Genomic DNA, 144,179 nt, shown 5'->3' with positions numbered 1-144,179 from the left:
CGGTAGATGGTACAGAAGGCACTAAGAGGTGGTTTAAAAACTAAACTCCACCTAAATATGACCTGGCAGGCCCCGACAAATGCATAGGTGTGTCAGGAACTAAAGAAGGTTGGGCAATGTTGAATTGTAAATGAAATCTCTTACAGTCACAGTTCTGGAACAATGTTTAACAGAGTTTATATGCAGGGAGTTTGGGAGTAAGACACATATGGATTCAAGTCCTCTATGTGCATGTGTATGTGTGGCTGGAGATTTAACCCAGGGTCTCTTGCATGCTATGCAAACACTCCACCACTGACCTACACCCCCAACCCCTCAAGTCCTCTATTAACCACATACTAGATGTGTGTTCTTGGACAACTAAGTTAAATTCTCTGGACCTTGGTTTTTTTCTTTCTTTTCTTTTTAATTTTTTTTTTTTTTTTTTTTTTTTTTGTAGTTGAACATGGACAGAATGCCTTTATTTTGTTTATTTTTATGCAGTGGTAAGGATCAAACTCAGTGCCTCACATGTGCTAGGCAAATGCCCTGCCACTGAGCTACAACTACAGCCCAACCTTGGTTTTTTCATTTGAAAAAGAGATAATATTCTCTATCTCATAAGATTGTTAGGAGGATGGAATGAAATAATGTATGTATTATAACTTTTAGTGTGTCTAGAACTCATAAATCTAAATTAGTTATTATTGTAAGCTCGGTTAGTGGTTAAATAAAATTGGACAGAAAGTGGCCGGAGCAAGTTTTATTGGAATTTGGCTCTCGGGCAAAATTCCCAGACTCCCAGGGGTACAGCTGAAGTAGGGACCCGAGAAAATCGCACGTGGCCCTGGCTGCCCAGGGTTTTCATAGGTCGAGATGGAAGAGGGGGGGGGTCCTGCTGAGTGACAGGTGGATGTGAAGGGTCAGTGGAATTTTCTAGCCCACTTGATGGTCACCTTTGGCGGGCTGGCCTTTGTTCCAGCCGCTCAGCTCTGCCCCCTACAGTCGCCTAAATTCAACCTAACAATTATTTTTATTATATGTTTGCCCTTTATTTTAGTCCATTTTCTGTTGCTTTAACAAAATACCCAAGACTGGGTAATTTATAAAAAGTAGAGGCTTATTCCAGGCAGCATGGTGCACAGCTATAATCCCAGTTACTCAGGAGGCTGGGGCAAGAGGATTCCAAGTTTGAGAATAACCCAGGCAACTTAGACCATGTCTCAAACTAAAAAATATAAAGGGCTAGGGATGTAGCTCAGTGGTACAGCACTCCTGGGTTCAATCCTCAGTACTGGGAGAAAAAAAATAAGAATAGAACCTTATGTAGCTAACAGTTCTGTAGACTGGGAAATTTAAGAGCATGACACTGGCCCTTATCAAGGACTTCTTCTTTTGTGGGGAGGGGCAGGTATCGGGGATTGAATTCAGGGGCACTCGACCACTGAGACACATTCCCAGCCCTATTTTACATTTTATCTCAAGACAGGTTCTCACTTTTGCTGAGGCTGGCTTTGAACTGATGATCCTCCTGCCTCAGTCTCCTGAGCCATTGGGATTACAGGCATGCACCACCACATCCAGTGAGCAAGGACCTTCTTGATGCATCATAACATGGCAGAGCGCATCACATTGAGAGACAGAGCACAGGAACCAGAGAGAGCTCACTTTTCTAACAAAGTCACTCCTGTAATACCCCACTAATCCACGAGTGTATTACTCCACTCATGTGGACAGAGCCCTATTACCCAAATGCCTCCCAAAGGTCCCAACCCTCAAATACTACTAATACATGACTTTGGGGATTAAGTTTCCAACATATAAAATATAGGGGACACATTCAAGTCATAGCATCTGTATTGCTTTTTTTTTTTTTTTAGGTTCAATATAGTTTAGTTGTACATAAAACTAAGCATATGACTGAAGAAGTAGCAAGGATAAAATACTAAAGCAGTGGTTCTGAGTCTCTACTACCCATTAGAATCACCTGATATGCTGAAAACAAAATACTGATGTCTACGTTAATGATATCAGAATCTCTGAAGGTGTTAAGACTTACTGGATTAATAGAGAGCGTGAAATTTTCCAAGCTACTAAAATAAATGAGGTTATGTGAAAATCAAGGCTTTAGTTTAGTGAGTTCTCTGAATCTTTGTTATATGACACAGAGGATGACTTGATTAATTCCACTTTCTAAGTAATTCTGTTTTCCATTTGGAGATCCATGGAGTTCTGGGGAAGTTGACTTCAGGGGTCAAGCAGGAGACCCCTAATGGCTATGGTAATCATTGCATTTTATCCACTGCCCCTATAATTGGTTTAAAGTGTGCTTGTGACCAAAGTTGTTGTAATCAGGGTGATTCTCAAGACTATTACTAGGAATACTGGAATAAAGTTGCTGTCTTTTGCAGGACACAGTGGTGCATGCCTGTAATCCCATGATTCAGGAGGCTAAGGCAGGGGGATCAAAAGTTTGAGGCCAACCTCAGCAAGTTAGCAAGACCCTGTCTGAAAAAAGGGGGGGCGGGGCTGGAGATGTTGGTCAGTAGTCAGTGGTTAAGAGCCCCTGAGTTTAATCCCTGATACCCCTCCCAAAAAAAGTTTTAGGCTCTCCACATTCAGTGATTGAGGTGAAGGCACACCAGCATATCATTGAAGCTCTGACCCTGTTGTTCTCCTCACACTTTGCATGACTCAACAGCCTTCAAGTTCTCTTACAAACTGGTTCCTTTCTCATTCCTCACTGTACCATCCTATTCTCTTGCAAACTATGTGCTTTTCCCAAAATCTGACATGTTTTGTGTTCCATTCTCCGGTACCTCTGTGTGTGTTACTGGGGACTGAACACAGGGTCTCACACACGCTAGACAAATGCTCTTCCACTAAGCTGCATTCCCAGCTCTTTAAGACAAGGTCTCACTAAATTGCCCAAATTGGGCTTGGATTTGTGAGCCTCTCGCTTCAGCCTCCTGAGTAGTTGGGTCTACAGGCATGTGCCATCTCCCACGCCTTTTCTATATGCAATTTCCTTTGCCTGGCATACTCTTTTCCTCCTCTCCAAGTGGCAAATCTCCCCTGTCCTTTCAGGCCCAACTCAAATGTCAAGAGCTGGGGGACCTTCTTTGGTCTTTTCATAAATTTGATACACACTTTATTATAGTGCTCGTCACGTGTAGTATCAACGTGTTTCTCTACCAGTATCCCCAAAAAGACCATGAGCACCTCAAGAGCAGGTACATTTCATCTCAGTACATTTGAGAAGCAATATAGAGTGGTGATTAAATAAACTGGTTCTGGAAGAACCTAGATTAAAATTCCAGGTTTAGGGCACTTGTCTAGCATGTGTACAGCCCTGGATTGGTCCCCATCATTGAAAAAAAAAAAAAAAAGACCCAGTTCTACCACTTATTAGCTCTGTTATCTAAGGTAAACTAACTTCTCTTTGTCTCAATTTCCTCATCTATAAAACGGGAATTAAAAATAATATCCATAGGGGAGGGAAGAGGGGAAAAATATTCATAGCCTAGATACTGTTAGGATTAAACACGATATTCCATCTAAAGTTTTCCAGTGGAGCGCCTAGCCCAGGCTAGTTATTACAGTGATAATTACAGTAACAAGACTATGACAACAACAATTAGTAACCACCCTCCTGCCTTGAATGCTTCAAGTGTTAAGTAACAAGTTTTACATTGTTGAAAGTGAACAATGACCAGATTTCTTAACCTAATGACATCTAATTTAATCCCAGAGAGGTAAAAAGCTATTCTTGGATTACTGCTGAGTCCTAGGGACTTTGACCCCAAGGAAGGAGGAACATAAGGGAAGCTTTGAGCGAGTTTGCAGCTCAGCCTTTGCAGTTCTTAGTAATTAGGCCACCTCTGAACATTCCTGAGACAGTCTTTTCTGTTCTACATATAACCCATTTTGAAAAGGTTTTCCAAATCCATTGATTTTGAACTTCAAAGCAGACTGATTTTTTTTTTTTTGCCCATGTGAATAGTTTTATTTTTTTCTTTTCTTCTCCCCGCCTTTTTCCCCCCCTTTTTGTGGCACTGGGGGTTGAACCAAGGACTATGTACATGCTGAACAAGAGTTTTACCACTGAGCTAAGCCCATGCCCCTCTATTAATTTTTATACTTGATTTAAAATTTGTCAAGTACTTGAGTTATAGTTTTTTGAACCTATTGAAAATAAATAATAGTATGTTAATACCTAGTTAGAAGTTTCAAAACATATTAGAGCTAGGGTATAGCTCAGTGGTAGAGTGTTCCTGAGGTCAATTCCCAGTACCACCAAAAAAAAAAATTAGAAAAAAGGAGGGAAAAAAAGAAATATGAGCAAGCAATCATGAAATTCATCTGGAATAGCTAAAGCAATCCTTAGCAGAAAGAGCGAAGCAGGGGGTATCGCAGTACCAGATAATCAACTCTACTACGAAGCAACAGTAACAAAAACGGCATGGTATTGGCACCAAAATAGACAGGTAGATCAATGGTACAGAATAGAGGACACGGACACAAACCCAAATAAATACAATTTTCTCATACTAGACAAAGGTGCCAAAAATATGCAATGGAGAAAAGATAGCCTCTTCAACAAATGGTGCTGGGAAAACTGGAAATCCATATGCAATAGAATGAAACTAAACCCCTATCTCTCACCCTGCACAAAAATCAACTCACAATGGATCAAGGACCTCGAAATCAGACCAGAGACCCTGCATCTTATAGAAGAAAAAGTAGGTCCAAATCTTCAACTTGTTGACTTAGGATCAGACTTCCTTAACAGGACTCCCATAGCACAAGAAATAAAAGCAAGAATCAATAACTGGGACAGACTCAAACTAAATAGCTTTCTCTCAGCAAAGGAAACTATCAGCAATGCGAAGAGAGAGCCTACAGGGTGGGAGAATATCTTTGCCACTCATACTTCAGATAGAGCGCTAATTTCCAGAATCTATAAAGAACTCAAAAAACTCTACACCAAGAATACAAATAACCCAATCAACAAATGGGCTAAGGAAATGAACAGACACTTCACCAAAGAAGATCTACAAGCAATCAACAAACATATGAAAAAATGTTCACCATCTTTAGTAATAAGAGAAATGCAAATCAAAACTACACTAAGATTCCATCTCACCCCAATTAGAATGGCAATTATTAAGAATACGAGCAACAATAGGTGTTGGAGAGGATGTGGGGATAAAGGTACACTCATACATTGCTGGTGGGGCTGCAAATTAGTGCAGCCACTCTGGAAAGCAGTGTGGAGATTCCTTAGAAAACTTGGAATGGAACCACCATTTGACCCAGGTATCCCACTCTTGGCCTATACCCAAAGGACTTAAAATCAGCATACTTCAGAGATACAGCCACATCAGTGTTCATAGCTGCTCAATTCACAATAGCCAGACTGTGGAACCAACCTAGATGTCCTTCAATTGATGAATAGATAAAGAAACTGTGGTATATATATATATACAATGGAATATTACTCGGCTATAAAGAATAATAAAATTATGGCATTTGCAGGTAAATGGATGAAACTGGAGAACATCATGCTAAGTGAAATAAGCCAATCTCAAAAATCCAAAGGACGAATGATCTCACTGATAAGCAGATGATGACACATAATGGGGGGTGGGAGGGGTGCAAGAATGGAGGAAGGAGGGACTGTATAGTGGGAAAAGAGGGGTGGGAGGGGTGGGGGGAAGGAAAAAATAACAGAATGATTCAAACATCATTACCCTATGTAAATGTATGATTACACAATGGTATGCTGTTACTCCATGTACAAAGAGAAACAACATGTATCCCATTTGTTTACAATAAAAATAAATTTTAAAAAAAGAAATATGTGGTACACAAATATTAAATAAATGTTTATTACTTATTAGCCCATGGTATTAGTGTGTGTAACTGACCTTGGGGAGGGTGATTTAGCCTATTTATGTTGTAGAAACACAGACACTCAAAAGTGCATTTGACTGTCTTTTTTCCCCTAAAGCCTCCTTTGCTTTCCTAATTTTCAGATGCTTCTTCCTTTGCCACCCACTCACTCTGCTCCGTAGAACCACCCACCTCTCTAACCTGGAACTCAACCCAGGCCTTTGTTGCAGATCCAGCCTCAGGACTGTGCATTGCTAGCCTGTGAACACTTTCCCTACTTCCTACCTCTTGGGCCACTTTGAAACGTAACCCCTTCCTCTTCTTCAATGGCCTTTGGATGAAGCAGAGACCAAGACAGATTTATTTTTCCACCAACTAGTATCTTGTCACCTCCCTTAGAAGAAGTAACAACAACCATTTCTTGTTTTAAACAGCAAAGCAACTTTAATTATTGGGACTTACACCATTTAAATACATATTTGAAATACATTTAAACATACTAAATATGTTTATGTATTATACTTCATTGCTGTGTTGCCTGTTTTTTTTTTTTTGTTGTTGTTGTTTGTTTGTTTGTTTCTTCCTTCTTTCTTTTTGATACTGGGGATTAAACCCAGGTGTTATCTACTGCTGAGTTACAACCCCAGCCATTTTCATTATTTTGAGATAGTCTCACTAAGTTGCTCAGGCTGGCCTCAAACTTGTCATCCTCCTACCTCACCTCCTGAGTTGTTGTGATTACTAGCCACTGCCCCTGGCTAGTCTTAGTTTTTTTTTTTTTTTTTTTTTTTTTTGGTGCTGGGGATCGAACCCAGGAACCCAGGGCCTTGTGCTTGCAAGGCAAGCACTCTACTGACTGAGCTATCACCCCAGCCCTAGTCTTAGTATTTAAAAAAAAAAGATTTTTAGTTATAAATGGACACAATACCTTTATTTTATTTATTTTTTATGTGGTGCTGAGGATTGAACCCAGTGCCTCACATGTGCTAGACAAGTGCTCTACCACTGAGCTACAACCCCAGTTCCTAGTCTTAGTATTTTAATGACTGATATCTACGACAAGTGATGTTCTTCATACTAATCTGGATTTCCTAATTCTGAGAAAGAAGTCAGGAAGGATGTGGCTAGTTCATTCGCCCACAAATATAGCACTGAATCTGCATAGGGGGAAGGGGAAAAGGAAATAAAGCAGACCTTGAGCAGTGCTGCCTGTGGACCTCAGTTAAAATCAGAGCACCATCTCACTAGGCATGGGCTCTGGAGACTAAGGCCAGGAGGATCACAAGTCCAAGGCCAGCCTCAGCAATTTAGCAAGGCCCTACGCAACTTAGTGAGACCCTGTCTCAAAAGAAAAATAAAAAGGGATGGGGATGTAGCCCAGTGGTTAAGTACCCCTGGGTTCAATCGTCTGTACCAAAAAAATTAAAAATAAATATAAAAGGAAGAAAAGTGCCAGAAATGGTAGCACATGCCTGTAATCTCAGAGAATTGGGAGGATGAGACAGGAGGATTGTAAGCTCAAGATGAGCCTGGACAACTCTAAATAAATAAGTAAATAGGAATGGGGATGTAACCTATTGGTAGAGCAACCCCGAGTTCATCACCAGTTCTGTCCAAAAAAAAAAGAAAGAAAAAGAAAGAAAGAAAGAAAAAGAAAAAAAGACATTCTTTGACTCATGGTTTCAGAGGTTCTAGTCCTTGGTCACCTGGCCCTGTTGCTTTGACCCTGTGGCAGCACAGTACATTATGACCAGAGTGTGTGACAGAGGAGTCCTTTCACCTCATGGTGGCTGCAGGCAAAGACAGCATCAGGAAGGTGCTGGGGTCCCAATATCCCCTTCGAGGTCTGCCCCAGTGACCTAGCTTCCTTCTACTAGGTCCCATCTCCTAAAGGTTCCATCACCTCAAATTGTGCCACCAGTTGGATACCATGCCTTTAACACACGTGTCTTTGGATACTTTATATCCAAACTATACCACAGGGAGTCTGCCAAGGCTGGCTTCACGGGCATGCAACCTGTGCCATCACATATGGGCCCATGTTTATTTTAATGTTCTTAGTTTAGTGTTCTGTTATTATCATCTTTAAATTCTTAATATTTTTTTGTCAAGAGGCATTGTCTTTTTCATTTTTCACTGGACCCTGAAAATTACGTAGCTGTTCATACCTTCTAATAACCATTCTTTTCCTTAAACTCCTACCTGCCTGTGCGTGCAGATACCAGACTACTTCTCACGAAAGTGCCTAGGAATATACTCCTATTTGGAGTTCTGATCCAACTCCAGGCACAAAATTACTTAGAGATGCAACCCTGCTCACAAAGAAGACAACCAAGTAAATTCCTTGCAAGATATGAAATTGAACTGAATGCCCCAGAACACACCTATAATCCCTGCAACTCAGAAGGCTGAGACAGGAGGATTACAAGTTTGAGGCCAGCCTTAGCAACTTAGTGAGACCCTGTCTCCAAATAAAATATAAAAGGGATAGAGATGCATCTCATTGGTAAAGTATCCTTGGGTTCAATCCCTGCTACCAAAAAAAAAAAAAAAAAAAAAATTATTTTTGTTTGGGATGAAAGGGCTCAGCCTCACATAGACTCACCCTACACATCAGAGTGTTTGCCAGAGAGGTTAGAGTATTTTGTGACATCATAATATTCTGAAAAATTTGATTGCTAAGCTGGGTCTAGTGAAACATGCCTGTAATTAGCTACCCACGAGGCCGACAAGACGGGCCAGGCAGATTTCAAGCTCCAGGCAGCCTCAGTAACCTAGTGAATTCCTGTCTCAGAATAAAATTTAAAAAGGGTTGGGGGTGTAATTCGGAAGCAGAAGTCACCTGTGTTTCGTCTCTGGTACCAACACCAAAACAAGAATTTGATGGCTACTTTTGTCTGTTCCCTGCCTATACTCCCACCTCTAAACCCACTTTCCACATCCCATGTCCTGCCCCCACCTCACCCCAGACCCTTTAGGATAGTTTTTTCCAGACCTGATATGAAAGGTATCTCCCTGACAGGAGTTTTACACTCTGCAGAAACCTGAGGGTGGAAAGTGGTGGGGCAAAGGCACTCTTGTGGTCAGCCACGGTCAGAGATGGGAAGGGGCAAAGGCAAGAAGCAGGAGGAAATGGGTCACTGCCTATGTTGGCAGGAGCAACTGCTGGGCCTGAACTTTTATTCTGGGAACAAATCTTTGCTCTCTCCACCAGTGACCCACATGAGCCATCATTCTCAATACTAATAAAGTGGGGCAATAAAATTGGAAAGAAGGGCTGACTCCACAGCTGTGGGGTAAGAGTTCCCTGGCAGGAGAAGAAAGACTGAAAGACAAAGTGCTTTCACAGACACAATAGAAACAAAGGAGTCTGAGAAAAGAAGATTTAAAAAAAAGAAAAGAAAAAAATTTTTTAAAAGTCTTGAGCCTTGACTAAAAGCCTCTGAATGGCCCTATACCTGATATTGGTTAAATTATATTGCGTGCGCATACAAATGCAGAATAACGGATCCCATTGTTATGTATAACTTTAATGCACCAATAAAAAGTGTGGAAAAGAATGAGAAAGACAATAAATAAATGGCTCCTTACCAAATATTTCCACCATTTTTTCTCTTTGTTTCCCTATTCTCAATTTAAACACCCTTTCTGTCCAGGGCGAGGGAAGGGTGAGCAATGAGTGGCTACAGAGCCAGAGCAAACTGGGAGCGTGGAATCATGGGAGATCCTGGCAGAACCCCACTGTTTGTTGGATGAGTCCTGGAAACACCCACTAAATTGGCTACATCTTCCTTCCCTGCAAACAAGATTTTAACAAGATTCTGCTACAGTCCAAAGTGGTGACTTATTGACCTTTTGGCCTTAGTCACGTCCTCTCTTCCACCCCATCCCCAGAGACTCTTCCTCTTTTCTTTGGCAGTTCGAGTCCCAGAATATTATTTATCAGCCGGCAGCAGAGGGCGATCTGGCCCTGGAGAATGACCGGGTCAACTCCCACCGTGTGCTGGGGTTGCTAATGACTTGCAGCTCCATCAACATAAAGCTGAACTCTTCACAAAGAAACATTGTCACTAAGCATTTTCCTTTTCATTCTTGAAAGCTCCACTGCCTCAGCTAACCCCTTCCCCTCCCTCCTGCCTTCATTCCTGCTCTTTCCTCTCCCAACCTCTTGGAAGCAGCAGGAAATGATCAAGGTCCACAGTGAAGAAAAACAAATCCCAGGGCCCTGCTGAGGGAAACCACAGGAAAATGAGCAAGTGGCATTAGCAGCTGCAGGAGTTGTAAGCCTGTGTGCATGTGTGTGTGTGTGTGTGTGTGAGAGAGAGAGAAAGAGAGAGAGAGAGAGAGAGAGAGAACAGACAAGGACAGAGAAGGTATGTGTGTCCTAGGTAGCAGTACTTTTTAAACTTTGGCAATCCTAAAGATCTCCTGCAGAGCTTGTTAAAACACAGCTTCCTGGGCCTCACCCTGGAATTCTGATTTAGTAGGTCTGGAGTAGGGCCCAACAATTTGCATTTTTAACTCTCCTAAGATATTCCAATGATTTATATTTTGAGTAGCTCTGCTGTGCACAAATGCAGTGAATATATTGTGTAAATTTGGGTAAGGGGCTTGCTTGGATGACATTCTGATAAGATGACCTTCCCCCAGAACAGTCTGTCCAAATCCTTTTCACTCCTGGCCAGAAGATTTCATAGATCAGCTGTTCCCTCCCCTTGGAAAAGGAGTGGAGACTATCAACCAGAGCATTGTTTGGAGGAGACTGAGTTGAGATAATAGGCTGGTTCTCCATTGACTGTTTCTTTCATCCCAACTGGCAGTAGAATCACAATAGGCCCTCCTTCACCCCTAAGCAGGGATAAATACTTGCATAAAAATGAAGTTATTCCTGACTCAAGCTGTGCTCCATGGCTTGTGCCCAGAGTCCTCTGTACCCTTCTCAATACCCTGCAGAGTTCAGAACCTCCAGAGTCACAAAGGAGTTTTATCTTCAGGACACCTAAAAGCACTCCTCTAATTTTCCCCCCTCAGGTAGAGGATTATTCCCATGTAGGTTTACCACTGAGCTACATCCCCAACCCTTTTTATTTTTCATTGTTAGGGTCTCACTTAAATTACCCAGACTGGATTCTATGCAATCCTGTCCCAGCCTCCTGAGTAACTGGAATCACACTTAGGGTGATTTAAAGAGCCATTTCCTTCTGTATGTGCACCAAAAAGATAACAAGATAAAGAAAAGTGTTGCTAAGGTCTGAATAATGATATGCCTTGTGCTGGGGATATACCTCAGGCAAATTGCTTGCCTCGAATAGGAGAGGCCGTGAACCCTAGCACCACAAAATACTACTACTACTACTAATAATAATATCCCTCAAATTCATCTACTGGAACTTATTCCTCAATGTGATAGTATTAAGAGGTGGGGCCTCTGTGGGGGGAGGGGGCTGCAGGGGGTGCTAGAGAGCAAATGAAGGACCTCCTTATGCTGGACAAGCACTCTACCTCTGAGCTATATCCCTAGCCTGAGGTGAGGACTTTAGGAGGTGATCCGGTCTTGAGGACCAAGCTTTTATAAAGGAGGTGTTTGCCTCTTGCATCATGTGAGGACACATAGGAAGCTCTGTCTATGAGGATCCAGCCCTCATCTGACACTGAATTTGATGATGACTTCATCTTGAACTTTCCAGTCTCCCTAAGTGTAAGCGGTAAATTTCTGTAGTTTGTAAATTATCCAGTTTAAGGTATTTTGTTAAAGCCACCTGACCTAAGACAAGGAACACGTCTCAACTGCTCCTTGTCTCCATTTATGAAACGAGCCAAAATCAGTAGAATTGCATTTTTTTACTCAAGTTTCTCCAAATGAAATAACTTTCAAGTTAATGAATATCCTCTGAGCACCTCTCTGTCCAATGGGGATCTAACACTGGGATTGCTAAACACAAAATACAGGAGGCCACTGACGTGAACTAGGATCTTGCATTAAACAGGCTAAGATCTTGCAATAAACCAGATTAAAAATGAAAATGCAGTCATTTGTGCTAAAATTACATATCACCAAGCTGAAACTAAAGTGTTTCTTGCACTTTTAGGGAACTCTGGATTAGAGAGATGGTTAAATTTCCCAAACAGTTCAGTTTCAGTAAGCATGATAATGTTTATTATCTTAATCACTACATTAAAAAAAGATAAACTTATAAACCAGTTATTTTTCTATCCGGTATTACAAGGCAAATAACTCTGAAATGACCAATCTGCTCTTCATGTTCTTCTCTGCCTTCTTCAGCCTTTCTCTATCTATGAAACTGAACTTTTCTGCTCAGCCCAGTGGAATAATTTTCTGTTTTATGGAATAAAGTATTGCCCAATTCTAGAAACAAAATAAAGCCAATTAAGACTGTTAAATTAAGCCAGGCATGGTGGCACACGCCTATAATCCTAGAGATTCCAAAGGCTGCAGCAGGAAGATTGCAAATTCAAGGCCAGCATGACCCTGTCTCAAAATAAAATCAGAAGGACTGGGGATGTAGCTCAGTGGTGGAGTGCTACTGGGTTTGATTCCCAATACCAAAAAAAAAAAAAAAAAAAAGAAAAGAAAAGAAAATCGTTAAACTAAATTATAATTTTGTCCTTTAACATATTGCATAATCTCTGATAAATCTAGCCCTACATCTTGTTGGGGAGAAAAAATAATTTTCTCTACCCTTCATCGTTCTTAACTGGGACTCCTGTAACAAAGGAGTACTTCTTTAAAAGAAGAATAACAAACAGAAGTTTATGAACACGGGTATAGTTTCATATGTACAAGAGACATTTGGGGTAAACCTCTAAGGTAGGTCTCAAGGAAAGTTTAAATTTAAGGTTTAAATACCACCATTCTCTGAAACAAAGGGAAAAAAGGTGTGGAGAAAGACAAGATTAAGTGTGTGTTAAGAAGAGATGGCCAGGATAAGCACCTTTAACACAGTGGGGTTTGTTATGCAAATTAAGGTCTTCCCTTCTCTGCTGCAAAAGAGCCTCTAGTGATTAGTCTTGCTTCTCTTTCTGCTGCAGAAAGAGACTTTCGCAAATAAAAATGTCCTATTTACATGCAAATTTATTTTCTGTTTGCAGTTTCTCAAAACTGGTAAAATAATCAATATGCCAAAAAGACATGTTTGTTTTTGTAGTACTCAAATTGTACTCAGGGGGACTCTACCACTGAGCTACATCACCAGTCCTTTTTATTTTATTTTATTTTATCACTTTTTTGAGACAGGATCTTATTAAATTGCTGAGGCTGGCCTTGAATTTATGATCTTCTTACCTTAGCCTCATGGGTAGCTGGGATTACAGAAGGGCACCACTACACCTCTGAAGACATGTTTTAGAGTGGCATATTTTGGTCTCTTAGTTATATTTGGGGGTAGTGCATCTTGATTATGGTCTCAAGCAGGCCAGAGTCAGCTGTGCATGGTGGCACACACCAGTAATCCCAGCTACTCAGGAGGCCAAGGCAAGAGGATTGCAAGTTCAAGACCAGCCTCAGCAACTTAGTGAGATCCTGATTCAATTTTTAAAATTTTTAAAAAGGGCTTGGGGTGTAGTTCCATGGTCCTACCTACATGATGCCCCTACTCACGTGATTTGTAAATGCATCGATATATTACTTTTTTAAAAATTTTTTTCATTGTAGATGGACATGATACCTTTATTTATTTTTATGTGGTACTGAGGATCAAACTCAGTGCCTCACACATGATAGGCAAGAGCTCTGCCACTGGGGCTGGGGATATAGTTCAGTTGGTAGAGCGCTTACTTCCCAAGCACAAGGCCCTGGGTTCGATCCCCAGCACTGCGAAAAGAAAAAGAAAAAAAGTGCTCTGCCACTGAGCTACAGCCCCAGCCCTGATTTATGACTTTCTTGTGTTCTATAACTATAAAAAGTTCATGTAACCTTTTCCATGTAGAAAGTGTTATTGGGTGGAAAGTGTTATTGAAGGTAACTTGAATCTGTGTTTAGAACCATCCACAGTCATTCAAATTGGCTGACAATAAACTGTTATTTCCTTTAAAGCAGAGTCATGAGCTATAGCTCACTTAGCACTTGTGTAACATGCATGAAGCCCTAGGTTCAATTCCTATCACCCCCCACCCCCCCAAAAAAAAGCTGAGTTGTTATTTCAAGTTCCTCAGATAAAAGGGAAGGGACCCTAAAAAGAAGGAACTAGCTGAGATTTGCCAAGAAGACAAGGGGCAAGGGAGTTCTGTTCTTTTGTTTTTGATTTGCGCTTTCTAGGCAAATGCCCTGCCACTGAGCTATATCCCCACCCTGAGAGAGCAAGTCTTTTGAGTCTTGTGGATATTCAGGAGGAGAATGCTCTGCTGAGTTACCCTGCATCATCAAGCCATGTCAATGTCAATGACTGAACATCAGGAGTAGAGTATTGCCATGGTGATATGGATGGTTGGGGATCCTAGACAGTCAAAGGTATTTTTGCCAAAAACTTTTTTAGAAGAACATTGTAATTAGAAGTTGTTATCTCTTTCTTTATAACTCATGAGAGTGTTGCTGCTGGGATTGTAACCTTCAGTGATCACACAGGTGACTTTAATGCTGCATTCCATCTGAGATCACATTTCATAATATTGTCTTTTAATGTCTGTGTAATTCAAAACATCTGGGCACATTTCTGTACTATCCACATTGCCAATTCTTTTTCTAAAAAAAAAAAAAAATTAAGCTCTCAATAGACCTTTGTTTTATTTATTTATATGTGGTGCTGAGAATTGAACCCGGTGCCTTGTGCATGCTAGGCAAGTGCTCTACCACTGAGCTACAACCCCAGCCCCCAACATTGTTAATTCTGTTTTAGCTTATTTTCCTCTTCTGATATAGATGACTTAACATGTTCTTCCAACTCATTTGTTAACCCATCCCAGTGGCCTTCAGTATGTTCTTCCACTTCATCAAGCATGTTGACAGATCCTTCACCAACTTTCTCCATCCATCTCCAGGCAAGTTTAACGTCATTCAACACTTATATTCTTCCAGCAGGTCTTTATATATTTATATTTTTGGGTTTTAATTCATCCATTGTAGCTTTGATCAATGCTATTGCATAAGCAATAATGAATGACTTCCAACACTGCATTATACCCAGATGAGGGTCTGCATCAATTGATCAAATGCAGTCAAATACAAGGTGGGTGTATGTGGCCTTGACAAACCAACTGATGTCCTGAAGGGGCAGAGACAATGAGGTTATGATTGGAGGTAAGAATACAAACTCAACATTTACATTTTTATAGCAAACAGATTCATGGTAGTCAGGCAAAATAGGACTTTCAGTTCCATCCCTTCTTCTTCCAAGTGTTTTTTCACTTCTAGGTTGAAATATTGCTGGAACCATTCCATGAACAAGATGGCTGTCACCTATGCTCTCTGATTATGTTGCCAGAACACAGGCAGATAATTTTCCTTTTTCTTTTTGAAAATGTGGGGGTTCTTTACTCCTTTCACTATGCTGCCTTCGTCATATTTGTATTTTTTAGTACAAACTTATTCCTGAATCTATGTAACCATCCTTCACTTGTAGTAAATGGCTTAGTGTCACTCATTTCAGGGAATTCTTCTGGCCTTGATTTCTTTTCCCCATCTAATTTTCTCAATTACCCTATCCACTTTACCAAAAAAAAAAGTCACCTCTTACCTCTTACCCAGTAAGAATCCTGCTAACTCATGTATTGCTCTGAGGTATAAAAACGTTCAAGACATCAAAGGGAAAATTCCACAATTATTTTAACCAAGGAATCATAAACACCACCCCACTCTTTTCATCTCCTCAAGAGACAAAGTTCTTGAGCTGGAGATGTAGTTCAGTGCAGAACACTTGCCTAACATGCCTGAAGCCCTAGGGCCATCTGTTGTACCACAGAAAAAAATAACCCTGGGTTTTGCACATAATAAAGAGACAAATTTCTAATAAAATTTTACTGCTTAAGAAGTGAAATACTGGCCAGATGGTAGCACACATCTGTAATCTGAGCATCTTGGGAGGCTGAGGTAGGAGGATGGCAAGTTTGAGGCCACCCTGAGCAACTTACCTAGACGCTGTCTCAAAATAAAAACTAAGAAAGGATGGGGATATAGCTCAGTAGTTAAGTAAATAAAAGTGACTTCATTGTTTTATTATAGTAATATTCACAAAAGGCCACTAATTATGTCTTAAACAACTTTTAAACGTACAACACAAAATGTTAAATATCAACTTTAAAATGTACTAGGGAGCCAGGCATCATCAACCACACCTGCAATCTTGTCAACTCAGGAGGCTCAGGCAAGAGGATCACAAGTTCAAGGTCACCGTGGGCAATTTAGAGAGACACTGTCTCAACATAAAAAAATTAAAAAGGGCTGGGATGTAGCTCAGTGGTACAGCTCCTGCTCCTGGTAGAGCGCCCCTGGGTTCATTCTCCAATACCATGAGAGATTAAAAAAAAAAAAAAAAAAACAAACCCACAATGGATCACATGGCTTTTCAATTTTTCCCCCCCCAATACTAGGGATTAAACCCAGGGACTTGCATGCTAGGCAAGTCCTCTATCACTGAGCAACACTCCCAGACCTTTTATTTTTATTTCTTTTATTTATTTTTGCAGTCCTGGGGATTTAATCCACGGCACTATCACCGAGCTACAGCCCAGTCATTTTTATTTGTTTGTTTGTTTTTGAGACGGGGTCTTGCTGAGTTGCCCAAATTGGTCTCAATTTCACAGTCCTCCTGCCTCAGCCTTCTGAGTAGCTGGGATTATAAGCATGTGCCACCTTGCCTGACTTCAAACTTTCTCTACAAAATACAAGAGCAAAACTTTTGAAAACTACAGCTCTAGATCAGTGTCATTTCTGGAGTAGGAAACCCAGAATAACCAGGACTTGCCTTCCCCACGGAAGCAGTGGTCCATGACTTCTCCAGAACAGGGTCAAAATGGTCTTCCACTTCTTCTTTAACCATTTCCATCCCCACTCCTATCAACAAGCACAGATTACTCACCTTGGAGTCACAAAACCTCAAGTAAGACTAAATCTGACTCAGTCACATACCCAAATACCTGGGTCAAGGTTCTAAACTTCTCTGTGCCTCAGTTTTCTAATTTATAAAATAAGAATAATATATACTACTTTTTCTTTTTTACTATTATCACTTCTTGATTTATGCAAATTACCTTAAAAAGTGCTTGGCAATGGAAGGCACTCTGTTCTACATGAATACCCAAAAAAGGAAGAATGAGAAACAGAGAGGACAGGCCAGATGTCAAAGGTCATTTGATCAGTTGCAAAAGACTTGAACCCTGGAATCCTGGCATTTAACCTACTCACCTTTAACTTCTAGGCAGGGACTCAGATAACCCAAGAATCTGGAGGGATGACTTTTGGGTTAGTCAACTTTGCATCCCCATGACAAAATACCTGAAAAAACAACTTAGAGGAGAGATTTATTTTGGCTCAGAGTTTCCAAGGTTTCAGTCCATGGTCTGGGGGTTCCATTGCTATGGTCTTGTGGTGAGGCAGAGGATCATGGCAGGCAAGGTGTGGTGAAGCAGAGCTGCTCACCTCATGATGACTGAGAGGCAGAGAGAGAGAGGAAGGAAGGGGCCAGGGCAAGATAAACCCTTTGAGCACATGCCCTCAGTGACCTACTTCCTCCAACTAGACCCTGCTTCCTACAATTTCCACTACTTCCCAATAATGCCATAAAAAAATTTTTTTTTTTTTTGGAGGGTAGACCAGGGATTGAACTCAGGGCACTTAACTACTGACCCACATCCATAGCCCTTTTTTATATTTTATTTAGACAGGGTTTTGCTGAGTTGCTTAGGCCCTCGCTGAGTTGCCGAAGTTATCTTTGAACTTTCAATCCTCCTGCCTCAGCCTTGTGAGCCACTGGGATTACAGGCAGGCACCACTGTGCCCAGCTGCCATCAAAATTATTAATTCAGGGGCTGGGGATATAGCTCAGTTGGTGGAGTGCTTGCCTAGCATGCACAAGGCCCTGGGTTCAATCCCCAATACCACACACGAAAAAATTATTAATCCATGAATGGATTAATCCATTGATGAGGTCAGAGGCATCATGATCCAATCACTTCCCAAGAACCTCCCCCCCCTCCAAACTGCTGCCTTAGGGACCAAACCTTCAACAAGAGAATCTTTGAGGTATATTCTAGATCCAAACTATAACTGCTTTTAACCTTTTTCCTCCATAGGCCTTGAGAATAAGCAGTTCTTTCATGAATTTCTGCTAAGCACCGTCCAGAAGCATCCATAACCAGAGTAGGGGGCTTAGGCTTATGCACTAAGGTCTCTTGTCTCCTTGTCCTAATTGGGGCTCCCCTTATAACCAGACTAATTGCCTGCTAAAATCTTCTATCACTTCTCATTTCTTCACTGAATCCTTTAAATCTTAGTTCTTAAGAATCTAATAATTAGAAGGAATTTTAGAAATCAGACCATCCTTGCCTTGAGGCCCAAACTCTTTCTATCAGTTTTGCAGCAGAGTTTCAACAACCCATTTCTATCTCCCCCGGCTTGGAGCTCCCTGGATGACCCTGTCACACCGAAACAAAGTATGGTGATTAGGGTGGAGGGCAGGGAGTGGGTAATGGGAGGCACTTCTGACTCTATTGATCAGTTATTATCAAACCGGAAATTGATTAGTAATGGCACATGTTTTCAATCTACACTGTTCTGGCTCGGTGGAAAGACCTGGGCTCCTGCAGAGATTTTTGTTTGTTTGTTTGTTTTTCTGTTACTAGGGATTGAATCCAGGGGTCAACCCCCCCCCAGCTCTTTTTGTATTTTCTTTAGAAACAGGGTCTCCCTGAGTTGCTTAGTGCCTCACTAAGTTGCTGAGGCTGGCTTTGAACTCAGAATTCTCCTGCCTCAGCCTCCCAAACCACTGGGATTACAGGGAAATTTTTTTTCCTTTTAACTGGAAATTGAATACAGGAGCACTTTACCACTGAGTTATATCCCCAGTCCTTTTTACTTTTTGTTCGCAGACAGGGTCTTGCTAAACTTCTGAAGCTGGCCTCAAACTGCCTCAGCCTCCCAAGTCCAGTGGCTGTGATGATGGCATGAGCCACCATAACCAGCTCCTGCAGAGAATCATTGCTAATGTTGGGGCTAGGAAAATGATATCCAGAGACTGGCGCTTTGATGCACTGAGAGTCCTCAGAACCCACCTCACAGTCAAGGTCTGTGTCACCTTCCATGTTTTCTCTCCTTTCCAGCCCAGCGAGAGGCTTTCTGAAAAGTCGCTTTACTACCTAACTGGATTGACCAAAAGAGGAACACAATTGCCTCAGTCTTCTTGCTGAAATTTCACTAACCAGAGAAGACTACACTCATATTGTAAGAAAAAAGATAAGTTGTATAGATGTACTTGGATAGACTTCTGTCACACCATTCGTCCTATTTCAAGGACGAAAGTACGGTCTATTGTTATAAATAATTTACAATCTACTGTTGGTTCTACAGGTCCAATGGACCTTTTCCCAGAGCACTGTATGTCCTGAAGCCCACTGGGTCCCCCTAAAATTAATTTACCATTCTCTTGACATTCCCACTCTCTCCCTCCCTTATATAAAAGGGGGCAGATGGCTTTCTGAACCATGTTGGGCTAGTGGGTAATTGCACTCTTGTGATTTACCCTGCGCCATGATTTCCCCGTTTTGCACATTAATAAATCTGTATTTCTCCTATTTAATTTGACTTTCTCAGTTTATTCCAGCACACATGCAGAAAGTAGAATGGAAACTGCCCTTTGCCAGTATCCAATGGACTTTATCTACACTTGGTAGCCCATTTTTATCTCCCTCCTCTTTCAGATCCCACGTTCTAAACACACACTGCTTAACTCCAAGAGTGTGTGGAGCATATGCTGCAGACCACCAAGGATGAACAGAGGCGGGAGCCAGACACCTAGTGGTAATTAGACCTTGCCCCTGCACACTTATAGTTATGTGGGTGCCCCGAGATGTGGGTGGGAGAAGTTGGAAAGGGCAACATAAAGACTATATAAGACTACATAATATCAGAGGTGGAGAAGGGAGCCAGGTGGAGAGAAAGAAGCAGGCAGGTAATAACCAGGCCCAGTGAGACACACCTGCAATCCCAGCTCCTCAGGAGGCTGAGGCAGGAGGATCAGGATTTGGAGGCCAGCCTGGGTAACTTAGTTTTTGTTTGGGCTTTGGTACTGGGGATTGAACCCAGGTGCTCTCCACTGAGCTGTAACCCCATATCCCCAGTTCTTTTTTTTGTTATGTTTGCTCTTTGTTTGTTTGTTTATTGGTACCAGGGACTGAACCCAGGAGTGTTTAACCACTGGGCCACATCCCAAGTCCTTTTTATTTTTTATTTTGAGACAGGGTCTTGCTAAGTTGCTGAGGCTGGCTTTGAACTTGCAATTCTCCTGCCTCAGCTCCTTGAGCCACTGGGATTACAGGTGTGCGCCACCACACCTGGCTCCCCAGTTCTTTTTATTTTTGACACAGGGTCTTGCTAAGTTGCTTACATTCTGGGTAACTTAGTGAGACCCTGATTCAAAATAAATAGACAAAATAAAATAGATGATAGAGAAGTCAGGCAACATACGACGGGGACGAACTGAACAACTCTCTTAAGAGAATTCCTACTTTTTACCTTTCTGGTAGGTACTCTTTCTCCTTTCTCTCTCTCTCTCTCTCTCTCTCTCTCTCTCTCTCTCTCGTTCTCTCTCTCTTTTGGTTCTTCCTGTTTTATAGTTTGCTTCCTGTTTTAACTGTTCTGATTTATCTCTCTTCAATTCTTGCCTCTCCTTTTTTTCCTCTCTGTTAGGTGTTTGCATTGAGATCCTGACAAATTTATATAGATTAAGATGAAAGGGGCCTCGCTTATCACCTAGTCCAATGTCTTTTTAATTCTTTTTTTTTTTTCTTTCAGCTTTTCCTCTTTTCTTTCTCTCCACCTTAAACTGGGGAGTGAACCAAACCCAGAGCCTTGCATATGCTAGATAAGGGCTCTACCACAAAGCTATATCCCCACCAGTTTTTAGCTTTTTCATTGTTTTTGTCTTTAAAATTTTTGACCTAGACACGCATTGAGAAATACATTTGGGGGCAGGTGCAGTGGTGCCTGCCTGTAATCCCAGCAATTTAAGTAGCTGAGGTAAGAGGTCTTCAAGTTCAAAACCAGCCTCAGCAATTTGGCAAGACCCTAAGCAACTTAGTGAGATGCTGTCTCTTAATTTAAAAAAGGGCTGAGGATGTGGTTCAGTGGTTAGGCACCCTTAGTTCAATCCCCATACCTGGAAAAAAAAAAAAAAAATGCATTTTGAACCATGATCCAAAACTTACATCATAACATATAGCCGAAACCAAGTGTCATGAAACAATCTTTACCACAAACGATGTACTCTGATTTTTACTTTAAAATGCCAGTTGCAACCTGCTAAATTGATGACACAACCTGTTAATGGATCACAACTCACATTTTTTAACACAGACTCATTTTTATGGATGAACAAACTGAAGCAAAGAAAAAGCCCCAAGTCATTACCAGAGTCAAAAAAAAAAAAGAACTGAAACTCTCAGTTTTTCTTCTACAGGGCTAGACTCCACTCAGAACGAAGGTTTTGATTGGAACTGGAAAATTTTTTGAATGTACTATTTCAGTGCTTAAACACCTGTCTGTTTCCGTGTGGACTATCTGCCATTTTTGGGGAACTGGGAACTCAACACGCACTTGCTTTTTTTAAAAGTGCAGAAAACTCTACTGGTGTTCCCTGCCTGGGAGACTGTCCTCTCTCATGGAGGGATGGGGAAGAGGGGTATTAAGGGTAAGGAGTTGTAGGACAGGGGTTCAGGAGAAGAGACAACAGGATTTCCTCTCTCCCTTCCTTCCCTCCCTCCCTCCCTCCCTTCCTTCCTTCCTTCCTTCTTTCTTTCCTTCCTTCCTCAAACTGGAGTTAAATACTGTATACCAGATCTTGCACTTGTTTTTACACACATACACACATACACATCTCTTGAGGAACATATGCCTCCCTCTGACAGACAATCAACTTGTAGTCAGTGTGTTACAAAGCTACAGCAGAGGTTAGAGCAGAGTGGGAAGGGGACTGAAAACCTGCACCCCCTCCCGCCCCTGGAATGCTATGGGGAGAGGTGATGGAAAGGCCTCTCTGAGGAGGGGTGACTGAGCTGACTGTAACCCAGGGAAGAAGTGGGAAGGATATCTCAGGCAGAAATCCTGCCTATGGGATGGTCTTGCTATTTTTTTTAGAGTTAGTTCAAAGAGCTCCATACCAATTTTAGAGAAATCTGCAAAATCTTCACTGATTTTTCAACTCTAGTCTCTGGAATATGCTTAAAAACTGGAAAAATCTACCTATCTACCCCCATCTGACCAAACCAGTTTCCCAGAGGAGCCCTCAGGCGTGGGGCGAAGAAGAGAGAGGCACACACCTATCTTGTTCGTTCTTTGGATTTCTAGATCCGTTTATAACAAGGTAGGTTGTTTTGTTTTCTTTTACTCTCTTTGAAATTAAGGTACTCAGAAACACAGCAGGAATATCTACTGAATATGCAAGTGTTATCACTACTGGGAGAAGTTTTAATAAAAGCAAAAACAAACAAAAAAAGAGATAGTCTTCCTTAGGAGGGATTTAATAGTAGTGCTAGGGAACTCCTCCCCACCCCCATGCTCTCTCTACAGCCCCTGGAGAGATTGAGAGATAAGGCCCTTGGTTTAGATAGGACCCTGATGCTAAGGGCCAGCATCTGGTCTTAGTCAACAAAATAAAACAGGAAAGTCAAGCAAAAGCTTGGAAACACAAACTGCATCCCCAAATGTCAGGCCTACAACCCAGGAGATTTTGGAATGAGGATTCTAAAATAGAAATAAACAATTATGTCGCAACTAGAAATAAATACTTGTACATTCTTAATGATCTTCATGTTGAAAATAACTTTCCAATCTAAAACTGATCAAGGTGTTAGAAAAATCAAATGAAAAATTCTGACACAGATTGGTGGCTTTGTCAACAGTCTATCTTCCCAACTATCAGCAGATTCACTAAGGTCATGCTCTTTTGTTTGGCTCACACTTTATCTTTACTAAAAATATCTGAGGTCTTTCTAATGTATTTCAACCAGACTTAAATTTCATAAGAAAATGTCAATCGTGCAAGTGTAATTCTAAGGCCTCCAAATTAAAACACAATTATAATTCTGAAGGTTTCAATTAATGTCTATTAATGCCAGGATTTTATTTTATTTTATTTCATTTTATTTATTTTTATGCTAGAGTTCCCCTGGGGACCCAGGGCCTCAAGCATGCTAAGGACCAATGAGCTACATTTCTAGTCCTGGATTTTTATTTATTTATTTTAACATATCTTATCTCACATATAATAATTATTTTATTCTATGATATTCAGAAGTTATAGAGGTGGTGAGAAGAAACAGGAATTGAAATCTAAATATGCCTCTCTTCAGAATCTGTGATTTTCCTGTTCTTATATAATGCTTTCTCAACTGAACCAAAGTAAGCTCTAATTTGTTAATAGACTAAAAGCAGCAAACATTATCCTCAAGGCCAAAGAATACCCACAGTGGCGCTCTTCTTTTTTCCTTCTTCATTACTCAGTACCCTGTTCTCTCTTCTCAACTCCCATCCTTTTTTTTTTTATACTGGGGATTGAACCCAGAAGAGCTTTACCATGAAGTGTCATCTCTAGTTTCTTTTATTTATTTTCTTTTATTATTTTATTATTTTTTGATTCATTGCACACAAATGGGGTCTTTTATTTTTTGGGACAGGGTCTTGCTAAGTTGCTTTATGGCCAAAATTTCTGGGGCTGGCCTCAAACTTGTGATCCTCCTGCCTCATCCTCCAGAGTCACTGGGATTACAGGCATGTGCCACCACTCCCAGCTCAACTCTCTTCCTATAAAATACATTTCTCTCTTTCTCTCTCTCTCTCTCTCTCTCTCTCTCTCTCTCTCTCTCTCTCTCTCTCTCTCTCTCCGCGGGGTTTGCAGGGAGTTCTGGTAACTCAGGTGCACTGAACTCCAGTCCTTTTTATTTTGAGATAGGGTCATACTGAGTTGCGAAGGCTTGGCCTCAAACTTGCCATCCTCCTCCTTCAGCCTCCCTAGTTGCTAAGACAACAAGCTGCACCACTAGGCCTCACTATAAATGGAGCTCTCAAAAAAGCTGGACATTTAAGCATGCTAAAGGAAAATGTTGGTCCTGAACCTTCTCTACGCCCCCAGTGCCACTGTCCTAGAGTCTCTAAGGTGTTAATGAAGGTGTGTGAGCTGTACCCATCATTTCAAAAGGGACTCATACAAATTGTCAGTTCTTTTTAGGCTACCCAAATTTCTTCACTTTTGTCTAGAGTTCCATCAACTCTTGTGGTAGATCTGCTTATCTTAAGGAAAAATGAATGATTTAATCAATTTAACTATTTGGCAGGCTAAAATCTTTTGAAGAATTGAGACCCATACCTCAGAGCTCCTTAGTAATGAAAAGGTTAAGAATTTGCAATTTAATTTCTGGGAACAAAATCTTAAATCAAAGCACCAATTCCTTCAATAAACATCTGGGGCTGGGAGCCATGGCCCATGCCTGTATTCCCCGAGGCTGAGGCAGGAGGAGTGTGAGTTCAAAGCCTCAGCAACTTAGCAAGGCTCTAGGCAAGTCAGTGAGACCCTGTCTCTAATTAAAATACAAAAATAAAAATTAAAAAAGGTGTTAGGGATGTGGCTCAGTGGTTAAGTGCCCCTGGGTCCAATCCCCACTACCAAAAAATAAAAAAATAAAAAATAAAAATAAACATTTGGGGACTAGGACTGTAGCTCAGTGGCTCAGTGGTAGAGTTCTTGCCTATTATGCATGAAGATCTGTGTTCAATCCCCAATACCTTTCTTTACAACCTCTGAATAAAAAGATGAAGATTATTGCAAAGATGAAATTTGTTGCAAAGAAAAATACCTGAAACAAAAGCAGAGGGTAAGTGTACCCTGGCCCTCAGATGGAGTCTCAGTTTGTTGACCCTGAGTGAGGCCCACTGCTAGGCTGCCCACAGAGTGGAGGACAGAGGTGAAGAACAAAGGTCCTGTTGTCAGAAAGCTCCTCTTCTAATGGGGAGCCAGGAGTTTTCATTCTATCTGGAATGTCCTCATGTTCCCTCCCATATGAAATGCCACTCCTCCTTGTGAACACTTGGGAAAGAGCTCCATCAAAAACATGTTTGGTGGGCTGGGGCTGGGGCTCAGTGCACAGTTACAGCCCCAGGCACTGGGTTTGATCCTTAGCACCACATAAACATAAGCAAAATAAAGGCATCTGTCCATCCACAACTAAAAAACAAAAACAAAAACAACAACAACAACAACAAAACATGTTTGGTTAAGTAGGGACGTTGTTCCTGAACAGTATTTTTTTTTTTTCTTTCTTTTCCTGAATAGTGCTTTTTCTTTTCTTTCTTTCTTTCTTTTTTTTGTATTGGAAATTTAACCCAGGGTGCTCTGCCACTGAGCTATATCCCCAGTCCTTTTAATTTTTTATTTTGAGATAGGGTGACCTTGAGTTTGCAATCCTCCTGTCTCAGCCTCCAGAGTATCAGGGATTACAGGTGTGAGCCACCACACCCAGTTCTACACCTTTCTTTAGCCTCTCTCTCTAGAATGTCCTCTGATTCTGTTTTATCTCAAATGCCACTTCTCCTTTACAAGTTACCTCTAATCTCCTAATTCCCTCCCTCATATAAAACTTGATACTCATTATTTGCTACCTGGGATTATGGTTCTTTGTAAAATCATCTTTTACCAATTATCAGACTATGACTCTCTTAAGAGAGGTACAATGTCTTATTCTGGGAGTTAGCCTCTGTCACACTTAATATATCTTCAAGAAGTGATTGCTACTGGGTGAAACCTGCCTGTAGTTACCACAGCTCAGGTGGCTGAGAACAGAGGTTAGCTTAAGTTCAGGAGTCCAAGGCCAGCCTGAACAATATAATGAAAACTCATTACAAAAGCAGAGAGAGAAAGAAAGGTGTTTGTTGGGGTATACCTCAGTGTCAGAGCACTTGATTAGCATGTGCAAGGCCCAGATTTGACCCCAACATTTGAGGGTAGGGAATTATTGAACTGAATCAGAACTGAATTAACCACCATCTGTCAAGACCTTATTCAGGGCTGGGGAGATAGCTCAGCTGGTAGAGTGCTTGCCTTGCAAGCACAAGGCCCTGAGTTGGATCCCCAGCACGACCTTATTCACGTTTATTCACCTACCTAACAGTACCCCTCCAGGTGAAATAGAATGGATCCTTCCTGTTTTACTCCGGAGCAGAGAACTGAGTCTTGGAGTTAGCTGGGCACAGTGGTGCACACCTGTAATCCCAGTGACTCAAGAGGCTGAGGCAGGAGGATTGCAAGTTTGAGACCAGCCTGGACAATTTAGGGAAACCCTGTCTCAAAATAAAAAAATAGAAAGGGCTGGAGATATAACTCAGTGATAGAGCACCCACCCAGGTGCTCTATCAAAGCACCAAAAGAAAAAAAAAAGAAAAGAAACAAAATCAATGTCCCCTTTTGTTTAAGAAGCCAGCCTGACACATTCAAAAAATAAAAAATAATTGATTCACAGGGGTTGGTGGGCAGCAATATAGAGTACAGAGGTCTATATGGAAACTTCACACCAAAGCAAATCCAGTGATAACTTTGTAGTTCTTCTGTTTAGTCTTTCTTCTCAGAGGCAATGGTGACAGCCTAGAATAGATTAAACCTTGAATGGCCACTGCAGGTCCCTGGGCCTAGAGTGAAGTAATACATTTCTTTAACTATCTAAGAGAGAATTTTTAAAAAGTGAAAGGAGGGAAAGAAAATTTAGCACAAAGAGAAATTTATTACAAAGTAAAATCATGCAGAGCTTTAAAATTTAATTTTTTAAAATTTTCTGATGATAGCCAGGACATTTTGTCTCTGCTGCTTTTCATCGTATAAATTGCTTTGCTTGAAAGGCAAGTGGGGGTAAATATAGCAGCAGTATCTCTGATATAACATTTTCTGACCTGGCCTGGACCTGTCTTTGACATTAACCTTTAGGAAGGAAAGAGAAGGGAAGAAGTCTGTCCCGGCTAGTGTATGCAAAAGAAACAGAAGCAAAGGGAAAGTATATCAGGGCATAGGGAGGCAGATAAGTGTAAATTATCAGAATAAAGAAGTGAAGGATGCTAGTGATTTGTCAGATCTCCAGGGTCTGGATGTCCCTGGCAGGCAAACTGGAACTGGAGCCAGAGCCAGAGCCAGTCAATCAGCAGTATTTACTGAGGTGAAGGTGGCCAAAGGGCCCTGCCCTGGAAACCACCATGGTTCAACTTCCAGCTCTACCCATTGCAATTTGAAAAGTGTCCTGTCTAAAATTATTTCTATGTTCAATTCAACCCTTTAAAAAATTTTGCTCCCCTAATGTAAAAAAACTGCTTAAATTACATACTACATGTAAATTCATATATAAATATAAAACTTCATATATAAATATAAAACTTCAAGAGATAGAAAATGCAATAAAAACCTTACAAATCAAAGTACTGAGCTGAAAGCACCACACTGACTTCTTCCAGAGCATGGTATATGACCATCAGATGTGGTTCATCTCATCATCATCATCATCATTTTTTTTTTGAGATGGAGTTTTGCTGTTGCTCAGGCTGGCCCTGAACACCTGGACTCAAGCAATTCTCTAGCCTCAGCCTTCTGAGTAGCTGGGACTCAAGTGTTTGCTCCTGCAACAGGTTGTATTATTATTATTATCAGCAGCAGCAGCAGCAGCAGCATCACCATACTCTCCAGCTTTGGCTTCCATGTGAGTTTTCACTAATGTGCTTCAAAGGGCCTGAGCAGCCTCTCTCCTCCAGAGGGAGTGAGCCAGCATCCAGGTATGTGAAGAACAATACTGGCCCTTGGCTCCCCTTCCAGAAGGGAAGCCCTGGGCCTCAGCCCTCACACTGCCTGGGGCTAGCTCTAGGAAAAGCTTGCCTAATTCCAACCTAGAAAAACAGCTCTTCTCTGGAATTCAAGCACAATTTAGAGAGGTCAGTAAAATTCACAGCCTGGTGCCCAAAGAACCACACATTCTACTTTCTGCTTTACAGTTTATAAAGTACTGTGAGAGGCAGGGAGTCTGCATGAGATGCTGGGTTTGTTTTGTTTTGAGGTACTGGGAATTGAACCCAGGGGCACTCTACAACAGAGCTACAACCTCAGCCCTTTTTACTTTTTTGAGACAGGGTCTGCCTAAGTTGCCAGAATTTAAGATCCTCCTGCCTCCTCCTCCTGAGTCACTGGGAATTCAGGTGTGCACTGTGCCTGGCAATAAAATTTACTATTCCCACTTTACAAAGTAAAACAAACAATCAACTCAGGTGGATGGAAGGAGGAAGAAAAAAGTGCTACTGTGGCTTGAGCAGCTACATGTCCCAGGTACCAGGCATCTTATTTTTTTGCTTTTCTCACTGTCTCACAACCTCCCTGGAAGTACCAATCCCATTTCATCAAACACTTAAGCTCACAAGACAAGCAGCACGTCCAAAGTCACACAACATAGTGGGAGAGCCAGAAGTCGCAGCCTATCCTCTGACTCCTGATCTAGTGAATGCACCTTCCGTAGCTTCACAGGAGAAACAGAATCCCTGCACATTTATTGCCTCGCAGAAAGGTCATGTAGCTAGTAAATAGCAGGACTGACATGTGACTGTCATTTTGATCTCAAGCTTGAGGTGGTAGTCTCTGTTTTAACAAGATGTTTCATTTGCTAGTGGGAAACAAAGAGTGGAGTGGAAGAAATGAGATGTCATGCATAAAATGATCTGTTTAGATAACTTGGGGGAGTGTTGGTTTGCAGGAAGAGGTTCCTAAACTAAAACTTCCCAGTGCTAAATCACAAATCAAATGAACGAACTGGGTATGAAAAGAGTAAACCCAAGAGGCTGTGTTAGTCTGATAACTAAATCTTAAATTTCCATCTTCATCAAGTCTTTATAATAATAACTTACTTTTTTTCCCTTTTTCGGCAATACTGGCGTCCAACCCAGTGCCTCCTGCATTGTAGTCAAGTGCTCTAACACTGAGGTACCCAGTCACTGCCCACCCCCGCTTCAAAAATGTTTTAAATTTTTGAGACAGGGTCTTGCTAAGTTGCCCAGGCTTGCCTCAAACTTGCCATCCTCCTGTCTCAGCCTCTCACATAGATAATTCAAAATGTACAAAAGATAAAACATGAAAAGTCACTTTTACTGAACCCCCTGGATAGCAAAACCTCCACAGAGCATCCAGAGCCTGATTTAGCATAAAGAAATTTCTAGGCATTGGAAGAGGCTGCTCTTTACCCGGTGTAATCAGAGAAGTGTGTAAAAAGATCAAATGCTTGGTTCAAAATATATCTCCACCAACTTGGTACCACTTTTTCTTCTACCTAAAAGGAAATTTCCCCGGGGCTGGGGGAGGGAATAATTCTTACTGCTAAACAAAGATGGGGACAGTACTCCCAGAACTACACAGGAAAAGTTCAGTTGTCAAACTCAGTAATATTGCCTACAGATGTTCTATTCATGAAACTAATCATTCTTTCATTCATTTTATTCTCTTAACTCTTTTTCCCATTCGGGAAGGTCCTAGCACATGGCCCTGGGTTTGATTCTTAGCACTGCAAGAAATAACAAAAACAAAAAAGCATGCAAAATCATTTGGGGAGGCCCTAGGGTCCCTTACTAAGGCTAATCTGATTTTGGAATTTTATTTTTTATTCTTATTTATTTTTGAGATGGGGTATTGCTATGCACTATATTGCCCAAGCTGGTCTTCAACTTCTCTATAATAACTGAGGATATAAACATGTACCACCATGCTTCACTGATTTCAGAGTTTTAAAATGTGATATATTTTCTTACAAGCCCCTCCCCCCACAACACTTTTCCTTGGGTTTTTTTTTTTTTTTTTTTTTTGATCAGGAGTACTGGGGATTAAACCCAGGGGAGCTTTACCACTGTTCTGTATACCCAGTCCTTTTCAACTTTTATTTTTTTGGTTTTTGTGGTTCTGGGCTTGGAACCCAAGGCTTTGTGCATGCTAGGCAAGCACTCTACCACTGAGCTACACCCTCAGCCGTTATTTTTTTATTTTTAAAACAAGATCGATCTCACCAGTTTGCTGAGACTGGCCAGGAATTTACAATTCACCTGCCTCAGCCTCCTGACTCACTAGGATTACAGGTGTGTGCCACCATTTTTAAAAAACACACAAAATTCTGTTATAATCTTAGAGCAAACTTTCTTTTCTTTCTTCCCTTTCTTCCTTCCTTCCTTCCTTCCTTCCTTCCTTATGGTAGGAATTAAACTACCATTGAGTCACACCCCTACCTACAACAAAATTTGGTATTTGATTTGGAATATGACTACATTTCAATATGTAAATATGATATTACAAAGGTTATCCAAAGGTAACAGTACTTAGAGCACAGGTGACTCTTTGGTGGACCTGAGTAGCTTAACTCTAAACTACACAAAAAATTAATTTAGGTGCCTGCTCACCAGTCAGCCACCTGTCCTCCTTGAGGCACCAGCACCATGTTCTGAAAGGTCCTGGTCCTCCCTGTCCTGTGTGCCCAGGCTGTGGCTTTCCTCATGCTGTCCTCAGAATCAACCCTGACCTACCAGAACTGACCATCTATCTAGAGTTAACCACTGATGTAGAGGGAGCCAGGAAACAAAATTCAACCACTGACCTAAACCAGACCACAGATCATGAATGTATGTCTGGAGAACAAGCAGACTTCTGAATTCTCTCTGACGTAGAGTCAGCCACCTCCAACCTTGTGGAAGAAGACAGTGAGGCCCAGGTGATAATACATTTTCGACAGTGAGCTTTGTGAGTAAAGATTATGGTCAGACAAGCACCTCCATGGGAAGTAATGAGACCACCTCAGTGGTCTTTAAAACGAAGCAAAGTCTTCATGAGTGGTGACATCACTTTGATATCCACCACTTTCTGAGAAAACTTGAACTTTTGAACCAACCTACTACTACACTATTGGATTGCCTAATTTTGTAAAACCAGTAAAACATGGGAGACACCCAGCTGAGAAACAGCAAGGCATTGATCCTAGATGGGTGTTGTGAATTGTACATAAAAGAGAGAGGGGCATTTCTTAGATATGTCCCATTTAATGATGGCCTACTAAATTTTCATTGGAATTGCCAAAAATAAATAAATAAATAAGTTTGGCCAGAGAGGTTGAAGCAGAAGGATCACAGGTTCAAGGCCAGCCTGGGCAACTTAGTGAGATCCTGTCTCAAAATAAAATAAAAAAAGCTGGGGGTATAGCTCAGTGATAGAACACTTGCCTAGCATGTGCAAGGCACTGGGTTCAATCTCCAGTACTACAAAAAAAAAAAAAAAAAAAAAAAAAAATATCTAATTCTGCTCATGATGTTTGATAAAAGACCAATGATATGAATAAGGAATGATGAACTAGGGGAAATGATTTCCTATGAGAGGAAATCATTGAAAGGCATTCACTACTCCTTTTTGCTTAGACATAATTGATGCCTTGAATTTCCCTGACTCAGCCTTTCTGTGCTATTTTGCCTTAATTTTGGAACCCTTTCGTTCTTCAAGGAGAACAAGAGACCACTGTTTCTAGAAAGCCAAATCACGTCTGCTGGCAAACCATGTAAGATCAATTTATCTTACCATCTTTTTCATAAAGAAAGACAATATTTATTTATTTATTTATTTACGTATTTATTTATTTTACGGTGCTGGGGATTGAACCCAGAGCCTGGTGCTTGCCTTACTGAACCCAGAGCCTTGTGCTTGTAAGGCAAGCACGCTACCAACTGAGCTATATCCCCAGTCCCCAAGAAAGACAATTTTTTAAAAGGTGAATCTTGTGGTATGTGAATTATATCTCAATCAAAAAGGAGATGCCAGGAGTAGTGATGCATGCCTGTAATCCTAGGGACTCAGGAAGCTGAGGCGGGAGGATCCACAAATTTGAGGCCAGCTTCAGAAACTTAATGAGGCCTTGTCTCAAAATAAAAGGAACTGGGCATACACCCTTGGACTCAACCCCCAGAACCAAAAAAAAAAAAAAAAGAGATAGAGAAAGATAATTTTCATGCTGAAGAGGAAGAGTAAACAAAGGTAAGAAATTTGGAACACCTTTGAGATAAAATAATATGACATGTTCTGCCATTTTTAACAAATAAAAATGTCTAGTCCTTAATACTGAAAGAAATCACCAAAGTGTCCCAGTGACTCAGGAGGCTGAGAAAGAAGGATCATAAGTTCAAGGCTAGCCTGGGCAACTTGACGAGACCCTGTTTCAAAATAAACAGGACTGGGGATGTAGCTCAGTGGTAGTGTGCCCCTGGGTTCAATCCCCAGTACCACAAAAACAAAACACGAATCACCAATGTGATTGCAAACCACAAATGGAAATATTATTAAAATTACTGATAGTGGTAATTGCACTTGATTTATAAGAGTGAAAAGAGACCTCTTTTTAAAGACAGAGGATTGAGCAAATCTGCTTAAAGTAGTTGCATATCTGGAGATTAAGATTGGGGAATAGAGCAGAGTTTTAAAAATTATTATTGTAAATATTTATACCACTTTAAAATACGATGGCACCTGCCTATAATCCCAGCTGCTCAGGAGGCTGAGGCAGAAAGATTACAAGTTTGAGGCTACCCACAGCAACTCAGCAAGCCCCTGTCTCAAAATAAAAAATAAAACAGCTTTGGAATGTAGCTCAGTGGCAAAACACCCTTGGATTCAATCCCATAGTACCATAAGAAAAAAAAAAAAATTACACTCATATACTATGGTTATTAAACTTTACAAGAAATGTAGAAAATAAGAGATCCTGAAACTTGTAGTTTAAAATCTTTTTTATATTTTTGGCAAGGATTGACACTAAATGCCAATGTGGGCCCATTAAGGGCAAGTTCATTCATTTGACAAGTATTTATTGTGTATCTTCTGGGTTCCAGTTACTGTGCAAGACACAGTGATGAAGCAGAAAACAAAACAAGCACATTCCTGCCCCTTGTGGAAGTCTGGTGAGAAAGAGATAATAAAAATCACAACATAATTACAACTTGTGATAAGTACTAGGAAAGAGAACACAGATTTATGAGAACACATGATTAGCCTCCCCAAGGGGTGGGGGTGAAGGGTGGAGAAGGCAGAGCTATGGAAATTCTCTGGGAGGAAGTAGTATAGAAATAGAGCCTTGAAGGATGAGTAGAATTTAGGTGGGCAAAACCTGAACGCCCCAGGCATGAGACAACAAACTGGCTGTTCTAGAGGAATGGAGGAAAAGCTGAGGGGGCTGGAACAGTAAACAGGAAGGAGATTTAAGGAAGGAGATTATCCAGGCAAGCAGGTATCATATTGCACAGGCAGGAACCATCTCTTTTTTTGAAATGATTACTGGACAAGTAGATCAAAGAAATAAAAAAGCACTTAAGAAATCGAACCTAGATGCCAAATATATGTTTTCAGACAGTTGATCAAAATGCTTGGAAAGAATCAATTTTCTATTCTACAACCAAATCCTATCCAAAATCCACTCACTTCTCCCTCTTTTCTTCCTAGATTAAGCCATACTGTCTCTCCCCTGTCACATTACTACTAATCTTTTTATTTTTACTTCCTATAATCCATTCTCTCTCTTATTAAAAAAATATATTTTTTTTCATTTCCAGTGAACCTTTATTTTTATTTAGTTTTAAGTGGTGCTGAGAATCAAACCCAGTGCCTCACACATGCTTGGCAAGCGCTCTATCACTGAGCCACAACCCCAGTCCCCCACTCCACCCCTGCTTTTTTGTTGGTACCAGGGATTGGACCTCTTTTTTATTTTTATTTTTAAATTTTAAGACAGGGTCTTGCTAAATCGCTTAGGTGCTCACAAAATTGTGAAGCTGACTTTGAACTTGTGATCTTCCTGCCTCAGCCTCTCAAGAGGCTGGACTTATGGGCATGTGCCACTGCGCCCAGCTAGAATCCATTCTCTATATAGCAGCAAGAATAATCTAAAACCTAAATTTGAATTTTTTGCTTAAAATTCTTCAGTGGTTTCCCATTTGTCACAGGTTGAGTTCACCACAGATAAGAGATGGAATTCAGGATTTGAGATGTTTGTTCAGATTTAATGTCTGTGACAGAAAGGGAGAGGAAGCAAAATGGGACAGAGAAAAAAAATTAGTGTTAAAACCCAGCAAAGCTTTTACCAACCCATCAGGTAGCTCTGAAACAGGTGCTGACTGTAAGAACTGATCAGGATGTCTGATCAGAATGGCTGGGGCTTTATTTATACCAGGTCACTCATTCTCCAGAGGTGGTGGTCTGCTACAGGAAGCATATGTCCTTCTGCAGCAGGGCTCTCTGCAGTTGAGGTGAACCCTGAAAGAACTGTCAACTTGAGGCTGTCTGCTGACCACACTTCCTGTCTGGCATCAAGTCTTTCCTTAAAGGATCTGAGTGGTGCATCTCCTTGTCCATCTCACCAATGCATCTGTAACAAAAGCACTTCAGAGCCTAAATGATCTAGCTCCAGCCTACCTTTCTTGCACTTGCTTCCATTAATTCTGCTCTCAGTACATTGACTTTCCTGTCTTGAAGCCCATACCCTCAAGGGCGCTGTGCTTGCCATTCCCCTTGCTTGGAATGTTAAACTTCAGTCATCATGTAGCTAACTTCTAAAGTTATTTGACTCCCTCTTTAGTTCCCAATGTTGCACCATTTCACCTTCATCACACACTCAAATAAAATTATCTCGATTACTCAATTTTTTGTTTACAAGTATCTCATCAACTAGAATGTAAATTTGATGAGGGTGTGAATCTGGTCTGTTTTGTTCATTGTTTTAACCCCAGTCAGCCCACTCAGCACCTGGAACACCATAGATTTCCTTCCTCTCCCTCCCTCTCTTTCTTTCCTTTTTCTTTTTTTTTTTCATTGTTGTTGTTGTTGTTGTTGATACCAGGGATTGAAACCAGGGGCACTTAACCACATTCAAAACGCTTTTATTTTGAGACAGGGTCTCACTAAGTTGTTTAGGGCCTCACCAAGTTGCTGAGGCTGGCTTTGAACTTCTAATCCATTAGCCTCCTGAGTTGCTGGGATTATAGGTGTACACCACCATGCCCAGCTCCTTCCTTTCTTTTTGGTACTGAGGACTGAACCTAGGGGTGCTCTATCACTGAGATACATCCCCAGTCCTTTTTATTTTATTTTGAAACAGGGTTTCATTAAGTTGCTGAGGCCAACCTCCAACTTGTGATCCTCGAGTGTCAGCTTCCCAGGTCATTGGGTAACAGGTGTGTGCCAACAGTCCCTGGGATTACACATGTGCACAACTGTGCTCAGCCAAAAGTAGACTTTCAATAAATATTTGTTAAATTGAATTGGATGAAGTGCAGAAACGTCTGTTAAATGAGGACATAGGTAGTTTTAATTAATTGGACAACTTAGACCAACTAATATTTATTAGGGTCTTAAGGTTAACCAAAAGAGAGATCTCTAGTTGACTGATACAAATTTGGCCCTATCGAGTACTTAAAAGTCAATAATTCATGTAGACAGAAATGTAATCATGTAAATTTCTGATGGTACAAAGCTGGGAGTATGGAGGCAGTTTTCCAATTTAAAAGGACCTGAAAGTTCTTGTACAACAGAATAGATAATAAGTTGCAGTATATTATTCATATGATGAACTATTGTACGTTAGTGAAACTGAATAAACTACTTCCATCTAGAACAGAAATTTCACAAAGATAATGTTGAGGGCAATAAAGCAGACACACACAAAGAAAAACAGACCGCATGATTCTATTTCATATATTTCAAGCCAGGCAAAACTATCCTGTGATGTTAAAAATCAGGACTGTTGTTCTCTTTAGGAAGGAAGAAGGGGCAATATTTGGGAAGAGCATGAAGAAGGCTTGTGAGCTACTGATGCTGGTAATGTCTGTTCCTTGACCTGGGTAGTAGCCACATGGATATGTTTATTGTGTAATAATGAATTAGTCTGTGCACTTATGATTTGTGTACATTTTATATGTAATCTCACACATAGATAGAATAGACTTGGGAGATTTATTTAATTAAAAGCTCATGTAAGCCGTGGTGGTGCATGACTGTAATCCCAGCAGCTCGGGAGGCTGAGGCAGAAGGATAACAAGTTCAAAGCCAGCCTCAGCAAAAGCGAGGCTCTAAACAACTGAGTGAAACCCTGTCTCTAAATAAAATACAAAATAGGGTTGGGGATGTGGCTCAGTGGTCGAATGCCCCTGAGTTCAATTCCCAGTACCCAAAATACAAACAAACAAACAACAACAACAACAACAAAAACACCTCATGTATATTTCCTAAATATTGATGAAAGAATTTTAATATTTTGACAGGATTACAGTGACTATCGATTTGGGGTAGATAATCTTTATTATGTTTGTTAAATAGTTTCATTTGAACTCGTTTCACAGGGTTTGCGTAAGAATAACAGCTGAATAGGTTATAGTACTATTGCTACAGGGATGTTGGGTAAAGGGCATTTTCATGTGCTGGCTACTGAAAGAGTGTTGTAGCCTTTTCAGAAGGCAATCTGACAATAGCTGTTATTTTTAAAAATGCATATAGTCCTTTAACCAGTAATCTTAGTTTTGGGTATTTATTTTATTGAACTAAAACTACTAGTTCAATCAGACCACTGAGTAAAAATACTATAGGACATACATAAAAGAATATTTATTAGCCGGGTGTTAATGTGCATGCCTGTAATCCTAGTGGCTCAGGAGGCTGAGGTAGGAGGATCACAAGTTCAAAGCCAGTCTCAGCAACTTAGTGAGGCCCTAACAATTTAGTGAGATTCTGTCTAAACATAAAAAATTAAAAGGACTGAGTATGTGACTCATTGGTAAAGCAACCCCATGGGTTAAATCCCCAGTACTATATATATATAATATCAGTATTTTAAGTGGCAACACATATACTTACATGCAACACAAATTGTAAAAACAGATGAGTACCCCTTACCCGAAATGATTGGCGCCAGATATATTTCAGATTTTGGATTTTTCAGATGTTGTAATATTTGCATAGGTGTAATGGGGTGTCTTGGGAATGGAGCTATGTCTAAGCATGAAATTCATTTATGTTTCAACATACGCATAGTCTAAAGGTAATTTTATACCATTTTTTCCCCCAGTACTGGGGTTTGAATCCAGGTTTTTACATGCTAGGTAAGTGCTTTACCACTGAACTACATCTCCAAATTTTTTTGTTTTGTCTTGTTTTTTGAAGACAGTGTCTCAGTAAGTTGCCTAGGCTGCACTTCTGGACTTGAACTTTTGCTCTTCCTGCCTCGACCTACCAAGTAACTGGAATTATAGTTATATACAACTATGTCCAGGTGTACAATATTTTTAATAATTTTATGCATGAAACAAAATTTAATGGTGTGGAATTTTCCACTTCTGGTTTCATGTTGGTGCATAAAAAGTTTCAGATTTTGTAGTATTTAGGATTTCAGATTTTTAGATCAGGAATAACCTATACTATGCATGTCCATTAACAGAGTAAATTAAAATTTACATATAAGCAAGGCAATAAAAACAAATACAATCTTATCTTCCAGAGCTAACCATTGTTAACTTCTGGATATTATAAAAATAACAGCACATCCAGAAAAACAAATGAATTAGTACTTTACCATTTGAGTTAGAGAAGATTTGTTGTTGTTGTTGTTGTTTTTTTTCTGTTGTTTTTCCAGTCTGAGGATCAAACCCAGGACCTCACATATGCCATGCAGGTGCTCTACCACAGAGCTACATGTAAATCAGCCCTGACTAAGAAATACACAATTGTTTTTAATTAAGAGGTAAAAAAATAGTCACTTTTTTGACCCAGCAGTTCTAGAGGCTGAGGCAGGAGGATCATAAGTTCAAAGCTTGCCTCAGCAACTTAGCCAGGCTCTAAACAATTTAGTGAGAACCTGTCTCAAAATAAAAAAATTTACAAAAAGGGTTAGGGATGTGGTTCAGTGGTTAAGGGCCCCTAGGTTCAATCCCAAGACACTTTTCTGAGAATCTAAAGGAATCCATCAACAGTACATATACTATTAAAAGTCTAGGAGGGTACAGTGGTGCACACCTGTGGTCCTAGATCCTTGAAAGGCTGAGACAGTATTGTGAGTTCAAGGTCAGGCTGGGCAACATAGTGGGACCCTATCTGCAAAAAAAAAAAAAAAGAAAAAGAGAGAGAGAAGAAATCTTAAACAAAGGTTGCTAGTTTTTAATTTTTAGATACTTTTATAAATTCCAAATACAAATAAGATAAATTGGTTACTCAGTCCCAATGTCAAGTTGTAACGGAAGATGGCCTTCCAGGTAAAGCAGCACTTTATTGTTTTAATCTAGAGAAAATTTTTGTTACCTGTAGAGAATATTACAAGGTATGACTTGTCTTTGTTTTGAATAAAATTTGCACTAAAATAATTTTAAAAGTAGTCACTTTTTTTTTTTTTTTTTGGTACTTTGGTACTTTGTTACTGGGGATTATTGAACCCAGATGCTTTATCATTAAGCTGCATCCTCCGACCGTTTTTATTTTTTTATTTTGAGACAGAGTCTCACTAAGTTGCTGAGGATCTTGCTAAATCGGTGAAGCTGACCTTGAACTTTCAATCCTCCTGTCTCAGCTTCCCAAATTGCTGGGATTACAGGCATGCGTCACTGCACCCAGCAAAAAGCACTTTTTAAATGACAAAAAAAGCTATATTGAATTCGTGTATTTCTGTTTGACTCTTATGCGATTATATCAGCATAGAGAAAAAAGGTTAACAGTTAAATTGAAAAATTGATTACTGGGAGGGACAGGGGAGAGGTGGAATCAAGGGAAAAAGGAAAAATGAAGTAAGAACCAGAGGATTACTTGGTAATTTCTTTCTTTTTTTTTTTTTTTTTTTTTGGTAATTTCTATATGAGCCAATGACCTCATATCACAGCTAAAATATGTGTATTCTTCATGCTGTATCCAAATAAAGGACATGATAATCTCAACATAATTTGTGTTGTTCAATCAAAGATAGCATGTTGTATTAATTTCTGGACATTACACTAACCCCCCCACCACCACCAATTCTTGCAGCCAAAAAATTAAAGTTAAAAAAATGTTTTCCTCATTATAGGAAGAAAAGTTAAGAATCAGGCAAACCTGAGTTCTAGTTTATTTCATCACTTAATTTAGTTCTGTGACCTTGCGCCCCAGTTTCCTCATCTGTGCAATGGGGGGATAACTGCAGTTCCTATCCTTGAGGGTTGTTGTAGGAAAATAGGTACACATGCTAGTAAACAGCATCTCACAGAAAAAAAAATAATAATTTATGTTGTCATTGTTATTAAAGTTAGTATTTATTATGAAAATTAGAAATACCTATAAGCAAGGCAATAAAAACAGGACCACAATCTTACTTTCCACTAACTACTGTGAATCTTTGGATGTTCACGCATTAATTCAATGTGATCTAAAAAATTATCATGAGATCTGGTGATACCTTAGTTGGGACAGATTAGCAGCTACCAAATGTGTGAAGGGTTATCATAGGGAAGAGAGAGGTAGACATATGCTGTGAGACTTCAAAGAAGCCAGGGTTCTGATAGGGCTGTCCAGAAATGGAATGGGCAACCCAACACCATAGGGAGCTCCTTGTTGTAACAAAAAACCGGGTTTTAGCTGGCAACCATTTGCTGGAAAAGTGATGGAAGAAATTCCTACATGAAAGAGAGGCCAACTTGAATGATCTCTAAAACTTTCCCTAACCCTAACATTTTATTATCAAGAACTACTTGCTGAGCTAGATGCAGTGGAGTATGCCTGTGATCACAGCGGCTGAAGAAGCTGAGGCAGGAGGATTGTGAGTTCAAAGCCAGCCTCAGCAACTTAGTGAGGCCCTAAGCAACTCAGACCCTGTCTAAATAAAAAATGTTTATAAAGGACTGGGGACATGTGTCAGTGGTTAAGTGCCCCTAGGTTCAATCCCTGGTACCAAAAAAAGAAAGGAACTACTTGCTGGATGTATACATATATGTGTTAGGTTCACAGCCCACATAAAATATGTGTTTATTTCTTAGTAAATACTGGATGATGAAAGTAATTCCAAATTCATCCAGTGAAGTTAATAGGAAATTCCTAGCATAGGTCAGAGGATCTCTACCCCATACAAAACTGAGGACGTGCAGAGGATCTGTCCCTCGTACAAAACTGAGGACGTGCAATTCCACCAATTAATCCCACTCAGTATAGAGAAAGAAATCAAAGGGAGGCGTGGGCCTGTAAAGAGTTTACATCTTCAGGTACTGTTTATCTGCTATTTTATTATTTGGGGTTTTTTTCCTGAGAAGAATTCTTGACCCTGGCAAAAATTCATAGTAATTACTCAGGAGAAAGGAAAAAGAAGAAACAAACAAAAAAATACATGTATGTTGCTGGGGAGAAAAATCTAAGAACGTGGTGTTGGTGGGAGAGAAGACTAAAGGTCTGTGGAAGACCCACCCAAATGCTTTTGATGTTTGACCAATTATTATCTTATTATTCTTCCTGCCATAGATGCAGCTGCAATTTTTGTAACAAAATCAGGATGTTTAAAAAGATTAAAGAGAAACTGTAGTAGGGTTCTGAGGTGATAAGAGTTCCTAGAATATGTATTTATGGACGTTTAGACTATAAGTTCCTGTACATTCTTAGAATAAACCATCTATTTGTTTTTCTTTTTTTCAAAGAAACAAGTAAAATTTGTATTTCAATATGGCTGCTTCCTGCAACCAGCGATATAGGAATAATAGAGCAAAGAGAGGTTGGAGGTGGTTCAATCCGTGGCCCCTGCTGATTCTTAATTAGCTTTGAGCTTCGGGTCCAAAATGTTTTATCTCTATATTATACAAGTGTTTGGAATTTATTTGGATTCAACTTGTTTATCACAAATTGGATTCTTCTATTGTTCTAGAGAGAGAGTTGTGTGGAATTTGTTAATGTAATCACCTAATATAAAGATGAAAGTAAAAAATAAAACAAAAAACAATAAGTGATTTTTGCTAGAGGAATTTGGAACTGAACTTGGAATGAACTGAATTGATTCTGAGTTAGAAGTGTATCTCAAATTTAGAGTGGATTCCTGGTTTTCAAGATATTATGCCACATAGGCTGCTGTCTTACATTACATCATAATTGGCAAAGATGATAAAAAGGTCTTTGGGGCATATTCTCAGAATTACTGATGTTAGTCATGAATTACTTGCTTGTTAATTTCAATTCTTTCTTCTAGCAACCTAGGTTAATACTTTGTACAGACTTGCTCACTTGCTCTCTGTATGTATGTATGTGGGTATAATTTTTTCAGTGCTTTTTTGTTTGTAAATTAGTTGTAGACATGATGCTCCTTTCTTCTAAATACTCAAGTGTATATTTTCTAAAAGCATTGACATTCTCTTTCATAACCACAGTAGAATAATGAAAATTAAGAAGTTGGTAATGATTCATATGTGTAAGGCCTAAGTTCAATCCCCAGCACCACAAAGAGAAAGAAAAATCAATGATTTCTGCTTCAATAATATTTTCTAATCTTCAGACCTCATTCAAATTTTGCACAGTTGTCCCAATAATGTCAATTATGGTAAAAGAAATTCAAGATCATACATTGCATTCAGTTATCAAGTATTTTTAGTCTGTATTCTAGAATAGATTTTATGCATTTTGTCTTTTATGACCTTGACATATTTGAAGAGTTCCAGACCAATGATTTTGTAGAATGTTCTTCAACTTGAGTTGTCTGATGCTTCTTCATGATTAGACTCAGGCTATGCATTCCTAGCAGGAATACCACAGAAGTGATGTGATCTGTACATAATATCAGGAATTGATTTGTTCCATTATTGTTAAAGTTAATTTTGATGACTTGATAGTGTCTGCCAGGTTTTTCCACTTCAAAACTACTGGTTTTCTTTTTGTAGTTAACAAATATCTTGTTGAGATAGTATGAGACTGTAAAGATTGTTTCTCATCAAACTTTTATCTATTAATCTTATTATCCAATGATGTTTCTTAACTTAATTATTACTGTAATAGTTGTCAAATAATCATTTTTTCCTTTTTTTTAAATTGTGAAACAGCCTTGATAAATTTCCAAGGCTGGCCTCGAACCTTTCTTTTCTTTCTTTGGTACCAGGGATTGAACTTAGGAGCACTTAATGGCTGAGCCACATCCCCAGCCTTTTTGTTTTTATATTGAGACAGGGTCTCATTAAGTTGCTTAGGATCTCTCTAAGTTGCTGAGGTTGTCTTTGAACTTGTGATCCTCCTGCTTCAGCCTTCTAAATTACAGGATTACAGGTGTACCATCACACCCAGCCCAAATGTCATTTTATAATTTCATTTTTTTTCTATAATTTTTAGTGGCATTCTACTGTTAAAAAAATCTTTCTCTTCTTCATTTGCTTGAACATTTATAATACCAGTATTAATTTAGATTCCTATTTTATTCAATGGATTATAATCTAGTGTGTGTGTGTGTGTGTGTGTGTGTGTGTGTGTGTGTGTGTTGTATGGTTCTAGGGATTGAACCCAGGGGCACTCTACCACTGAGTTACATCCCTAACCCTTTTTATTTTTTATTCTGAGACAGGTCTCACTAAGTTATCTAGGCTGGCCTCAAACTTGGGATCCTCCTGCCTCAGCCTCCTGAGTTGCTGGGCTTACAGGTGTATGCCACCACTCCTGGTATATAATCTATTGTTAACAGTATTTATTCTGGTGCTCAAATAGTCTCTAACTTGGACAGTGGGAGTCTCTTCAAACTGTTCAACATGTCTTCAAAATTCTTTGAGCTTCCTAATTTTATGACACAACAGGCTTATCTTGTATATTCTTAGCACCAGCCCTGAACTCAGCCTTTTCTCTGAGAAACTCTTATTCCTTTAGTGGACAATAATATTTCAAAATATCTGGGTTCTAGGCTGAGCCAGGAAGATCACATATTCAAAACCAGTCTCAACAATTTAATGAGGCTTTAATCAACTGGGAGATGCTGTCTCAAACTTAAAAAGTAAAAAGAACTGGGGATGTAGCTAAGTGGTTAAGCACTCCAGGTTCACTCCCCAGTACCAGTAACCGCCCCCCACCCCCATAAAATCTGGATTCTAGGTGTACTGATTTGTATGGGGCTGTTATTGGGCACAATGGTGTGTGACTGTAGTTCCAGCTACTAGGGCTGCTAAAGGAGTAGTATTACATGAGTCTGCGATTTCAAGACCTGTCTGGGCTGGAAACAGTGGCATATGCCTGTAATTCCAGCAGCTGGGGAGGCTAAAGCAGGAGGATCTCAAGTTCAAGGCCAGCCTCAGCAACTTAGGGAGACCCTGTCTCAAATAAACAAAAAATACTAGGCTATTATTGTATGTAGGCCCTCTGAGTACAGGCTATTACACAACCACAAACACATATGCACATGTACACACATTTATGTAAACTATATACTCATTATAATGCAACAATAAAAGCCAAAGAAGCATCCCCCCCTCAAAATAAATAAATAAATAAATAAATAAATAAATAAATAAATAACTCACAGTGATATTTGTAATTCTGACCCTGCTCTGTAGAGTTTGTTCTAGACTCCCCAATTTCCTATTTGCAACTCCCTTCCCTATCTATAGAACTATACTCTTAACTTTTACTCCTAACAATGCTTTGACTCATACGGGTACCTCCTTTTCTCTCTGACTCATTTTTGTGTCATTTTGAGGCCAACCTGTACACACACAGGTTAGGTCCAAAGCACTTGGTGTTGTTGATGTCTGTGATATGCCTCCAGTGCTCACTCAGGTGCAATGCTGCCCTGCTGCCTTTGGGGCCATCATGTTGGCTGCTTCGGCCTATGATGTCTTCAATACACATTTCAGCGGGCAAAAGCACCCTTCACCAAACATTGCTCCACATAGTAGTATGGCCCATCTGAAAGGTCTACATTAAAGTTCTAATGTCTCACAGGATTGTACAGATAACTACTCTTTTGGGTTTGGCATGCCCTTTTAGCTCCCATTCCCTAGGATTCAAACATGAATCTAGTCTGTACCCAGAATCTCCTCCCTCTTTCAACCTTGTCTTGTAAGTCATCTCTCCCTTTCAGATGAGCTCTTGGTAATCCTTCCTGTACACGAAATCTTGGCAGGCAGGTCCTCCAGCCATGTCTGAATACCAGAGTGTGTCAGCTCAAATTTTCAAATCACTTCCATCATATTTGTTACCTTCTTAACTTGTCTGCATTAATGGTTTAATTTGGAAACCCTCTTGAAGACAGAGGACTATACCACAGCAGGCACAAGAAAAGATTGCAACCCCAGTCCAAGGATTCAATCTAAGGAAAAGTACTTCTTTATGATCCTAAAGATTTGATACAAGGAAAAGTATTCCTTTATGATCCTGAAGATTTGATCCAAAGAAAAGAACTCCTTTATGATCCTCCTGATTAATGGAGAGAGAAGGCAGCATGGAGAACTTTCAGTATAAGACTGTCCTGAGCCACATTTGACCACAATGACACTATTGTCCAGAATGCCTCTTTTTAAGCAACATCAACAATGTTACATTATTTTTCTCAGTGATGCTAATTGATACCTAATATATCATTCCCTGTTTCTCTTGTTTCCAACTGTGTGCATTTGAGGGAGAGCTGGCCAAGGTTAGTAAGATACTTTTTGGCAATGAGACAAAGGGTATTAACTTATTTGTACACAGAATGAGGCCAAGAGTTGCCAAGCATGGTGGTGGACACCTATAATCCCTGTGACTCATGAGGCTCAGACAGGTGGATTGAAAGTTCAAGGCCAACCCTGGCAATTTACTGAGACCCTGTGTCAAAATAAAAAATAAAAAAGACTGGGAATGTAGCTGAGTGGTAAAGCACTCCTGGGTTCAGTCCCAGTACAAAAAAGAAGGAAGAAGAAGGAAAAAAAGAAGAAAGAAGAAGGAAGAAGGAGGAGGAGGAAGGAGGGAGGTGGTAGAGGCAGCCAAAGTTGATAACGTTGGTATCATTAATATCTTCTCCTACCTGTTGAGCTAACTTCTTGTAGACTAGTTATATTTGAACATTTTATTATTAGGCAGATACTTAGCAATATGCAATTACTTAAGATGAAAATCCTCTGATTACATGAAAGATATACAAACAAGAATACATACAAGACAAATAAATCTGAAAGCCAGAGAACATTAAATCTTTAGCATTACAGATATTATGTCTACTGAAATTTTTTTTTTTTTTTTGCACTGGTGGGGATTGAACCCAGGGCCTTGTGTTTATGAGGCAAGCACTATACCAACTGAGCTACAATCCCAGCCTGAAATTGTTCTCTTTATTAGAATATAAGTAAGCTTCATGAAGGAGGGAGCTTTGTTTTGTTCATTACTGTCTCCCCACTATCTAGAACATATGCCTAACACATAGTAGATGTTCAATAAATATTTGTTGAACAAATGAAAATGTTTTATGGTATTATAGGAAGAAATTAAAATTATTAAACTAAATCTTGAGGTAATTATTGCCATACAATAGTAGGGCATATTAATACTAAGGAATACCTTGGGAAATATTTATTATTAATATGTAGCCCAAAGAATCAAACCTCCCCTCCATCTCCAGTAGTTCAAAGTCTGGTGAAGAAGATATATCTAAGAACTGAACTAGACCCCTAAAAAAAAAAAAAAAAAAAATTTAAAAATTTCATGTGGTTTGGGAGTAGCTAAGGGAATGGCCTGTGAGATCCAAGAGGCGCAGATTAAAAGGAGAATAAGCCCAGTGCAATGGTGCAGCCTGTAATCCCAGCTACTCAGGAGGCCGAAACAGAAGCATCAAAAGTTTGAGGCCAGCCTTGGCAACTTAGAACCTGTCACAAAATAAATAGAAAAGGGCCAAAGATGTAGCTCAGTGCCACAGCACTTGCCTAGCATGTGTGATGCCCTGCATTTAGTCCCCAATACCAAAAATAAACAAATAAAAAAATAAAAGGAAAAAGGAAAGAAAGAAAACCCAGAAGAAAAAGGAGATATGTTCATGTGTTATAGGTCAATTAGGAAAATATGGATCTATCCCCTTGAGGGTTTTAGGTTTGGGGATCTCATACCCAAATGCTTTCAGAAGACAGGACAGTAGTATACATGAGTGAAGCACTTGAATATAATGCAACAGGGAGAAGTTTAGACTGGAATAAAATGAGAATTGTATGAACCTTCTATCATTTAAAAACAGCCACAACAGAACACTCTTCCTGATCAAGTCTGTGGACTGAATTCCCTTTACATGCAGCTTTAGTTTAGATTTTATATTATCTCTATGAATTAACATTTGCCCTTGAAAGTTGTGTTCATGTGTGTGCATCTGTCAGTGTTCCAACAGTTATTGGCTTATTAAAAATATAAGGAGACAGGTTGGGCGTGGTGGCCCATGCCTGTAATCCCAGTGACTTGAGGGGCTGAAGCAGGAGAATTGCAAGTTCAAGCCCAGCCCTAGTAATTTAATTAATGTGGCCCTAAGCAACTTAGTGAGAATCTGTATCAAAAAAAAAAAAAAAAAAAAAAAGAGCTGGGGATGTGATTCAGTGGTTAAGTACCCCTGGCTTCAATTCCCAGTATCAAAAAAATAAAAAATAAAAATAAGGAGAGGGAGTGGAGATGTAGCTCAATGATAGAGCACTTGCCTTGCATGTGTGAGACCCTGGGTTGAACTCACAGTATGGCCAATATCACGTGTCACATGGTGAAAAGACTTAAATAGGGGTCACATTTGGAGGGCCCATGTACCCACCTGAACTCTTCTGTGTGACTTGAGTGCCAAAGGCCACAACCTGTATTCAGGAGCTTTCTGGTGCATTTAGGGTTTTTTGATTTAGTGACTCAGAGGTAAAGAATGAGCCATTGGGCAAAGGAAGATACAGTTCCTAGGAACAGACAAACTCTGAGGGTAATGACTGGAGCACCCCAGAGGTAGGTGGGTAATCACACAGCAGAGGTTAGGAAATGGCAGGGGCTGTTAGACCTGAAGGCACATTAGAAAGATCATAGATTGGGTTGTCTACAAGGTAACCTAAGGGGAAGGATGTGATGACTTGTTAGCTTTCCTGGGATGAGCAGAAAGGTCATTTAGCAGGATTATCATTAGTACACTAAAACTTGGATGTACAGTAAAAGATAAACTTGGTTAATGAGTATCCCTAATTTTATTTTGTTCTCTTATAGTGGTGGAATGGCAGGGGACTCATTTTGCTGGCCTTCCTTACAGAAATTTTTTTTTTTTTTTTTTTTGGTACTGGGGATTGATCCCAGGTGTACCTGAACACTGAGCCACACCCCCAGCCCTTTTTTGTATTTTTTTTATTGTTGTTGATGGTCTTTATTTTATTCATTTATTTATATGTGCTGCTGAGAATCAAACCCAGTGCCTCGCCCATGCTAGGCAAGCGCTCTACCACTGAGATACAACCCCAGCCCCTGTATTTTATTTAGAGACAGGATTTCACTGAGTTGCTTAGGGTCTCCCTAAGTTGCTGAGGCTGGTTTTGAACTCACCATCCTCCTGCCTTAGCCTCCCGAGCCACTGGGATTACAGGCATTTGCCACCACTCCCAGTCATTAAAGAATCTTTTAATGGGTGAAAGTTCACCACTCCCCACCATTATAGAATCTTTTGTGGGTGAAAGTTCAGTAGGCTGAAACCATGGTAACATGAGAAGTTCAAGCATGGAATATGGACTTTGGTCTTGAAGCAGTGAATCTATGTGGCCACAAGTCTTAGTTTCTAATTAATGAAATTAAGTGGAAGTCTTGATGGAACTTGTAGGAAGGCAGCTTAAATACAGCTCCTGTGTACCTAGAAAACGTACTGTAAGTTATGCAATTGTAATAGGTTTTGTGTTCAATTTAATTTTTTCCCCTCCCTACATTGTAAGTTTCTTAAGTTACTATAATCATTCACTAGGTCTACACCACCTTTTGTGGTGAAGATGTGGAGAACATATGGATGAAACTGAAAAATGTAGTCAGGCTCAGTGGTGCATGCCTGTAATTCCAGCAGCTTGGGAGGCTGAGGCAGGAGGATCATGAGTTCAAAGCCAGCCTTACCAATTTAGCAAGGTCCCAAGGAACTTAATGAGACCCTGTCTCTAAATAAAATATTTTAAAAAGGGCTGGGTCTCACTCCAGTCAGAATGTCAATGATGAAGAATACAAGCAATAATAAGTGCTGATGAAGATGTGCGGAAAAAGGTACACCCATTGTTGGCAGGACTGCAGATTGGTGCAACCACTTTGGAGAGCAGTATGAAGATTACTAAGAAAACTTGGAATGGAACCACCATTTGACCCAGTTATCCATTCCTTGGTTTATACCCAAAGGAATTAAAATCAGCATACTACAGTCACACAGCCAAGTCAACATTTACAGCAGGTCAATTCATGATAGCTAAACTATGGAACCAACCTAGATGCCCTTCAACAGATGAATGGATAAAGAAAATATATATATACACAATGGAATATTACTCAGCCTTAAGGAAGAATGGATTTATGGCATTTGCAGGTAAATGGTTGGAACTGGGGAATATCATGCTAAGTGAAAGAAGCCAAACCCAAAAAACCAAAGGCCAAATGTTTTCTCTGGTAAGTGGATGCTGGTCCATAGTGGGGGGTGGCTAGGGAAGAATGAAGGAACTTTGCATTGTGCAGAAGGGAGTAAAGGGAGTGATGGGGTGATGGGGATGGGAAGGATGGTAGAATGAGACAGACATTATTACCCTATATACATGTATAAAAATATTTTTTTTAAATATTTATCTGGGCTGGGGTTGTGACTCAGTGGTGAAGCACTTGCCTAGCATGTGTGAGACACTGGGCTCAATTCTCAGCACCACATATACATAAATGAATAAAATACAGGTCTATTGACATCTAAAAAAAATAAAAATTAAAAATTAAAAATAATTTATCACTGTCAAAAAAAGATAATGAAAAAATTTTTCAATACCACATATTACTTTACTAAGATTACTCTGAAATCTGAAGTCTTCCCATTTTTCCTGTTCCCAAATGAAATTGATGTGTACTTACTGAGAGTAGAAAAAAATTAAAAAAAAATTTTTCAAAGGGCTGGGGATGTGGCTCACAGGTTAAGCATCCCTGGGTTCATTCCCTGGTACCACAAACAAACAAACAAAAAAAAAATGTGCCCTCTTTCACATTGACTCTTATACTACACCAATCACAGGGAACAATATCCTATGGGAGAAGAGAGACCAGGAATTTGGGGCAATGGCTTTCAATTAACTGAATGGGGACCCATGATGGAGCTGATGGCTAGTGAAGGGCATGTGATGGGCACCTGGGAAGAACATGCAATTTCCAACCAATAGAAGGATAACTCAGAAGGGGTATAAACCAATATCCCCCTCCTTTTTTCTCCAGTTACAGAATAAGGGGAAGGTCGGGCAAATTCTAGCAGCAATCATGTTAAGCCCTATTCTTTTGGTGTGCATTAAAATCATGTAAGGGATATGTCTTTGTTATGTTGGTAAAATGCTGTAAGGAGCTGAAAGTTGACTATTTTTCCTTTTTCTTTTCCTATACTGGGGACCGAACCCAGGCTCTAGAATATGGTAGGTAAGTGCTCTACCACTCTATACTCTTGGCTCTTTATTTATATTTTATTTTGAGATAGGATCTTGCTAAATTGCCCAGCCTGGCCTTGAATTAATGATTCTCCTGCCTTGGTCTCCTGAGTAGCTGGGATTACAGGTATGAGCTACCAATCCTGGTGGCTATTTGTTCTTTAAAAGTCTTCCCTCAGTCAAAAATAGCTTTGCACATCATTACTATTAAAAGAGTTTATAAGGCCATAGCTAAAATAATCCTATTTTCTGATGAGTGCAGTGGCACATGCCTGCAAACCCAAATGACATGAGAGGCTGAGTCAGGAGGATTGTGAGTTCAAGGCCCGTCTGGACAATTTAGCAAGATCCTGTCTCAAAATAAAATGAAAAGGACTGGGGAGGTGGTTCAGGGGTAGAACACCCCTAGGTTCACTTGCCAGTAAGGTAAAAATAAATATTGTTTAATATTCGCCTCTCCATACTTAAAGGCTCATTTAGTGAAGGATTAAGTTCATTTTTTTATCAGAGTTAAAGTTGAAAAGTAAAGTTTAAATCGGGCATGAGTCAGATTGTCTCTTTTAGCTCAGATCCTGGGGGTTGAACTCAGGGCCTTGCACATGCTAGTCAAGCACTGTACCACTGAGCCACATCCCCAGACCCTCTGGTGGTTTTGATAGTAATCTTTTTTTTCTTTTGTTGTTTTCTTCTTGATAGTAATCTTGAGAAGGCTATGCGTGGTAGTGTACGTCTATAATCCCAGTTACTTGGGAGGCTGAGACAGGAGGATCTCAAGTTTGAGGCAAGTTTGAGGCCGGCCTGGACAGTTTAGAAAGACTCTTGTCTCAAAATAAAAAATAACAGAAGGGCTGGGGATGTAGTTCAGTAGTAGAGTGCTTGTCTAGGATGTGCAAGGCCCTGGGTTTAATCCCCAATAACGTGAGTAGCACACACCTCAAGATCAGCTTGAAAAATATTCTGAGAGGCAAGCCAAGTAGTGTGTCTGCATTGTTACATGAGGAGGCTAACAAAGGTGAACCTTGCTTTAAGAGTGAAGACCTTATTCCACCTCGAATATTTCTATTGTTTCAGCCTAGTGAACTTTCACCCACTTAAGACTTTCTTTGAACAGTCTGATCAAAAACAAGGTCTTTAAATGTTTTTTTTTTTTTTTTTCTAGATTATTTACTTACATCCAAACCTTTAGACAAGAGGCCAACTCTCAGTGGTCAGTTTCAAATAGATTAAGTTTGGACTGAAGAGATTAAAAAATTTTTTTATAAATTTCAAATAGACATGTGAATGATGCCAATATGCATGACTTTATCTACTCTTCTCAAGTATTCAAGTATTTCCTCTTTCCCAGGGAATATCTTAGAAGTATAAAGAGAATGACTGTACTGGGTAATCTTCACCCCATCCTAAAGTGAAGAGTGCTGTTGTTTCAGCAGTGACTCACATATTTGGGTTCTTCAGGTGGGCTGAGAAGGAGAAGGTTCAGAAAGTCAGTACAACCAAAAGTGGGCCTCTATTCATGTGGTGCCTAGTCCTTGTGCATCACCGTTGCAGGCTTATCTTCTGCTTTTTCAGTATAGGATCCAGAGTAAAGTTATAAGATGAATGTAATTATTGTCTTCCTTCCACCCCTACAGTGCTGGGAACTGAACCTAGGGTTTCACACATACTAAGTACTCTACCAGTCTATCACTGAGCTACAGCCCCAACCTCCAATTTCTGTCTTAAAATGTCTGATTCTTGAGGGGCATGGTGGTGCACACTTGTAATCCCAGCCTCTCAGGAGGCTGAGGCAGACAATTGCAAGTCTGAAGCCAGCTTCAGCAAATTAATAAGTCCCTAAGCAATTTAGTGAGACCCTGTCTCCAACTAAAAAGGGCTAGGGATTGGGGATGTAGTTCAGTGGTAAAGTGACCCTGGGTTTAATTCCCAACACCAGGGAAAAAAAGAAAAATCCCAGTTCTTATGCTTTCAGAATGTTCCTTTCCAGACCTTCCCAGAGAAAACAAAGTTCAGGATGCAATTTTGTCCATGTAGTCCTTTAGTATTTGAGGAATGATAAGAGAAGAATAAACAGTTTTTGGACAAAATGAATGGCAGAACAAAGAGAAAAGTCTTTGTAAAACTATGTTCGAAAAGATCATTTTGACATCAAACTTTGGATGAAACTATCAAATTAATTGATTTTTTTAATGTCACATTTATATGTAGGATGTTTCCAGAACTCCCAGGTATTTAGAATATAGCCTGAGGCCTAGATCTAAATGAATCGATAGAAAAGCACATGCACTTTGGTTCTTGGGGGGACTTAATTGCTCCCACCTGGTCATTTAACTGTTTGTAAACAAAAGGGATTAAGTGTTTAAACCAGAGTTACTGATATAAGTATGCACAAGAAATGATATGAACAGCAGTCTCTTCAGATGACCTAGAAGACAGCAGAACAGGCTGGAGCTCTTTGCCCCAATAAATAATTCTGAACATTATTGGCAATGATAAAATAGGTAATACTCACTACTTACTGGGCACTATCCTATGTAATGGTTACAAATATTACTCCCAATTTAGGGTTGAAAAGAATGAGACATAGAATAAGTAACTTGCCAAAGGCTAGAAGCAAGCTCAAACTCATTGTCAGACTTCAAAGTTTTGTTTAGTTTTTGTGGCACTGGGATTGAATCCAGGAGCACTTTACCACTGAGCTACATCCCCACTCCTTTTTATTCTTTATTTTGAGACAGGGTCTTGCTGAGTTTCTTAGGGCCTTGCTAAATTGCTGAGGCTGTCCTTGAATTGGACATCCTCTTGTTTTAGCCTCCCAAGTCCCTGGGATTACAGTCAGGTGCCACCACACCCAACAGATCAAATCTTTGAGAGAGTGCATGTGTGGTACTGGGGATTGAACCCAGGACTTCGCACATGCTAAGTAAATACTCTATCATTGTAATACACCCCAGCCCTGAAAGGTCACATCTTTGCTTCTTTTTTTAATTTGTTTATTTATTTTGTGTGTGTAAGTGTGTGTGTGTGTGTTGCTGGTAATTGAACTCAGGGCTTTAGGAATGCAGACAAGCAGTCTGCCATTAAACTACATCCTAGTCACTGGAAGGTAAGATCTTAAAGAACAAAGATTTGCCCTTAAAAAACGAAGATTTGCCTTTGTTACAGATATTTAAAAATATATATCAGATTTCTTAGGTAAGTAAAAAGAGGAATTCCAAACAGGCTTAGGAATAAATATACAGACTTCCAAATCTATTCCTTTAAAGGTGACAATACACTCTTTGGTGTGTTTATTAAGCAGTCAGAGAGTTTAATTCACTAGTCAAATACATAAGCTTTGGCCTGGTTGAACTCCCAGTTCTGGTTCTACAACCTGCCAAGTGTTTAACTTTAGGCAAGTTTATCAGTGCTTAGAACAGAGCCTGGCATCTTGTGAGAGCTATTAAAAAAAAAAAAAAAACAAGCTTGTATTATTGCGCATCTATTCATGTTAGATACTACGTGAAATGTTTAACAAGCAGTACCATTTTTTCCCTAACAGTTCTATGAAGTAGATACTTTTGTTATCACCAATTCATAGATGAGAATATTAAGAGATAGAAAGATGAGGCAACTTGCTTAAGGTAAAAATGGAAAACACAATCTGTTCCATGCCAGACCAGGACTGCAAACACAATTATATCCTGCTAGTCTCCTGAAACAGACAGAACCCTCACTATGCCTGAAAACTTTAGAAGTCAGACTAAGAAGCACACTGACCACAAGCCTATGAAGAAGTTTCAGTGACTCCAAACGGTCCTCCATGGCATGGTCTGTGACTTACTAGGGTGAAGTTCTGATCACTAGCCATATTGTTTTAGAAATCCAGTCTGCTGCTGGGTGCAGTGTGGCTTAACAATCCCAGCAATTTGGGAGGCTGAGGCAGGAGGATTGCAAGTTCAAGGCCATTCTCAGCAATTCAGCGAGATCCAAAAGGGATGGGGATATAGCTCAGTGGTGGAGTGCCCCTGAGCTCAATCCCAAGTCCTGCACACATACAAACAATTCAATCTACTGATAAATAGATTATGAATTCCTAATACATAGATTGTAGATGTATCTCCCAAAGCAGACTCAAGTTCCCAGAGGCTGATATTCAAAATCAAAATACCATTTTATTCATAAAATTATGAATAGAAATAGAAAGAATTACAGGGGTCAACACTCAAGTCCTGTGATCAGCACTTGGGAAGTCAGATGGCCAGAGTAGGTTGCTTACAGAGCACAGAATCAGAAACAAGGGGATCTGTTTGTTTGTAGGAAGTCTGTTTTATGTTATGAATATTTATAAGTCATGATAGAATCAGACTCATCTAACTCTGAATCAGCAATTTACTTTTCTCCAAAATGAGAGGCCAGTGCAACCTCTCACCTATGAACCCTTGGATAAACAGCACCAGCATATGCTCTAAGACCCTCTCTCTTCCTGAGCTTTCAGGGCTCAGCAACCCTGTGCCTGAATGATTATGTTCTTTCTTGAATTTAGATGAATTTTTTTTCAAGTTACAGCACAGTCTTACTGGCCATGGAACTATTCATCCTTGTTACTAAAACTTTGAATAACTATACTTTAATTCATTGTGCATTGATTTTAAGATTCAAATCTGAAAGGGCAACTTTAGTTCCAAGTTCTTGGTGGGGAGTGTTCTCACTGAGTCCCTAAAGTACTGACAGCAACAACTGGGGACAGGACCCCACTGGTGGAAGCTGCTTTCTCATTTCTAAAGGTTTTGCCTATTCGGTTCTCCAGCTTCAGAAACGCAGACTGTCGCCATCAGATTTTCGCCAGTCTACTGAAAACTAAAGGATAACAAACACTGTTTCTGTAGCTACTGAGAGACAGACTGCTTGGACAGAGGTTTAGATGGCTCTGTAGACTCCCTGGCTGTGCCAGCTCTGGGGGAGTCAGTCCACACAGCGTGAAGCAATTTTGTTTCTTGGCTCTTTGCCGTAGATCCAGGCAGTTACAGCAACAGCAGCAGCTCCTACTCCCATGCAGAGCTTCCAGAATGCCTGGGATCTCTGGCTGATAACAACTAGTGAATGAGAAGCTTAGGAGTCCTACCAGTTAGAGCAGCCAAGACTTAGAGGAGGCCAGTTGCTCCTAGAATCTATGGACCCAGGGTCACTACAGAGCTTAAAGTCAAGGTAAGTATGCTCCATTGCCTACATATGCTACACAACACCTTTCACAGCAGATCACAGGGAAGAATAGTACAGAAAACTCCTCTCCTCTCTGTACTTTCAGGGTACAGGAAATGCTGGGGGAGCAGAATTTTTCCAGCACCATTGGGCTGCCATACTGGGAAAGTATAATGAGAATGGAAGCCCCTGCCTTTTGAGGCCCTATTCGCAGATCCTTTTTGCAGGATGGAAAGAATCACAGGTATACCCAAAGCTCCTGTGAACAGAGAACACTGGATACACCTGATCACCTGCAGCCTCACCCCGGAGAGATCTTTCCGTGATGCTGGGAGAGAGGAGTAGGGCTGATCAGGGCAGTCAAACTAAAACTACTGATTCTCTTCACTGAAGGCCAACCAGGTCATTCAAGATACCATGATTTATTAACATATCCCACCTATGTCTAATATTTACACATTAAAATCAATTTTCCACTGGTGTTCAGAGGTTAACTGAGTAGGAAGGCTTGGCTTTGTTATGACTCCAGATTCTTGCAAGAGGTTTGTTTACTGAACATTCCCCACTGTGCACCCCCAACTTGTCTTAATCAGCCCTACCTATTGAGGTAGATTCCAGATCGTTCTCCCATATCTTTAGCTTGGCACAAGCCTCTGATCCCTCTGCTGTGGAATCTAAAAGCAGGGAGATGGCCAAAATAGGCAGTCAGGGAAGAGCACAGGCATTCCTATTGCATCTGCTCAGTCTCTCAGCAGTCCTCATGTCAGGGAATCTCTCTGGGTTACAGGATGGGGCCAGAGTCACCCCTTCTCACTCCCTGCGTGAAAACAGGATGGGACATAGTGCAAGGTTTCTCAGAGGCTGTCTGCTGAGTGCTGAAAGTCAGAGATAACCGTTGTTGAATATGGGTGTTCTCCATGGCTCCATTCACCAAGTAATTCCTCAGAGGCATTCCCTGGGTTGGTTTGAGCTAGTTGAATGACTATGCTCCCAAGATTCCTTGACCTTTCTCTGGATGTCACTGGCTTTTAGGGAAGTAGCCATTCATTACTACCACAGGTAATTGCTATTGTTTTGTTGTGTTTAACCACTTAGCTAGCATATAGAGTGTACTTGTACAAGAGCAGGTATCACTTTAGCAAGCCTTGGTTGATTCACTGATTGAATAGCTGATTTAAAAACATTTTTTGAACATTGGTATGGTGCAATGCACCACTTGATGAGAAGAGGAAAAAGAAATAAGAAAAGAAAAGATGGGTGTGGTGGCACACATTTGTAATCCCAGAGACTCCAGAGGCTGGGGCAGGAGGATCACAAGTTTGAGGCCAGGCTAAGCAACTTAAAGAAACCCTGTCTCAAAATAAAAAATAAGCCAGGTGTGGTGGTGCATGCCTGTAATCCCAGTGACTTGGGAGGCTAAGACAGGAGGATAGCAAGTTCGAGGCCAATCCCAGCAAATTAGCGAGGCCCTAAGCAATTTAGTAAGACCCTGACTCAAAATAAAGAGGACTGGGCTGTTGCTCAGTGGTAGAACTCCCCATATTCAATTCCCAATACTACAAAAATAAAAATGTAAGTAAATCAAAATTAAAAAAAAAAAGAAAACAGAGTTGGACATGGTGACTTAAGACAGCAATACTTGCTATTTGGGAGACTGGCAGGAAGATTCCAAGTTCAAGGTCAGAAAACTGGGCAATTTAGTGAAACTGTCTCAAAATTTTAAAAAAGGGCTAGTGGCAGAGCACTTGCTTAGCATGTGTGAGCCTCTAGGACCAATCCCAAGTATCACAAAGAAAAAGAAAAAGGATTCTCTACTTCAGAAATAAATAAATAAATAAACTCCCCCTCCCCCTTTTTATCATGCTGAGGATCAAACCCAAAATCTCATGTGTATGCTAGATGAATGCTGACCTGTAGCCCCTAGGAAGTTATATTCTAACAAAAACATAAGTGCACCCAAATCCCTGTAACATAAAGTGAGGATAGAAAAAGGACAGGTCACTACTGTAGTTACTGCATCTAGTTAAATTGAAGGAGAGCATTTTCATTTACCAGGCCACCAGGCAGATGCTTGTTGATCACTGAGGTAGCCTGATTCTGCTGTGCATGAAGCCAACACCAAGGTTAATAAAGGCGATTGTAACACATTAAACACCGCAAAGTAAATACTTAGTAATGCCCTATGTGCATGTATCAGGAGCTCAGTGTTTAATCCCTTTCTTTTAAATTAGTAAAATGGGTTGACTGCCAATCACTTCCCTTTAATAGCAAGAAAAGCAGAAGTTGCATTTCTCTTCCCTGTTCCTCAGGGCAACTAGTACAAGAACAAACAGGGTTCAGTACCAGGAATAAAGTTGACTCATATGCTTAGGCTTTCTCTCCTTTTAGAACACATTGATTGAAGACTTGGAATGGGATGACATTCATTCTCATTGGGCAACAGATGAAGTGGCCAAAGGAGAGTAGTAGGAAGGCTACAGGGAATATGAGGTAAAGAAATAGGAGGCAGTGGCTGCTGCACTGTTTTTTGTTTTGTTTTATTTTGAACCCTGGGGTGCTCGACCACTGAGCCACATTCCCAGCCCTTTGCATTTTTTATTTTGAGACAGCATCTCACTAAGTTGCTTAGGGCCTCACTAAGTTACTGAGGCTGACCTTGACCTTTCCATTCTCCTGAATTGCTGGGATTTATTACAGGAGTGCACCACCATGCCCTGCTATTTCATGGTTTTGACAAAGCCTCTTCATCTCAGAAGAAAAGACTATTCTTGGAAGATTATATTTCAAGCAGAAAGCTGAGAATGAATAGAAATCATACATATTCCCAACATCCTAGGAAAAGGGAGCAAGCTATAATAATAAGAATAGTATCTTTGAGACCAGTAACATGGTTCCTAGATCTAGAAAACTTACAAATTCTACAGAGGGCCAGGCATGGTGGCCAGGGGCTCAGGAGGCTGAGGCATGAGGATCTCAAGTTCAAAGCCAGCTTCAGCAACTTAGCAAGGTCCTGTCTCCAAATAAAAAGTAAAAAGGCTGGGGATGTGGCTCAGTGGTTAAGTGCCTCTGGGTTCAATCCCTGGTACTCCACCCCCTCAAAAAAATATTCTACAAAGTATAAATTCTAAAAATTAGCAGTAAAGAGAGGAGGTGAACCTTTCCCAAGACAGGAGTCTTAGTGGTGCCATTGAGTAACCTCAGGCCAAGAGACGAGAACTAAAACTCAGGAGAAGTAGCCCAAGGTATATGAAAGATTTGTAAGGGGTAGAGACATGTATTTTCCATAAATTGACTCTAAAAATGGTGACATGAGCCAGCATGGTGGCACATACCTGTCACCCCTGCGGCTCAGGGGGCTGAGTTCAAAACCAGTCTCAGCAACTTAGCAAGACCCTGTCACTAAATAAAATATAAAACTGGGCTGGGGATGTGACTCAGTGGTTAAGAGCCCCTGAGTTCAATCCTTAGTACCAAAAAAAAAAAAAAAAAAAAAAAAAGTGGTAACATGAAGGAAAAAAGGGAAGAAAAAATATAAAATGAACTCTTTGCTTCCTTCATAGGAGTAAAATTGATGTCTCCCTCCAGTGAGTTCTTACACATTTTTTTCCTTTCTTATCTCTTCTCCTGTTCATAATTGTCACTGAAGCCTGTATTCGCTATTTAAATATTCATATGTTTGTTAAATAAACTATATCAACTCAAAGGCAACAGTCATGTTTCATATTTTGTTGGCAACTATCTCAGTGCCTGCTCTTATTAAGTCTTTAAGAAATGTTGTTTGATTTGAAATTATAGGAGATTTGGACTTTAAGGGTCAACAGCTGTAAGGTCTGGCAATCCATAGGTCTGGCCAAGAATTTCCACGAGGCAAAGCAACATTTGGCAATGACAAGGGCATTCCAGTGAAGTGAAGAGGAGTGTCAGATTTTGCAATAGTTCTGCAAATAAAACAGATTTTCTGGAGTGGCTGGGTTCTTTGAAAAACGTGCTGAATGTCTGGGTCCTCACCTTTACAGACATCATATGAGATATTATCTCTTACCAGATTTAAATAGGAAGAGGTGACATTAAAAAAATTTACAAGCATATATGGCATTATGCTCGGTATTGGGCATGTAGAATATTTCAGAAAGTAAGACACCATGACTGCCCTTAAGCTTAAACTCTCAACGGGGGGTCAATATGCCTGTATAAAAAATAATCAGAGGATGATGTTAATTTTATATTGAATTACAAATTAAACATGGCAGCATTGCTGTCCTAAAGAAGGAAGCCTTGAGATCGGTCTTGGGAGTCCCCAAATTTTTATAGAGCTTTGCTCCTCTATCTTTCAGACATTTGAAACATAATAAAGCTTATTGTTTTAACCCCTCACTCCACCCTTCCCCACCTATTAATAATGCAAGATAGCATTTCATTTGCCTGGTATAAAAGTATGCCTCATATCTCTCTATCCTCTAAACTTGGATCTATAATCCTAACTTGTGTATTAAGATCTACTTCAGAGTTTGGGGTGTAACTCAGTGGTAGAGCACTTTCCTAGCATATGTGAGGCACTGGGTTCAATCCTCAGTGCCATATAAAAATAAATAAATAAAATAAAGGTGTCCATCTACACCTAAAAAAAATGAAAAGAAAAAAAAAAAAAAAAAACAACACTTCATTTCATGAGCTTTAATTCTCCCTACTGGAAGAACATGTAGACTAAGTCCTTTTCAGAGTCTCAGTCTCAGTGGTAATCTGGCTTTGGTATGTGTGTGTGTCGGGGCAGGGGTGGGACAGGGGGAGTATTCTGTCTTAAACTTAATTAACTAGTACTAGATTTCTTGCCAGTAACTTCTCCTATTAATAAAGTTACAGCTCCCAAAACTAGCTCCTTGTTATTAAGTGTCTCTGATTTCTATGGCCAGATTTTTTGAATGCCAATTTTCTGTGCAGCTGAATCTGTACAAATTGTCTAATGCCTGTTTAGATCAATACCCTGAATTCTGGATTCATTTTGGACATTTTAGCCCCAGGACCATGGCAGAAAGTAAGTGTGCCATGGTCCTGGAGACAAGTTCTGGAACGAGTCACAGGGAAAGCAGTACAGTAGTAGCCTAAGGGTCTCTTATCTCAAGTGAGTCTGGCCACACGGCAAGCTCTGTAATGTGCTCCTAGTCATCGACTTTTGTTTATGATACAAAAGGTAGTCACAGGTTTATGCTTCAAGGTGTGAGGCAATGAAAGGGGTATTTCAGAAAGGAAGGAGGAGGAGGAGGAAATCAAGAAGAACATCTTAGGATAGATTAGGTAGCAAGGTAACCATAAAGTCATTATACACCTTAACATTTATATCAGATCAAATGAGATACAGCATGCCAAGTACCCAGCTCAGCTCCTGGGACTCAACCTTCTGCTTGCCTAGAGATTTTACAATTTACAAAGTCCTTTTGTATACATTGACCAAAAACCTTCTGAATCAATTATGTCCCCCCAGTAGTGACTTGACCCCTCCAAAGTAGCACACAAGAAAAACTGCAAGGCTGAGAGTCATACTAACATCTTCAGATACCAAAGCCAGTTCTTTTTTCTCTTTATCCTGGATCCTTCCATGATCTTGTCCTAGATTTAAGAGTGTGAAGGCCTGTATTAGTGCCGACAGTGGAATGGAAGTGAAAGAATGACCTGTGAGCTTCGGGGTAGCTGAAATTCTAGGGGCCTTATCACTGCATATCCTTATTTGTGAAAGAAAAGTACTACATTTATTTACTCCAAGACACATACATTGTATTATATTTTAAAATCTCTCTTTTTTTTATTTTTGTAGTGATGGGGATTGAACCCAGACTCCCAGGAAGCACTCCACCACCAAGTTACATTCCCAGCCCAACATCTCTTAAATTGAGTGGTATCTTACAATGGATGGTGTTTTACAGCCCTGCCCAGAAATATAGTTTGGTTGTTTGTTCATGCACAAATTTGGTCACTATTATTTCTGATAAAACAGAAAACTGAAACCCATGGACTTTAAGTTTGTTGCCTTAACCAGTTGTGGAAGGAATGAATCCTATTGTTGCCTGAAAACCTTCCATTGACACCTTCTATGATCAAGAAAGCACGGGCATCAAAACTTGAAGAATGGAGGCAGAGTGCTTGCTTAATACACACAGGCCCTAGGTTTGATCCCCAGTACCACAGAAAACAAGCAAGCAAGCAACAAACAAAAACATGGGTGCCAGAGGCTTGTAAGAAAACCTCAGGAAAAATGGAGACCTGCCTGAGGAATGTGAAAACCATTCAGTGGTTTTTGTTTCTGTTTTTGTTTTTGGTACCAGGAATTGAATCCAGGGGCACTTAATCACTGAACCACATCCCCAGCCCCCACCCCCCTTTTTTTTTTTAACTTTGAGACAGGGTCTCTCTGAGTTGCTTAGGGCCTTAATAAGTTGCTGAGGCTGGCTCCTCCTCAGCTCCCGAGATTCTGGGATTACAAACATGTGTCACCATACTTCACCCCGGAGATGTACCTCCAGTCCTTTTGTTTATTACTTATTTTTGATGGGATTTGTTGTTATATATTTGTCTGTGCACATGAAATAATAAAATAATTTGGCCAATATCCCTCCCTGAGCTCAGCCCTTTTCAATTTTTATTTTGAGTTAGGGTCTCACGAGTTGTAGAGGCTGGCCTCAAAATTGTGATCCTTCTGCCTCTTTCTCCTGAGTTGCTGGGATTACAGACATGCACCTCCTCAACCAGCATCATCAGAGCTCTTGATGGCACTGGTAATACTGTGCTGAAAAATACTGACATGGATGACTCAGAGTCAAAAGTGATTCAAAGTGAATCAGACCAGGTACACTGGCACACACTTGTCATCCCAGCTATTTAGGAGACTAAGGCAGGAGAATTGTGAGCCTTGCCAAGTTAGCAAAATCCTGTCTCAACTAAAAAAAAAAAAAAAAAAAAAAAAAAAAAGAGCCAGGCATAGTGGTGCATGCTTATATCCCAGTGGCTTGGTGAGGCAGGAGGATCCTGAATTCAAGGTCAGCCTCAGAAATTTAGTGAGGCAGAGCTGGGTTTGAGGTTCAGTGGTAGAGTGTTTGCCTGGCATGTGCGATGCCCTGGGTTTGATCCTCAGTACCACATATAAATAAATACATAAATAATAAAGGTTCATGGACAACTAAAAAAATACTTAGGAAAGAAAAAGAAAGAAATTTAGTGAGACGCTAAGCAACTCAGTGATATCCTATCTCAAAATTAAAAAAAAAAAAAAAAAAAAAAAAGAGGGCTGGGCATATGGCTCAGTGGTTAAGTACCCCTGGATTTAATCCCTAGTACAAAAAAAAGGGCACTGGGTGTAGCTCAGTGGCAGAATGTCCCTGGGTTTACTCCCCAGTAAAACATACACACACAAACACAGAGTAATTCAAGTCAGGCAATGTAGCACATGCCTACAATTCTAGCTACTTCGAAAGTTGAGATAAGTAGGATTGCCAAATTCAAGTTCAGATTGGGTAATTTAGGGTGACTGTCTCAAAAACCAAATCAAACCAAAACAAAAGAGAAAAAGGAATTCAGAAGACAAACTCTGAATATAAAGACATTTAGAGCTACCTAAACTTAGTTATTTCCTTTATATTTTCCTTTCATTAATGCACAAGTGTGATATATGATAAAAGTCAAAAACTATAAGACTGGAAATGAAGCTCAGTGATAGAGTGAATGCTTAGTGTTCATGAGGCCTTAGTTTTGATCCCAGCAATACACACACAAACACACACAAATTAAAAATACAATGTGTACAAATATATTTTAATAAGCCCTTTCAATAAGGACTGAGTGATAAAAAAGCGTTGTGTCATAGGTTAACTTACAGAATTTTTTTTACATGCAGTTATGTCTTAGATTCAATGAGAATAGGCATAAGTGTATGAATGCTTTACAGTTTAAATAGTTAGCTCATTTGGGGGGCTGAGGATATAGCTCGATTTGTAGAGTACTTGCTTTGTATGCACAAAGTCCTGGGTTCAGTCCCTCAACACCACACACACATACACACACACACACACACACACACACAGATAGTTCATTTTGATCATCAATAACCTTGTGATATTAGTAGCAAAACATCATCCTCAATTTTACCTATGGAAAAAATAAGCCAGATTGAATAACTTACTCAAATACCATAGAGTCAGGATCTAAGGACACATCCGAGTTTTGTCCTCTAGAATAAGCCTAAAATCCTTCTTCCCTCTAAAATTTTAAGGTTTGCATCAATCTTAGAACTAGTGCTTTAAAAAAAAAAAAAAGAAAGAAAGGAACATATCTGGTGAGATTGAATATAACCGTTCAGAATGAACATGGAATATGCCTCCCTCTTGGCCAGAAAAGTGAATTTTCAGGATTTTAACAACAAATCAGTATTACAAACAGCCTAGTACTGTGCCTAGTAATAAAAAGTATTAAGTAAATAAGAGGAGTTACATTACTAAGGGTAATTGCAGCCAAACACTGAATTCTCAGTGGCTTAAACAACCAAAATGTATATGACACACATGTATCTAGTAGGTTGGCAAGCAGTTTAGTTGAGTGTTGTTCTGCTCCTTACCTTTACTGCTGTTATGGTCTGAATGCCCGTATTCCCTCTGAAATTCATGTTGGAACTTCATCAGTGTAACAGTGTTAAGAGGTGGGCCTTTAGAAGGTGATTAAGTCATGTACCCTTGTGAATGGGGTTAATACCTTATAAAAGAGACTTCACATAGGGTATCCCCCTTTTGCCCTTCTATCCCTTCTGCCATGTAAGGACAAGGAGCCATCTTGGAAGCAGAGTCCCAGCCCTTACCAGACACCATGCCATGGTAATTTATTTCTATACTTCTCAGTCTCTCAGTCTCCAGAACTGACAAATAGATTTTTTTTTTTGGGGGGGTGCGTACTGGGGATTGAACCCAGGGGCACTTAAACACTGAGCCACATCCCCAGCCCTGCCCCTTTTAAAAAATATTTTTAGTTGTAGATGAACAAAATACCTTTATTTAATTTATTTATTTTCATGTGGTGCTGAGGATTGAACCCAGAGACATACACATGCTAGGCAAGTGCTCTACCACTGAGCTTCAACTCCAGCCCCTCCAGTCCATTTTTCAATATTTTATTTAGAGACAGGGTCTCACTAAGTTGCTTAGTGCCTCCATAAATTGCTGACCCTGTCTTTGAACTTGTGATTCTCCTGTCTCAGCCTCCCCAGTGTGTGCTACTGCGCCTGGTGACAAATAGGTCTCTTTGCTTTTTTAGTAACAGGGATTGAATTTACGGATACATAATTACGGAGCCACATACCAGTTCTTTTTTTTTTTTTTTTTTTTTTTTTTACTTTATTTAAAGACAGGGTCTCGCTAAGTTGCTGAGACTGACTTTGAACTCGTGATCCTCCTATCTCAGCCTCCTGAGCTGCTAGGATTATAGGCATGTGCTACTATGCCTGGCTGACAGATTACTGCTATTTCTTAATTACTGAGTCTTGACTTTTTTTTTTTTTTTTTTTTAATATCAGCACAACCAGACTAAGACAGAAATTTCTATCAAGAGTGGCATGTTGCAGAACCAGGCATAGTAATGCACACCTGTTATCCCAGGAAATCAGAAGGCTGAGGCAGGAGTTTCACAAATTGGAGGCAGTCTAGGCAATTCAGTGCGACTCTCAAAAAATAAAAGGGGATGGGATGTAGCTTAGTGGTAGTGTGCCCCTGGGTCCAATCTCTGGTAACCCCCCACCCACCCACCCTCTAACACACAAAAGAAAAAAAGAAAGAAAAAAAAAGTGGTTTGTTGCTAATAAATATCAAAACTGTGGAAGCAGCTTTGGAACTGGGCAATGTGTGGCAGCTGAAAGAGTTTGGAGGTGCATGCTATAAAAAACCTAGATCACCCCGAACAGAGCATTAAGGACAATTCAGGTGACAGCTCAGAAGATGAGAGCTGTAGAGAAAGCCTAAATCTCCTTAGAGATTACTTAAGTGATTGTGATAGAACACTAGTAGAAATACAGAAAATAAAGGTTGTTTTGATGAGGTCTCGGAAATGAAAAACAAGGCTCTGGAAACCATTCTTGTTATAAAATGACAACGAATTTAGCTGAATGCTTTTTGGAAGGCAGAACTTGTGAACAAAGACACTAGGATATTTGAAGAAATCTCTTGGTACTGGGGATTGAATCCAGGGGCACTTAATCACTAAGCCACATCCCCAGCCCTTCTTATTTTTTGAGACAGGATCTCATTAAGTTGCTTGGGGCCTCGCTAAATTGCTGAGGCTAGCCTCTAACTTGCAATCCTCCTGCCTCAACCTCCTGAGGAGCTGGGATTACAGGCTTGTGTCACCATGCCCAGATGATGGAAAAAATATCTAAGGAAAGTACCGAGGAGGCTGCATGCCTGCCTGGCTTCTTTTTTTGTGTGTGTGTGTGGCGCTGGGGCTTGAACCCAGAGCCTTGTGCATGCTCGGCAAACGCTCTACTAACACCTATATTCCCAGCACTGCCTGGCTCCTTTTGACTGTTTACAGTGAGATAGGAATTTGGGGATACAGAAAAGGGAAGGAAAGATAAACTGAACCACTGAAATGCAGGAAACGCCCATGAACCTTTGGAACTCCTAAGCAACCCAGCCCACTCCTTTGGCCCGCACCCTTGACCCATGCTCCTACCTGCAAAACATGAGGGCAATACCCAAGCACAGGAAAAACTGACATGAAATTGTGTAACTCTAGCCTGATTCTATTTCTAGTCCAGCCCCTAACTACTGTCCCTCTACAAATATTAACCCCCCTCCACCAAATGTTAACACCCATACCAAGGGGTTGCTATTTGTCTATCCGAAGATAGCCCATATTCTCCCTTGAAGGTATATTCCTTGTTTTACCCCAAAAGCCACTAATTCTTGAGATAGCCCACATTCTCCCTTGGGTGTGTTTCTCCTAAATAAACCTTTGTATCTCTGACTGGTACATGCTAAAATTCTTTTCTGTCACGTATGCCGAACTCCCTGCTTTCCTCAATCGAGGTCCCTTCAGACCTCCTGTGACAATAGTAAAATGTAAGGATAAAAACTTAAAGATAGAATTTAAAAAGGAAGCAGAACTTAAATATTTGGAAAATTCTCAGGTTGGTCAGGTTGTAAAAGCCTGCTTGAGAGAGAATACCAAGGGTTTGATCCCAACAACCATTTGATAAGGAGATTAGTATGGCTAGAATGAGGCCAAATGCCATTCATCAGGACAAAGGAAGAATGACTCTGAGGCATTTCAGAGATTTCTGAGGCTGCCAGTGGCATCACAGGCAGAGTGCTAAGGCCTTGAGGGCAGAATGGTTTTGAAGGGGAGGCCTGTGGGCCATGTGGGGCCTAAAGGCTCTGCTCCCTGCATTCCACAGCAACACTCCTCAGCTACCCTAGCTGTGGTTCTAGCTGGCCCAGGTGTGGCTCATGCTGCCCTTCTAGAAAGTTAAGTGATAAATTTTGGCAGTGTCCTTGTTGGGCCAACTAGGTATGAATGTGGAGTAAAAGAGTTGTGGAGGTTGCTGCCTCCACCTAGATTTCAAAAGCTGTCTCCGAGAGCCTTGAGTCTCAGGCAGAGAACTGAGTCAGGGGCACGGCAGCCACAGAGACCCCCACCAGGACAACGCCCAGCAGAGCAGTGGGGTCAAGGCCACTGCCAACAGCCCCTATAAGAACAATGTTTAGAGGGGTCAAAGGAGCAAAGCTACCTCTGAGACTCCAAAACTGTAGAACCATGTGATGTAACACCAGTTTAGAGAGGCAAAGGCATCCAACTCTAACCACCCCCACCCCCGCCCCCCCGCCCCCAGATCTATAGCATGCGCTGCACCCAGCGAAGCTGAGGAGGTTTGGCTGCCTAGGGCCTTGGGAACCCAACCTGTGCTCCATTGTGTCCAAAAAGTGGGACATAGTGTCAAAGAAGATTGTTATCCAGCCTCAAGGTTTAATGCTATTTGTCTTAGTGGGTTTTGGACTTCTTTGGGACCTGTTATCCCTTCCTTCTGTCTGTTACTACTTTTTGGAATGGGAATGTCTCTCTTGTGCCTATCTTTTGGAACTACACAACTTGCTTGACTTCATGCTCACAGTTGGAGAGGAATTTGCCTTAGGATTAATCATATCCTGAGCCTCCTGTGATTTAGAAGATATTTGGATGAGACTTTGAACTTAGACCTTAAGGCTGATACTGAAACAAGTTAAGACTTTTGGGACTACTGGGATGGAATGAATATTTCATATGTGAGAAGGACATCGATTTTGGAGGACCAGAGATAGAATACTATTGTTTGAATGTTTATGTCTCCTCCAAAATTCATGTTGAAACTTAATCCCCACTGCAAGAGCATTAAGAGGTGGAGCCTTAGGTGGTCATTAGGACATGATTCACTAATCATGAATGGATCAGTGCCTTATAAAAGGGCCTGAGAGGGCAAGTTTGTTCCTTTGGTCCCTTCTTACATGAGGACACAGCATTTGTCTCCTCCAGAAGATGCAGCAATAAGGGGCTGTCTCAGAAGCAGAGAGCTGCCCTTAACAGATACTAAAACTTCTTCACCTTGATCTTATACTTCTCAATTTCCAGAATTGTGAGAAATAAATTTGTATTATTTGGAAATTGCCCAGGCTCAGGTATTTTATTTTAGCACACAAATAGATTAAGAGGTTCAGTAACCAAGATGACTCAGACTATACCTTGAAACTGAACCAAGTGGAACATGTAAACCTCTGAGGTTGTTGACAGGGGAAAAGGTTAGAGGGAGCACATTAATTTATACTTCCTCAGCCTGAAAAATGATACATGTTACTTCCTTCCCAGGTCACTAGCCAGCTGTAATCACATGATCCCAACCTAACTGCAAGGGAGGCTGGGTAAAGCAAGGAACTGTGGAGTATTTGGTGAGTATAGTCTATGCTATAGTAGTCCTTTAATTACTTTCTTAAGGGCAAAAATTTGTGTTATTTATTAATATTTCCATAAATCTAGAAAAGTACCTGATGTGGTGCTCACCAATAATTGTTAAATCAAAAATCAATGAGGGGCCAGGGCTGGGGTTGTGGCTCAGTGGTAGAGTGCTCGCTTAGCACCAGTGAGGCCCTGGGTTCCATCCTCAGCACCACATAAAAATAAAATAAAGGTATTATGTTCACCTACCACTAAAAAATAAGTATTTTTTAAAAAATCAATGAACAACATATAAAGTTGGTTATCCTCTTTTCAGTTTTGAATCCACTCTGAACAGTTTCTAGATAGAATTAAATACTCAAGTTCTGGTTAATATTTTAGAATAACTAGAGTTAACAAAAAGAAGGTATTTTGTTAAGAATTTATTTGAAGCTGGATATGGTGGTACATGCCTGTTATCCCAGCAATTTGGGAGGCTGAGGCAGGAGGATTGTAAATTCCAGGCCAGCTTCAGCAACCTATTTGAAGTTATTGAACTCATTCTCAAATGTAGTTACAAATTACATGATATTTTTTCTATGGGAAGCTAGTGGGTTTTTAAATTTTATTTTATTTATTTATTTATTTAGACAGGATCTCACTAAGTCACTGAAGTTGGCTTCAAACTTGTGATTCTCCTGCCTCAGTTTCCCAAGTAGTTGGGACTACAGGCACACACAACTACACCTGATCCTTGGGTTTTAATAGGGGATATAGGCACGGAACAATATTGTAATAATTCACAAGACACTGGTTGCAAAAAAAGTACCAAGTGATATGGAATGACAAACTGGGGGACTATCCTGGTTTTGAGCAATAGGAAAGTAGGGTCAGGAAAGAGCTCTCCCAAAATTGATGTTTCAACTTAAACCAAAAGAATAAGGAGAATTTGTCAATGGAAAAGTGAAAGGAAAAAAATTCCAGAATGAGGGACTTGCATGTTCTCATAGTCCCACTATGAATTCACACATTCTCCTATATGCTTAGTCATATAGAAGAAAACAACTTGTTTAAGGGACACCGCTTAACAAGGAGCTTAATTAGGACCATAGGTCCTATTCTTAACCTTTCAGGACAGGGCACATAAGAGACTATTAAGGTAGACTTTCCTGGCTCAAATAGTAGCTGAGCCAGTTATTTCTATAGCCTGTCAGGCATACCAACAAACCATGAGCTAGACCGATGTAATAGATACCAATTTATGGCCTGTTTCAGAGGATGCAGCATAGAACTAAAGAGCCCTAAATGGCTCTATGCAGGAAGAGGGTGGGGCATAGTGGTAGAGGGGGAAGTTTCATCAGTGAGAGCCAAGCGCTAAAAGCAGCTGCCTGTGACATTTCCGTCAGCAGCCCTCCCTCCCTCATTGTGTATGAGACACACATCAGATGTTCTGGTTTATGATTTCAGTTTCAGAGCACATACGCTCTGAGATCCAAGCTCACATACTTCTTCCAGTGGCCTGCTCATTTACTGGGCTCTAAAGCCCATCTAAGACTGATAATAATATGGGGTCTCTTTCTCCTACTCATAAGGCAGTTATCTCAGATCTCAGGTGCCTAGTCTCTATATTTGCTAGAAAGTGACGGAAGTACAGGCTACCAAAAAGATACTGCACAGATGCCAGAACCATGTCAGAACACAAGGTCACGTACAGCTATTGCCTTCCCCCATTTATATCAGTGCCAAAGACAATCTGTTCTCTTTCCTTTAGAAGACAAAGAAGCAGCTAACTCTTGGAGGTCCTAGGTAAGCATCATTGTCTCTGTTAGGTGTAAAAGACCTAGGGAGGGTCAAGTCTTTACTTTTTAAGGTTGTGTTTACTTCCCAGGCAAATTAAAGTAGAAAAATCAATTATTTATAGTGGAGATAATAGAATTATGCCCTTAAAAGCTTTTGCTTCTTTGATTAAAAGCACAGATCCTGATTTGACTGAGATGTCAGTAAATGAAAAGATATGGTTACATATCAATGAATCTCCAAAACTTTAAAAGTGCCTAATATTCTGGTCATTTAAAATAAATTAAAGATTTCTGTTAAGTGTTGGTATTTAGAAGCTTCCAAAAATTATAGGTCATATCACTCAGATTACTTCCACAAATTATCTCATGAGACTATAAAAACCATTGTAAAATTAACATCAATAGTTTTATTTTATCTTATTATTTTAGTTGTAGATGGACACAGTGCCTTTATTTTTTTTTTTTTTATGTGGTGCTGAGGATTGAACCCAGAGCCTCATATGTGCTAGGCAAGCGCTCCGCCACTGAGCTACAACCCCAGCCCTCAGAATGCTTTTTTTCTTTTTCACTTTTTTGATTTGTTCTTCTTAGATTTACAAGACAGCAGAGTGCATTTTGTCATATTATACATATGTGGAGAATAACTTCCCATTCTTGAGGTTGTACGTGTTGTGGAGTTACAGTGGTTGTGCATTTATATATGAATACAGGAAAGTTATTCTACATTCATTCTACTGTCTTTCCTATTCCCATCTTCCCTCCCTTTCCTTCATTCCCATTTGTCTAATCAATGAACTTCTATTCTTCCCCCTCTCCTTAGTGAACTTCTATTATTCCCCCCTCATCTGCATATCAGAGAGAACCAGAATTCTTTTTTATAACCAAGTATTAGACCCAATTTTGGATGATTTGAATGATGGGTGGGCTTTGGAAGGAGCACGTTAAAGTTAAGAGTAAGTTCATATCAGTTTTTTAGTCCACATTATTTCTCAATTTACATAAGTGTAAGTTTGAGGTATTAACTACTTAACTACTTTTTTTTTTTTTTTTGGTGGTACTGAGGATAGAACCCCTGGCCTCATGCATGCAAGGCAAGTGCTGTACCACTGAGCTTCATCCCCCACCCCATAACTATTTAGTTTTATTTTGTATTTTTTGGTACCAGGTATTTAACCCAGGGGTGTTTAACCACTGAGCCACATCCCCAGCTCTTTTATTCCTTTTATTTTGAGACAGGGTCTTGCTAAGGTGCTTAGGGCCCTGCTAAGTACCTAAGGCTGGCTTTGAACTTGCAATCCTCTTGCCTCAGCTTCCCAAGCCACTGGGATTATAGGCATGTGCCACCATGCCTGGCAACCACTTAGATTTATGGCAAAGTAACTTATGGCAGAATTTATTCGTTTCATCCACAAATAAGAGGAATCCTACAGTACATTCATTGTACTGATGAATAAGACATGGTTTTTGCCTTATAATACAAGTTTAGCAGAGATTTACATACAAAACTAAGCTCCAAGTCAGTGTTTGGGTCTATTTCAATTGTTACTTTATAAGCAATTCATGGCAGGAGCTCAATAAATAGTTGTATGTTTAAATCGATGAACAAAAATACACATGACTACTTTTCTAATATAAGGATGTGTCACACTGGACAATCACATTCTCTTCATCAAAATTCTGTGAAACTTTTTTTTTTCTGGCAGTGCTGGGGAATGAACTCAGGCATGCTAGGCAAGTGCTCTACCAGAGTTATATAATCCCAGTCCCACATCAAACATTTCTAACATTAGCCATCAAAAACTCAGATTCAAGCCAGGCCTCAGGGAAGTTAATTTTAATTTTTACTTTTTGTTTTCAGTCAGTGGACTTTAGGGAGGTTAATAGTACTAGATAGGGGGGGGAGAAGATTTTAGAAAAAGGGATATTTAAATCATCATCATGAAGTTTCAAATTATTATTATTTCAAATGGGCTATTATGCAGGTATGTATAAAGGGTATATGTGGCTTTTCTTTTCTGTCATCTTCTTTTTTTTCTTGGTACTGGGGATTGAACCCAGGGGGCAGCTCTACCACTGAGTTACATCCTCAGCCCTTTTTATTTCGATGCCTGTGTCAATACATGGTCTCACTGAATTGCCCAGAATGGCCTTGAATTTGCTATCCTCCTAGTCTCTGGGATTACAGGTATGTGCCACCATGCCTGGCTATATGTGGCTTCTTTGTTTCTTCGTTTGGGCAAATGCAATTCAGTTTGTGATAGGGTCTCACTAAATTGCTGAGGCTGGCCTTGAACTAGCGATCCTCAGATCTCAGGCTCCCAAATCACTGGAATTACAGGCCTGTGCCACCACACCATGCATATTAGCATTTTAAGAAACTTTTTAAAATCGGTGCATTATAATTATATGTAACAGTGGAATTCATTTTTGGATCAAACTGAGGGTCTCCTAATAGGCAAGTGCTCTACCACTGAGATACACCCCAGGCCCCTAATATTACTTTTATTCTGGTACCTGGAATTGAACTCAGGGGCACTTAACCACTGAGCTACATCCTCAGCCCTTTCTATTTTTATTTTGAGACACAGTTTTGCTAAGTTACTTAGGGTCTCACTAATTTGCTCAGGCTGGCTTTGAATTTATGGGGTAGCCTCAGTCTCCTGGGTGGCTGGGATTACAGGTGTGAGCCACAGCGCCTAGCTCTCATATTATATGTGGTCAAAATTTTATGCATATTTTATTAAAAAAACAAAATTGTTGGCTGGGCATAGCAGCACACACCTGTAATTCCAGCAACTTGGGAAGCTGAGCAAGAGGATCATTAGTTTGAAGCCAGCCTGGGCAATTTAGCAAGACCCTGTCTCACAATGAAAAATGCAAAATGTTGGGAATATAGCCTAGTAGTAGAGTGCCCTGGATTCAGTCAGTCGGTCATGAAATAAAAGGGATCACTTTGCATTTAGTGTTTTGAAACCTGAATTATTTACAATACATCCTAAACATTTCCTCTATACTCTTTTTTAAAATATATTTTTAGTTGTTGATAGACCTTCATTTTTATTTTTATATGCAGTGCTGAGAATCAAACCCAGTGACTCATACATGCTAGGCAAGTGCTCTACCACTGAGACCCAAGCCCCTCCTCTATACTCTCTTAAAGCATGATTATTTTTCTTTCTTTCTTTTCTTTTTTTTTTTTTTGGTACCAAGGATTGACCCAAGGGCACTTTATCCTTGAGCTACATCCCCAGTTTTTTTTACTTTAATTTTGATACAGTGTCTCCCTAAGTTGCATAGGTCCTCCGTAAATTGCTGAGGCTGGCCACTAACTTGAGATTCTTCTGATTTAGCCTCCTGAGTAGCTGGTATTTCAGGTGTGCACTACCTTGCTGGGATATTTTGGTTTTCAAATCCAAAACCTATCAGTAATTTAAAGTTCTATTCTGGTGTACTTTTTCCATCAATATTTTAATAATGACATCTTGAATAAAGTACTAAGACATTGTTAATTTCATGCATTGAAATATTAATAAAGATTGGTAGGCCAATCTTGGATAATTTGGAAAACATTACCACATTGCAAATATTTCTTTTTCTTCTCTTTTTTTTTTTTTTTTTTTGAGATGGGGGTCTTGCTATGTTGCCCAGACAGACCTTGAACTCTTGAACTCCTGGGCTCAAGCAATCCTCCTGCCTCAGGCTTCTAAGTAGCTGGGACTACAACTGTGCAGCACCCAGCTTGGTTCTGGTATTTAATTTTTAAAAGCAAAATTTACTAGAGTTGGTGTGTCAAAATTATGACATAGAACAAAGGATCCACATTCACTGATATGTTCCTACATTTGTCACATTAGAGACTGTGGACTGACTAGGTAAATTAAAAAGTAAACACTTTGAAAATGGCTACCTTCATTAGAACTTTTTGTTGTTGAGAGAGGGTCTCACTAAATTGTCCCAGCTGTCCTGGAACTTGCAATCCTTGTACCGCAACCTCCTAATTACAGGTATGTGCCACCACACCTGGCTCATTAGAATTTTTTTTCAGTACTATGGACTGAACCCAGGGGCACTCTACCCCAAAAGTATATCTCTAGCCCTTTCTATTTTATTTTAATCGATTTATTTTTGTGGCACTCAGAATTGAACTCAGGGTACATTACCACTGAGCTACATCGCCAGGTCTTTAAAAATACTTTCATTCAGAAACAGGGTCTCTGAGTTGCTTAGGGCCCCACAAAATTGCTGAGGCTGGCTTTGAACTCATGATCCCCCATCTCAGCATACCCAGCTGTTGGGGTTACAGGTGTGCATCACAATGTCCAGCTTCCAAGCCCTTTTAAATTCTGAGACAGGGTCTGCTAACTTGCAATCCTCCAGCCTCAGCCTCCTGAGTGGCTAGGACTACAGGCCTGTGCTACCATGCCCAGCTAACTCCTCCATTGTTATTAAAAAGTCATGTCTTAATGCAAATCAAAACTACTCTAAGATTTCATCTCACTTCAGTCAGAATGGCAGTTATTAAGAATACAAGCAACAAGGCTGGGGAGATAGCTCAGTCAGTAGAGTGCTTGCCTTGTAAGCACAAGGCCCTGGGTTCGATCCCCAGCACCCAAAAAAAAAAAAAAAAAAAAAGAATACAAGCAACAATAAGTGTTGGCAAGGATGCGGGGGGTGGGGGGGGAAGGTACACTCATACATTGCTGGTGGAACTGCAGATTGGTGCAACCACTATGGAAAGCAGTATGGAGATTCCTCAGAAAACCTGGAACGGAACCACCATTTAATCCAGCTATCCTATTCCTGAGTTTATACCAAAGGACTTAAATTAAATCCACATACTAGAGTGACACAATCATATTAATGTTTATAGCAGCTCAATTCAAAATAGCTAAACTATGGAACCAAGGTAGATGCTCTTCAACAGATGAATGGATAAAGAAAATGTGATACACACACACACACACACACACACACACAATGGAATATTACTCAGCCTTAAAGAAGAATGAAACTATGGCATTTGAAGGTAAATGAATGGAGCAGAGAAATATCATGCTAAGCAAAATAAGCCAAACCCAAAAAACCAAAGGCCTAATGTTTTCTCTGATAAGTGGATGCTGTTAGATAATGGGGGGTGGGGGTTGGGAAGAAGAAGGAATTTTGGATTGTACAGAAGGGAGTGAGGGCAGGGGAAGGAATATGGGGGTGGGAAGGATGGTGAAATGAGTCAGACATTATTACCCTATATACATGTATGATTACACTACTGGTATCACTACACCACGTTCAGCCAGAAGAAGAAGTTGTATGCCATTTGTGTATAATGTGCCAAAATGCACTCTACTGCCATGTATAATTAGAAAAAATGAAAAAATAAAAAATTAAGAAATCCCAACAGAGGCAAAATATTAGTTTCATATTAAAATAAAAAATCAGTGCTTAAAATGAGTTAATTATAATTATTAAATATCTGATTAATAGTCTGTTAAATTTTTGAATTCCTTTTTGTTTGCTGGGTGTCTTAATGATATAGTAAATAATTCCTAAAAAAATTTTTATTGAACATATGAGATAATGTCTTGGAGACTATTTTATATGCAATTCCTCTATGTATTTAAAAATTGCTTTATAAATTTAGATTGCTATGAAAACTTCAAAATTTTAGGGAAAACAGTTTTAGCAATTATATGGACCATTACCTATGTTGCTTTAGGTTTATCATGCCAAAGGAAAAAATGCTCCAAAGTATAATTTGCAGTGTCATTACCTAATAATTATTATTACTCGAATAATAATTTGAGTATTATTGTACTTTCTTCTTGCAAAAATGTACATTTTAAGTCTTCATTTCAAAATGTTTTAATATATATATATATATATATTTTTAAGTTGTCAATGGACCTTTTTTAAAATTTTTTGTTTATATGCGGTACTGAGAATCAAACCCAGTGCCTCACACATGCTAGTCAAGTGCCCTACCACTGACTACAACCCCAGTCCTTCATTTCAAATTTGTATGACTATCATTTTTTGACTTTCTGTTCCCTCTGTTTCTTAATAATCAAACATCATGATCAAAAGAAAAAAGTCAGATCTTATGTTAGTATGATGGCAGTTTTGTTAATCTTCTTTTTATTATTAAATAGCTAAAATTCACAATTGCATGAGACTAAATGTTTTTTTATGAACTGGGAATGTAGCATGTTTAGCATGCTCTGGGTTTATTTAATGCCCAGTAGCAACAAGAAGAAAGCAGAAATAATGTCTGAACTGGGAGAAAAAATTATTTTCACTTTTTAGACTTCTGAACTAAACCAATCCATTATTCTTCATTACATTATAAGGGATAAGGAACTATATTTATATATATGCCTACATTTGCTGAAGAAGCTAGTCATGACCAATATTTTTCTGAAAGATGATGAAAGGCAGAGCAGTCTTCAACGATTTTTACTGCATCTCTTACTTCAGTGAAGCCAAAATCAAGGCCTACACTAAGTACAAAGTTACCTTAGGTTTTGTTTACTGTTTTATGTCTTAAGCAAAGCAGCTATGTATTGTGTATTCAGATCAAGATTTGGGTACTAACATGGATCCAAAAAGCTGACAGCTTCTTGGAGTCAAAATAATAAAGAGAAAGAACTAGAATTTTACTTATTCTTGTTGGGAAGGTGAAGACTGAATTGTGGAATTGATTCCAGTATAGATTCTTAAGAGTTTGCCAGAAAAGTAAAAACAACCAGATAAAAGTGCTTTTACATTGAGTGATTCTATGTAAAATGTTTACAACAGTGCCTGGCACAGAGGATATGCCATTGTGTTAGCTGCTATTTATCATCATCATTATTATGCTGACACTCACCACTTTGAAATAATCATGTATTTATTAATTATATGCATACAGCTATACAATCAGATTGTATGATTCCAAGAGATGAAACAGCTCTGTTTTTAAGAAACTTATAGTGATTCTTTGAGATATATATATAATATCATATATATGTATGTGTTTATATATATAGTTTTGAATATATAATATGAATATATATATAGTTATGAATTTATAATATATATAAATTTAGGGGGGGTACTAGGTATTGAACCCAGGGCACTTTACCACTGATCCACATCCCCAGTCCTTTTTATTTTTTACTTTGAGACAGGGTCTTGTTAAGTTGCTGAGGGTCTCACTAAGTTGAGGATGCTGGCCTCGAATTTGCGATCCTCCTGCCTCAGCCTCCCAAGTCCCTTGGATTACAGGTGGGTGCCACAGCATAGTGATACATTCTGATGGAAGAAAAGACAGAAAATCAAAATTTTATATAAGACAATATTCAATTTCCTTGTCATAAGGTCCTTTGTCAGTTCAACCAGAGCCCTGCATCAAAGGTTGAGAAAAGTTCATAGTATATTGTTTAAAAAAAAATTAAAAACAGAAACCACTAATATTTAAGATAGTAAATGAAACAAATTACACAGTAATAATTTATTGCTTTTCAACAATTCTGGTGTCATATTAACTGGACCAAACTCCACTTGCTAGCAAAGGAGAAACACAGGGACTCCTGTCCCAGAGGCTGTGTCCACATGTATTTTGAATGTAAGACTCGAAGTTCCCAGGTAAGTCAGACATTCAAATGAGAGCGTATCCTATGGAGTAACCATCCTCCTTTATAACTTTTCCCCACAAAGAGGGTAGAATGCAAACAGGGAGAAGCCAGGAGAAAGACTGAAAAACTAGCTACTTAGAGATTAGCTTCATGCGAATGTCCTTACCTTAGTCTTCACCTATGAGGGCTTCCATCTGAATGCCTTTATTTTTGGGTATCTTCCAATCTACAAAAACAAAAGAGGGAGAAGTAAAAGCAATTATACTACAGCTGTACAGGATATTAGATAAGTGGAAAGTATTCTTTGGTTGAATTAAAATTGTCTTGCAATCACTTTGAAAAGGAGTGAGCAAAAATCTTGAAAACAAACCTAGTAGACATTACCTTAGAAAGGTTAGTATTCCAAATTGGCAGGAAGTTATATCAAGCATTAACACAAAATTTTCTGCCATATATCAACAGAAAAATCCATTTTGGGGACACTGAGCCTTTTTCTTTCTTTGTTCTTTTTAACAAGGGAAAAGAAAACATGAAATTTATTACATGCTTCAGGCATGGTGGTAGTAGAATCTAACACTACCTTAAAATACACAGTGTCCTCCCACCCCATCCTTCTCTTCTATGAAGAAAAATGGAGAAATTTGTTTTGCTAACCTGAGGAAGTTTTTAATATGAAGAATATATATATAATTAGATCATAGAATGTTTATATAGTTATCTAATACTCAATATAATATGTAATTTTTCTTTCTTTCTTTCCTTCTTTTCTCTTTCTTGCTTGCTTGCTTGCTTGTACTGGGATTGAATCCAGGGGTGCTTAACCACTGAGCCACATCCAGAACTTTTTATATTTTATTTTGAGACAAGGTCTTGCTAAGTTGCTTAGGGCCTCTGTAAGTTTCTAAGATTGGCATTGAACTTGCAATCTTCCTGCCTCATTCCCCAGAGTTGCTAGGATTATAGGTGTGCAACACTATGTCCAGCTTGGCTTCTTAATAGTATACAATATATTAGGAGTTTGGAATAACTGAATTTTCAAGTACAAAGACTGCATAGATTTTTGCTTGAAGTCCTTATTACTTAAGCAGATTCACTAATAGCTTTGAGGAATGCTTCCATGAATTGATAAGGTTTATAAATATGTAATGTTAAAAAAATCAAGAAAGAGATGTAGGTCTAGAGGAGGTAGTTCAAAACAATATTTTAATTTGCAAGTCAATGCTTTTTCCCAAGTAATCATGAGCCCTGGGAAGGAAACAGGAAATTAAACATATTATAAATAATCTAGATTTGGAGGTGGCTTTTTGAAGCAATTTATTAGAGTAAAATAATTGTTAAATTGGTTGGCAAATATAATAACTATGAAATCTTATTATTTCACATTAATTAGGGAAAAAGCTAAATTGAAGTAAGAGATTTGAATTCTATAACAGAATTACTAAAACTACTCCTTTGAATCCCCCCTCCCTACCTCCATCAACCCAATGGTTTCACACATGCTAGTCAAGTGCTCAACCCATGGGACTGACCCGGCTGGGATGAGTTCCATATGTCACAGCCTGGGAAGAAGTGCCTTCTAAGAAGAAGAATCAGCATATACAAAGGCTAAGGGCTCAGGGTTGGAACTATGAAGTACCCTTGCATTTTCCTGCTTATCATCCTCTTTGTTCCCAACTTCTCCTATACTCTCAGGATTCTGAGCAAATGAACAAAAAGAGCTTAGCATTTGAGAACACAAGCTGAGTTAAGTATGCCTAGGTTTAAACCTCAGCTTTATAGTATTTATAAGCAAAAAAAATTACTCAATTTATGACTAAACATAAGTTTAGTGACCTACCTGTAAGTTTTGGGAGAGGGAATGGGATTTCTATAGGATCTTGGTAGAAAGCCTTTAAGATTATAGTTGCAGTGACTGGGAGTTCCCTCAGTAACTGAAGTCCATGCCTCTTATTCCACTAGATTCTCTAAGTCTTGGTAGTCATCACAGCCTGAATTACGTACTCCTATGTTATGGTTAAAGCACATTTGAGCTCTTGCACATTTGGGCTGTAAAGGCCTGAGGTCTCATCTGAGCTGATCACACAAGTGACTAGTGAAACAAAGGGGTTTTGCATAATAGAGTTAGGAGGTTCCCAGATTGACTAGTCTTTTAATTGAAAATAGGAGTAAAAACCTATCATCTAGCCTGTCTGGGCCTGAAGGAGCATGAGATGAAGGCTAAACCTAGTCCTCTATTTGGTTACCCATGTGGAATTTATGGCTTTATGCCTTCATTGGCCTCTTGTACAGCATGTAATTTTTCCAGATTCTAGTTCCTGCTGTGGCTAGTATACAGGAGACAAAAGTACTGAAGTATATGTACTTGGGAGATTTAGTGGGTGATGAAAACAGTTACTCTAAGAAAGTATTCTGAGCTTGGTGACTACTTTTGACTTCGGGATAACTCAGTAGACCAGCTGTCCTGGGGATAGGTAGCAAAGGATATATTCCACTAGTACAAGATTTCCCAGTTTCTTTCTTGCCATTAAATTAGAGGTGGTAAGACACTGGAAAGTTATGTGTACTTCAATCTGTAAGATTTTAAGGGGTCTTTCTTAAAATTCCTCAGTTTGAGACTATGGCTTCTAATACACTAGAAAGAAAAGAACTTACCCATTTGGCTGTGGAGTCTGGGGCTGAAGATTGGAAGTGGGCTGAGCATGGTGGTACATGCCTATAATCCCCATTACTCTAAGAAGGCTGAAGCAGGAGGATGGCAAGGGATAGGGATGTGGTAGAACACTTGCCGAGCAAGTGCAAGGCCCCGTGTTCAATTCCCAGTTCTGAAGGAAAAAAAAAAAAGAAAAGGTTGGCCATTTCAGTCACTGTGGCCACAGTGACCACAATGGACTTGGATCTAGGATAGGGAAAAATTATGAACAAAGCTGTAAGGAAATCATCCTTAAACTTGAACCCTGATTTGCTAAACATGACAATGGAAGGCAAGACTCCACATAGGGAGGGTACTGCCAACTCTTAAGACTATGACTCCTTTCTGAAATTAACTTTTCCTTGGAGACCTTTTATAAATCACCACGGGCACCATGAGGAGGACTCAGGGAAGCATCTGCCTCACCCCCAATCCCCCCTTCCCAGTACTGAGATCTAAACCCAGGGGTGCTCTACCACTGAGTTACATCCCTATCCCTTTTTATTTTTTAAAATTGTGAGACAGGATTTAAATATTCTAGAGTGGCCTTACACTTGCCATCCTCCTGCCTCAGTCTCTGGAATAACTGGTATTATAAGTATGAACCACCATGCCTGGCTCTGCCTATTTTATAAAGATTGTGGTAAAGACCAGTTCAATCACTGGTACCAAAACAAAAACAACAACAACAGAGTGAGTGTTACAGATTTTTAGTTTCTTTTGAATCACTGAATAATGTGTTATACAGAAATGTCAGGCAAACTTGGACTATAGTTAGTGCTGTACGAGGAAGTGTTTCATGCAGAACCTCTCAGCCTTTGAATTTCAATATCTATAAGGGTGTGGATTCTCCTCACACTGCTTACCATTCTGTATTATCTTATACTGGGCTCATTAACTTTTCCTAGACCTCGAAGGTTCTTCAGTTCGAATCTTGATTTAGATTAAACTTAAGTTCAGGAATAAGTAGTGATACATAGATGAAAAGACTTAAAAAAACATGAATGTTTACCTTCATTCTTGGTTCTCCAGGAATAGATTACTAATTGTGGCAGGTGCCATTTCCCTCTAAGGGAGAAGAGGGCCCTCAATAGTACTTAACTTCTCTAAATTCACATCTTTTTAGGGTGAGCTCCTTCCAACTGTTCCACATTCCAAATTTTTCTGTGTGAGCATTCTCTGAGTGATAATGAGGACATCTACCTTTTTTAGGGAAATTATTATACCATATCCACAGTGCTATGGCTTTATTATATGATCACACACACAAAAACCACATTAGAGTACAATAGGTATAACATCTGAAACTACGATTTGTGCAAAAGTTGGGGCAGGGAGGTCTTTACTAATATACAGCTCAGAAGGTTTGATAGCCCCTAGACTTATAATGTGTAGTGCAGGGCCTCATGGCAGATCTGGGACTCTCAGAAGTAACCTCAAATTGAGTTCGGTGCTTTATTTTTTATAGTTCTAAGGGACTTAACCCAGGGCCTCATGCAGGGCAGGCAAGCAATGTAATGCTGAGCAACCTGACATAAAGTTGTTGGAAAAAAATGTCTTAACATCCCTGCCCACAACTTAGCTGGTTAGACCCATACCGCTCCAAATTCAGATAAGCATGGGTTAATTCTCTACAGTGCACCTTCTGATTTCAAAGGCAGCTTTCATAATCATTGTTTAGTTCTTTTTCTTTTCTTTTGTTTTTTTTTTTTTTTTTTTTTTTGGTCCTAGGGATTGAACCCAGGGGCACTTTACTAATGGGCTAGATCCCCAGTCCTTATTTTTGAGACAGGGTCTCACTAAGCTGAGGGCCTTGTGAAGTTGCTGATGCTGACTTTGACCTTGTGATCCTCCTGACTCAGCTTTCAGAGTGTTGGGATTATAGGCACACCTGGCAAGGTTGTTTAGCTGTACCAAGGGACTGAGTCAGGATGGCCTCAAACCATGCATTTCTCTCTTATGGTTTTAGTAGTTAGAAATGATAATTCTATTATTTTTTGGTGAAAACTAAATGATGCCTCTTTTTTTTTTTTTAAATATCAGGGATTGAACCCAGGGGTGCTTAACCACTGAATCACATCCCTAGCCCTTTTAAAAATATTTTTTAATTAGAAACAGGTCTCACTAAGTTGCTTAGGGCCTCACTAAGTTGCTGAGACTGGCTTTGAACTCACAATCCTCCTGCCTCTGCCTCCGGAGCTGTTGGGATTATAGGCATGCAGCATCATGCTCGGTTATGAGGACTATTTCTTGATGATTCTAGACAATACTGATTATATGATCTTGGGAAGATACTTAATCTTGCTGTATCTGTTTGTAAAATGCAAATTATAACAGTATCCAGTTTACAGCATGTTTGCGAGGAGTTAATGAATCAATACATACCAAGTACTTACTTAGAGCAATGCCTGGCAGACGGACATGTGTATGTATGTTTGTTATGTGTCAACAGATACATAGGGATATACAGAGTTTGAACCCAGGGTACTATGTTGCTGAGCTACATTCCTTCTTTTTAGATATACATGACAATAGAGTATATTTTGACATATTACACATACATGGCCCATTCCTTTTTTTTTTTTTTTTTTTTGAGACAGGATCTTGCTAAGCTGTTGAAGGTCTAAGTTACTGAGGCTGATCTTGAACTTGCAATCCTTCTACCTCAGACTCCTGAGTCATGGGGACTACAGGCTTGTGCCACAGAATCCAGCTAATGCCTGGCAAATATTAAGTATTCCATAAATCTTAGCTGTCATCAATTTATTGTTTTTATTAATGTTCCCTCATTACATCTGCTTAAAATACTTTACTATAGACAGGAAGGAAGGGAGTAAGGAAGAAAGATGCTCTTGATTAGTCAGAGTCAAGGAAGGAAAAAGGTTTAGTAAATAGGTAGAAACATGTATAGATGGAATGTTTGCAAGGGAAGATCCTAAATAGTGGTGTAGGTATCAAAGAGCATAGGCCAAAAGTGCCTTGTGCTGGATGAGACAAGGAGTGGGAGAAAAGCCATACCAAATCACAAAAGAGAGTAAGGTTATGGGAATTGAAATGCAATAAGGAGAGGCTTGCATGATCTGGGTGAAAACAAACTGAATTAGAGGATAAAAAGGAATATTCCCAAGTACTTGTTTTCCATATAGTATGTCTTGCCACCTTTAAAGTCTTAATCATTCATTACACTTTATTATAATTTTTTAAAATTTTGTTTTTAAATCTAAATTAATTTTCAGAAAATTATTAGGCAACAATGTGAATGTCCCACATTATCAAGACATTGCAGAAGATTTAAAAATATACGGCTGGGATATAGCTTAGATGAGGCAGAGTATTTCCATAGCATGTGTGAGGCCCTGAGCAACACACACACATACACACACACACACAAAATAGAAAACAGTGTTACGATTCCATGAAAAACATGTTTATATGTATGTGTGTAAAAAATTCCTCAAAGATCTAAAGAAGTAGGCAAACATATCCTTGGCCACCAAAGTTACCAAACAACAAAAAAACAGTGGTCAGAAATAATAATTTTAGACTAATTTTTCAGGGTGAAAAAATGTTTATTGTAAGAAATTTGCGGGGCTGGGATTTAGCTCAGTGGTAGAGCACTTGCCTAGCATGTGTGAGGCACTGGGTTCGATTCTCAGCACCACATGCAAATAAATAAAGGTACTGTAAGCAATTTGTTTTCTATCAAACTGTTTTAACCAAATTATCTAATGCTAGCAGGAAGCCAGAGAAGTAACTGATTAGGATGCTAAGTTGGTGTAGGCTGGAGGTAAGTGAAGTGTCGAAAAAAGAGTAAGAAGAGCAGAGGAGAAATGGGGACTGGTCAGCTAATACACCTTGGAATACACCTTGCCAACACTGAGTTACTTTTCAAAAAATGGCAAATTATTCGCAGATTCAGACCTAGTCTTTGGGAAACAGTGTAGCAGGACTACACTTGCCATATAACAGGAAATTAAATGAAGATGCTCTGAACGAGAGCATTCACAACTTTAAAAAATGTTTTTAGGGGCTGGGGAGATAGCTCAGTCGGTAGAGTGCTTGGCCCTGGGTTCGATCCCCAGCACCCCCCCCCAAAAAAAGGATGTTTTTAGGGCTGGGGCTGGGGCTGAGTGGTGGAGCGTTTGCCTAGCATGTGTGAGGCACTGGGTTTGATTCTCAACATCACATATAAATAAATAAATAAAGGTCCACTGACAACTAAAAAAAAAAAATATATATATATATAGAAAAAAAAAAAAAAAAAAAAAGAGGGGTTACCTATATAGCTCAGTTGGTAGAGTGCTTGCCTTGCAAGCACAAGGCCCTGGGTTCAATCTCCAGCAGGACAAAAAAAAAAAGGAATGTTTTTTAGGACTGGCATCTCCTTTTCTCTAGATGTCTGCATAGCAGACCCTTTTCCATCCATGGTTCAAAAGCAAATTATATATTGCCTATTAAATTATTACAAATTATGACAGGGTATTCTAAATGGATTAAATATTGTATCAAAAAGAATCCTTTCCTGTATTGTTTTTTTTTTTTTTTTTTTGTACTGGGGATTGAACTCAGGGGCACTTAACCACTGAGTCACATCCCCAGTACTATTTTGTATTTTATTTAGAGACAGGGTCTCACTGAGTTGCTTAGCACCTTGCTTTTTGCTGAGGCTGGCTTTGAACTCTCGAACTTCCTGCCTTAGCCTCCCAAGCCGCTGGGATTACAGGAATGCAACACTAGGCCCAGCTCATGTAATGCTTTTATCTTAAATATTGTACTTGGTACACTAAGAACCTGGAGCTTGGAAATCTATCTGGTTCTTTGGATCATGCCATTTATTGGATGGTGGGCTTTAGAAAGATCTTTTTAAGATTCTCTGGGTCTTAAATTCTGTTTCTGTAAAATTGGGGGTAGGGGTGCTAGGTGATCTCCCTCCTCAGCGTTAAATTTCTGATCCTATATATCCTAGTTTATTTCTTCAATGTCTCATGGCTTACCTCAGGAAGAAAATCTGGCTGAAGAGCAAGGATTTTACCTTTATCATTTCATCATTTTTGCCAGCTTGCGCTACCCCATTACTAGTTTTCAGTTCTCTCTTATGTTCTTTATAATATTAATTCATAAATATAATATTAATTCAAATTATAATACTAATTCATAAATACTTGTAGAGTACTTTACAAGGATTACCAATCACTTTTGCAAATACTATCTCATTTGATTATTACAACAGCTCAGGCTCAAAGGTATTATCTTCAGTTTACTCTGGAGAAGAAACAAGCCCAGAATAGTCCAATGAATTAATTGTATAGACAGTAGTTATGGAATCAGGTCTTCTTATCCTCTTTTCACAATACCAAGTCCCGAAGATCCAGGTTTTGAAGGATGTAAGGTGTCTACAATTTTGGTGGCTATTTCTAAAACAGGAATACAAATTTATAATACAAAACAGTATTCTGTAAACACATTATTAGGGCCCTGCTCAGAGCCTTGGAAAGAGTTTATTCAAGTGAGGGCCTTTAGGGTTAATCTTTAGGATTAAGTTACATGGAAAATCTGCTTTTTTTTTTTTTTTTTTTTTTTTTGCAGTGCAGGAGATGGGAATCCAGGGCCTCCTGCATGCTACCTTACCAGATTTTCAAAATGTAAAGAAAAAAACAGGGACTGAAGATTATTTTCGTGGTAGAGTACTTGTCTAGCATGCTCTCATTTGATTCCCAGCATCACTGAAAATAAATAAAAAGGTCTGAAATAAATATTAATTTTATTACCATAAAGCCCTTTGAGGTAGGAATTGTCCTTGTGGTATAGAGTGGAAAATGAGTCTCAGAAAGATAAAATGACTTGCCTAAGGGCACAAAGCTAGGAACTGCCACATATCAAAGCTGGAACTCAAAGGAGATCTGGCTCCCAGGTTCATGTTGTGCACCTACCACACTGTGCTGCTCTACAACATACTGTTTTCTGGGAATCATTTTATTACTTCCCATTACATTCCATAGTAGGAATAAATTCACACCTGAACCAATCTCCTGTTGTGTTTCCCTAACTCAACTTTCCAAACCATCTGAATGCCAGCTGCTACCCTAACAATTCTAAAACACTGCTTTGTAAGCCCGGTTTTCCAGTGCCTTGCGGTACCTTACCCTCTCTGCATTTATCAAATGTAAAAAGCAAAACAGCTCATAAGCAGTACTTGGCATGGATTCCATACTGTCTTCTAGTAACATGTTGAATTCTTAGTGAAAATTTTTCTGCTGTAGGAAGAGACAAGAATGTGTGAAAGAAAGCAAACTGGCCTCTAAGGTTCTTAATATCCAATCTCTATTCCTCTTCAATCTCAGGTTCTTCATTTGCAAAACAACTTTAAGACCTACCTCCCACCGGTCTTGAAAATTAAGTGTGGGTAGGGAGAAGAGGGAGGAAGACATGAAGGGATGGGAAGGGTTCTGGTATGAAGCAAGTACTAAACAAATGTTGGTTGATTTGTTTCCCCAAACTTGCAAACTCTTTCCAGGCAGAGGTCTCTTCTTATACTTTTTTGGTTTTTCCCTCGGGTCCTAGATATCAGGGGCACTTGTTATTTAACTTGATCAACTTCAACGGACACACTTTGGTAACTGGACCTGGTCAAGAATCTACAATGGCTCTTATGTCAAAACTAAGATCTGGCGTCTGACTCCAAATGTTGGCTACTTCCTAGCTCTGTGACTTCTGGAAAGTTACTTAACCTCTCTCAGTTGCAGGTCCCTTATTAATAAAATGTTCGTAGCTGCGCCTATCCCATAGGGTTGTGAGGATCACTCAAATAATTCAGGTTAAGTGCTTAAAGGTAATCTGCCCTTCAATACCGTTAGCTGTAATTCTATCCAGTCCCAAACATCCTGTTCATAAAAATGTGCTCCCCTCCGTATTTCTTTTGGACACGCCCTACCCCACTGGGTCAGTCTCCCCACCCTCTTACCTGCTCTCCTGACCGACTTGACTGTATACCCACCATTCATCAAATGTCACAGCCCAGGCAGCGTGGTGAGAAAGATTCATAAATTCTCTCAAAACGTCCTACGAGCCTAAGAAGTCGGTTCTCTGCCTGTTGCCATTTTAGAGGAAACAGGCCCCGGGGGTTTCACTTCCCCGAGGTCACTGCACTCCAGTGCCAGGCCCGCATGGGAGCCAGGCGCACGCGGGTGCACAACCCGGGCGTCTTCCCGGGTCCGAGCTGCGCCGCGTCCATTCAAACGCTGCGCAGTCCTCTTCCAGTCGCTTCCAGGCTACTCCGCGCGCCCATCGCCCCCCACACTCAGGATCCGGCCCCTGGGGGCTTTTCCTCTATCTCAGGCAGCAGCCAGGAGAGAGGCCGGCTGGGGTCCCGGGCGCGCGGAGGTGCGCACCAGCGCCGCAAGTCGCGGAAGGAGCGCGGCGGCTAGCGCAGGGCCGCAGAGCGGGGGCGCAGCGCGCCTCTTGCCCGGCCGCGAGTCACGTGGCGGGGAGGGGGCGCCGGCGCGCGGGCGAGCTAGCGAGCGGACGAGCGGGCACGCGCGGCCGTGAGCGTTGGAGGCGCGAGTTACAGTTCGGTGTATGTATGGCGGGGAGGGGGCGGCGGCCGGGAAGGCCGACTCCGCCCCCTGTGCGCATGCTCCGGCCCCCGCGGGTTATAAGGCAGCCGCGCCGGCCCCGCCAGACAAAGTGGCGAGCTGCGACGTGACTACTCTGCCGCGTGGGTGCTAGAGTAAGGGAACCAGGCGGCGGGCGAGCGACGCGAGCTGGACCTGGGGCCCGGAGGAACTCCGGCTCGAGCCGCCGCGTCACGCACACGCTCGGCGCCGCGAGCCCCGCACATAACGGTTAGTTGGGTTACAGCGAGCGGCGCTTGGCGCGTACCCCGCGGTGCTCTGGCTTTAGGGTTGGGGTCGGGACCCTCGGAGGTGCGGAAACCTTCGTCTCCGGGGGAGGGAGACGGCCTGACAGAGGGCATCGGAGCTGCGTGGTCCGGGAGCACGATTTTGGTGAAGGGGACCTTGAGGCGCTGGGGACAGCGTCTCCCAGCCGATCCGCGGGCCCCGTGGTCAGGTGTCGGCCACTGGCCTGACCGAAGAGTCGAGTCATGGTGCCCGATGACCTTGGGGAAGTCGCTTCCCCTCTATCCTTAAGTAGGCTCCTCAAGGGATGCTTTGATCTAGATAAGGGGCGACCTGGGGCCGATTCACGTGGTGCCTCCGGACTCTTCTGCCGCCTTCTGGTCCCAGGGAAGGGACTCGGGGCGGGAGTTATTTTGGACTCGTGGCAAGCCCGCCCCAACCTGAGCCTGCCAATCCTTGTCCTACCTGGTGACTTGCGAGAGCGGTGTGAGGAGCTGCATTGCCCACAACTAAGGCTAGACTGCAGGGTTCGAATGGAGCTTGCCGAGGGGACTGGCCAGCCCGCCGCCTCCGGGACTGCTGCTGGTGGGGGCTCTTTGTCGTTCAACCTGTGGCTGCCGAGGCGCCCTCCACGGCGCCCTCCAGAGCGCCCTCCGGCTCGGGGACTTTAGGCGGCCCAGTGGAGACGAGTCGGAAGGATAGCGTTATCTTTGGACGGATGCACGTTTTTTGTTTCGAGTACATCCTTTTTTCCCTGCATTCATTTTAACATAACATTTCTTTGTTGTGACATATTTGGTGGAACAAGCAGTTGCGAAAATTAGTTTGTAATCACTCTAAACCAGGAAACACGTGTTATTACTCCTATCTTTTCCCGGGTTTCCAGTGGCCGATTACAAACTGGGTGTCTGTCGCCTGATAATAAAGCCTTTAAGCAACTTTATTTGCCATAACTAGTTTCGAAATTTTTTTAATTCTGGTTTCAAATAAAATGCGTACAATTCAGCTCCCTGATAAGCGTGGGACTGGTAACTACTGGCATTTCGCGATAGGATGAACTGTGCAAGAGTTTGGAAGAGTGTAAGTAGGAATTAAGCAATTAATAATCTTTATCTCAGTTACCAGCCCAATGAGGTGAAACAGACTGTATCTTCAGTTTTAGTTGTTAAATAGAAACCAAATCCAAATCTTATATGCCTTGGGATATGGGTTTGCCTTCAGGACACCATAGAAATGATGAAGAATTCAAGGCAGCTAACAGGTAATGAAAGATTTTTTATTTAAGCCACAATTGAATATACTTTAGTAATTCATTCTCGATTTAAATAGGAGCTGTTGCATCGGATTTTTTTGACCCTTACTAAATCTGCACATTAATAGTCTGAGGAGCATTTTGTGAGATTTTTATACCTAACTAAAGATTTGGCTGTAAGCTTAACATAATAGGCTGTAACATCCCAAAACAGATTAATAAGGAAAAAAAGATCATACCACCTTAGGGTGAAACCAATTGATCAGTGTTTGGTAGTTTACATATCTTTTCACCTTTTAAGTATTAGAGCATAAAATATTAGCTCTAAAAAGGATCTTATTTCCTTTATTTTACAGATAAGGAAACTGAACTGAAGAGTTGTGAAGTGACTTAACATTTTGGGTCTGAAAACTTGTCAGTGATTGGGAGAAAACTCTTGACTTCCATTTTATCAGATTAGCACTCCTGAGTTTTCTCTAAAATTGTAAATATGGATACTTATTATCTCAAACTAAAAGTATAGAGTAATAACTTATCTACATTTAAAAAAATTTTTTTAGTTGTAGATGGACGCAATACCTTTATTTTTTTATTTTTATGCGGTACTGAGGATTGAACCTATTGCTTCACACTGCTAGGATGAGCTACCATCCCTCTCCAGCCCAATAACTTACCTACTTAGGTTCTGTGTACCCATTGTGTTTTCAGTTCCCTTCATAATATGCATTCCTATGCAGGATTCATTTCCCTGTATAAATGCCTAAATGGCTGAATGTTTTTGTTGCAGATGAGGACTAGGAAGATGGAACTTGGGTATGAGGGAAATAGTGTAGAAAGTTGTGAATTTTATATATTGAACAATTTGTTGTTGGCTGTCAGGCACTATGAGAGACTTAGAAATCTCAGCACTTGCCCTCCTGGAGTTTATAATCTAGCTGGGAAACATAAGTGTTTAATTACCACAGCAAGTATTCTGAACACATTTGTTGTGATAGGGAAAGTACCAGTTTCTGTGGGAGCTAGTATTATGTTGTGTAGCTGTGAGAAGGCATCCAGCTTAGAAGAGAAGCAGTCTGGATAGGAAATGTTAATCTGAGGCTTGAAGGATGAATAGGAGCAAGGCAGGAAAGGGAGTAAGGATAGGTAAGAAGAGCATTTCAGACATGAGCGGTGCAGCTGTAGAGTACAGGTTGTAGAACAGTAACCCAAAGAATTTCACCAAAGCTAAAGCATAAAGAGGAGTCAGCATGAGAAGAATATCAGATAATGGAGGGCCTTAAGTCATTTTAAGGAATCGGGGAGAAGATTAGGTTAAAAAATGTTTGAAGGAGCATTCTATTTGAAGCTGATGGCAAGCAGCTTAAGGATTTTAAGGGGTGAGGGTTACCTGATCAGATTTTGTATTTTAGGGACATTTTTCTGGATCCAATGTGGAGAGCAGGTTAAAGGCAGGCTCTTGGAATAGTGGGAGACCACAGTAATGGAACTGATGGACAGTACAGGGAGAGTGGAAGACAGTGGGAAACAGGATTTGGTGGTGGACCAGTTGTAGGAAACTGGGGAAACTGAAGGAGTTAAGATATCACCCAGGTTTCTAATTTGAGCAAATAAATGAGTTTATTGTTTTCATCTAACCAATGGGGGCACTAAGTTGATGTGTGACCAGACCAGGGCTGCTCAATTTATAAAACGTGGGAACAAAATTCAAAGCCATTCCTATCCTCCACTTTTGTTGATGACTCTGAAAATGGAGTTTTTCCTTTATAACTTCAAAACAAACAGTTGAGCCACTAATGTTTCATCTCCACTCAATCGACTTTCCACAGCCTTTCATATTGTGAAGCAAATCCTATGTGTAATTATTTCATCTTTAAATGTTTCAGAGTGTATCTCTGAAAGATATGATTTATATTTTGCTAGTGTTGGGGATTGAACCCAGGGGTGCTGTACCACTGAGCATGTTATATCCGCAGCCCTTTTTATTTTGTGTTTTTTTGTTTTTGTTTTTGTTTTCCAGTACTGGGGATTGAACTCAGGGCCTTGTGCTTGCAAGGCAAGCACTCTACCAGCTGAGCTATCTCCCCAGCCCTATTTTGTGTTTTTGAGGCAGAGTCTTACTAAGTTTCTTAGGCCCTCACCAAATTGCTGAGGCTGGCCTCCAACTTGTGATCTTCCTTCCTAAGCCACCTGAGTACCTGGAATTACAGGTGTGCACTACTGTGCCTGGCCCCCCATCCCTTTTTTAAATTTTGAGATAGAGTCTGGCTAAACTGTTGAAGCTGGCCTCAAACTTGTGATCCTCCTGCCTCAGCCTCCTGAGACACTGAGATTACAGGTATGTGTCAGTGTGCCTGGCTTTTTTTTTTTTTTTTCTCTCCCTGTTCTTAAGTTTTGTTTTTTTCTTTTTTCTTTTTAGTTGTCAATGGACCTTTATTTTATTTATTTATATGTGATGCTGAGAATCGAACTCGGTGCCTCACGTATGCTAGGCAAGCACTCTAGCACTGAGCTACAACCCCAGCCCCAACCTTAAGTTATTTTTAGTTAATTGGTTGGCTTAATTTGGGACCTGAACACGGTCTCACATTACATTGGTTTGGCATATCTCTTTAAGTCTTAATCTGTAGATTCTTTCTCATTACCTTATAATTTATTTGTCGAAGGAAATAGGTCATTTTCCTCTATTTTCCTTTGTTCTGGATTTTGGTGAACATGTCCCTCTGGTATAGTTTTTATATGTCCTAGTTTATCATGTCCCTTTTCCCCTTGTATTTCCTATAAATTGGTAGCTAGATTGAAAACTTTGAGCAGATTTAGATTGGTTCAGGTTTAATTTCTGGTAAGGATCTGGGAGGAGAGGGTAAATAAAATTCATAGTTGGTTGTGTGTACTTCAGGGAGGCATATGAAGTTTCGTTGTTCCTCTTTCTGCTATATTAAGCCTATTCCATCATTTTGCTAGTGGTTTGCAAATATAAGTAATTCTATCATTCCTCCTTAATTTATTAACTAGAACAATCACATAAAGAGAAACTACAATTTGAATAGGAAAGGCAGATTTTTTGTGTTTTAATACTATATAATATATGATTGAGACACTGTCTTTTTGGACAATGTTTTTAAATCTAATAAGGTACATCTTTAAAAGCTACTTATTTTAAATTGTTAAAATGTTTTTCGCACACTTGATGTTAGTGTTTCAGATGACCTTCTTTGGAATATTTTTAAAATGTGCCCTTGCTGGGTGTGGTGGTACATGCCTGTAATCCCGGCAATCTGGAGGCTGAGGTTGGAGGATTACAAGTTTGAGGCCAGGCTCAACAATTTAGTGAGGCCCTAAGCAGTTTATCAAGAACTTGTCTCAAAATAAAAAAATAAAAGGACTGAGGATGTAGCTCAGTGGTAAAAAAACTGGGTTCAATCGCCAGGAACAAAAAAAGAAAAGAAAATTGGTAGTGTTTCTTTTGTTCATCTCTGTTCTTTCTTAGAGAGTTTATCTGTTCCCACAGCTTTTGGGCTTTGGTAGGGAAATACCTGATAGAAGCATTACCAAGTCTAAATTCATGGCTTAAGTCAGATTCCAGATTTTAAGTTCTCTGAGGACAGAGGTTGGTTACTCTTTGATCTGCTTTTTCAGTTAACCTCGTGGGCATTTCAAATTCAGTGTGTCACTTAAAAGCTCATCCTCTTTGTTCTCAACATCCTTTATTCCCCAAAGCTAGTTTTTTCTGGTGACTCTTACCATTCTGATAACCAGAATTAAAACGTTTGAATCATCTTATTTCCCCAGTGGGCCCTCAGTACTATCGTATGCAGGCAAGTGCCAGTCATTTCCTCTTTGACTTAGCTTCTGCTCCCATCTCTTTCCCCTTCATTCATATCACTGCTACATAGTTTATGGCTGCTACTATGACCTTTTAGCTTCTGTCATTGTCATCATCATTCTGTACTCTGTCTTACATGCTGCCTGTTCTTTTTTTTTTTTTTTTTGCGGTGCTGGGAATTGAACCCAGGGCCTTGTGCTTGCAAGGCAGGCACTCTACCAACTGAGCCATATCCCCAGCATGCTGCCTCTTCTTGTTCATGCCATTTCTCTAATTTCTCATGGCTTTCAGTACCTACCAAAGTGTGTGTTTTGATTGTTGTCTTTAGTATATTTCTATATGCTACCATTCATGTTCTGTGTGTTACTTTTTTTTTTTTTTTTTGGTACCAGAGATTGAACTACTACACATTCCCAACCCTTTTTAAATTGAGACAGGGTCTCACTAGGTTGTTTACAGCCTGGCTAAGTTGCCAAGGCTGGCTTTGAACCAGACGTACTCCTGCCTCAGTCTCCTGAGCCTCTGGGATTACAGGCATGTGCCACCATACCCAGTACTTTGTTTTTTTGTTGTGGGGTGGAGGGGTATGGAAGGTGGGGGCTACCAGGAATTGAATTCAGAGGCACTCAACCGCTGAGCCACATCCCCAGCCCTGTTTTGTATTTTTATTTAGAGACAGGGTCTCACTGAGTTGCTTAGTGCCTTGATTTTCCTGAGGCTGACTTTGAACTCCCCATTCTCCTGCCTCAGCCTCCCAAGCTGCTGGCGTCACAGGTGTGTGACATAAAGCCCGGCCCAGTACTCTTTCTTTAATTTGCCCTGACCCAGTGGTATTTTCCTTTGTATTTTCTTCCTTGTAATTTTTTTCTTTGGAGGGTCATGGGAAATTTTACCATGGATCCATATGGCAGAAAAATTAGTATAGTGACATGGTTGAGCTCTAATTCCATGCAGAGAAGGGATTAAAATAGTAATAACAGGGCAGGGGATATAGCTCAGTTGGTAGTTTGCCTCACATGCACAAGGCCCTGGGTTCAATCCCCAGCACCGCACACACAAAAAAAACCAGCACCACACACACAAAAAAACAAACTAGTAATAACAGTCATCATATGGAAATGGTGTTTAGTTTTCTGGGGGTCACAGTACATGCAATGATGGGATAAGTTCATATGCACCACAATAGTGAGAATGGCTGCAAGGTTGGAGCCATTGACCATTTATGCTACAACAGGATCCAACTCTTGTTTGTCCACACTACCCTGTTGCTAATCTCATAATATTGTTGAATTTAATTTAGTTATAATGATTTAGCCTTTGTGTAAAGGAGAAATTCCTCAAAATGTACTGATATTATACATTGCTTATTTTATCATGGGTTGAAAATGTGTTCCCTGTGGTTTTGCTCTCTGAAATACTTTTTTTTTTTTTTTGTACTAGGGCACTTTACCACTGAGCTACATCCCCAGCTACATACATTCTCTGAAGCTGGTCTCAAATTTGTGATCTTTCTGCTTTAGCCTCCCACCACATTTGGCTCAAAGTACTTTTCTATTTGGCTTCTTCCCTCCATTCCCTACCCCTGACCCCTGGTGCTGGGGATCCAACCAAGGGCCTTGTGCAACCCAAATCTAAAAACCTAATGAGCTGGACACTGTGGTGCACACTGGTAATCCCAGTAGCTCAGGAGACCGAGGCAGGAGGATTGCGAGTTCAGAGCCAGCCTCAGCAGTTTAGCAATGCCCTAAGCAATTCAGTGAGACCCTGTCTCTAAATAAAATACAAAAAAGGGCTAGGGTTGTGACTTGGTGGTTGAGTGCTTCTGGGTTTATTCCCTGGTACCAAAAAAAAAAAAAAAAAGCCTAATGACACTGCTTTAGACTATTTTGGAGAATAATCGGGCCTTTATAACGTGGCCGAATTTTACTATGTTGTTTTTATCTTATTAAGTTTCTCTCAGAGGTTTTAAACTTGGGATCTGTATATTGATCCCCCTAGGTATGTGGAATTCAGGGGGATGTTAAACTTATTTTGGAGGAAAATTACATCTCAATAAATTTAGAATTTCTTTCAATGATAAATGTAGGCAGCAAACCATAGTTGTATTAGCAATAACTGTGACCTTGTTGCCAATAGAATTCATATACTTTATATCATACAGTTACTGTCTTGAAATTGAGCTCATCCCTTCTTCAGAAACACTGTGGAGTGCCAGGCATAAGCAGGCCTGTAATTCCAGCAACTAGAGTAGGAAGCAGAAAGATTGCAAGTGGAAGACCAGCCTGGGCAACTTAGCAAGACCCTGTCACAAAATTAAAAATAATAAAGGCTGGGGGTGTAGCTCAGTGGGAGTTACTGGAGTGCACTGTTTCAATCCTAGTACTGAAGAAAAAACAACAAAAGAGAACTGAACACTGTGGTTATAATAACTACCACTAAGTCTTAAGTTGTTATTTTTTTACAAGCACCTATTACATCCAATTAAAAATGTTTTGAAAGTCAACCTTACATTTTATTTTATGCATTTAGAATATTATTCTGACAGGAGTTCCATAGGCTTTTGAAAACCACCAAAGATGGTAAGGACCTCTGCTCCTACCTCCTTTACTTAAAACCATATGAAAGTGAAGTTAACCACAACCTGTGATACAATATAGCCTACAGATCATAATGTCACAGGGTTGTATAATCATGATGTCATAAGTTAAGTAAATTCTTTGACCATTGACTTAATTTCCTTTATTATCATAAATACTGGCCTTACAAATAAGGGAACAAAATGCTTGTGCATATACTAAGGAAGAGTAAAATGTGTGTGTTTTTTGTTTTGTTTTGTTTTGTTTTGTTTTGGGGAATTGAACCAGGGGTGTTTTACCACTGAGCCACATCCCTAGCTAGCCCTTCTCTTATTTTTTTTATTTTGACTCAGTGTCTCACTAAGTTGCTTAAGGCCTCACTAAGTTGCTGAAGCTGGTTTTGAACTTGGCATTCCTCCTTCCTTAGCCTTTCCAGTTGCTGGGATCACAGGCATGATCCTGGCTAGACTAAAGTGACTTTCACAGATTAAGGCAGAATAATTTTCTTTTGTATTCAGGAAGTATATATTTGTTTTAAAAGGATTTTTATTTTAAGGGCTATAAGTTAAAGTACATTCAAATCAGCAAATGTACTTGAAACCTTGTATTCATCAACAGCTTGCTTACTGTATGACTGTGTGCATTTACTTTGCTCAATTTGAAAAAACCCTGAAGAGGTCTATAAACCTCAGGTTTGAGATACCTGCCTCTGCAGATTGCAAGTGTACATCTTCACTTCACCCTATGTGGTTATATAATGGTATTGGTATTTACTCATAGAAATCTGTTGGATGGAAAGAGGGAAGGAGAATGGTTTACCAATAACTATAGTTTCCAGGAAAATAAAATGCTCATTTGGAAATCGTATTTTCTTAATTAAATTACTAATAATTATCTTAATAACAACGTAGCCTGTGGTTTATACTGTTAGGCAATTAAAAAGGCTATTTTAACTAGTATATTTTGAGTTAATAACACTAATTTCCTTTTGATGACATCTATAATGTCTACATAGACATTTTTTACTCTAAAAATGCTTTGCAAATAAAAATTTGAGAATGATGAATAATGTTTTAAATTTGAGAATGATGAATAATGTTTTAATGCCAAAAGTACTCAATTTTAATACTCTCGTGGTTTGTTTGGCACTAGTGAAAAAAGAAGACAAAACAACTTAGTTCTTAGTGGTCAAAGGTACTATTATAATGAAAATTGCATTCATTCAAGAGGTTTTTATTATAGAATTACTGAGTGTACAAGAAATTATTAGAAGGATATGGAGAATATGTTTTTCTTTTCTGGTATTGGGAATTGAACCCAGGGATTTTCTTCCACGGAGCTACAATCTCAGCCCTTTTTATTTTATTTTGAGACAGGGACGCACTCAGTTGTTCAGGATGGCCTTTAACGTGTGATCCTCTTGCCTCAGCCTCCTTAGTAGCTGGGATTAGATGTGTGCGCCTATGTACCTGGCTGAAAAAAATATCTTAGAACTATGGTTTGAAAGCTTTTAGAATAAGAATAAAGCTTTTAAATGAACTGTTATATTGCTGTTGTTTCTACTTCTTAAAGGTAGATTTATGTTAAATTAAGTATGTTAATTCTGCAGTTCAACTCAGTTTTTTGCAAGAAAAGAAAAAGCCTTCTCTGTTTATCTTTTTTAATGAATTTTAATCCACTTATGCTCTTTATTAGCCTTCAGAATTCTGAAAGCGAAGTAGATTCTAGCAGAAATACTACATAATTATTTTCACATACTCATTTATATTCAGTACTAAATGATATAACCCTGATAACATTACTGCTTTTAATTTTAATCTAGCCAGAATATTTCTTTTTCAGATTCTGGAACAAAGTAGGTCATTAGTAAATTGAATTGGCCTACTTAGATCTTGATAGGTATTTTCCAGAATATAATCTGGAATTCTGCCAAGCAAAACCCAGCATTGATGGATGCAACATCTACCCTCTTTCTTCAGTATTATTCCATTTTTATGGTTTATAAAGCCTGAAATGGGGCTGGGGAGATAGCTCAGTTGGTAAAGTGCTTGCCTTGCACTTACGAGGCCTTGGGTTCGATCCCCAGCCTCGCAAAAAAAAAAAAAAAAAAAAAAAAAAGAGTGACTGTAAAGCCTGAAATGGATCTATATTTGGGAACTTTCGGCCAACCAAGAAATAAACGTGTGAAAGGAACATAAAACTTAGGACATAAAAAGTAGTTACTTTTTAGTTTGTTAAAAGGCAAAATTGAAGCAATAAAGAAGGTAAATTTTTGTTGGGGATATTGCTCAGTGGTAGAGCTCCTGCTTAGCACTCATGGAGACCCTGGGTTCCATCCCCAGCATGGCAAGAGAAAGCTGGGGTGGGGGGTCGGGGGAAAAACCTGTACAAGAACAAATACTTTTCTGCCTTTCTGTAGAGGCACTATATCCAGAAAGTATAATATTGCTGAAGAGGTTTTTTCTTGTTTCAGTTTTTTCTATTTCTCAAAAACTGGGAAAAACAGATTTCTTAAGAGCTTGTCGTTTGGTCATATGGGTGTGATGATTTTTAAAAACTAGAAAAAATATCCTCTGTCCTTCATTCAGGATCTAAAAAGCACACAATTAGAGGAATATTGCTTACAAAGGAAGAAATAGACATACAACTTGTCATGTAGAGTTTTCAAAGTTCCCAAGAAACATTGATTAAGACGTCGTACAGGAAACTTAACTGCATGTGGGGAGATATATTCAGAAAAGCAAAGTTATACCTTTGTGTTAGGTAAAATTAGGTAAACTCTCTATTAATGAAAAGTCTTTTTATTTTTGCAAATTATTGAGTATTTCTTGTAGCACATTAATTTATGAATTTGGAACAAAATTATACTTTCTGGCTTGGTCTTTAGGACGAAGGTATCCTAAAGCAGTGGTATCCCTTGATTTCCATTATGTGCTTTCTCCCCAAGGAGGCATAAGGTTGTCTCATTAGTTAAAATTGCCCAAAATATGATTCATTGTGAACCATATACATCATTCTTTAAAAGTCCCTTACTTATCCTCTCTACTTCCACCTCTTTTACAGTGATGCTTCTCAGAATATCTTTTTTCCCTTTCCTTCTTTCCTTTGGTTTCTGAGACAAAAATCCTCAATCTTTGCTAGTAAGTATGAGAAGCACTTATGATACAGCAGTGCCAAAGAGAAGGAAACTTGTAAGTATATGTTTTAATTGTGACTGACATAATGAAGAATTGGTTCTACTAACTTCTCTTAAAACTTTGAAGTACCTTTAGAAGTTATTTTCTAATCTCTGGACATCCTTGTCTGCCATTTTATCCCTATGTGCACTAATCTGTTAACCTCAGTACTAAAGAGAAATGAACTAACTTGATTCTGTAGCTTTTGTTTTAATTAATTGTGCATATGTTTTCTACAGTATATTACAGATACACAATATTTCAACCTCTGTGTGGCTTTGAGAAGTAGCCTAGATTCCTGAAGTGGGAAATGCTCTGGAAGTCAGGTGTTTGCAGTGTAAAGTGAAAATGAATTCACTACTTTTACCAGGTGTCCAACTTTTACTCAAGAATCCTAGTGCTTAGCTCTAAATAACTTATGGTTCTATTTTATCTCATGGTTAGCCATTTTTTTGTTTATCTGATATTAAATACTCAAACTTTTAATGTAGAAAAGATGTAGGTATTAGTTATAAAACTTTCCATCATTGATATATACTGAGAATAGTAGCACTCTTACGTTTCTTTTCTTTCTTTTTCTTTTTTTGGTCCTGGGAATAGAACCCAGGGCCTTGTACATGCTAGGCAAGCACTCTACCACTGAGCCATATCCCCAGCTCTGCCCTTATATTTCTTAACATTGGTATAATTTTTAATTGAAAATGCTTTTACCAACAAATACTGTAAAGGAATTTTAAAAATAGGCTGTTTCATTACACTGTGGTGGAAGTACAAATTGATGTGATTTTAAGAATAAGTTGGTAGTATAAATTAAACACCTTCGAATTTTTGCAGAAATTCTAAAAATTATCCAAAAATCTCTAATTTACCACAGTAATGTTTTATGTAAGGTTTATAAAAGGGAGAAAAATAAAAGAGATACCTGAGTGTGCAATAGTGTTATAGTATTATTATTATTATTATTATTTTTAGTGCTGGGGCTTCCACACACTAGGCAAGCACCCTACCACTGACCTGTATCTTCAGTCTTTTTTATTTATGAATTTATTTTTGAGATATGGTTTCTGAGGTCATGTGTGGTGGCACACACCTCTAGTCCCAGCAACTCAGGAGGCTGAGGCAGAAGGATTTAAGTTTGGTTCCAGCCTCAGGAACTTAGCCCAGCCCTGTCTCAGAGTTAAAAATTAAAAGGACTGGGGATGCATTTCAGTGGAAAAGCACCCTTGGGTTCAATCCCCAGTACCAAAGAACCAATCAAAAGTTTCTGATATTTATATAGAAAAAGCAGACTGAAACAGAATATAACATGAGCCCCTGTTTAATGTTTATGATTCTGCATGACTGTCCTAAAAGAAGGTCAAGAGAAGTGACATCAAAATGTTAATGACAAATAAGTTTTTCTACTCACACATGTATATCTTCCAGTTTTTCTATAATGAACATCATGACTGTGTGTTCGTGTGTTTTACCTGGGATTGAACCCAATGGCTCTCTTAATTTTATCTCCCTTTCAGCCTCCAGCAATGATGTTTTATGTATGCTTACCAGAATGTAGATACTTAATTTACCTTTTCTTTCTTTTTCTTTTTTTTTTTTTTTTTTTTTTTTTTTTCTGGTGTCAGTGATTAAACCAAGGGACACTTAACCACTGAGCTACATCCCCAGCCCTTTTTTATATTTTAGAGACAGTCTCACTGAGTTGCTTAGGACCTCACTAAGTTGCTGAGGCTGGCTTTGAACTGGAGATCCCCTTGCATCAGCCTCCTGAACTTCTGGGATCACAGGAATGCAGCACCCTGCCCAGCAGTTACTTAGTTTACTAAATCTGTTTGCCCCATGAGGGGAGGGATCATATCTGTCACTGAATTCCAGGCACTTAATTTTGTTGAATATATGGCAGAAAAGTTTGTGTCCTAATAGAGTTGTAAAAAACGATACATAAGTTCTCTGATACATAAGTTTTAAGAATTATAATTACAAAATTAATCATGCAAACTGGTAATTTAGACTACTGACAATTGACCTTTTTTAGCTAACAAAGTGTATACATAATTTTTTTTTAAGTGGTGCTGAGGATCCAACCCAGGGCCTCATGCATACTTAGCAAGTGCTCTACCACTAGCTCATCTTCAGGCCCCCATTCTTTATTGCATTAATAAAAAGTAACCCTTGCTTTGTGGAGTTGTAGGACTCAGAAAGAAACTTAGTATGTACTTGAGTAGTAGAAAGGAATAGTGAAATGGCCAAGGAATAGCAGGGAGCCATTTAGGAAGTTGTTAGTAACATTAGAGAATTAATCTCCTATTATAAAACTTTCTACCTAGGAAGAAGTATTTTAATTGCCAGTAGGTTTTATTGACTTTGAAGTAGTAATTCACTGGTAGCAATGTGAAATTGTATTTCATGCTATGTCCCTTTAAATTTACTTATTCCTAAAATAGGGGCCATACTCCTGGTAATAAATAATTGCCAGTTTAAAAAATATTTTAAAATGTAATATTATTGTATTTTGTTCTCGTTTATTTGTCAACTGAAGTAAAAATAGTTACTAGTTTCATGATACCTTTTAATAATAAACCTTTTAACAGCTATTTCACAATTTTTTATGCAGGCTTGAGCTTCAGTTGAATTGTTACAGGGACAAATATTTTTTTATTGGAAGTTGTACTCCTAGTATACTAATCAGACTTTAAAAGTAAGTAGAAGTTTCTTTGCCTTATTTTGAAAATTGTTCTCAATTTAAAATGCCATTCTTATCTGTTTAGCAAGTCTACAAATGGATTACTTATGAAAGAAATTACATTCATGTAGGGAGGGTAAATAAAATATTAAAAGTAATTCAACAGACAAATCAATCCATAATTGAGAATTTCTATGTTACTGAGGCTATTTTCCCTACCCAGCCTTATTGTATAAAATCATGCTTCTTTGGATGAACAGAGATGCCTGAAGTTGTCTTACAGGAAAATTGAAAGTTCTTGCTATAGATTCAGATTTTTTTTTAACTAATATAACATTTCTTTTTTATTTTTATAGACTGCATTTTGATTCATTGTACACAAATGGGGTATATCTTTTCATTTCTATAGTTGTATGTGATAAAACATTTCTGTTTACTAGGTATAGATTAGAAATCCTTTCTGAAATACAGTATGAGTCCAACACAATGTGGAATGTTTAAATGTTGGATTGTGATTGTTAAAGTATTTAATTTCTATTTTGAGGCAAGAGGTTCATTCTTTTCTTGAGGAAGTGAAAGAGAATGTCATTTTTGTTTATATTAAGAGATTATTGAACATGACAAGGGAATTGAACAAATAAATTCACACACATATGTGTACATATATATTTTCACTACCTTTAAATTTGCCTGTTCATTTACCTGTATGGTCAGCTTTATCTGTTCTCTATACTACTTTACTCTTCTTTCTTTCTAAAACAACTACAAGAAAATTATAATTGACATATACAATAAAGGTCATAATAGCATTATAGGACTGTTATTGAGTATTAAAGTTAAAGTAAATTAATTAGAATTATACATCAACATAGACCCAGTAGATTGGATATATAAGTGAAAATTGAATCTTGTCATATTTTCTTAATGAAATTTAGTTGAAGTTGAGAATAGAATGGCACTATTTTTCATTTATTTATCCATTGAAGTACTTTGCCTAGCTTTGTTTAAGGATCAGCACAAAGAGCTCTTAACTGCTGGTGAAGTAAAATATTGATTATCAGAAAGCCAAGTAAGAAAACTTATATTAAATCACTTCATTTAAACAAGACAGGAATATTTATTTTGGGGATGGCACTAAATTCCATTCTCTGGCATTTATTCTTTAGTCTGGGTCTTTATATCTGGAGGCCTCCATCTTATGTGCAACTTCGTTTCTGCCCTTTTAAAAAAATTTTAGTCTTGAGACTTTGCTTAACTGAGCAAATCCAGCTGAACTCATATTTAGCAAAGATCCATCACAGAAAGTCATCCATGAGGTAAAGTGTCATACATGAACAATTTATACATAAAACTGTACTTGACAGAGGTGTCAGAAAGGTTGGGAATTAAGGGATATTTCTTGTTTATTCTGGAGAAACCCTTACTCTCAACCTCCAACACCACCTCCTATCTTACTTTAGGTAATGAAAGGGCCAGGAGATCTGACAAACACTCTACTCTGTCACATGATATGTTCACTTGAAAGACAACAGGCCTTTTCTGGATCACAGTACAAATTAGGAGCATTACAAATGTTAGGTTTTATCTGTTTTATGGTGCCATCACTCCTAACAAGCATGCATTATAAGCTTTCCAGTTGGGAAAAACTTTGAACAAATTCGTGATATGGGGTAGAGAATGCTGTCCAAGCTGGGCGTGGTGACACACACCTGTAATCCCAGTAACTCAGGAGGCTGAGGCAGGAGAATCTCAAGTTCAAAGCCAGCCTCAGCAATTTAGTGAGGTACTCAGCAACTCAGTGAGACCCTGTCTCTAAAAAAAAGAACTGGAAATATAGCTCAGTGATTAAGCACCCCTGAGTTCAATCCCTGTTACCAAAGGGAAAAAAAAAAAACTATAAGACTAGACAGTAGAATGAATCTGACGTATCTTATATGCATGTATGAATATACTACAGTGAAACTTACCATCATGTACATCCACAAGACTAAGGTCCTAATTAGAATAAGATGTATTTCTTGCTTGTATAATTATACCAGTATGGATTCTACTGTCATTATCATGTATAATCATGTATAACTAAAAAGAACCAATTTTTTTTTTGGCAGTGCTGGGGATCAAACCCAGGGCCTTGTGCTTGCAAGGCAAGCACTCTACCAACTGAGCTATCTCCCCAGCCCAAGAACCAATTTTAAAAAGGTAAACAACAACAAAAGAAAATATAGGTCTGGAGATATAGCTCTGAGGTAGTGTAGTGTTTGCCTATCATGTTTGAAGCCCTGGATTCAATTCCCAGCATTGCAGAGGGGTGGACCATATAGCCAGGTGTGGTGTTTGCCTATAATCCCAGCTATTTGGGAGGCTGCAGGAGAATCACAAGTTCAAGGCCAGCCTGGGCAACTTAGTGAGACCCTTTCTCAAAATTTTAAAAAGAACTGGATCTCTGTGACAGGGCACTTGCTTAAACATGTGTGAAGCCCTGGGTTCAATGCCCAGTACCAGTAAAACAAAATCAAAGAACATTCACAATTATCTGAAAAAGATTTACTCCCCTTTTAAACTATATTATCTGCTTAAGGTTGCTTTAGACCAAAACCTTTGATATTTGTTTGTTCAGGGGGCAGGTGTTGGGTATTGAGAGTTAGGGATTTTTGTTGTTGTTGTGTATGGGTGCTGAGTATGGAATCCAGGGCCTCAAGCATGCTAGACAACTAACACACTATATCCTCAGCCCTGAAAGTAAGTTTTTACTTAGAACAGTAAACCCAGGAAAATAAGATACTTTTATGCATTTCATGACACGTATTTAATCTTTCTCCCAGAATCGACCCTCCCTCCCCCTTCCAATGCTTTAATAATATGTGTTGACATACAGAAATTTAGATATTTAACGTATGCAGCTTGAGTTGTTTGAAGATAAGTCAGCACCTGTGAAACCATCACTATGCCATGAACTTATCATTTATGTTTATATATGTGTGTGTGTGTGTATGTAAATATATATACTTAGCAAACTAAGTATTTAGTATAATGTTGCTAATCATAGGCCCTGTGTTGTATGATATATCTCCAGAACTTATTTCACTCTGCTTTTTTGACTAATTTAGGTTTCACATGTAAGAAAGATCATGCAGTATTTGTCTTTCATGGTCTGGTTTATTTTACTTAGCAAGTGTCCTTCAGGTCCATCCATGTTGTCACAAGTGGCAGGGTTTCCTTTCTTAAGGCTCAGTAATATTCCACTATATGTATATGCTACATTTTCTTTATCTATTTGTCCATTGATGAACATTTAGGTTGCTTTTATGTCTTGCCTATTACTGACTAATGCTGCAAAGAACATGGAAGTGCAGATCTTTGAGATACAGATTTCAGTTCTTTGATATATATACCTGGAATCTGTGATTACCAGATCAATTTTTTTTTTTTTTTTTTTTTTTTAGGAATCTCCATATTTTCCAAAGTGGCCACATGTCTTTCTTATTGTGTTCTTTGGTCAACAGGAATTGAACCCAGTGGCACTTAACCACCAAGCTACATCCCCAGTCCTTTTTATATTTTTCATTTGAGACAGTGTCTCCCTAAGTTGCTTAGGGCCTAACTTAGTTACTGAGGCTGGCCTCGAACTTGTGATCTTTCTTCCTCAGCCTCCCAAGTTGCTAGAATTACAGGCTTGCACCACTGCACCTGAGATCTGCTGTCTTAAAAAAAAAAAAAAATACATTTTCTATTTTATTACTAAAAAGATCTGATCGTATTAAAAAAAACTATGAGATTATTAACTAAAACATTGATTTTTTTTTTTTTAGGGAGTGTAAAAATGAGTTAAAAGCAAGAACCTATTTGTACATATTCTGGAAGATAGATTTAAAATGCTTCTTAAAGCATTCTAGTTAGCAATTTGTTAATTTCTCTTGGAATGAGAAGAGTGTATTTTACTTCTTGTAATATAGGTAAGTTTTCCCTGAATGACACAAGTAGTTGGAAGTTTGCAGAAACAGGTTTACACTTTTTAAAGGTTCTTCTTTGCAGTTTGATCAAAATAGTACATTGCTGTGTGTTAGGTCTACTGGTTGTATTTTTATTGTGACTGGTGCTTTTTGTTTGATTTGGAGGAATGTGCTAGGGAATAAACTCAAGGACTTGTGCATGCTAAGCACATATTCTACTACTGAGCTACACACTCCAGTCTGATTATATTTTTTTTTCTTCCTTTTTCACTGTACTCAGTTTAATAGTGGAAAATAAGGCAGAAGAAGGTGAGATTTACTAGTTCTTGAATCTTGAAGGTTAATTTGGGGCAGGTGGTTCTGTAAGCTATGAAGCTGGATTAGGGCCAGTTGTAAAGAGCAAAAGGTTAGCTTCTCTAGCAGCAATAGCTTCAGTAAATCAGCCTTCTGAATTTGAATGTTGCCATGTGAAATCTAAAACTGGTTTACACTTAGTAATGAATTCTTTTTTTAAGATTATTGATTTTTAGATAATTTCTGCTTCTTTCATTCACAAACTGGCCTTTGCCATTTTAGGAAATGACAGTGGCTTTGTTTTATGTGTTGATGGGCAAAGTGTAGGTAACAAAATGATGACTGTTTCTAAGGGCTTTTGTAGCTCTTCTGGAGTGGACCCAAAACTGGGGTAGGGGGTGGGATATGGAGCATAACTTTGGCTTTTCAGGTTGGTTTACTAAGCACAATTCCCAAGATGTATAAGAAGAGAGATTTCAGAAAATCTGAAAGGGGTTTCTTACCACCATTACTATTGCTAAGAAAAATTAAGGTTATTGTTTCCTGTCATCCTTTCTGAGGCAAATTGAGCTTTTCTCATCACCCTATCACTTTTTTCTTAATGCCTCCATCACTTATAGGCAACAATAGCTAAGCTGATAGGAAGGCAGCTACTATGTACAGTGTAAGGATTAAAGTCTTAAACTTTAGTCCCTTTTAGCCTCTGGACTTCTACAAACAAAAAAATATATATGCTCCCTTTTCTTAATGGAGTTCCAAATACTGAGCCAGAGGTCCTGCTTGTAACTTACATTTTGAATGAGCCTTTCTCTCCATAACTGAGTTATACCAGTTTAAAAGGAAATAATATGTTTACATTATATTACTTTTTTCCCTGTTATGTACAGTAAAAATTTTTAAGTTAACAGGAACAGCCTTTTGTTAGATGGTAGCAGAATTGTATTAAATCTGTTTTTGGTTTTGGGAAATATTCTTTTTTTTTTTTTCCCAACAATTATTTTTCATGCTCTTTATTTCTTACACTTCATACTTACTAAAGCTTTATCCTTAAATCTAATTTTGACTTTATAGAATAAGGTATTATTAACGTGATGAGGCAAGTCTTAGTGACTAAAAATTAGAACTGCTTTAATTGGGACAAATCATAGCTGGCAGCTAAGCCCAAAGTTTAATCACGTCCAGCACGTATTAGCTGTTCCAGTCAGGGCTTGATGTGTTAAACAGCTCTACTATATGTGTGTGGGTATTATTCTATGTATGTAAATATTCTGAGGTGAATTAATCTTTTTATTAGTTCTTTGAAAAATTTCAAGTGTTCTCTTTTTTTCATACTTACATGAAGGAAAAACTCATATTAATGCCCAGAGGAGTTCTGTTTAAAATAATCTTAGAATCTAGGCTATCTCTGTTAGTAGAATTGATATTAAATGATTTTTTTTAATATTCAGTTTAGTAGAAACCTTGTAAATATTAGCTAAGTGAAATGCTTTAGGATAAGCATCTTTATATATATGTATATATATATAAAGTTTATATATATATATACATATATATATAGTTCAGCTGTGGATGAACACAATACCTTTATTTTACTTATTTATTTTTATGTGGTGGTGAGGATCGAACCTGGTGCCTCACATGTGAGCTAACCACTCTACCATTGAGCTACAACTCCAACCCTAGGATAAGCATCTTTAATCTTTAAATTAGGTTATATTTTTAAGGAAATCTTTCCCAAATCATTAGATTTAGGTGGGACCTTAGCTAAAAATCATTTTTTCAAAAAACAGATACCTGAGGTCTTCTGCTTTTCCAACTTGCCTTATCCAAAGATCCTTCTGCCAACTAATTAAAAAAAGGCATCTCTCTTACTTATCCCATTTCTTACTATGGTTCACTGCCCCATGCAGTAAAAAATTTCTAGGGCCCTAAAGTAAGGACAGAGTCCTATGACAGAAAAAGAGGTTAGGTCAGAAATATTGGAGGGAGCATGAACTTATTTCACATGGGCAGAATACTCCTGCCCTCCCTGTTCTAAGTTCACATTAGTTCTAGAAAAATAAGATGGTTATCACGGTGATGTGTATTAACACATTTATTTTAATTAAATGAAATGTAATTTTGTTTGACAGAAATCTATTCTACTTGGTTCAGATTTTTTGTTGTTGTTATTACTGAGATTGAATCAGGGTGCTTGACCACCAAGTTACATCCTGAATCCTTTTTATTTCTCCGGAGACAGGGTCTCACTAAGTTTCTGAGGATGGCTTCAAACTTAGACTCTTCCTGCCTCAGCCTCCTGAGTTACTAGGATTACAGGTGTGTGTGCGACCACACATACTCACTCTATTCCAGGTACCAGGAGTGAGTGAAGGCCAAGACCATTTATTATTGCACAGAAGGGTTGTTGTGAGAATACTTTATTACTGACACACTTCTAATTTTATATTCTTCAGATATTTGGATTTGAGCTGCATTTTGGAATTCATCTATACTTAAAATGCCACCAGCAGTTGGAGGACCAGTTGGATATACTCCCCCAGATGGAGGCTGGGGATGGGCAGTGGTAGTTGGAGCTTTCATTTCTATCGGCTTCTCTTATGCATTTCCCAAATCCATTACAGTCTTCTTTAAGGAAATTGAAGGTATATTCAATGCCACCACCAGTGAAGTATCATGGATATCCTCCATCATGTTGGCTGTCATGTATGCTGGAGGTAAGTATCCATAAAAGCTTGGTTTTTCAGTAGTTTTCATTAAGCAGCCAGTTTCTTTTGATAACATTTTTAAAGAACGTCTCAAGATGTTTTGAAATGTTGCTTCTTGAACATTGGTGTTTAGAGTCATGTTTTTTTTGTTTTGTTCCTGATAACAGTGATAAATCTTGCTCCATTTTGTTTCATTCTGGTTTTCTGAAATAGAAATGAGAAATTGTGAACAGCTCTGATCCGCTCCAATTCAAGTATCATTGAGCTTAAAAAGATTTCATAAAAATGAAGTGTGTACAGATGGTTTTTCTAGCTCTCAGACTATTGAAATGTAAACATAAATATAGATTTTTAAAAGTTGATATTGGAAGAATTAAATCAAAGTGACCTGAATAGTATAATTCAAAGTCTCAGGTGTATCTATCTCTTAATGGTGTTAGAAATTGAAGAACTGAATAAAACCTTCCCTTGTTCCTTGTGATGTGCGTCCCAGAAGCATTTCAGTTATACTTTAAACTTGAGTTTTTATCATTTCTACCCCTTCTATTTTCTTTGGCATGTTATGAAAGCTATGTAGAGAGTAAACTGCTTACTTAACCTCATTTAAAATACTGTTTGCTTCACTTAACATCAAACCACAATTAAACGTGTAAAAGTTAAACCTACCATAATAAAATATATAGTTGCTTAGTTAGCAGGAATTCTAGAGCCAAGTGTTTTTGTTTACTGGGATTGGCAGTGTCTCGTTTCTTTATTTAGATAACTTCTGTTAATCTTGTCATTGTTAATTTAATGCCTCTGATTATACTAGCATGTAACTCATTTAATAGCTAGTATGAAGATTCTACACTTCATCTGCAAAAAACTTTTTAGGCTGCTAAACTGATAGCAGATTGAACTAGTACTTAGTGGGCTCCAGCAGTATACTCAGCACTGGGCTGTTTGTTATGAAAGAACACTTGTCCTGATCCCTTCCTCTCAGAAATTTATAATTTTTTTTTAGATAATTATGTAGACTTATGAGGCAGGAATATGTAGTATAAATTATAATTAAATTCAGCATTATTAAATTTTCACAGAAGAAACAGGTAAACTGGTTGCTGTGGAGGAAGATAACCTGGGTGTCTGGGAAAAATGGGAATACCTATTTTTTCCACCATGTAGCCTTTTCTTCTTTTTACATTTTTAATATAAGCCTGTTATGTCTTTCAAATACATTCTAATCTAAAAGAACCTAAGAGCTAAATTGTAGTGCTTTTTTTTTTTTTTCTTTCTTTCTTTCTTTATTTTATTTTATTTTAAGTTCAGAAAAATTAAAAGGGACTTTGGGCATTAGCTAGTTTCCAAAAGCCTATAATTTACAGGCTTTGAACTCCAATCTGCCAGAGTTTCTAATCAGATTTTGAGTATGATGACTTGAAGAAATTGGCATAAATACTATCCAGAGGTACTCCAGGTACTCATTGTATCTTTAAGCTGATTACAAATCAGAGGTTCACATGTTGCAATTCTAAACTACCAGAAAGCTTGGGAGCCACTTGCATTTTGCATCAAAAGTAAGTGATGTCACTTGTGCTAATTGCACATGACACTTTCCTTTGGGGGAAACAGTTCCTTCTTTGTCCTCACCCAGTTAGTGAGATAACTAGCACATTTCTCTGAGTTTGTCTTATAATAGGCTTATAAAGTACTGCTTTCTATTTTTAATTATAGCTAATTAGGGCCATCTTTCCTGAAATAACTGAAGGACAAATTGCCTATCATGGGCTTTGTGGCAGAAGTTGTATTAAAATGGGATTTTTTGTTGTTGTTTTTCTAAGTGATATGTCCCCTAAGTATTTTCATCTTACGTCTGTCATAATCCTTTAAACTTGTACACTTAGACTATACTCTGAATGGTGGTATGTTTTCAGCTGAATGATATTCTTTTCTTTAGGGCTTTGGGTTAAAGATACATACTGATGGTTATTAAGAGTCTAAGTATTATTGGGAGATCCTTAGTTGCCTATATTTCATTTTTCATTTTTTAATATGAAAATTTAAATTTACATATTTTCAGTACCATGATGAGCATCTTAATACTCTCATTTGCAATTTTGAATGAGAATTTACAGTATTAACTTACACCTCATAGAGTCAACAGTATGGCAATATTAATCTTTAAATTCTGACAGTACAACGATCTCATTACTGATTTATTTGGAACTGTTTTGCAAATATTCTTTGTGTTCAGTTCTTTGGTCTTACACAAGCTCTAACTTCAAATTATTTTCAAATACCTGTGACCTAATATGTTCATTAAGTCACTATTAGTCTTTTCAGGCATCTGTTAAGAGCCTGTTCTTCATAGATGGTTACCTTTAGCTATATGCTCTCATGACAGAAGGGAAGACAAGCACCCTCAGGCCTCTTTTATAAGGACACTGGTTCCATTCATGAGTCTCTGCCCTCAGACCTAATTATTTCTTAGGCGTCCTTAGGTTTGAGGGGACACCAACATTCAGACTACAACTTTGAAGGACTAGCTGCCTAGTTTTGTGCACATACTGGGTTTAGCCTTTTTGGCATCTAGTCCTTGACTCTGCCACTTAGGCTTGGGTCCCCTCAAACACAAGGATAATCAAGTTTTGATTCCTTCTCAAGGAATTATTAATACGCATGCATACACCTGTATCAGATGATTAAATTAGATTCTAGAGAGTGCATGCAAACAAGTAAGTACACAAAAGCATAAGCATATGCACTAATGTTATAGTTATCACTACCAATATTTGTTGAAGACCTAAACATTTCACATTCGAATTCATTTTTATTCTTTTCAACCACCTTAGGAGGTAGATTAATATTAAACTCGGGTTGCCTAGCATGTGTGAGGCCCAGGGTTCAATCCCCAGTACTGCAAATAATTAATAAAAAATAACAACCACCACCATCACTACCTCTGGGGAACAAAGAGTAGAAAGTGGTGGAGCCATAATTTGAATTAGGATTCCCTTGGACCAGGACCTATCCTTTTAATATTAGAATACCATGTGTCTACTCTGAATAACAATACTAGCATATAAATAATGATAGAATTTTTCAGTATTTATGGAAGTAGAATATGGCAACATGATCAACCAACAGTGTATTCTGAATATGTGCAGTCAGTATATTTTTTTAAAATAAACATACTGTCTTCTAGAGAGCTAAGTATTGAAAGAAATACAGTAAGGTCAGAATGGGCTATGCTAATAGAAATGTGATTTGTGTCTTTTGCATTATAACTTTGTTCCAAAACTACAGAGTACTATAGTGGGGTAGAGGGGATAGGTTAGATGTGAAACTCAGGCTCTCACTAGCTTTGTGACTTTGCAAGTTCTAGCATTGATTGTTTTCTTGTATCTTCTTCCCTACAAGGCATTACAGTGAGCCTTTTCCATTTGTGGTCATCTCCTTAACCAAATAGATAAGACTTGATTATTGTTTATTTATAAATATGGAAATGGGAGCTGGAGATACAATTCAATGGTACAGTGCCTGAGACCCTGGGTTTGATCTCTAGTACTACCAAAAAAAAAAAAAAAAAAAAAACAGGTGGCAAATTATACCTGTTTGTAGCAAGTAAGAAGAGAGGCCATGTTTTCTGTAAATTTGTGAAAATTTATACATAACATGCATAAAATCTTTTGCTGGTTCTTTGTCATGTGGTTCTTTTCCATTCTGAAAAAAATTGTTTTTGGTATGTTTAGCTGAGAATTTTAATCTGGTTACTCAATCTTTCATTACACACACACACAACACACCCCTTTTTTTTTTTTTTTTTTTTGGTAACTGAGAATTGAACCCCAGGAGTGGGTGCTTTACCACTGAGCCACATGCGCAGCCCTTTTTTGTATTTTATTTGGAGATGATCTCACTGAGTTACTCCTGATCCTGCCTCAACTGGGATTACAGGCACACACCACCGTGCCCACCTTTTTTTTTTTTGGAGTCTCATTACAGCTATATTTGTAAAATTATTTATTATCTAACTTGTTCTTCTGCAAGCCTTTTTTCACAGTATTGCTACCAAGAAACATCGTAATTGAGGAATGAAAATACATTCAATTCAGTACCTGAGACATCTAGCTGTAACTGAGAACAATTTTGGGTTTGTTTGTTTTTGAGTTGTGTGGGCCTTTATTTTCTGGGCAGGCTATTTGAGGGGGATGAAGCAGGAGTGAGTGGCTCCAGTGCCAGGCCAGCCATGCTTCACAGGCTGGTTAGGTAATAGAGAGCTCGTCCAGGTAGTGTCCAATTATCTCAGACTTGATCTCCACTTGGTTGAAGGTCTTGCCATTGTAGATGCCAGCCATGCTGCCCACCATCTCAGGCAAAATGATCCTGTCCCACAGGTGTGCCTTCACCACCTCAGGTTTCTCCATGGGGAGGGGAGTGCCTCTTTTTTTGGCCTTGTGCAAGCGCTTTAGCAGAGAGTGCTGATTCTGACGATGCAGGACCCAGTTCAGCTGCCGCCACTGGCTTGCACTATACACCTGCTTCAGCTGCTGGTAGGGCATGTCCAGCAGCTAATTGGGGTCCACACCACAGTAGGTGAACTTACAAAAGGTTCCCTTCTGCTCCACTTCCACTGTCTTGCTGGCTCTACAGAAAAACTTTCGTTTTTTTAAATGACCTATTTGGAAAACTTAAAAATCATTATGCATTTTTTTTCTTTTTTTTTTTTTTTAATATGACACAAACCACATTGGTTGTAATATGTAAATAATGCTCTAAAATCAGAAAGCTACTCAGATGTATTCTTTTACCTCATCATCTCAGTGTGCCTGTCCAAAAATTGAAACAGCAAACTTACTATACAAAGGTTAATCATACTACATGTATCAAATTCCTGTGAACATTCACTATCAAGGTATTCTTAGCCTATTATGCTTTAAAAGAAAACTTAACAATGGACTGGGGTCTTTTATATTTTAGTAAAATTCTATTAAGTATTTCTAGATATAGAAAAATTAATAACATTGAAACACCTTTGTTTTCCAGCACACATGTATATGACTCTCAAATAATTATAGAGAGATTGATTCTTGTCATTGCCATTTGTTTATTTTAGAAGACTTGCTTTTATTGTCATTCAAGTTTTGTGTAAATGTGAGGGCGTATGGTTCCTTTATATTGGTTTTTTTGTTCTCTCCCAGGTCCCATCAGCAGTATCCTGGTGAATAAATATGGCAGTCGTCCAGTCATGATTGCTGGTGGCTGCTTGTCTGGCTGTGGCCTAATTGCAGCTTCTTTCTGTAACACTGTATCGGAACTTTACCTGTGTATTGGTGTCATTGGAGGTGAAGTATTGTTTGTTTTCAGGTGTTCATTTTTTGCTGGTCATTTGGTACTCCATTGCATTCAACTTTCAGATCTCTTGATTGAAATTCTTTTCTTACAGAAATGATTCAAACTGTAGATAAACTGAGTACTAGAAAAGCAAACATTTTAAAAGAAATTTCTGGCATATAATAGGCATTTATTCTTTATCCATTGACTTTAAAGAAGTGATTACCTCTCTTTTCCTAAAATTACACAGTGGTGGTATACATGGTTAATCTCTCTCTTTACCTCTTCCTCCTAAGGAGAATAGGCCCTTACTGGAATAGGACAATATATTAGACATAAAAGAGAAATTATCTGATAAGAATGTTCAAATAACATTTCTGAGGGGTAAGGGAAACAATTCCCCTCTTCTTTTTTTTAGTCACCAAATTAAGGTAATGAACCACTAATGTGAATAAAGATTGCACATTATGTCTCAATCCAGAAAATATTGCTATTAACTTATTGTGGTTTGTGTTTCCATACTTTTATATGTACAAACCTAACCTCTTTTTTAGTACCAAAAAGAATTAAATTTTGTAGGTTTCATCACCAGTTTTTTTTCACTTAGTAGTGTAAATCATAAATATTTTGCCATGTCAGTACTCTGATATATAACAAATTTAATGTATTATTTCATTGACTACATATAGTTTTATTTAACTAATCTCTTTGTTGTTGATTATTAAAGATTTGGGTTTTTTGTTTGTTTGGCACTGGGGACTGAACCCAGGGGTGCTTGACCACTGAACCACATCCCCAACTCCCCTGCTTTTTAAAAAAAATTTTGAGGCAGGGTCTCACTGAGTTACTTAGGGCCTCCTTAAGTTGCTGAGACTAGCCTTGAATTTGTGATCCTCCTGCCTCAGCCTCCTAAACTGCTGGGATTATAAGCATGCACCACCATACCCTACTGTTAAGGGTTTTAAAGGGACAATGCATTGTGTTTTTTGTTTTCTGTTTCTTTTGCTGGTGTCTTGTGTATGCTGGGCAAATGCTTTACCATGGACTTATACTCCCAGTCTTCTGTGTGTTTTTTAAATACATATATGTTAAATTGTCCTCCACATTTAGAGTCCTGCCACAGTATGAGAGAGGAGATGTACTTGCCAACAATGGGATATTTTTTTTTCATCATTTCTAATTTAATAGGTGATAAGTACCTTCAGGTTTTCATTTGTCTCTGTTTGCATATTAAGAAAGTAAAGGGTAACTGAAATAACTTTTCATTTTGTGGATAGGTCTTTGAGTATACTACTTTTTTTTTTTTTTTTTTTTTAATATGTTTTTTGACTACTCTTGTAAATTTACTTTCTTATTGACGTAAGAACAATGAGGCTGGGGATGTGGCTCGGTAGTAGAACTCTTGCCTGAAGTACTGGTATTGAACCCAGAGAGTATCTGATCATTGAACTACATTCCTAGCCCTTTTATTTTTTATTTTGAAACAGTCTTTTGAGTTGTTCAGGCTATTGCACAGTAAGTAGTGATGCTGAGATTTGAGTCCATGTAGTTCACCTTTGAATTCATACTTTACAGTGTATCATCTAATAATGAGGTTCTTATGTCTCCTCTCTTACTTGTACCTCTTATTTTAGTTTCTTTGTCTGGTTAAGTAATATCAAAGGTATTCCTGGTATTTATTATATCATGTTATTTTTTGCCCCTTTTCCTTAGGTCTTGGGCTTGCTTTCAACTTGAATCCAGCTCTAACCATGATTGGCAAGTATTTCTACAAGAAGCGACCATTGGCCAATGGACTAGCTATGGCCGGCAGCCCTGTATTCCTCTCTACCCTGGCCCCACTCAATCAGGCTTTCTTTGGTATCTTTGGCTGGAGAGGAAGCTTCCTAATTCTTGGGGGCCTCCTATTAAATTGCTGTGTGGCTGGATCCTTGATGCGACCTATAGGGCCCAAACCAACAAAAATAGAAAATGTTAGGTCCAAAGAATCCCTTCCGGAATCTGGAAAATCTGATTCAAAGAGTTCTGGTGATGCAAATACAGATCTTATTGGAGGAAACCGCAAAAAGGAAAAACGTTCAAGTATCCAAAAAGTTAACCAATTCCTGGACTTGTCCCTGTTCACACACAGAGGCTTTTTGCTGTATCTCTCTGGAAATGTGCTCATGTTTTTTGGACTCTTTACACCTTTGGTATTTCTTAGTAATTATGGCAAGAGTAAGCATTATTCTAATGAGAAGTCAGCCTTCCTTCTTTCCATTCTGGCTTTTGTTGACATGGTAGCCAGACCTTCCATGGGACTGGTAGCCAACACAAAGTGGATAAGACCAAGAGTCCAATATTTCTTTGCTGCTTCTATTGTTGCAAATGGAGTGTGTCATTTGCTGGCACCTTTATCCTCCAACAGCTACGTTGGGTTCTGTGTGTATGCGGGATTCTTTGGATTTGCCTTTGGGTGGCTCAGCTCCGTATTGTTTGAAACACTGATGGACCTCGTTGGACCACAGAGGTTCTCCAGTGCTGTGGGATTGGTGACCATTGTGGAATGCTGTCCTGTCCTCCTGGGGCCACCACTGTTAGGTACAGTATGTTTCCCTACCTCTGTGATTATACTATCAAAAAAAAACAAAAAAAACCCAGGTGTACAGGATTGGAACAGTGATAGAAAACAGATTAGTGAGCTGTTTGACAAAGAGCAAGTGTTTCTCATTTCTGTGCTCTTGTGCTGGCACACTACTTAACAAAGCATAATTGCTAAAATACTAAATCAAAATAGAATCATCAGCTGTAGGGAGGATCAGATATTATTATAAAAGACAATATTTTAAAAATTATCACAAAACTATCATACTCTGTGTAGGAGAACAGTTCTACCTTTAAAAATAATTTGGAGATTTTTAAATTTTATTTATTTTTTGTACTGGGGGTTGAACCCAGGGGTGCTGAGTTACATCCCTACCCTTTTTTTTCTTTTTTTTCTTTTGAGACAGGATCTCACTAAGTTGCCAAGGGTGGCCTTGAACTTGTAATCCTCCTGCCTCAGCCTCCGGAGCTGCTGGAATTACAGGCATGCTCCATCATTTCCAGCTCAGGGAATTTCATTTCAGTGGTGGAATTTATTCCAGTAGTAATAGTGTAATAGTAAACTCACAGCATACCAATTGTTACACTAAAGTTGTATGTATCTGTTGCATCTCACAAGTCTGTGAGGTAGGACTGTTTTAATCCCCATTTCATAAGTGAAATAGAAGCTTCAAAAAGTAAAATAATTTGGCCAAGGTTATACAGCTTGTAAGTCACTGTGTAATTTGGGAACTAGTCCCTGAGGTTACTTATCACTTCATCTTTTAAATTAATAGCTCCATAGATAACACAAAGCAAGAAAATAATTTGAATCTCTCTTGGATGTGATTCAGACTTTTGGAATTTCGTTTTGGGGAGTTAGTATACAGAACAGAACAAAAGTCTACAGCTATTTTTGATTTTGTCTTTGGTACTGGGGATTGAACCCAAGGGTGCTTACCACTAAACTACATCCCCAGTCATTATTATTTATTTATTTTTGAGACAGGGACTCATCAAGTTGCTGAGGCTGGTCTCGAACTTGGAATCCTATCTCAGCTTCCCAAGTGATTGGGGTTGTAGTCATGTGCCACCATGCCTGGCTACAATTGGAGCCTTTTCGTAAAGCTCTTTTCCTCCCAACCCCTTCCCAGTGAGTTTACAAATTCTGTCAAATTTCATCTCCTTAATCTCCTAATCTGCCCATTTTTCTCCATCACAACTAACGCCCCTATCCAAACTCCTGTTTCCTATGCCAGCTGATCCTAATGGTAACCTCATAACTGGTACTCCTGTACCAGCCCCAGCGGTCCTGCAGTCTTACACCTCTTCGGTTGCTTCCCACTGCTCTTAGGGTGAGGATAAAAGTTCCTAATGTGACTTGCGAGGCTCTGCCTGGCCTGGTCTCACCTTTCTCTCCAGCCTCATTTCTTAGCACCAGCCCATCTTCCCCGCTCACATGCCATGCTTCCTCCTACCCCTGTGCCTTTGCACTTGCTCTTCTGCCTGGATCTTCTCCTCACCCCCTTCTGAGGCTCCCTGTCGCCCTGCAAGTCTCGGCTCAGTGGACTCAAGGGAGGAAGACTTCCTCACCCCACCTGCCAGTCCCAGTCCTCCATTTTCTGCTTTCACAGCCCTCCCTGTAGCGCTTGTCACATTTGTGTATCTGAATAACATCTCTTCTCCGTTCAGCTGTGGATGGTAAGGCCCTTGCTCACCCTCATCTGCAGAGCTGAGCGAAGCCAGTGCCTGGGTCTTGATGGGCTCTCAGTGACAGTTACTGAATGAGCCATGCCCGGAGTCAGGAAACCACATGGAACCACATCTGACCTGGTTCTATTAAGTGCAGAGTAGGGCTTTCCAGAGTTAATTTCTGGAGATACTGATAAACTGCAACCATAACAAAACGTTTAGAAACACAAAGTTAAATGGGTTTCTTTACTACCGGACTTCACAAAGCCTAGAAGATAAAAAGAAGTGATATGCCATCCCAAATTCTTTTGACCTTTGAAACATTAAACTTCCTGTTGCAGTAGTTACAGGTACAGACCAGGGGTCAGATTTCCCGGGTTAAAACCAAACGAATGGTTTCATTTACTAGCTTTGGGACCTTGGGCAAGTTACTTCTGTCTTCTGTACTTCAGTTTTTGTGTCTATATGGTGCGGATGACCACGGAATGTGCCTGTCGTGAAGGTTAAGTGCTTAGCCTGGTGGTGAAGTATTGCCGTTGGTTCAGTTCCCGGCACAGGACACTCTGGGAAATGCTGATAGGGAAAGAGCCTTGGCCCCGGGTAACTGGAATAGCTGTGTGTCCTTGGACAAGACTCCTAGACCTCTTGTGAGCAACACTTTTTCCATTATGTATTGCGGAATTGGTTGTAGGTAATTTCCAGGTCTTTCCTAACTCAAATTTGCCAAGAATTGGTGATTTTTCATGTTGCTGAAGATAACAATATACAAGGCCACTCTAAATTGGTAATTTTTAGAAATCCCTTTTTTTACTGATTTGTTATTTGTGGGCTTGTGAAGGTTGGATTAACATTTTTCTGAGTGGATCCTTAACACTTTGTTGGGGAAAGAGTATCCCTGTTCAGTGTACCCACATTGCTTTCTTTTTTTACATCTTCAGGTCGTCTCAATGACATATATGGAGACTACAAATATACGTACTGGTCATGTGGTGTAATCCTAATTTTTGCTGGTATCTATCTCTTCATTGGCATGGGAATCAATTATCGACTTTTGGCAAAAGAACAGAAGGCAGAGGAGAATCAGAAAAAGGAAGGTAAAGAGGAGGAAACCAGAATAGATGTTGATGATAAGCCAAAAGAAGTTACTAAAGCAGCAGAATCTCCAAAGCCAAAACGCACAGGAGACCCCAAAGAGGAAGAGAGTCCAGTCTGAATCAAAGAGACTGGAGCGTGAATGGAGCAGTTGGTGACCCAAGACTTCTGAAATACTCTCCTGGCCTGTAGTCTATCAGTGGTGCTCAATACAGACAGTGAACATTTGTGTGGAAAACATACTAGGTGTTCAAACATGGAGTTTTTGTTTCACTCCTTACCAGTAGCCTGAATTGAAAATATCATATGCTTTGGGGAGGGAGTGGTTGGCAAAGTTTGTGGAAAGAAGTAGTGTTTTTTGTCTGTTTTATTTTAATCTTAGCTTTTAATAGTGTCAAAAAGATTATAACATGTGCCTTAAGTTTTAGTCTTTAGAACTCTTTAGAGAGCCTTAATTTTTTTAAACCATTCTGCTGAATTCATCTATTTTAAGTGTCACATTAAAAGAAAAAATAACAACTAACTTGTTTGAGGCAACTCTGAAACTTAATCTTGCTTTATTTTTATTTGTAATGTATTGTCAGACATTGTTAGTGGAACACTTAGGAATAGAAATGTCGGTTACAAGTTGGAGGTTTTATGAAATGCTGACTAAAATATTTTTCTAGCATCAGTAGTTGCCTGGCATACGTATGTGCCTGTTAGCTATATGTTTAGGAAATTTAAAATATAAAACTTGGAAACATCTTGACAGTCCCAACCACATAGTATTTGTCAACACCTCTCGAGTATCTTTTCCAGGATTCTTATTAGAAGCCAAGTAATTTTTTGTTGTTGTTTGTTTTGTTTGTTGGTGTTCTTCACTAAATTATTGCTTTCCCCTGTTCAAAACATTTTGAGTGGTTAAAGATCATTGCCCCTTTCAAAGTCACTTCGTATTATTTTTCTCACTTTAAAAGTATTAAAGTCTATAAAATTATATAGTCATGACTCCTTAGTAAATGCAGCACATCTAATTAAATGTAGACATATTTCATGCATCAGCTGAATTCAGATTTGGTTTTTCTAAAACCTCAGTTATACTATGAGTCTATTGGAATCTGTGTGTGTGTGTTTGGTTTGGTTTTGCTATTAGTTGCTGCTTTCTTGTTTTTGTCTTTGTGGTCCTGGGGATTGAACCCAGGTCTTCATATGCTAAGCAGATCCTGGAATTTTTCCCCTTTGACTTTTTTGGTGGTTCCATTTATATTTGCTTTTAGTTAGGGCTGTATATTATTCAATGTAGATAAATGTGTGTGTTGTTTTACTTTACATTCTTTTCAGTGTTTGCAAATTCAAGGGGGCCAGAACAATTGGGCTCCAGGCAAACCAATAAAGATAAGATTGGGAGGGAAGTTGTAAAGTATGCTTAGTTTCAATAAATCCTCTTTTTCTGAGTAGGCTTAAAAAAAAATTATGACATGCTTAGAATTATTGGGCACATTCTTATATCCACACCAAACTCAAAGTTTTGTGGCCCTTTTCACTTACCTGAAATGTGGAAAAATGGTTTCAATATAAGGATAGGAGGGAAGGTGGACAGAATGGAACTAAATATTTTTTAACCTAGTGTCTTCTCAATTAAGGCAGAAAGATAAATATATTCAATGAATTATATTCAATGTGTTTAAAATACCACTGTAATTGATGAGTGAAAGTTTAGATTCAAAACCTTGTGTAAGAGACTGACTTTTCCAAATAAAACATTTATTTTATTTTTAGAAAATATTTCTTCCTCCAAATGTTTTTCTTAAAGAATATTGCTGTGTATTCATTTTCATTATTAAGTTTCAGTTTGACCCATGCTAATATTAAATCACCCACTTTATGTGCCTTAAGATTTGTGTATATAGCTTATTCTGTACATTGATTTTTCTCCTTTCCTCCTTGCTTTAAGACAAGCAGAAGGGGAATTTGAAACCTCTTCTTGAATTGAGAGCATCCAGAGCAGTTAGCCTTAAGGACACAGTGACAAACTCCCTTTGTATGAGTGTTATGGCAGAGAAGGAGGAATTTGAGGGAAGAAGCCTGCTGAGAGTATTGGCAGACTTGACTTGTTTGAATGCTGCCATCTTTTGTGGATCCAAGTTTGACCTCTGGTGTACCTCTTTTCCCTTCTATGAAAATGAAGACGAATGTCGAGGAATTGTAAGTAATAGAAATGTAAAAAATTAATAAAATAAAGCAAGCCTTAAAGGATTATCCCTGCCCCCATCCCAGATAGTGAAGCTGTTGTGTTCAAAAGTTGAATCCTGTTACTGGAGTGGAAGTATTGTCATGCAGATTCACTGCTACTCTAGAATGAAGGGTTCTGGATTTTTTGTAATCAAAGCAAACGTTAGTAACTGGCTCAAATCGAACTAAACTTTTCATCACCTGTCCATCCCTTATTTACTTTTTACACTACAGAGATAGGCTTAAGGATTTGTTTTGTTCTAGTGCTGGGAATTGAACCCAGGGCCTTGCATATGCTAAGCATGTGCTCTCCCACTAAGCTAAACCCCTGACCCAGGGGTTTTATACAAGATCAATTTTGGTAACAGCCAACATGAAAACTCAGCACGGGCCTGCTCCATGTCTTCTCTTCCTAGTTAACGATCCTAGTTAATGACTGGCTAATAATCTCTCTGTTGTAAATCAATCCTGGAAACATCCGGCTTTCTGATCCTTTCTGTTGTCCCTTAGTTTATTTGAAGACTGACTTTATATGAAGTTTTATTTCAGTTCAGTGGTTTTAGTGACTGTGTGGGGAAAGAGATGTGTGCATACAGCACCTGCCTTTCCCTTTTTGCTGCCCCCAACCTTCATAGGTAGATGCCATATCTAAAAGGCCTGAGATGCTGACCAAGAGTACACTCTGAAACAAGCTTCTACATCACAGCAGCAAAATTACTTATGAAATTCATAGGTTGACAGTTATTGGAGATCATGCTAACATAAACCAGACCATTCTATCATGCTTACATGCAAGTCTATTGGAAATTTAGATCACCTTAACATAGTTCTGTACAAAAAGTATTCAGGAAAGGATAATGGTAAAACAAACTAGAAAATTCAGGCTCTTTTTATCCCTGAGTTAGTCACAATGAATAATCCTCTGGGTTTATTAGGTTCTCTGAATTTAGTAGTTTATGTCTATATCATAGTTGTACATGTCAATATTAAAGTTATATTTTAAAAAGGAAAAATTGTTAACCAATATTTTGTATGAGCTCATGTTTTATATTGAATTTTAGATTGATAGATAAATTGGAAATTGGTTACATGTTTGTATGAAAAACCTTGAGTGTATGGTTTTTACCTTCCCTAGCAAATGGTTCTCAGTATAATAAATTTATTCATCAGTGCAGGTGAGGCTCCTCCCCTTCTACCACACACTTGTTTGGAAAGGTAAGGAAAGATTAACAGTAAATTTCCACTTTTGCAACATGACTTACTTTAATAAGTCAGGCATTTGCCTAGAAGACATGAAGAAAGAAGTTAATGATAGTTTGCGTAACTACGAACACTCTTTCAGTACTTGATGGGAAATGACAACCCAGGCTTGCCTGACTTGCTCCAATGTGATCAGGCCAAGTTGCTTCAGTTTAGAAGCATCTGGACTAGTGTTGACGGGGGTGGGATGGGGTTCAAGTACATCACTCCTGAAATGTGTTCTAGCATTAGGATTTTAGTTTCAGTCACCCTTTTCTCAGTAAGTCTGGACTGTAGTGGCAAATCCATTCACATGTGAGTAGGTAGAAGTAATAGGTGTACAAGGGTAGAATATCTTTCTTGAAAACTGAAAGCATCCGTTTGCCTTGTGTTGACTTGCCTGGAGGGTAGTCATAGCTAGGAAAAGGAGTCACAGCCTATTGGGTGGGTGAAAGGTAAACTGTCTCAGTTCAAATTGAGGCTATGTCTTCAAACAAGTTACTTGGCCTCCTTAAGCATCAGGTTATTTCCTATGTAAAATGTTAATTAGTACCCACCCCTACATTTGTCAAAAACATCAGTTGATATGTGACAGCTATGTTAAAAGCAAGTACTTGGTAAATGTAAACACCTATTTTAAAAAATCAAAGTGCTTGGGAAAACTTTCTGCTCTTATAATTCCCAAAGCTGATTCTAATTTGGAGAGAATGGTTTTGGGGTGACTCTAGAATGTTAGCTAAGTGATCAAATTCTCCTTTTTGATCACAACTCCTTTTAGTTTTACTAACATTTTTCTTTTGTATGTAGATTAATGGGAAACCAACACCTCAGCATGTGGTTTGTGCTTGTATATCTGACTCCTTGCAGTGATATGCATCCCAAAGTCCTTGTACTTTTCTACTTAAACAGCACACTCCCTCCACAGTTGTGGAGATTATTGTATAAATGAGGAAATATAACCAGTAACTAATTGTGGTTAAAGTTCTTTGTCCCTAGCGATATCCTTAGAAGCAAATTTGGAAAATTTGCTTCTAAATTTTTCCCTACTACATCACTAACATAGATTAAATGACAAATTATCAGTTGGTGACTTGAGTAAATTTGTATAATATTTTGTGAAAGCAATTTTGTAATATGTATCAAGTACCTTGTTCACATTCCAAAAATTTCAAATTTTAAAGAAATCTCATGTCTATGTTCAAAATTATCACTGTTTGAAAAATCTTTAAGGGTATATTTAAGTGATAGTTATAATGTCCTTGTGATATAAACATGACAGTGTTAAGCTTGATATGTCAGCAAAATATGTGATAAACACATGCACAGGGAGAAAATTACACAGATATGATAATTGTAATTTTTCTCTGACAGTGCTGGGGATCAAACCCAGGGCCTTGTACATGCTAGACCAATGTTCTACCACTGAGCTGTATCCCTAGCTCTAAAAAAAAAAAATTTAATATAGCAAGTGGGGAGGAACAATGGATTTGATCTAGAAGACTTCTAGCAAGAGACACTTATCTCCTAAGAAAATGAAGCTAATGATTACAAGCATGTAATTTTTTTCAGCCTTTTCAAGGATTGTACTCTGGTGAAAGTGGGGTGAGTGGGACGCGGAATTCAAACACTTTCGGGGAGTGGACCAAAGCTACGGAGTGCAGAGGCACTGAACCAGCTGCCAGAACTTCTTCCTGCAGGCAGGTGTCTTGGAGACAGGATTCCTGCGGTTCCCCTTCTAAGCATCAGCTGCAAGTGAATGTTGAACTCATTCACGGGTTGTGGTTATTCTGAGGCATTATCTTTCTGAGATCAGCTTCAGAAAACAATACACTGATGTCACAAAAAGACTGTGGGTCTTTTTAGGGGTATAGCTCAGTGGTGGCATGCTTAGCATGGGTGAGGCCCTGGATTCAATTCAATTTACCAAGAAGGAAAACAAAGTGGAATTTGTGCCTTATTTATTGGATTCTTATTACGTCCTGCCCATTGTTTTAAGAACAGAACTGCACTATGTCTTCACATGCATCTTACATTCTATTTTAAATTTTTATTTATATTTTCCTTTAAAAAAAAAAAACTTACATTCAGGTGGGAGAAAATAGGTGATGAATAAGTTATAAGGAAAACAAATTTTCAGAATAGAAAGCAATATAATGGATATAAGTACTACAGTAAGTTTACATTAATTTATCTAAGCTTTTGGAGTATCTTCTGTTCCAGGAGAAACACCTCCTGCAGAAGCTTCCTCATATCCTTAAATCAAAAGGCATCCCTCACTTCTCATGCTGTTTTTTCTCAGGAAGCAAAAATACAAATAAAATTCCTAGATGGTAAACTCCTTGCCTATTGGAGGAGACTGGAAATTGATCTTAGGAGGGCATAAAAGGATCAAAAAGTGTGACTTTGAGCCAGTTAAGTTTTGGATCTCTGCTAAAAATGACAAAATTACTGCAGGGATTAAGTGTGAAAGTGCACAACATACTGCTCAGTGCAGAGTAGTTTTAAAAATCAATCTGCATGAATATTCCACGGTCAGTGTAGCAAGTCAGTTAAGTCATTAACCAGAACAACAAAGAATAAAGAACAGCTGATAATGCCAAAGCTCATCTGTTTACAAAGACTTCAAATGTATTCCAAGCAAAATCCCTGGGAGGTGAGTGTAATTCAGAATACTGACCCTTTTGGTGGGCCTTCATCCTAGCCCAGCACCTCCCCTGCTGTCAGAAGTCAAAGCAACACTGCTAGAGCTGAAGGTTGTGCAGGGTGGAAGCTGTGGAAATACACAAGAATGGAAGAGACCAACTCCTGAGTGATCCTGAAGGGTGAACAGTGGCCAAGCTGAATCACACAAACCCTGCATCCAAAAGAGTAAAATGGTTCCCAGCAAACTCACAATCTAATTTATGATCCTTACCCTTGGCTTTGAAATTCATAATGTGTTTCTCTTTTCACTTGGGATTTCCTTTTCTAATATGCTTTACTGATTCCAGAATTAAAACTTTGAATTTCCTGAGCTTAGACTGGCCACATCCCAAGAGGAAGTGGCTAGAAGCCATTAAGAGGGCCAGGAGGGGAACTGGATGGGGATTAAAAGTCACCTGGTGTGCTGACAATCTGTATATGCATAATTATTTAGAGAAGGTTCGTGTTTGTTATAGTCTTTGTGATTTATCTTTTTCCTTTCTTCTCACTGCTTTTTAATCTTAAAATCACCTTAAAGCCAAAAGAAAAGGGCCTGTGTGGTTTTTACTCAGACTTTATTTGTATATGCTTTTTAGAATAAGGAGCTTCAGAGACTTCTGATAACCTTTTTCCTTTCAAATTTCAAGTACTATCTTGTTTCTCAAATGCTAAGAAATGAGTAAACAGGTCTGCAGTAGGGAGTTTTCAGGGTTAGATACTTTGGGGGGGCTCTATCTCTACACCAACCGCTCCCTACCTCCCCTGTCCTACCTCCCACATACCTTATCAGTTGCCAAGTCATGCGGATTCAACTACTTCACTGTTTCTCCTTTCCATCACTCCTCTTTTCCCTGTGGTTGGCTTGGTTTATAAAAGCCTCCCAGGCTTTGTTCTCATTCTTTACTTCCAGTTCAATCTCAACATTGTTGCCTACGTGATTTTTCTAAAAGGGCCAATTCTCAGCATTGTTGCTTTAAAAAAAAAAAAAAGACAAAAAGTAAACAACTTTTATTACTTTAAACAAAGTAATAAAGATAAAAGTAATAAAATTCAAATCTAACCATGTCATTCCTCTTAAAATCCTATAATTTGAGGATAAAGTCCAAACAAATCTAAATTCCTTGACCTGACCCGCTGGGCCCTCTCTGATCAGCTCCTGTCTGCTGCTTCTGAGAATTGAACCCAGGGGCACTGTACAACTCGGCAACATTCCCAGCGCTTTTTTTAAGTGTTTATTTTGAGGCAGGGTCTCGCTAAACTACTGAGACTGGCCTCAAATTTGCAATCCTCCTGCGTCAGCCTCCAGAGTTGCTGCCATTTCAGGTGTGCCCCACCAGCCCAGCTACCTCTGCAGTCTTTTTCTCTTGCCAGTACTCCACCCGTGCCCTGCTCTCCCGTCTTAACCATATTTCCTAGTTCCTAAGTGCAAGCCCTTGTTTTACACCTGCCTGCCTTCAGACCTGCTGACCTGGTCTTGGAAACACCTCCCTTCTTACACTCACTCCTATTTGTCCTTTCTTAGCAGCACAGTGCATTGTTAATTCGTTTTTAAAATTTCCTACCAGGCTGAGCTTCTTGAGAAACAGCATACAAAGTGAGAGATGCCTTTTGATTTTAGGATCTGGGGAAGTTTCTGCTTGAGAAAACTGGCCAGGGGATGCTCAGTGAGAGCATGGGAGAAGTGACTGATAATCACGTGTTAATCACAAATTGTTCACCAGGGCCCAGATGCCTGGTCTCTTAAGAAAATTTTAATCTGCTGGGGGCAATAAAAGAAAATGTTTGCAATACATTGTGATGAGGGCTCTAAAGTCCACAGACCAGACATCAGAAGCACAAGTGGAACAAGGGCAGGGTGTTTCCCAAGCTGGTCTGAAGAGTGATGGAAGATGCAAGATCCTGAGGGCCCAGTGGGCTGCTGTACAGGGAAAACTGGCTCTTTTTCTCCATACTTAATACGCAACATGCAACACTTTTTTTGTGACCAAATATCTGCTTTTATTTCTCTACATTAAGCATTTCTCAGATTCTCTCTGGACAGCCCCTACCCTTTTCAAAGAGTCTTTGGGAGGCCTGTAATGGAACTCTATCCTCACATACTCTACCTGGCAGAGCGTCAGATTCCACAGGTTTAGGACTTAGTCCCACTACACTGCCTCTGCTTCAGATGACAACTGCAAGTATAGGTCCCTAGGTTATCCACAACTTTTGTCCAGCTGGCATATTTGAAAACAAGGGCTCCCAAGTTAGACACTAGGACACCTATTTTTCATATGAATAAGCTTCTAAAGTAGCTCAAGATTCAAAACATTCGTCTCTGAAAGACTCCTCCAAAAAGAGCAAATGTAAAGTTTAGGTGACTAATTGATTTTTTTTTTTTTTTAAGTTGAATCTTTTGTTACCATCCCATCCTAAGCCCCAAAAGAAAACTGATAGCCAGGCTTGCTGATATGTGCTTGTAGTCCCAGAGCTCAGCAGGATTGTATAAGCCTAGGAATTCAAGGTCAGCCTGGAAACAGTGAGACTTTGTCTTAAAAAAAAAAAAAAAAAAAAAAGAATCCAGGCATGATGTCACATGTCTATAATCACAGCTACTCTGGAGGCTAAGATAGGAGGATCATAAGTTTGAGGCCAGCCTGAGCAATTTAGACTGTCTCAAAAATAAAAAGGGCTGGGAATGTAGCTCAGTAATAGAGCACCCCTGTATCTAAGAGAAAAGAAAGCTAGATAAAGTATTGATAAACGTTAAGCTCTCAGATCAACAAGGTTTTCTTAACTATCTTTCTGCCCTAGTCAGATTCTTGAGCTCAGAGTAATCCATTTAGAAAATGCTTTGTCTGTCCTGTTTGTTCATGGGTTCTACCCTGAACTCCATAATCTGTTTAAAAAACAGAAGCTAAATTGGAAACCACCTATCTAACTAAATTAGTAAACTCAAAATTTCAGGATCTTCATTAGGACCCTTGGACTTTCTAAAAATGGGGGTAGGGGTTATTTGGAAACTGCTAAATAAAAATTCTATCTTTTTCACAAATATTAGTTTAAAAAAGGTATGGCCAAATAAGTAGGTAGCATTAACTTAGCCCATTTTTGTCAGAAATACAATTTAGATTTAAAAAAAATAAGTGAAACTGGATATGGTGGCACATACTTGTAATCCCAGTGACTTCAGAGGCTAAGGCTCCCAAGCCTTGAGCCTGGAACTTGATTCCAAGTTCCAGACCAACCTCAGCAACTTAAAAATGTGTTGGGGATATAGCTTGGTGGTAGAATGTTTGACTGCCATGCACAAAGCCTTGGATTCAATCCCTAATACAAAAATTTTTAACAACTAGTGAATTAGGTGAATGTAAATGTGATATAATTTTTAAGTAAAACTTTCAATATTTATGTGCTGTAAAAATATATATGTATAGGGCTGGGGTTGTGGCTCAGTGGTAGAGCACTCGCCTAGCATGTGTGAGGCACTGGATTCAATTCTCAGCACCACATTAAAAAAATAAAGATATTGTGTCCATCTACAGCTGAAAAAGTTAATATATATATATCTATATATATATATATGAATATATACTTAAAATAGTTGCAAAAATTTTTTTTTGGTAATTTGCAATCTTAAAGCTATGCTAAGTTAAAAATGAATAATAGATATCCGTTAAATGTCTAGAATATTTCCAAATGAGATAAACTGCCAAAACATTAATTACTGAACATTAAATTAAACTAATTTCCTTTTGGCTTATTATTATAGAAGAACTAAGGATCTGTTGGTAAATATGTCCTGTGTCACATGGGAAAATAGTATTATGAGGAAATGCATGCTTCTAGAAATTATAAAATGGGTGAATATACAGATGTTGGTATGTGGCAATTAATACTAAAAAATGAAAGATTATGATGAGCTAATAAGAACAAATAAAAAGTTTAAAAAGCAAGATTACAATGAATTCTAGTTCATAAATGTGAAGTTACCATAAAAAGGGAAGCAGGATGGGATTGTAGCTCAGTGGTAGAATGCTTGCCTAGCATGAGTATGGCACTGGGTTCAATGCTCAGCACCACATGAAAATAAAGAAGTAAAAGTGTGGTGTCCATCTACAACTAAAAAATTTTTTAAGAAAGGAAACAACTCTATATGCAAAAAATCAAGATGCATTTCTTCATGAAGAAAGTTTTAAAGTTTGAGGATATAGGGTTTTTTGGTCCTGGGGATTGAACCCAGGGCACTCAACCACTGAGCCACATCACCAGACCCCTTTTTTTTTTTTTTTTTTTTTTATTTAGAGACAGGTTCTCACTAACCTGCTTAGGACCTTGGTGAGTTGCTGAGGCTAACTTTGAACTGGAGAATCCTCCTGCTTCAGTCTCCTGAGCCACTGGGATTGCAGGCATGTGCAGCTGCACCTGGCTAAGAATGTAGGTTTTTGTTGTTAAAAAAAATTAATTTTTGTCTTGAAGTATAATGACATATTGTTTTAGAATGAAAAAGAATATAGGGCAAAAGCTGAATAGATATAAAAAGTTGGGAAGAGCTGGGGATATAGCTTAGCAGTAGATTCCTTGTCTAGTATGCAAAAGGCTCTGAGTTCCACTCCTAGCTCTGCAAAAAATTGTAAAAGAGTGAACAAAAGAGAATCTGGTGTAGTCAAATCTACTGAATTTGAATGACAATTTTTAAATTCTCCTTTTTTTTTTTTAACTTGAGATTGAACACAGGGTTTTTTATTTACCTTTAAATTTTGAGGCAGGGTCTCACTAAATTGCCCAGATAGCCACAAACTACCTCAGCCTCCCAAGTGGCTGGGATTACAGGCTTGCACCTGTCCCACATCCAGTCATCATATTATTTAGATCTTGCATTATTGCTGACAGCATTTTAGATTAATTACAAGAAATGTACTTTTATGCATTTTAACCCTCATTTAAGAAAAATAATTGTTATTTATTTCAGGTAGACATTTGGTTTTTATCAGGAGAAAGTAAATCTAGAGTTTAGTTTCTGCCAGTAGGAATCATTAGGTGGAGTCAGTGAATCAGATGTTTGACATATTTTATGGCAGCTGTTTCCCAACTCTCCTGGCAATGCCTTTCTCTAGCAGTAAGCCAGATGATGAAGCATTTCCGGGTTTACACTTTTATGTGGCTTTTCTTTTATCTTTTTTTTTTTTTCCTGGATTAACTGTATAACTATATTATTTCATTTTCTGACCTCCTCTGGGCTTTCCATTTTAATTATTGGTAAGTCCTCTCAATCACCTCAGAGAGTTCCTTAAAGGGGGAGTTCTAGGTGTTGAGAAAATGACAGAAAGATTGGACACTGGAACGTTCTTGTCTTCCTTGGTATTTGCTGCACACTTCTGCCAGGTTGAAGAGGCTGCTGCAGTTTCTGAATGTGGCAGCAAGCTCCATAGCTCTGACTTTTCAACAAAATCAGTATACAGGACACAGTGGTGTGTGCCTGTAACCCCAGCTACTTGGGAGACTGAGGCAGGAGAATCATTTGAGGCCAGGAGTTTGAGGCCAACCTGTGGAACACAGTAAGACCCTGTCTCTTAAAAAAAAAATAAATAAATAAGCATCAACATTCAGCTCCTTCTATTTTGGAACTGTTAGAAATCTGGCCTTTTCAGCCTTTATTTTCTTTCCTCAATCTTTCATTCTTAGCCACAAGAAATTCTGCATGCCTCCTCAAATCCTCCATTTCAATTGCCTGCTCCTGTATAATTGTTTTATCATCTTTGGGGGCTTTGCTTCCCATACATGGCTCAGTTGTCTCATTCTTTTGCTAAAGTAAAAATTACAGTGTCTGGATTCCTGACAGAGACCCCTGGATTTCAGGGAGGAGTTTCTCTGGAAGGACTGTACTGAGAAAGAAGACCCTGGTCCTCCCATCGTCAGCAGAGGGTTGGTGAGATGCCTGCAGCTGGGCAGCTGCATCCTTGTCCTCTGCTGAGCTGTCAGTCTTCACTCAGCTTTGCCCATTTCTGCCTATTTGGGATGAGGACTTTCATGTGACTATCACCCTGCAATTCTAGTGACAGAAGGGACTGCTGTGATTGTTAGCTTTGGATTGTCAGCTTTGTGGCTTTGGAGAGACAGACCATAGCCTTTTTGTGACAAGAAACTACCTCTTGGTTTTCCCTACAGCTAATAATGGTCAGCTTTTTTTTTTTTTTTTTTTCCTTTAATTTTTAGTTGTAGATGGACACAATATCTTTATTTTATTTATTTACCCAGTGCCCCATGAATTTGAGGCAACTGCTCTACCACTGAGCCACAACCCCAGCCCCAGCTCATATGCTCTCTGGATGACAGGTTGCCAGGTTCTTCCATTACTTCCATAGAGCCCAGGAAAAGTGACCTGAGGCAGGGAGCAGCAGGGATGGAAGCACATGTGTGAGACACAGCAGAGATAGCAACCCCTCTAGTGGTGCCCACAGAGGGAGAAACCACCACCTCCTTGAATGTATCCTGAGGTTTCTAAATATATTCTTTTTGGGGGCAGGGTAGACGGTACCAGGGATTGAACCCAAAGGTGCGTAATCACTGAGCCACATCCCCAGCCTTATTTTGTATTTAAGAAACAGGGTCTCACTGAGTCGCTTAGTGTCTTGCTTTGGCTGAGGCTGGCTTTGAACTCTGACCCTCATGCCTCAGCCTCCCGAGCTGCTGAGATTACAGATGTTTGCCCAGCTCTAAATTTATTCTTTTTTTTTTTTTTTTTTTTAAGGTGCTTGGAATTGAACCCAGGGCCTTGTGCTTGTAAGGCAAGCACTCTACCAACTGAGCTACATCCCCAGCCCCTCTAAGTTTATTCTTAATATGAAAACTAGAACAAAACTAGAATTTGGTCTTCTCTTTTAAAGCAACGCTTTTCTTAGAGCATTGATAAAAGGCTTTGAAAGGGTTTCTTTACCTTTTAAGTTACCTGCCTATGGGATTCTGTAGGATTTTGTCGTAGTGTTTATTTGTGGCTCTCCCCGCCAAGTGCTGGAGACCAAACCCAGAGCCTCATACATGCTGGGCAAGCGCTATACCACTGAGCAACAGCTCCATCCTGGATTGTGTGTTTTATCAAGAACAGAATGTCTTGTCTTGTATGAAGTCTTTTGATTACTTAAGAACTTAGTCTTCTCAGTATTAAAAGAGCTAAATTCTTTTTTTTAAACTATGTAACTTTTCTGTGTTTGTCTTTGAAACCTTTCTTCACCTTGATATTATTTCATAATGATCACAATGATCTATGATCCTGTTTAATCCGGGGTTTTTGTTTGTTTGTTTGTACTGGGGATTGAACCCAGGAGCGCTTAACCACTGAGTCACATCCCCAGCCCTATTTATTTTGCAACAGGGTCTTGCTAAATTGCTTAGGGCTTCAATAAATTGCTGAGGTTGACCTTGAACTTGTGATTCTCCTGCCTCAGCTTCCCAAGTTGCTGGGTTTACAGGCACATGCACAATACACCCAGTAAGCAACTATAGTACTACCATAACAAAAATAACTGCTAGGTTTAGATTTAGCATCATTTAAGGAGAGTCATGGAAAACCCTATCAAGTATAGAGTTTTTAAGAATATACCATTGAACTGGGTAAGAATTTCCAGAACTTAAATGAATCTGAAGAGTTCGTGAAACTGCTAACCCAATATCAAGCAGAACAAGAATTAATAATATGGATGAACTGATGAGCTTTTTTGGGGGGGGGGGGGGGGGGGACTGGGGATTGAACCCAGGGCTTTACACTTTCAAGGCAAGCACTCTACCAACTGAGCTACATCCCCAGCCCCTGCCTGATGAGCATTTTTTAAATGATTTTTTTGTTTAAAACAATGCTGAGGGCTGGGGGGATAGCTCAGTCGGTAGAGTGCTTGCCTTGCATGTACAAGGCCCTGAGTTCGATCCCCAGCACCAAAAAAAAAAAAGAAAAAAAACAATGCTGGTTTTTGCTGGGTATGATGGTACTTGCCTGAAATTCCAGCTAGTCAGGAGGCTGAGGCAGGAGGACTACACATTCAAGGCCAGTTTCAGCAATATAGTGAGACCCTGTCTCGAAATGTAAAAAGGACTGGAAATGTAGCTTAGTGGTAAAGTGACCCTGGGTTCAATCCCCAGTACCAAAAATCAACAACAAAAAATAAACACTGTTGGTTCTTTAGGGGTTTTTGGTTTTGTTTTGTATTTCTCAGATTTAAGGAAACTTTTTTTTTCTTAAGATATCTCAGGAATTTGGTAAAGTATACTTTCATGAATAAAAATTGAAACTTTTTTTGGATCCCTACTTGATAATTCCAGAACTGGGAAACTCTTAGGGCGTATTCTTATTTGTATGGCAATAGAGTTGTTTTCATAAACTCAATCAAAATCTGTTTTTGTTTTTTTTTTATAACAGGAAACAATTGGAAATGCTAGTTTGATTATGTTACCAAGGCTTTGAGAAAAGATCAGACAGCTTTTTTTTTTTTTTTTTTTTTTTTTTGGTTCTAGGGATTGACCCACGGGTGCTCTACCACTGAGCTACATCCCCAGGCCTTTCTATTTTTTTAATTTTGAGACAGAATCTTGCTAAATTACTGAGGGTGACTTCAAACTTGATCCTCTTACTTTGGTCTCCCAAGTCACTGGGATTATAGGTGTACGTCACAGCTCCTGGCATGACCAGACAGCTTTGAGGAACTATAAGTGAACTGTGCAATCAATAAAGCACCCCTTGGGGAAAAAAACAGTCTGAATTAAAAGGGACCCTGCAAGCTGAAGCCAGAAGACTTGATGAATACTCCAGAGAAATCACCAGAACAGTTTATATGTGGACAGCCTTTGTGCCTGTTGATATGAGGACTATTCAGAAAGTTCACTGGGACACTTGCAAATTTCAAACCAGGAAAATCCATCATATTGCCACGTCCTAAAAATGCTTTCAGACCAACATCTAAAAGTCTTCTCTACCACCCTCTAAACTCAGAGACAGAGTTTATATAGTTTATTCTTTCCATTGAACTGCTTTATTTTGTTTATTTTATTTGGTTTGGCTCATGGGGACTCTGGCTGAGAAACACACTCCAAATTGTTGGTATTATTCTCCTGATAGTTGTCATAGTAGCCTCTGAGGCATGCTGTATTCTCCTAAGGTCTTAAGTGCATGTTTGCTACTATCAGTGGTATACCAGATGGTCTTACTGTGATTAAGCAACAAAAATGAAATGAACAACAAAAGGAATGTTTCTTCCATGAGTTTGATGTCCTGCCCAGTCAGCCTGATTCTCCCAGGCAGCCTCCCTGCCCTACTCAGCCTGTCTGGGGCAGCCCAGCCCCTGCACCTTCCCCAGGAAGCTGTGCTGCTGAACTGCTCAAGAAGGACAAGCTCCTTGGGCACCTGCCTCCAGACAGAAGGCAGCCCAGACACTGTGCTCCAGCTCTCTGAGCCACCTCCCTCCCCAGGTACCAGTGTCACATATTCCCTGAGGTAGTGAATAGACAGAGTAGATGAGGGACTCAGAAAGACCTGGATCCAAAGCCTGGCTCTGCCGCTCGCTGTCCATGTGCCTCCAGGCCTCAGTTTCCTCACTGGCAAAATGAGGATGATAATAGTTGTGTGGCAGAGTTCCATGCAGGACAAAGCAGCCACCCGAGGTGTTTTGAACAGAAAGCGATTTGATGCAAGATTAGGTGCATGTGGGGTGACTGTGTGGCTGTGGAGAGACGGGGAGGCAGGGCTGAGTCTCTAGAGGGTCTGCTGCTGGGTGTGAGCAGGAAAGGAAGGTGGGTGCCTGAGGCTGCCGCTGGCTGCTGAGTTCCAGGCTGCACCAACAGCCGTGGGCCAGGGAGCAGACAGGGCCTTGCTGCCTCTGCCAACTGTACCCTGGCTCCCAGATGCTGCTGCAGGAAAAAATGTGCAACGGCAAGGCCTGCTTGCCACGGGGAGCCAGCCCAAGCAGGGAGGCGGCCCTGCCTCCCTTCACCTTCCTGGTCTCAAGTGGGGTCTAAGTGGTGGATCCCATCTGCACCGTCCCTCTGGAAGAACTGGATCCGGGAAAGGCAGTGTTCAGCTTTCTGCCTCTGAAGGGCAGGAAACAGGAGGGGGTGGATCCTGTGTGCTCTTCAGCCAGCAAGGGTTGCCCATGTTATGCCTGGAGGGCGCCCTGAACAGTTCCTGGCACCAAGAGCACGTGCTGAGTAAGTGTGGTTATGGTTCATACACTGTCATTGTTCCATGCCTGCTGCGTGCCAGCGCTGTGCTGGCCCCAGGAGACGCAAACCAACAAGACAGGTCCCTCTACCCTTTAGTATAGACTAAAGAGGGAGCACAAAGCAAATTGTTTTATGTAAAAGGAAACTGTCACAAAAGCCTGGGATCATCAGGGCTGTGAGAGCTAAAGGGGTCCTGAGTGAGGCTTGGCAGGGAGAGATGGGGAGGCCCTGAAGTCTTTCCAGGAGAAGGGAACGCTTAATATGCGGCTTGAAGGAGACATTAAGCAGAAAGAAACAAGGGGTGTGTAATGATGTTCACATCCACCCGAGGGACATAGACACATGCAAACCCTGGAAGATGGAAAAGGTGTGTCATTTGCCAGGAGTGGATGTCTGTTTTATTGGTGCACAGCGTGGTGGGTGAGGGGAGTGGGTGAGGAAGAAGCTGGGTAGGAAAGCAGGATAGGGAGACCTTATGGGGCATGAAGTGTCATTATTGAGCATTTGAGCTTATTATTATTAGCCTATGGGCAATGGGAAGCCGTTGAAGGCATTTAACCAGGGAAAGCATCGTTGCTGTTCTGGTTTCAGCAATATCACTTTGATGTAGTTTGTGTAACAGGTTAGAAGAGGGCAGGACTGCGTGCAAGATTTCATTTATAACTCAGCCATCTGGGCCGGAAATAATGGCAGCCTAGAGGAGGATGGGGGTGGGGGGGCCGGCAGAGCTGAGTCCAAGGAGTTTAGGAGGAGACAGAGTGAGCAATGGGGGTGGGGTGGGGGCTGGGAGGAACCCGGGGTGGCTGCCAGGTTTCGGCAGCAGGCGCACCCGATAGGGTGGGGCCCCTATCCACTCCTGGCAATTGATCCTGGGATGGTGCCCACCCACATTGTCCCTGTCCTGGACTGAGTTCACAGAAAGCACCTTCCCTCCCATTTACTTTATGGCCTACTTGTGATTCAATTCCACCAACAATTAGTAAGCACCTATTATGTCCTGGAATTTGGAAGGCTTCTTCCAGGCTCCCCAGTGGGGGTTTTACTGGGTGACAGAGAAGGGAGGTTTGGGGTGGGCAGAGAAGAAGGGAAAAGCTAAGGACCCTTGGCCTGTATTCAGCCCGCCCCCAACCCCAGAACGGGAGGAACACCCCACCCTGGCCCTGCTTCTCAACCCCATGGTAGGCAAAGTAGGAGGGTTGTCCCCAGGGTCTTAGACAAAGGCTCTCAGGCCCAAATCCTACTGGAACAGGGAGCTACTTGGCCTCTTTCTACTCAGAAAGTCAGAAAGTTCTGTGTTCCTTGTGCTGTGAGACCCAGGAGGAAAGGAGAGACCCTCCAAGTCCTTTACCCACAAGACTCACAGCCTGCTGGCCAATAAACTCACTCCTCCTAATCAAGATGTTTTCCAGGAGATGAGAACCCTTAACTGCTGGGTAACATATAACTTCTCTCTTTATTTTTGATTTGGGGGCTAAGGGGTTGAACTCAAGGTCTCATGAATGCTAAGAATGTGCTCTACTATTGAGCTACACCTCCAGTCAAATTAGTTTTTTTTAAAAAATATTACCTTTTTTTGTTCTTTCTTTTTTAAGAGAATCTAGTTATGTTGTTCAACTTCTGGGCTCAAGTGATCCTCTTACCTCAGGCTCCCAAGCTGCAGGGACCATGTCCACCTCAGTATTAACTTCTAGTGCAGGAAAATTTTAGGACTGCTATAATTGGATCTTGGATCCTGGAAGAGAGGCCTGCTTTTTAAAAAGGTGAGAGTTCCAGACTCATTCTAGGGTGTTTGGAAAATAGTAACAGTAATAGTATTTATTATTGATCATTCACTATCCTTATTTCTAAATCTCCAAACTTCTGCAAGGTAAATGTTGTTTCTATTTTGCAGATGATGAATTAAGCTTTTTGCATGTGTGTACTAGGGATTGAACCCAGGGACATTGGACCACTAAGATACATCCCCACTGAGCCATATCCCCAGTCCTTTCTATTTTTTATTTTGAGACAAGCTCTCTATTTTTTATGAGACTTTGCCTCAAACTGAGGCTGTCCTTAAACTTGTGATCCTCCTGTCTCAGCCTCCCCAATGACTAGGATTATTATAGGAAAGCACCACCATGATGCTTGGTGTTTTTTTGGTGGTTGTTGTTGTTTAGTATTTTTTAGATGTCCTGTAGATGGACATAATATCTTTATTTATTTTTTTGTGGTGCTGAGGATTGAACCCAGTGCCTTGCACATTCTTCCACTGAGCCACAGTCCCATGCTTGGTGTTTTTGCCCATCAAGACCACATGACCACCAGATGACTGAACCGAAATTTTGTTTTGTTTGTTTTTGTGCTGGGGATTGCACATGCTGGGCAAGTAACTCTCTCACTGAGCTTCTTTCATAGTCCACTAAACTGAAATCTTGTTCAACCCAGGCCTGATACCAGTGCTTGCTTCTCCATGACCATGTGGGCCTGGCACCTTGCTCCCAGGATCCCCTGCTTACTTTGAGTCCTGCTACTCCCTGCAGAGGTCAGGTTCCAGAATGATGTTTTTCTCTCACACTTATCACATGGGCCCGGTTATTGAAGCTCTTGGTAAGGATGGGGTGTAGAGAGCCAAGGCCCGGCTGCCGAAGGGAATGCATGCTAGGGAGTCTGTACAGGGAGAGAAGAACCAACCAGGACCCCCAGAGAGTCCATTCCCAGTTGGGGGTCTTCTGGGCACAGCAAAGTCTCGCTCTTGCCCCCATGTTTCAGAATCTGGGGACTCCTGGGCTTGCTATTTCTCCTCTCAATCTGGCTCTGAGAAACCTCAGGACTTCCTCTTCCCTCTGCTCTGGGATGCTGTCCAGAGCCTCAGCCCAATGACCTGAGGCCCCCACCCAGGTTTAATTTCTACCAACTCTAATGCCCTCAAATCCCCGGCTGAGACACCAGGCCAGGGTACAGCCTGCAGAGCTTATTCATGTGAAGGAGCTGTCTGGTGACCACAGTGGGAGTGAGCAGAAACCTCCAGGCCCACGGCAGCCCCGCGCCCACCCCCAATCTGGGTTCTTTGCCAACTGTGCTACGCAGCTTTCAGGGGGAAAAAAGTTCTTGTCTAAACTAAGACCAGTTCTATTTATTGGGTCACAAGACCTCAGCTGTGCCCCCGGATAAATCTTGGTGATACCAGGTCCTTGAGGGGCAGAACTGGACAGGCTCCAGGGCTTGGCCTGCTGTGAACTGTCACCTCTGCTGGGTAAGGAGCACCACTAGAGGGCTTGGAGGACACAGGCTGGTGGGGAAGCCACCAATATGCAGTCCTGCTGACCCAGGGCAGAGGCACGTGCCTAGCTTGGCTAAACATGGAAGCTCATTCCTGCCTCAGACTAGGAAACCTATCTCAGTCTATGATGGCTGGATCTTGCTTCAGGTTCCCTTCCTTGTTAGCACCAGCCCCAGCCCTCTGAAACCAGGAACATTCCACTGCCACCTCCCACACTATATCCCTGGGGGAACCCACACCCCCACACTGACACCTCTATGCTGTGTATACAATCACTCCAACACAACAGGAAACGCGTTTGGATCAACAGGAAACACACCTCAATAGGCAGCAAACATCCTCTCTCCTCCCACAGACAGCCATGACCTACCGTTGCATGAATTCCTCAGGACCTGAAAACCAGCTGTTTCCAGTGGTCAGAGGGACATCACACCAACATCCTTCAAGAAGCCTGGAGAGAGAGGCCAGTCCTTGGGTACAAGACAGTCCCTTCCTACCCTCTCTCCCCAGAAGGTCCTCCCTAGTTTTCATTCCATTCTGCTACCCCCAGCCCAGATGTGACAGTGTGGGGCGCCCTCATGTGGCCACAGCATCCCTGCAACCTCAAACCAGGGTCCCAGCCCCCAGTTCCCCACCCATTCCTGCACCTGGGCATCCCCTCCCCCAGGAGCTGCTCCTGTGGTGTGTCGGGACAGATTCCACTACTTCCAACTGGCCTCCTTTGGAAAGACGAGGATAACAGGCCCTGTTTACGTTGTTGTAGGGATATCATCAAAGTTCTGACAAGGAATTCTGCTATATTTAGCAGATGAATGCTAAAGTAATTTCCTTTCTTGTCTCCCTCTCCACCCTGAAGCTGTTTCTTCTTGGAAAGGAAAATGAATAAAACAAGTTTCCAAGGAAATCAGAGTTCTCCATCATCATTAACAGAGCTTTAATTAACTGTTAACCCACAGACAGGGAACATGAAGTACTTTTCATGTGTTAAATAAAATTTATATGAGGCCATTGGTTTGGACTGAAATTCTGCATTGGGCGCAGCAGACCAAACCAAAACGAAGTCACTCATGCTGAGGTTCCATACTACCAAGACAAAGTGATGTCCTTTATCTGACTTGCCACAAAATCAGGAGAGAGAGCCAGAAGGAGAGATAATAGCTAAATCCCTGAATAGACCAATTTTAGCTGTCATGATAAGGAAGTCCTCTGCTTTAACCTGTTCAAGCCAAGTCACTTTAAAGTCACTTTTATTTGTTTTTCTGGTGCTGGGCATTGAGTCCAGGGCCTTCAGTACTTGTGGGCCAGCACTGATATATGCCCCCAGGCCCTCAGAGAAACTTTGAAACAATCAATCAGCTTTTAATTCTGTTTTTGCTTCCTTTAGCCCTTTTTTCTTTTTCCCTGTCTCTAAGGTCAACCTCCTCTGCTCGGCTCACTGGAACACTTATTCTATTTTACAGAATGGGGTGTTGCCCAGCCGAACACAGTGGTGCACATCTGTAATCCCAGTGCTTGGGTAGGCTGAGGCAAGTTCAAGGCCAGCCTCAGCAACTTAGGCCCTCAGCAATTTAGCAAGACCTTGTCCCAAAATAAAAAATAAAAAGGACTGGGGATGTAACTCACCGGTAAAGCAACCCTGGGTTCAATCCTCAGTACCAAAAAAGAGAGAATGAGGTGTGCCCAATTCATGAATCATGAATAAAAGTCAATTAGACCTTTAACTAAGTTTGTTGTAATTTTCTCTTTGGATTCATGGAAATTCAAAAAAAGGAAATAAGAATTTAAAATTTAATTAAAGTCCCAGCATGGTGGGAATGAGCTGACATCTCTTTTTGTTGATAACAAAAGCGAGATCTTTTGACTCAGGGTTCCCCTCCCTTATACACCCTCTCTGCAGGGCCACCCCAGCCTGTATCCTTAATGGAGGAGGGCAAAGAGGAGGGAATGGAGGAGCATGACTATCCTCTCCAGGACTTTGCTCAGTGAAGAGGACCTAAGTTAGAGGAATAAGGAGGTGCTGCTGAGCAGTGATTTCAGAAACCCTGGCCTGCACCCTCTGCCCAAACCCTCCTTCCTTACCTATGGCCTAAGATTCCTCTCTGCTGACTTTACTTACCCAGAAGTTAAAAAGATGTAGAAAGAGATTCATAATAAGCAATGGACAATTTATGGAAGGCATCTGGGCCAGCCTCCCTCCCAGCACAGCAGCCCCAGGTCAGCAGCTGACCCAGCTATGGGGCCTTGGCTGGACGCTCAAGGGGCTTGTCCTCCCACGGCCCAGACTTCTTGAGCCCAGGCGGCTCTGACAGCTGGAGGCTGTTCTCAGACTGCTCAGCTGCTGCCAGGAAGAGCTGCAGAGCAAGGCTCTGTGCAGGTGCCAGGCCGCTGCCAGGCCGCTGCCAGGCCGTGAGGAGTGCAGGATGCTGCAGTCGCTGTCACTGCCCTCAGGACAGACCAGGTCCAGAGTGAGGAAGTGAGCAGGGCCCTGGCTGCCAGCAGCCTCAGCAGTCCTGGGGACACACACTTGTCCCACAGTCAAAGTTCTGCCCTGCACCCTGGAGGATGGAGCCGTCAGTGCACAGTAGGATAGTCACCCAGTGGCATGGACACCTGCCTCTGTTAGCAGCCTGGTGACAGGTGGACTCATACTGCATTTTTCTAGTTCTTTTCTGAAGTATCTCTGGCCCGATTCTGACCCTGAGGACTTCCTTCTGGCAGCCCAAGCTGGGGCTAAAGTAAGCTAGGCAGCAGGAGAGGCTGACAATTTGTTCAGGAATTAACCTTGAGGTTCTTAGACTTTAGGGTATAACACTCAGGGAGTGTGTAACACAGGGCCAGCTCTTCATTGCCTGCATAAACCTTAGCAAAAATTCATACCACTGGGGAGTGCCCCAAGGGACCAGCATAGGATGCAGGCTGGAGAAGCGGGTGTTGGACAGGCTGTCCTGACTGCTCTGAGAGGTCAGGGGAGGGTCAGAAGAAGTAGCCTTTGCAGTGAAGTCTGAAGGCAGATCAAAGTTCACCAGAGCGAAGAGAGGCCATGGAAAAGGCTCCTGTGAAGTTGGGGAGCAGAAAGGAGCCCTCCTTTAGCTTTGGGGTAAAAGTCTTTCCACACCAGATATGGAGCCTGGGGATATGGGCGAGGGACTGCCCAGTTGTCTTGAAGTCAGGTCCTGGGGTCCAGTCTTGGCTATAACGTAACCTGTGTGTCTCAGCTTTCTGGAAACTCCAAATGGAATTTGAGAGTAAAAATCCTCCAACTTCTGACCGTTTGCTGGCACATACCTGTAACCCCAGTGGCTCAGGAGGCCGGGCCGGAGAATTGCCAAGTTTGAGACCAGCCTGAGCCATTTAGTGAGACGCTTTGTCAAAATAGAAAATTAAAAGGGCTGAGGATAGAGCTCAGTGGTGAGCATCCCTGAAAGAGAGAACTTCCCAACTTCTGCAGCCCTAGAGATGGAGGACCGAGGTGGGCACACAGGTGGGAGCCACTGTCAGGACAGCACTCAGGATGCCTTGCCTGCTCTGGCTGCAGCATGGGGCTCCTGGAGCCTCAGAGACTTCACTGACTTCCTGGCCAGCCATGAACTGAGAGGTGGATGGAGGACAGGCACCTCAGGAAGCGAAATCAGCCTGGCAACGTGTCTCCTTCTGGGAGGGGGTGGTGGGTCCCAGGGCACCAGCTGTGACACAGCCCCATGAGCTTGGGCAAGTAGGAAGAAACTCCTTTGTTTTCATTCTGGAAAAAGAGGATAGGAAATGGTAGCCTCATTGGGACCTAATCAGAGTCAATTACCAGAAACCACAGCCAAGGACAAAATCAGTTAGGACAGAGATAAATTTTCTCTGAGACCCTCCTGGCTTTGGGCAGGGAAGGAGGTGACAGAGAAAGAACTCTGTGGTGAGACAGGGTGGATGTGAGCAGAGTCAGGTTTTACACCACTGCACGGACTCACTTCTCAAGGAACTTGTTTTAGTTATCTACTGCTGCGTAACAAGCACCCAAAGCTTAATAACTTAGAAAGCAAAATAGAGGGTGGGGGGGGGACAAGAATGGAGGCAGGAGGGACTGTATAGAGGGAAAAGAGGGGTGGGAGGAGCAGGGGGGAAGGAAAAAATAACAGAATGAATCAAATATCATTACCCTATGTAAATGTATGATTACACAAATGGTATGCCTTTACTCCAAGTACAAACAGAAAAATAACATGTATCCCATTTGTTTACAATAAAAATAAATTAAAAAAAAAAAAGATGGAGTGCCCTTTGAGGCTGGAACTATCTGTGTGTGCCCTTGTGTCAGACATTAGTATGATTTTCAACCTTTTCACTAATGTAAATAATACTGTGATGAATTTATGCTTAAATAATTTTTCAAATTTAAAATTATTTCCTTAGGCACAACTCAATAACAGACTAGCAATCCAATTGAAAATTGGGCAGAAGACTTGAATAGACAGTTCTCCAAAGAAGATTTAAATGACCAAAAGCACATGAAAAGATGCTCAGTGTTATTAGTCACTCAGTGTTACTAGGAAATGCAAATAAAACCACAATATCACTTTATAGCCACTAGGATAGTTTTAATAAAAAAAAAAAAAAACAATAAGTACTGGTAAGGATGTGGAGATGAAGAAATTGGAACTTTTCTGGGGGAAATGTACAATGGTGTAGCTGCTGTGGAAAGTAGTTTGGACTTTCTTCAAATAGTTATACACAGAATTGCCCCAGCAATTCCATCCTAGGTATATATTAAAACAGATGTAGAAACAAAAAATTTGTGCATGAATGTCCATAGCAGCACTAGTCAGCGCTATAACCAAAAGGTAGAAATTATTGTCAGTAGGTGAATGGATAAACAAAATGTGGTATAATATCCATGCAATGAAATACTAGTCATAAAAAGATGCAATACTGGTAACATACTACACGACGGATGAACCCCAGAACTTCATGCTAAGTGAAAGAAGCCAGACACACAGGTCACATTGTGTTTGATTCCACTTATGTGAAATATTCAGAATCCATAGAGTTAGAAAGTAGACTGGTGGTTGCCAGGGACTGAGGGGGAGTGAAAGACGGAAACTAACTGTTCCGTGGATACAGGATTTTATTTTGGGGTGATGAAAATGTTTTGGAAATAGAGTGGTAGCTATACAACATTGTGAGTGTACTAAATCTTATTGAATTGTATATTTTAAAATGTTTGATTTCATGAATTTTGCCTCAATTAAAAATTAAAACAAATTTAAAAAAAAAGAAAGAAAAATAGATATTTTTCACATAGTACTTGATGTTGGGAACCTGGGAGCTAAGCTGCTGGGGGTTTCTGGCTCAGAGTCTCTTGTGAGGATTCAGTCAAGCTGTCTTTCAGGATTCTGATCATCTGAAAGCTTGACTGGAACTAAAGACGTGATGTTACACACATCGGCTGGTCTTGGCACTGGGTTGTTTACTTCTTCACAGCAGTCTGGGACCATTGACTCAAAAGCCTGCAGTGCCAAACTCAAATTCTAACAGACCCAATTGTTTTAAAGATAATCCCAGCATATTGTTAGTCATTTAGAACCTGCCTGATTTGTCTACTCCACCCACTAACATCCCACATCTGCTGGCCATGAACACAGTAAACTGGAGTTCTAACAGACCCTGAACTGTGGTTGCCCTTCTTCTCTGACCCAGAGACTGCACGGTGTGCTGAGGAGGGACATCCTCTGGACACCCAGTAATCCTCTCTGATCTCCT

The 144,179-nt window shown here is 39.8% G+C and overlaps 2 protein-coding genes and 5 long non-coding RNA genes across 17 annotated transcripts; 3 read left to right on the top strand and 4 right to left on the bottom strand.

The window, feature by feature from the left end:
- The first annotated feature begins 54,093 nt into the window (after positions 1-54,093).
- LOC306658812 lies at positions 54,094-67,799 on the top strand. Of its 2 annotated transcripts, none has more exons than XR_013763155.1 (3): positions 54,094-54,856; positions 54,957-55,094; positions 67,715-67,799. It is a non-coding gene; the product is annotated as an uncharacterized lncRNA (long non-coding RNA). The 2 variants fall into 2 exon arrangements; XR_013763156.1 differs by lacking the exon at positions 67,715-67,799 and adding an exon at positions 60,660-61,144.
- Positions 67,800-69,518: 1,719 nt separating this feature from the next.
- SLC16A1 (solute carrier family 16 member 1) lies at positions 69,519-120,619 on the top strand. Of its 10 annotated transcripts, XM_079135705.1 has the most exons (9): positions 87,419-87,719; positions 98,449-98,576; positions 98,811-98,931; positions 101,173-101,256; positions 105,051-105,194; positions 107,942-108,202; positions 113,374-113,517; positions 115,220-116,086; positions 118,699-120,619. In XM_079135705.1, exons 6-9 carry the CDS (start codon positions 107,986-107,988, stop codon positions 118,971-118,973), a joined length of 1,503 nt encoding a protein of 500 aa, XP_078991831.1. In that variant the 5' UTR covers positions 87,419-87,719; positions 98,449-98,576; positions 98,811-98,931; positions 101,173-101,256; positions 105,051-105,194; positions 107,942-107,985; the 3' UTR covers positions 118,974-120,619. The 10 variants fall into 10 exon arrangements, with proteins under 10 accessions (XP_078991830.1, XP_078991837.1, XP_078991836.1 ...); XM_079135704.1 differs by lacking the exons at positions 87,419-87,719; positions 98,811-98,931 and adding an exon at positions 69,519-69,586; XM_079135711.1 differs by lacking the exon at positions 105,051-105,194 and having other exon boundaries at positions 87,418-87,719.
- Positions 75,100-86,964, bottom strand: LOC306658797. Its single transcript, XR_013763148.1, has 4 exons — positions 86,840-86,964; positions 86,022-86,132; positions 77,356-77,415; positions 75,100-76,866 (listed from the first exon to the last, which is right to left on the bottom strand). It is a non-coding gene; the product is annotated as an uncharacterized lncRNA (long non-coding RNA).
- Positions 110,995-113,367, bottom strand: LOC306658769 (small ribosomal subunit protein uS19-like). The gene has a single exon (XM_079136050.1). The coding sequence runs from the start codon at positions 112,732-112,734 to the stop codon at positions 112,438-112,440; it is 297 nt and encodes a 98-aa protein (XP_078992176.1). The 5' UTR covers positions 112,735-113,367; the 3' UTR covers positions 110,995-112,437.
- On the bottom strand, positions 110,995-139,558 carry LOC306658859. The gene is made up of 2 exons (XR_013763171.1): positions 138,805-139,558; positions 110,995-111,895 (listed from the first exon to the last, which is right to left on the bottom strand). It is a non-coding gene; the product is annotated as an uncharacterized lncRNA (long non-coding RNA).
- LOC306658856 lies at positions 119,928-128,524 on the bottom strand. The gene is made up of 2 exons (XR_013763170.1): positions 125,770-128,524; positions 119,928-125,159 (listed from the first exon to the last, which is right to left on the bottom strand). It is a non-coding gene; the product is annotated as an uncharacterized lncRNA (long non-coding RNA).
- LOC306658853 lies at positions 132,745-138,840 on the top strand. Its single transcript, XR_013763169.1, has 3 exons — positions 132,745-132,806; positions 132,911-134,422; positions 138,790-138,840. It is a non-coding gene; the product is annotated as an uncharacterized lncRNA (long non-coding RNA).
- Positions 139,559-144,179: the final 4,621 nt, after the last annotated feature.

This window comes from Sciurus vulgaris, assembly GCF_902686455.1.
Source record: "Sciurus vulgaris genome assembly, chromosome: 1".
In the NCBI taxonomy this organism is placed as follows: Eukaryota; Metazoa; Chordata; class Mammalia; order Rodentia; family Sciuridae; genus Sciurus; species Sciurus vulgaris.
Note: the sequence above shows the minus strand (reverse complement) of the source record. Positions and strands in the feature narration are given on the sequence as shown.

Coding starts and splice junctions, on each gene's coding strand:
- SLC16A1 (XM_079135704.1), top strand. CDS start 107,986: ATGCCACCAGCAGTTGGAGGACCAGTTGGATATACTCCCCCAGATGGA. Junction 108,203..113,373: donor GGCTGTCATGTATGCTGGAG/GTAAGTATCCAT, acceptor GTTCTCTCCCAG/GTCCCATCAGCAGTATCCTG. Junction 116,087..118,698: donor CCTGGGGCCACCACTGTTAG/GTACAGTATGTT, acceptor TTACATCTTCAG/GTCGTCTCAATGACATATAT.
- LOC306658769 (XM_079136050.1), bottom strand. CDS start 112,734: ATGCCCTACCAGCAGCTGAAGCAGGTGTATAGTGCAAGCCAGTGGCGG.